The sequence below is a fragment of the Macrotis lagotis genome, chromosome 1, assembly GCF_037893015.1.
Source record: "Macrotis lagotis isolate mMagLag1 chromosome 1, bilby.v1.9.chrom.fasta, whole genome shotgun sequence".
In the NCBI taxonomy this organism is placed as follows: domain Eukaryota; kingdom Metazoa; phylum Chordata; class Mammalia; order Peramelemorphia; family Peramelidae; genus Macrotis; species Macrotis lagotis.
In genome coordinates this window covers 580,620,592-580,742,487 of record NC_133658.1, presented here as the reverse complement: position 1 = coordinate 580,742,487, position 121,896 = coordinate 580,620,592, and the positions used below count along the sequence as shown (strand labels likewise).

At 37.8% G+C, this 121,896-nt stretch overlaps 1 protein-coding gene and 1 long non-coding RNA gene across 4 annotated transcripts; one reads left to right on the top strand and one right to left on the bottom strand.

Moving 5' to 3' along the window:
• Positions 1-622: 622 nt before the first annotated feature.
• Positions 623-119,100, top strand: HEG1 (heart development protein with EGF like domains 1). Of its 3 annotated transcripts, none has more exons than XM_074214697.1 (18): positions 623-947; positions 45,148-45,423; positions 49,553-49,861; positions 54,211-54,561; positions 55,961-56,299; positions 62,712-62,972; positions 64,664-66,010; positions 74,223-74,339; positions 74,929-75,048; positions 79,043-79,146; positions 82,937-82,995; positions 83,428-83,588; positions 91,391-91,525; positions 103,252-103,294; positions 103,408-103,445; positions 109,693-109,780; positions 112,179-112,353; positions 118,735-119,100. In XM_074214697.1, exons 1-18 carry the CDS (start codon positions 623-625, stop codon positions 118,882-118,884), a joined length of 4,398 nt encoding a protein of 1,465 aa, XP_074070798.1. In that variant the 3' UTR covers positions 118,885-119,100. The 3 variants fall into 3 exon arrangements, 2 of the variants coding, with proteins under 2 accessions (XP_074070798.1, XP_074070799.1); XR_012474108.1 differs by lacking the exon at positions 623-947 and adding an exon at positions 118,166-118,300 and having other exon boundaries at positions 42,526-45,423; positions 118,735-118,821; XM_074214698.1 differs by lacking the exons at positions 623-947; positions 112,179-112,353; positions 118,735-119,100 and adding an exon at positions 109,939-110,050 and having other exon boundaries at positions 42,526-45,423.
• LOC141507239 (uncharacterized) lies at positions 30,694-64,457 on the bottom strand. The gene is made up of 4 exons (XR_012474109.1): positions 64,271-64,457; positions 62,648-62,798; positions 56,849-57,006; positions 30,694-30,801 (listed from the first exon to the last, which is right to left on the bottom strand). It is a non-coding gene; the product is annotated as an uncharacterized LOC141507239 (long non-coding RNA).
• Positions 119,101-121,896: the final 2,796 nt, after the last annotated feature.

Sequence of the window (121,896 nt, the reverse complement as noted above, 5' to 3'; positions counted from 1 at the left end):
GGCAGGACGTTTGCGTTGGGGGGTCTCCTTCCCCTTCTTCCCTGGCAGTCCCTAACATGAATCTAGTTCCCAAGTTTTCGGGGGGGGGGGGGTTGCTGGTGCGGCTGAGCTTCATTTGTTTACCTCCTCAGCATCGCCCCGGCCTGGGCGTGGGGCGGGGGTCGGCGGGGGGGCCGGCCAGCCCGCCCCGCCCCGCCCCCTCCCCGCCCCGCCGCGTCTGGCCGGCCGGGGGGGAGCTGGGGCCGAAGCTGCCCGCCCCGCGCCCCAGTGATGTCAAGCTCTAGGAGGAGCCGGCCCGGGGCTCCGCGGGGCTCGGGCTGATCCGCGCGGAGCGAGGCGGGGGCGCCTTTCCTGCGCTGCGCGGCCCTCGCTGGTCCCGCCGCGGCCGGAGAACTTTTGGAGGGGCCGGTCCCTTGTCCCCCTCTTCCCGGGGACGCCCCCCCGCATCTTTCTCCCTTTCTCTCTCTCTTCTGGCACACTCTCTCTCTCTCTCTCTCTCTCTCACACGCACACTCTCACACCCAGCCCCCGACACACGCTCGCCCGCACGCATCCCCACGCGCGCCCGGCCCCGGCCCCGGCCCCGGCCCGGCTGGGCATGTGAGGCTGGGACGGCCGGACCATGGCCACGCCGCGCGCTCTGCCCCGGCCGCGGCTGCCCCCGCCGCTGCTGCTGCCGCTGCTGCTGCTGGGGGTCTCGCAGGCTCGGGGCTCGCCGCCCTCGCCCGTGCCCAGCGGGGCTCCCCTCCCCGCCGCGGAGCCGCCGCCGCAGCCGGGCCCCCCTCGCGGGCCGCCGCCGCCTCCGCTGCTGCCTGGGTCCTGGGAGCGGGAGGCCAGCGCGGGGACCCCGGGACCCCCCGGCCCCGGCCACCCCCCTCCCCGCCGGGGGGCTCCGACGCGGCGGGGAGCGCTCAGCCGAGCCCTCGGGGGGCTGAGCCCGACCTCGGGTGAGTGAGGGAGCGCGGGGCGCATCGCGGCGGGGGCGGGCGGGGGGCGTCCTCTCGCGGCCCCGGCCCTCGGCTCAGGAGCTCTGGGCGCAGCAGGTCGCATGGATCCCGGGCCGGGGGGGGCCCAAGGTCACCCGGGCGGACTCGCCGCAACCGCGCCCGGCCCCCCCGGCCCCGGGAGTGGGGAGTGGACCCCGGGGAAGCTTGCCTCCTTTGTCCCCCTGCCCCCGCTCAGCTCCCGAGTACGCCGGGGCAGGGGACCCTGGTGGGGTCGGGGCGCCTCCACCCTCTTCGACTCTGCTCTGGGATGGAGGCGGCCGGGTCAGATTAACCTGTCCGGGGAGAAAGCCGGGAGGGGGTTCGTTCTCTTGCTCCTTACACGTCCTGTTTGGCACCCGTTGTTCTAATCTTTCACCTCCGGGGCCACTAGCTCAGCCCACACACCACCCGGCTGCTTCTGGCCAGATACAGTTCACAACTGATCCTTTGGAACTAGTCTCTCTAGTTTGTTTCGAATTCAGATGTTCTATGTTGCTGGCAACTTACTACTTCCAAATTTTAATAGAGAAGATTGTTGGAGTTTGAGCTCTGGGTTTATTTTCTTTTAAAAGGGTATAATTTTTAGAATCACCCATCCAACATCCTCCTATATATATTATATAAATCCATACAAATATGTATGCCTATACATATAAGTATAAATCTCTCTCTCTCTCTCTCTCTCTCTCTCTCTCTCTCTCTCTCTATATATATATATATATATATATATATATATATATATATATAAAATCTTGCTAATTTAAGAGATTAGAAGAATTAAGAAAAGGTTGAAAGGTTGAGGTTGAGCAAAATAACCCTGTCCTCCTAGGAGGATTATATCATACCTCCTTTGGGCCTCCCCCATTAGCCATTCATCTTTTTAAAACTGCTGATTAGAAATTGTTTATCATCAAATTGGAAGGGATCTCAGATATCTTCTAGTTCAGTCTTTACCTGGACAAGATTTCTGCTAAAGCGTTCATGAGCAAATTTCCCTTTTTCCTATTTTCTGCTGTTTATCTACTTCTCTCCCCTGTTCGACACAAATGTTTGACGGTCATGATTCTTGGATTCCAGTGATGATCTGTCTTTGAGATTGTCATTTCCCCTCCCTCCCCAATTTCAGTTTCTCCATCTGTGAAATAATATGTCTTGCCCTTCCTTACCCAGAAAGGAATGACATGTATGTAAAACAGATAAAAGTGGATGGGAGGTGCGTTCAAAAGGATGCAAGGAAGTAGCTACCTAAGTTTACTCAACTTTCCTGATATGCCCTTCTTGTGAATGATATGTCTCTTACTTTCTTGTAGCATTTGGTGAATGATTGGAATACTTGTTGTAACCCTTTTAGAACTGGGAAGAACTGGGTTTGTTTTTGAGAGCTCAATGTACACCCATAAACTCTTGGGGTTTACCCAATCGAGACTATATAGCTCCTGTCCTAAATTAAAGAAAAAATAGTAGTATTTCTTTGATTATGACTTGGCCCTCAGCAAGAACTCTTTTCTTTGAGACAGTTTCTACCCTAGCAATATCTCTCTCAACCTTATTTCTCACTGCAATGTATCCTGTTAAATGAGTCGAGTGATGGGAAGAGCACAGAACTTATTTGTAGCAGAACTAAGTTTGAGACTTGCCTCTAGGGTTCATCTTACCTGCTATAATGGCCACCTGCAAGTCACAGAATTTCAAAGATGCAAGAACTCTTAATCATGTAGTCCAACCTATCATTTTTGAGTTCCCTTTATAGCACATCAGACAAGTGGTTACCAAGCCTTTCCTTGAGGATCTCCAGTGAAAAAGAATCTATCACTTCAAGAAGTTGCCCCCTTTCCCCAACTGATTGTCAGGAATCTCTCTAGTTAGCTCTTTGTAATTTATACCCCTTACTCCTGGTTTCACCTTCTGGGGCCAGAACAGGACAAATTTAAATTTGTCTTCTAGAACCTCAAATTCTAAAAGACTTACTCAAATTCTAAAAGACTGGGCAGGGAGGAAAGGAAGATTCACTGAGTAAACTTACATGAGATATCAGTCCACTTTTCTGCATATTGCCTTCCTTGGTCATCTCAACAGCTCCTGTGGCTTCAATATTCAGCCAAAGTCTTATCTTTCCCAAATCTAGCTGTTCAGAGACTGAGCTCTAATTCTGTATTTCTATATGCCCACATGGTTAGCTTAATATCCTTGAAACATCTTGAACTTAATAGATATAAAATCAAACTCATTATCTTCTCCCTCAAATCTGCTTCATTTTTAATTTTTATTTTAATGATATCATCCACTTAGTCATTCAGACTCAAAACCTTGGAGCATCTTTGAATTTTCCCTTTCTAATCAGTTGCCAAATTTTGTCAATTATGTTTCTGAAATATTTCATACATATATAGTATATGTATATATATAGACACACATACACACACTATTATATATATATGTATATTTATATACACACACACATATTTCCCCTCCCCTCTATCAACAATCCTGCCAACTTAGGTTAGTTTGTATATGTACTACCTGTATGATCTCTGTGACTTACTACTCTGTGCCTCACTTTCTTTATCCATAAAATGAGAGTGTTGAATGGCTTTTATGAATGATTTTCTATCAGCTTGAAATCTGTGATTTTGTGTTATGAAAGTTTTAAGAGCCTTCTGATGGTCTCCATAGTTTTAGGCTCTCTCCAGTTTACCCTTTACACAGCTGTCAAGATAATTGCTCTATCATGATTTTTTTTGTCCCCTCACCCCCTTTCCCCAACCCAGTCAGTTCTGTCTTTCTCCCCTTGGCTCTCACATTTTATTTTTATTTCAAACCTCTCTGGTTCACTTATTATCATCACATATTTTGGTCCTCTGCATTTGTGCATTTTTTTACTTTTTCTCTTCATGTAATGTAAACTCCATGAAGGTGCTGGACCCGGAGTCAGGAAGACCTGAATTCTAAACTTTGTAACTCTCCAATGGTTAGGCCCAGTGCTTTGTATACAATTAGTGCTGAATAGATGTTTATTGAATGAGGATAAGATTTGGAGGTCTACCTCTAGGTTGGGACCCATGGCTTAAATGAATGAATGTGTTTTCTGCATGAGGGTGATGAGATATTTTACGTGGCAGACAGTTTACTTTGATTGAACACTGTTCCCCAGTTGGAAGCATATGAGATAATAGTTTGGTAGTTTCAAGCTGAAGAGTCTTTTGGGAAGAGAAATCAAGGATGAGACTGGGAAAGAAACCAAACCCTGTCACCTAATTTGGACAATTTGCTTTTGTTGAGTCCAAACCAAAAAACCCCGCTGTTCTCACAATCTGAGGCTAAACCTTAGAGACTCCTCCTTGTCAGAAAGGTGAGTCCAACAAATAGTGGAGTGGAAAAAGCATGGGCTCTGGTAGCAGAAAACCTGGGTTTAAGTCCTGGCTCCACTTACCAACTGGGTGATTATGGGCAAGTCACCACTTCTCTGATCTTAATTTTCCTTATCTATATAAAGGGGGTTCACAAAAGTCCTTTCTAGGGTCACCTAGGGGACACAGAGGATAGAGCCCTGGACCTGGAATCAGGAAGAACTGAGTTCAAATCCAGATTCTGACAATTATGTGCTGTGAGATCTTGGGCAAGTCATTGAACTGCTATTTGTCTAAGTTGCCTCATCTGTAAAAAGAAGACAGCAATCACACCCAGAGTTGTGAAGATCACATGAGATAATAATATTTGTAAAACACTTAGCATAATGCCAGGAACATGGAAGACACTATAGAAATGTTAGGTATTATATATCCATCTTATATATATCTATATATTGATCACTCTCAATAGAGACAGAACTGTATTTTAGCCTTTCTTTGTATTCTCCAGATCTGGCTTATAGCAGGTGTTCAATAAATGCCTGTTGAAAACTGTTATAACATAGTTATTGATGCCTCTGGCAAAGAATGTCTGACAAAGAATGCTTGCTTTCAGAATGTCTCAAGATAGGATTAATTAGTGCAGCTTTTTCAGCAATCTTGGATGATTTTAGCCCTCATGGATATCCTAGGAACTACTAGAGATTTTCTTTGCAGTCCAGGACTGGTTCTACCTGGAAACATTGGAATCACTGGAAGTGATAGTTTATGAAGGCACCCAATGAGATCTTCCAAATTCAACCTCCAAACCAACCCAGGAGCCCCTCTGACAGTGTCTCTGATGGATTATTATTTGGATATGTTTAACTTTGTTCATGCAATCCAGTGATTTTAAAGTGAATCTGTCCTGCCATGGATAAGAAATTTGGTGGAAAATGAATCTTATTTTAAATTCATTTATTTATTTTGGATTTTATAATTTCCCCCCCCTAATCTCGCTTCCCTCCCCCTATGCCCCTCAGAAGGCAGTTTGTTGATCTTTACATTGTTTCCATGGTATACAGTGATCTAAGTTGAATGTTATGAGAGAGAAAACATAGCCTTAAGGGAAAAAATTAAGTATAAGAGATAGCAAAATTACACGATAAGATAATGTTTTTTTTTTTTAAATTAAAGGTAATAGTCTTTAGTCTTTGTTTAAATTCCACAATTCTTTCTCTCAATACAGATGGTATTCATGGAGAATGAATCTTAAAACTGAATCTCCCAATAATGCCTTTTACTTTGCTGGTCTAGGAACTCTAAAGTGGTGCCTATCAAACAGTGTTTGTCACACAGTAGGTGCTTAATAAAGACTTGATTGACTGCCAATTTTGTCTAAAGTCCGTGAAGTATAGAGTATGCTAGTTTTTAGACCTGTCACAAATAGGTGCTTAATAAAAGTTTGTTCAGTTTTATCCATAATGTATGCAGTTTAGGATACTAGTTTTCCAGTCTTTTTAACTTTGTTTCTGAAGGTGATTTAAACATGGACTAGCTTGAAGGTAGAGAATGGATCAGCTGGTGCTTGCAGTCCCTTCTGCTCAGTTCCCTCTATTGTATAGTGAAGAAATTGGATCTCTGAGGTTTCTTTGAGGTGGAAAATTCTACATAGAATAATAGCTTTAGAATTAGAAGGAACCTTAGCTACCATACAGTTTCCTGCCTTTTACAGATGAAAAAACTGAGGTCAAGAAAGTTTAAATGACTTGCCTAGGGTCACACAGCTAGTTAAGTTAGTGCCTGAGACAGGATTCAAATTCATCTTCCTGACTCCTTTACCCACTGCACCATCTTATATAGTACCTATGTATGTCCTACATAACCAATATCACTAATTAGGATTTAGAGCAGAGTCTGAGCTGAAGGTAGAGGTAAAAAGGAGGATGTTATGGAAGTAGGAAGAGTAGAAACTACAAGCACATAGGGTTATCAAGATTTGATGGAGAATAAGTTGAAATTAAGTTCAAATGAAATATTTGTGTTTCTGGATTGTTTCACTAAGTCAGTCAATATTCACTGAGTGTCTTTCATATACAAGGTATCATCTACGCTCCTTGTAGAAGATAGCTCTATAAAGAGCTGAGAAAATGTTCTTTTTTCCCTTCTTTGCATATGTGGGGGACCATTGGCATACAGTATTATCACATGTACTGTCAAACATGGTCATTCTGTTTTTTTGCTTTAGGTGAAGTCCTCTTTGATTCAAGGAATGCTTCATTTATTTCCCAGGGTATGGGGAGAGGGAGAAGGGAGATACAATCATATATACATACATATATATATATATATATATATTTGTTTTTAAATAAATATATATATATAAAATAAATAAATAATTTTTTTGCAGCTATTTGCAAAGATAGTTTTCAACTATCATTTTTTGGTAAAGTTTTGAGTTCTACATTTTTCTCCCTCCCTCTTTCCCTCCCCCTTTCTTTTGATAGCGAGTAATCTAATATAGGTTCTACATGTATAACTATGTTAAGCATATTTCCATATTAATCATGTGAGAGAAGATTCAGAACAAAAAGGAAGAAAAACTATGAGAGGAAAATTTTTTTTAAAAGTTAAAAATAGTATACTTTGGTCTGCATTCAGACTCCATAATTCCTTCTATGGATATGGATAGTGTTCTCCAACACAAGTGAAAGGATATATTTTTTACAAAATGAATGAAATCAAAAATGAAAGGTATCAGGGCACTAGGTGACACAGTGGATAGAGCATCAGCCTTGGAATCGGGAGGACCTGAGTTCAAATGCAGCCTCAGACATATAATAATTACCTAGCTGTGTAACCTTGGGCAAGTCACTTTACCCTTTTGCATTGCAAAAAATAAATTAATTGATTGATTTTAAAAAATGAAAGGCATCAATAACATTTTTTACAAGAATATAAACTTTTTGAATGTGAGGACTGACTCATTTGGTATTGATGTAGAGATTTCTTTATAATGTCTACTCCCCTACCCCTCAAGCACAGTGTATGCCACATTGCAATTGCTCTTAAAAATACTTGTTGAAATAAACTGAACTGTACTGAACTGAATTGAATTGAATTGAATTGTGGTTGAAAATTCTTATCTTTTCATTCTTCAAGTTGAGATTCAGTACCAATCTGAGTGTGTGTGTGTGTGTGTGTGTGGTGTCTCTTTAAAATATCCATTTCATAGAAATAAGATTTGTATCAGAATTTACAACAAAGGCATGTGAAACCTGGGAAGCACTATTTTTTTTCTCTCCAGTTTGCATATTCTTATACTCTTTTCCTGCTGTTGATAAAATTCAAGATTTTCAAGGTTGATAAGTAAAAATGTTCTGTGTGTTATTGTTTCCCTTTCCTCTACCTCCATTAGGTTGTAAGTCCCTTTAGGGCAGGCACTCTGTTCAATTTAATTCAGTAGATCAAACATTTTTAAATGTTATATCCCACTGTTCTTTTCCCCAGTGCTGGGGGCTCTTAGTTGATGTTTCATTAATTTGGGCTAGAGCTGCTAATGCTTGGGAGTTGAAACTCAATGAAACAGGCCCCCTCCCCAGTTCATTGTTCTACCCTGCCTGCCACTCTGCAGTCAACATAAATGGGTACTTATTCCAGACTTCTCCAATCTTTGAACTTTGACCCTGGCTATCCCTAGCGTGGTTTGTTTGTGTTGGGAGATGCCCCCCCCCCACCCCAAAGGAGGCTGAAATCATAATAAGAGTCTAGTGCAAGAGGAAAAAACTTTCCCACCCAAAAGGGAAATGACGCTGCTGTGTGGCTGCCCAGCCAGCCCAAGGAATAATAATCTTAGAAAAATGCAGCTCCCCGGAGTAAAAGAAGCCAGGCCAGCCCCAGGCCCCTTACTGTGAAATTGCTGTCGCCTGAATTGCTGCCACTCTCCCGGCCAACTTGCCGTCATTTGGGGTGCCTGCCAGGGCAATTACATGAAGCAGGGAAGGCATGAACTGGGAGAGGGAGGTAGAACAGTTCTTCACCCTAACAGTGACCTAACCTTGCCCCCTCCTAGGCCACCCCTCAACCAGAGGAGAGGACAGAAAAAGCCTTCCTGGCTTGGATGGGGTGGCAGCCCCCAGATCAGAAGAGGGGCGTGGTGAAAAGATTTTATCCGTGATGAGTTCTTCCCTTTTGAAAGCCACATCCTTTTAACTTTAAGGCCTTTTATTGCTTCCTTCAGCATGTACTATACAAATGCTGAAATGATATTTTCAGTATTGAGTGCCCAAAGATAGGGGGTGGGGGGTGAGAGGGGATGTGGGAGTTGGGGGGGGGTTAGCTAGGAGGAGGAGGGAGGTGGGGAAAAGGAAAACTGAATGAGTTCAGTGCCCAGACTGGAATACTAACTATTTTTTCATATCCTGGAGAGTGGTATGGATGTTTGCCCTCCCAGTGATCCCTTGCCACAAGCTCTTTGTTCTCCTTTCTAACAGCTGGGCAGGGCTGGCTGGGAAAGGTTGCCCCTAGGGCCAAACTTGTGGTTACTTTGGAAGGGCTCAGAAGAAGAAAGGAGGGACAGATGGCAATCAGACTCTTGAGAGTTACCCACCAGGCCTTAGCACCCAGAAACAATTTTCCCTCTGTCACATCTTTATAGATCAGTCCTAAAGACCTGTCAGAGAATCTCACAGACTGTGTGCCATTCAATTTGTAGTATCAAAGGACCTAAATCTAAAACTGGGGTATTCCTCAAAGATCATTTGATTTAAAATCCTCATTTGTACAATACTAAGAATTATAGTGTCCTAAGGTTTGCATAGATTATCCCATTTCAGCCTTAAAATCACACTGTGAGATAGCTATTAGTAGCCTCATTTGGAAAGAGGAGTCAACTGAGACTGAGAGATAAGTGACTTGATCAGGGTCATACAGTTGGTACTCCTTGGTGATAAGTAGCAGAGATGAGATTGGAACTCCACAAGATCCAGTGATGCCAAGTTGAAGGCCATTTCTATCATGTGGCATGTTACCTCCATATTCAATTCAACAAGAGTTTATAATTGCAATGAGGGATGCACAGTGATAAGGGTACAAAGATAAAAGAGAAACATACCTGCATTCTATGGGAGGAAAACAACTTGTGTGCAAATAAGTTTTATATATCAAGTATGCTCAAAGTGATACAAAAACATTTCAAGGGGGAAAGACCACTGGGGGTCAGATAAATACAAATCCCACGTAGGAAGTAGCATTACTTGTGTGTTGGGCATGGAAGGAAGCAAGGGGTTCTGGAAGGCAGGAAAGGGTGAGCAAGGGCTGCTTCCTAGGCATGAGGGGATCACCTAGACAAAGCCTTAGAGACTGGATATGGAATGTCCTGGAACACAAGCCTTGCTCTTTGGGAGTATCCCATTCCAGACCAGTCAACATGCTAATGGTGATATGTATAAAAGTCACAGGCAACAGAAGGTGAGTAAGTAGCTTCCCTTAGCAATATGCTGTGGTGGAAAGAGTAGTTTCTAGTCCTGGCTACCAATTCTACCTTTGTAATTCACCTTGAATGAATCATCTCACTTTTCTGCAACTCATTTTCTTTGTAAAATAAGGGAAAGCCAGGGTATGGGAGGCAACCAGAGTATAATGAAATGCTGAGCTTTGAGTTAGAAGAACCTAAGTTTATTACTGTCTCACACTTGTATTAGTCATGTGAGCCCTGGCACCTATGTCAGCCCTAGTTTCCTCATCTGTAAAATGCAAATACATCTACCTACTGGTATTGTTATATGACACAAATGAGGTAATCGATATAAAACCCTGTGCAAACCTTAAAGTAACATATAAATGCTAGCAATGATGATGATGATGAAGAAATAATCTCTAGGTTTACTTTCAGCTTTAAAGTTCTAAATGTTAAGTTTAAGAAAGGAGAAAAGAATGAGAATACCTTTTAGAAGTACCTTCTTCCACCCCAACATATATATCTCTGCATTGACCTGTTCCCTATTGGGGTAAAATAAGGTCATTTGCAGTGGAAATTTAGCTTGCCCAGCTGCATACTGTATATTAGGCTCCACGGTGCTGACACAGGTCTTGAGAAATAGGCTTAAGTAAATCATTTTGTGGGGCATTCAAGGTGGAATGATGTGGTGAAGCAGATATGTCATACTTTAGCAAGGGAGTAAAGAACCGATTCTTTTGTCATTCTTTCTGGTCTCTGAGCCCCTTGCATCTATTGAAAGGAACAATAACCACCTCCAAAAGTCTCTGCAGAGTTTGGGGATGGATGAAAAGAAGGGAAAGAAGGGTGCAGATGACATCAACCACTTAAAGACAAATTCTCAGAAAACATGGCAAGAGTGATTAAAGACACTGGGTATTTTTCTAATTAGTGAGTAAGTGAGTTTTGGATGGAGTGCTTAATGGAATTGAAGGGAAGAAAGGCCATTATTCAGAGAAGCAGTGGGTGGGATGGGGGCAGATAGGAATAAGAAAGGAATATGGTCTAGAGTGGGGTTTCCCAATTCAGATTTTTCAGCAGATGGTTAAAATATCAAAATTCTCTCTATTTCACTGCCTTGCCCTCCCCTCAGCACAAAATCTGGAGATAGGAAGAAGAAAGGAGCCCAGTATGAAAGAAAAAAAGAAGAAATCACTCATATATAAAACATAATATAGTTCACTAAAATAATAATTATATATACTAATTATTATACTGATATTATTTTAATTAATTAAATTGTTTTATATATGTATATGTATACACATATATACACACATATATATATACTTATTTCATAAATAAATAAATCTAGATTTTAAATAGATTTTAAAAGAAGAAAATTTATTTTACAAAATAAACAGTAGTACAAAAGAAACCAATTCTCTTGGAATGCAGTTATTTATTCAGATGTTCAAAACAAAACAAATTCATGGACCCAGGTTAAAAACTCTGCCTCCTTATTGCTTACATCTTAGACTATACCATTGCTGGGCTGGCTCTAATAGTTTGGAAATTTCTCATGTTGAGTTGAACTCTGTCTCTCAGTAACTGCCCCCTCTTCTGCTCCCCATTGGTCCTAAAAATAAACAGAGATTCAGCTGTTTCTAACTGCTTGGAAAGATTTCAAAAGTCAAGGGGCTAGGTTAGTAAAATGCTGCTAGCTTTCCGTTAAGCTTTAAGTCTGGCAAAGCTTCTTCCTAGCCTGGGTAGTAGATTTAAAATCTCAACCTTGGGCTAAAAAATGAAATGTAGCAGATTCTAGATCACCAGTAGCAAAGACACACTGTTTTCTATGAAAATTGCTAACATAGAGGAAAAGATAGAGGCTGTACTTCCCATTTTTGTATCTTGTAAGCTTATGTAGATATAGCCGTTTCTATAGACCAGTGATAAGCACAGAAATGAAGTGCAGGGCAACTGTTCAGTTTCATTCAGAACTGAGAGAGTGATTGGTATGAAATACAAGCACAGAACCATAGAATTGCAGAGTTGGAAGTTATTTCAATAATTAAGGCAAACTTCCTAGAGTCTCTTTTACCAGACCATTCTCCAAATGGTCATCCAACTTTTGTTCAAAGATCGTGAGTGAGAGAGAACCAAATTCAATATCTCTTGAAGCATCTTAGACTAATTTTAGATTCTTCTAATTTTCAGGAATTTTTTTTCCTGACATTAATCATAAATGTGCCTCTCTTTAACTTTTATTCGTTTCTCCTAATTCGGCTCTTTAACATGAAACAAAACAAATTAATCCCACTTTTAAATGAGAATCTTTTAAATCCTTAAAGACAACTATAAAACTCCCTAACCTGAGTCTGTTCTAAGTTCTGGGGTTGCACATAAATTGGCAATTCCTGCCCTCAGGGAGCTTGAAATCTGTGATGTGGTATCACCCTTCATTTTTGAAAACCATGACAACGGGGAAGTGATGCCTTGATTTGCACAATTGGATCTGAGTGTCTGTGGGGTACTGTGCTAAGTCACCAGTCTCACTTTCTCCTCTGGAACCATCTGGGCCAGATATGAATCAGGATGATGGAGATGGAGATGGCCCTGGATATGAGGCAATCAGGGTCAAGTGACCTGCCTAAGGTCACACAGCTAGTGTCAGAGGCTGGATTCAAACTCAAGTCTGCCTGACTTCAAGGCAGGCGCTACCCATTGTGCCATCTTGCTGCCTACTCTAGTGGGGAGGGGTGAAGAAAACACACAAAAGAAAGCTCAAAAGGGAGGTGTGTGGAGGGGGAAAAGGAAGAGAAGGCATAATGAAATCTGAAAAAGGCCAAAGGCCTGCTATGAACTGAAGAGATGGAGGACCTGGATGCCTTCCTTAAAAGGAGCCTTTTCCTTCTGAGCATTGCTAGTTCCTTTAACTACACCTCATCGAGCACCTTGAAGTCTGTCTCCTTCCTGTATAATTTCAGACTTGCTATTGTCCTTCCAGGTGGTAGGAATTCATTATTGCATAGGGGAAGGGTTATTGGACTTGGAGTCAGTAAGATAAGGATTTAAATCTGATCTCAGATACTTGCTGGCTATATATATGTCCCTGGACATGTCACTTAACCTCTCAATATTTCATTGTACTTGTCTGTAAAAAGAAGAGCTTGGATTCAATTCATTCTAAGGTCTTCTCCAGCTCTAAATCTAGTATGCTAAGCCACATGACTCAAAAATTAGGACAAGACTACATGAGAAACAAGTGTGTAGGGGGAAAAAAGCTTTTGGGTCAGATTTATGAATTCATTATACAGGGAATTCTCAGTGAAGAAATTTGCTATAGTAATGTAGATTGGTATATATAGTAATATATATTATAGTAATATATATTATATAGTAAATATATATATATATATATATATAGTAATGTAGGTAAGACTCTTGACTCCTTTATTCTCTAGTTTCACTATCTGAAAAATAGAAATGATGTTGAGTGAAACTAGTGTTTCTAACATCATGGATTCTGTATAATTTTCAGAGAATCAGAACTTCCCTAGATTTTTTCCTCCTGCTATGAACTCAGAAGAGCTTAGAAATAACAGCAAAGAGACTATGTAATGACTCTGTGAAGCAGACAGAAATGGAGCCTGGATTCTTTGTTTTTAAACAAATGGGAATGCTAAGACAAGTTAAGTTGGAGATACCTAGGTAAGAAATAAATAAATATTAAAAAATGATTCATAATATATAGGCACAAGTTCTCTATATATTTGACCTCATACTTTTTACTCCTAAATCATATTTCCTAACATTTTTTCCATTCACTTTTGCAGGGAAGTCATTAAATATTTAAAGTATATTTATGTAATTTTTTCATAGCCATTATTTTTTCCCCCTTCCTTCCAATCCAATCCATGCTTCATCCTAGAGTCAGGCAAATCTATCCAAAATAATAATCTTCCCCTTCACTCATCTGCTCAAAATGCTTTTCCACTAACTACAAAATAAATCCCAAACTCTTTAGGTTTCCTTTAACAAGACAGTCTCCATCACACCTTTTCGGATCAATTTTCAACTAATCAAATTTTTTTGTTTACTTTTTTCCAATTTCAAATAGAGATAGCTTTCAACATTCATTTTTGTAAAAATTTTCTTCCTCCTCTCTTCCCTCCCCATTCCCCAAGATAGTAAATAATCTGATATTTAGCTAGTTATTTTTCAGAACTTTTTACCCAGTCAAATCAGCACTCACTTTTCCTGTCAAAGAAATCTTGAATTTTTGTTTTTATTTTGTTTTGTTTTTGTTTCTGCTTTTTCTTATGCCATTTCTTTAACTGGAATTGCCCTCCTTTCTTCTCTTTTACTTATTCCACACTTATCTATTCTCAAAGCTAGCATCCTTCCTCCTCAGTGAAATTCTCTGAGGCTATTTACATCAGGAAGACCTCTCTTATGAACAAACAGTAAATGATCTTCAATTTGGAATAGGCTTAAAATCCAGTTCTAATTTCCTTTGATGATATGAGATAGTGAAAAAAGTAATAGATATACAGCTGAGGAAACTGAGCTCAAAGCTGAACTTCCTTACTACTTGAATGACCTACAACAAATCATTTTAAACCAGTGGGCCACCACTATAAAATTATCTGTAAAATGATTGGGATAGCCTAAATGACAGTTAAGTCTCTATGAACTATCTATAATATATTGATTCAAATGTGAAGTAATTAGAACCTGAACTTGGGTGAGAAGGATGGAAAGGAAGGGAATTTGCATAAGAAATATATCATAGGACAGATAATTGGATTTGGATTAGGAGTTGAGACAGAGGCAAAGGAGGGGGAATGGAAGATGATTGGGAAACTGATGGCATTGCTGAAAAATTAGAAGCAGAGTTAGTTTTAGGGAGGAAAAGACAAGTTGAGCATTTTCATTTTGAGGTGACTTCCTCTCAAAGCACATGAAAAACTGCAATGTTAGAATTCATTAATGGAGGCAAATTTGGTATAAATATCTTGACAGGTTTTTTTCCTCATTTTTCATCTATTTGTTGTTCTTCCAGTTTCTTCCTTAAAAATGTCCCTGGATTGACTTGGCTTAATAGCATCTTTCATGGTTTTTTTGTGGATTTGTTTTTCTCCCTACTGATTTTTGTTTTATGAGGTGACACTGCTCACAACTTTCTCTTAGACACTGAACTTGTGATGGAAAATGCCATCCACATTCAGAGAAAGAACTATGGAATATGAATGCAGATCAAAGCAAACTATTTTCCCTTTTTAAAAATTTGAGTTTTTTCCTTTTGTTCTGATTCTTCTTTCACAACATGACTAAATGGAGAATAGGAGTTTGAATCAGGTTTCAGACACTTGCTACATATTAGTTGTGTGATTTTGGGCAAGTTACTTAAACCTGATTGCCTTGCATCCAGGGCACTTCTAGTCATCCTGATTCATTTCTGGCCATTGAACCCAGATGACTCTGGAGGAGAATGTGAGTGACTTAGCACTGCCCTCTCCCTCCACTCAAATCCAATGTCATGGCATCCCCCCCCCCCCATGTTGTGGCCTTCTTTGAAAATAAAGGATAACCATTATGATGATGTTAATGATTATGATGATAATAAAATTTTACAAATGAATTTTCCATCAAATGGATGAAGAATACCTGCCATCTAGACTATGCTTTGCAGATAGATAGCCCATAGATTTTATTCCCTATCCCTTGACCATATATCATAGACAGACTCAGCAAGTGACCATGAATGGGACATATGATTAAAGAACTGGATGACACTTGGGAAATTTTAATGACCCCCAAACTTCTCTTTGAAACAAAGACCTTTATTTTTAACATCAATATTCTTCCAAGAAGGTTTTGTAACTGAGAATGGTGGAACTGCACAGTCTCTGCAGAATTAGGGTTGCCAAGGAGGCAATGGATGGGTTTGATGGGCATGAAGAGGCTGTAGCATATTATCCAGGAAGAATGTTTAGAGGGATGGAAAATGCTTGGTGGATGATATTAAAAAAATGAGCTCAGAGTACAGTTTTCAGCTAATGATAATATTCAGGTGTCATCCACATAGAGAAATAAATGGAACCACAGGAATAGATAAAATAACTCAAAATGGGAATGCAAAAAGAGAAGAGCCAAAAGACTGACCACATTTAGGGCATAGGAGGAATCTAATCCAATAAACATTCACCATATTCCAGACCCTGTGCTAAGCACTGGGAATAAAATGAATAAGTCCTCAAGAAGCTTACAATCTAATGGGAGAGACAATTCATATAAGGAATCAGGAAAATAAATCTCCACCATGGGGACATTTTGTTCCATGAAGTTGAAACCAGGCAAGGCAGCCAATGCAGAGTAGAGAGGAAGAAGAGCAACAAAAGGGGACAGAAATTAAAGTACTAGAATAACAGTATTTGAAAGAATGATCATGGAGCCATGGATTTAGAACCAGAAGGAAATTTAGAGTCATCAGGTCCACCCTTTCACTTTATCAATGAATTAATCAAAGCACAGAGAGATGACATGACTTATCTGGCATCACACAACTAATAAATTTTTGAGGGAGGATTAGAAATCAGGTCTTGTGCCCTTTCCACCAGGCAGGTCATCTTGCTTCTTTTATAAGACCAGATAAAGAGAGCTTTCTAAACTAAGAGCCCTACAAACCAACTACTTTGTAAATTAAATGCATACAGATTGTTAGTTCTTAATTTGTTTATGCAATGTTTATCATTAGAGGGTTGCTAGTTGTATAATACAAGGAATTTTACAACATCAAAAGACTGTTGCCCTTGAACCCTGACTCTGCTACTGCTTATTTTTGTGTGTTTGGTTAGGTTCTTATTCCTATCTGGTTTTCTTTGTTTCTCCTTTTGTAAATGAAAGGAATCAGACTAGATGAGCTGTAGGCTCCTTTCACTTCAAAAACCTATGATTTACATAATTTTCCTTGTTGGAAGATTGGCAGGAAACAATTATGAATGTCATCATAAACATCCTAATCATTAATAGTGAAAGAGGCATTGTGAGATGGTTTTGTAGAACATAATATAAGTTTGAAACCCTGCTGATTCTATCTGCAGAGATAGTCCTCTCAACCACCAGAACTGAGCAAGATAATAATCAGTCATCATCCTATCTTGTTTAGATGGCAGCCTTACATTAGGCAGATAGTATATTAGCAAACTTGCAAAAAGGAAGAAAACACAAGTGCTAGAAGGAGTTAAGATGCAACATTTTGCTCAGATGTTATTTGCTATTAGTTTTTTTTAGTTGTTTTCTAACTCTTCCTGATCCCATTTAGAATTTCCTTGACAAAGATACTGGAGTGATTTGCCATTTCCTTCTCCAGCTCATTTTACAGATGAGAAAACCAAAGCAAACAGTGACTTGTCTGAGGTCACAAAGCTTGGAAGTGTCTGAGATCCTATTTGAATTCAAAGATGAATCTTCCTTTTCTTTCTGCTTTGCCACCTAGTAGCACATTTGGGGCTGTTACTTTTTCTTTATAAACTCTAGGGGCTTCATGGGAGGTTCTGAGCAGTATATTATCCCTCCTTTTTTTTTTTTTAATGGGCAACATTGTATTTTTATTTTAGATTTGTAAGACCAAGTAACAAGTAAACGCAGCTGATGAAGCCATTTTGGAGACTTTCTTGATGCTTATAAAGCAAAAAATAAACACACCTTGTTTCAAAAATAAAAGCAAAAATAATATCTTTGCATTATTTCTGGTCCCATTTTCCTCTGAGCCATGGAATACTGCAAAATGCTGCCCAGTGCCACTTCTTCCATTGTTGTTGTTGTTGTTGTTAGTATTAATTATAATAATAAATCTTACTCTGTGCTCAGACTATTTGCCTCTTAAGCTGGGTCAGGATGAGATGTAGCATTAGTTACTCAGCAAATGAAGGTACTGCCTAGAGACCAAGGTAGGACTATTGGAAGTCATTCATTTTCAGAATGGAACCAGAAACCATTGTGGGAGTATGAACACAATAAAATTCAGTTCAGCAAACTGTAGCACCAAAGGAAAGTGTGATGTGTACAATCCACACGTGAATGGAGTGAGAGCACCATGGTGATGGTGATGACAAAGTGACTCTGGGAGGACAGATTGTTATAGCTCAAAGAGGATTGTTTTGGTCTCAGATGATTTGGATTCCTGGTCTGGCTTAAAGCACGTGACCTTGTGCAAGTTGTTTAGCCACCTGAAAAATGAAGAGGTGGCTAGGTGGTGCATTGAATGGAGTACCAGGCCTGGAGTCAGAGAAACATCTTTCTTGAGTTAAAATCTGGCCTTAGACATTCCTGCAAGGTAACCCTGGGCAAGTCACTTAACCTCATTTGCCTCAGTTTCCTCATTTTTAAGTGAGCTGGAGAAGGAGGAAATCACTCCAGTATCTTTGCCAAGAAAACCCCAAATTGGGATCAGCAAGAATCAGTCACAATTGAAAGGACTGAGTTCATTGGAGACCTTCTAATATAACCCTTTCTTTTTACACATGAGGAAACTGAAGTCCAGGGAGATAAAATGATCTGCAAGTTCAGTAGTATCAGAGGGAGGATTTGAATGCAGTTCCTCTGATTCGAGTGACTTTTTCCACTTGCAGTAGCCTGAGAGAACAAGGGGAGTTGCAGGAAGAAAAAGAGGACAATGTTAGGTGATTTGATGTGCCCAAATAAGGTGGTGAAACTGTCTCTACAAAGATATGCTTGTCAACTCTTTCCCTCCTTGTGCATGGAAGCTACCAGACCATGTTTTGCTTAATCCCCTCCCCTTACACCCCACTTCCCCATCACTGGCCCCATTCCTCCACTTAGGGTCTGGAAAGTCCATTACAAAAAGAGGAAAAAAACTTCTCAATATATTTTGCTTGCTTTAAATTTAATTTTAGTAGTACTTAAAGATCCTGGTACTATTTTACTTAAAACAAAAACCCTCATCTTTCTAGGCTTAGATTACTAAGAATTGCATGGTCTCTGTAGAAACACAGTGATAACCTTGGTAAATAACAGTAATAATAACTAGCATTTATATAATCTTACACTGACAACCCTATAAGGGAGCTGCTCTTATTATGAGGAAACTGAAGTTAAGTGACTTAACAAGATAACAGTGTCTGGGGCCAGATCTCAATTTGGGTCTTCCCTAAGTCCAAGCCTTGTGCTGTAGCCACGATTGCCTAACTACCTCTGGTGAGCTAGAAACCCTGCCCAGGGGGGCTCATCTGATTGAATGAGTAATAAACTCTGAGGAGAAAGTAAGAAGATAAAAATATCAACTATTTCAAAAGCACCTGTAGCCGTCTCTGATTGTGAGAAGCAGAGAGCTGGACAGTCAGCAAAGGAGTTGGCACTAGAGAGACCGAGACTAAGGCTAAAGATCTAGTCAAGGGGGAGATGACATGCAAGCAGCTAGCTACGTGCAGGATAGATTGCAGAGAATCAACAGAGAGGAGAAACTAGAATAAAGGGGATCGCAACAGACTTCTAGAAGATGGAGTTTGAGCTGGGACTTGCAGCAAGCCAGGAGACAGAGCTGCGAGAGGAAGGGAGACTTGGCAAACCCAGGAGGGAAGCGAGCTGCTTGGTGGGGACGGCGGAGAGGTCGTTGTCTGTGTATGTATGCGTGTGGCTTGGCGATTAGCTCACGTCAGAGCGATCCTGAAGAAAGTCCCTCACTTGCTCAGGATATTATCAGTTGTTTTCCTTTCCCCTCTGGACGGGAGAGGATGGAGCCTGCAGTCCGTTAGCTGAGGGGAGGGGGTCGGCCCGCCTCTCTCTCCAGGGGTTCCAGCGGCGAGCGCTGCTGCCTAACGGATGGCCAGGTTTTGTGGAGGAAACTGCAACGTGCTCATCTTCATCCTCTGCCAGGATATGGGGGGAAGGGGCGCCTGGGCTGCCACCACGCCTCATCCCAGCCTGCACCCTGGTGCTTCCCCAGGGCTGTTATTAGAAAGGGCAACAAGTGTCAGGCTAGTGGAAGTCAAAGAGCTACTTACCTCATCCTAAACTCCCCGTATTCCGCCCCATATGGTGCCTTCATCCTTGCCATATTTAATTTGATTTTTTTTAAATCATGTTCTTGAGTTTTGAATTCTCTTCGGATGTAGATTATCCAAATTTTTTCCCCGTTTTCTCCCCCCATAAGTGTGTCTGTGTGTGTGTGTGTGTGTGTGTGTGTGTGTGTGTGTGTGTGTGTGTGTGCGTGCGGGCGCGCGCTATCAAAGGAACATAAATCTGGAGCAAAGAGAACTGTCAAAGAATACAAAACCCCCTTCACTTTGCAGATGAGGTAAGAGGCATCAGGAAGCACCAGAGGCAGTGTTGAAGCATGGGTATTGGAGTCAGAGGGCCTGGATTCGAATTCTGTCCCTGTACTTACTACTTTTGTGACCTTAAACATTGCACTTAAGCTCCATGGTTCTCTGTTTACTTATCTGTAAAATATTTGTATTACCTACCTTACATTTTAGGAAGATGATCATCCTAAATGGTTAAAATGAAAAGTTTTGGCACTTAGAATAGTACATTTTTGTTATTTGGAAAATTCTCCTAAACAGCTGACAGTGCCAGATAAATGAAGTGTCTGTAACAAGTAGCTGAAAGATTACTGAGGAAAAATAGGAAGGAAAAAAGGAAGAGATGTAGTAGTAGTCAGTAAGTCAGCTAATAAATATTTCTGAAGAACATATTGTATGCCAGGTAACAAATATGTTTAGACATAAGTATAAAAAAGAAAGATAGTCCCTGTCTTCAGGAAGCTTACAATCTAATGACAGCAGTCAGAATTCGGTCTAAGAAACAGTTCATAATTCTGAGGTAATTAAAGATATAGATTAACTAGATCTTTGCTTCTTAGTTTCTTTCAATCTGGCTTGAGATAACCAGCAGTGTGGTACTGCAGTATTGGGTATTGGGTATCATTGGGTATCAGTGGAAAGATCACTTAATTCTAAGTCACTCAATAAACATTTATGTGTGCCAGAGTAAACATTTTCAATATAAAAATAAGTAAATACAATCCTTACCCTCAGGGAACTCACATTCTAATAGGGGAGACAACATGAGGACAAGTAGCTATGTACATACAAGATGGAAGATAGATGGAGACAGGGGACACTAGGTAGTGCAGTGGATAGAGCACCAGCCCTGGAGTCAGGAGTACCTGAGTTCAAATCCAGCCTCAGATATTTAATAATTACCTAGCTGTGTGGCCTTGGGAAAGCCACTTAACCCCACTGCTTTTCAAAAACCTAAAAAAAAAAAAGATAGATGGAGACGGCCCTCTAAGTCCCTCTATATTTAGAATTCTTTGTTCCCAGAAATATATGCCAGATGCTGCAAGAGATTAAAAAAATTCTGTGGTGTCTCCCCTACCTTTAGAATGAGTAGATAAAGAATATTTCCTCACATGAAATGAAGAGTCATTGTGGTATAGGGGGAAATTGATGGATTTGGAATCCATGTTTATAGTTAAATGCTACATCCTTGGGTAAGTCGCTGAGCCCCCCATCCTGAGTTCCTCTTGTAGAAAATGAGGGTGTTGAATTAGATTGCCTTTGGAGTTTCTTCTAGCCCTAAATCTATGACCTAGTAATAAAACAATATAAAGACTTGCCAAGTGAAGCTCTAATTTAACTAATACTTGTTCAGTCATTTCAGAATCTTCATGATCCCATTTGATATTTTCTTGGCAAAGCTACTCCATTTCCTTCTCCAGCTCATTTTACAGAGAAGCTGAGGAAATTAGGGTTGTGACTTGCCCACAGTCATACTATTAAATGTCAGAGGCCACATTTGGACTCAAGAAGATGAGTTTCTTAACACCAGACTTGGCATTCTATCCCCTGTGCTACCTATCTGTCCAACATTAATACTAGTAATACATTACTTGAGAGATTTTGTTTGTGGTATTTTGGAGTCATTCTCTTCAGAGTTTGTATATTGGGAATCTCTATCACCATAATAATTTTTATTGTTCTTTTCTTATTTACTTAATTTCCCAAACTTATTCTTACTCTGAACTTTATGTTAGCATTGGGCTCAGTACATTTCTAGAGGTAATGAACTGAGGTTTTTGTCTCCTTTCTTGGGTGGGAGGGGTAATTGCCAGGATCTCAGGGACAACTTAGTCTGAGGACCTACAAGCATTCAGTGGTCTGAGGCAGAGTCTATTCACTGCTTAGTTGGTGCTCAGCAAGCCCCTGACCTGGGTTTGAGTCTGAGCAATACTCCTGTAGGCTTGTCCCTGGATGAAGTTTCAGTAGACTATTTCTGGGATCAGATACTATCAGCCAGCTGTGGGTTCAGAACGACAGAAACTTTGATCTGATATTCCTTGTTATTCTACTGCAGGTTTCAGGTTGAGGTACCTTCTTTAGTCTGTCCTGGAACTATGACTAAGAACTGGGTAGTGACAAAGTTGCCAGTTGGCACATTTCTCCACAGTCTCCACATCCCCAGTGTGATTCTGGGACCTTGCTTTGCCCTGGTGTCCACAGCCTTGGTCTTCTTTTAGTCCCTGTATGCTAGAGTGGACTAACAGCATGCTCTCCACCAGACTCTATTCTTGCTATTGGAAGACCTCACTGTCTGTCTCAATATGTTTTTGGGATTGGAAAAAAGAGTGATTCACTGTGATTTTTTTTGTCTTTGATTTCCTAATCACAATCTAATCTTTGTAGAGGGTTTTTTTTGGGGGGGGAAGGGAAGGAGGAACTTCTAAGCAGCAGGTTACTTTCTGCTAATTTGCCACCTTGCCTCTGCCCTCTAGTAATACCATATTAATAGGAATAATCATTAAGCATCCTACTTTTATACAATATTTAAGACTTATAAGCAACCCTGTAGCAAAGACAAATTGCCTCTGAGTGGTCAAGAAATGGAGATAGAATATATCCAGAATTGTTGGAGCAGGTTCCTTGGAGATAGTGTCAGCCATTCTAAATGCACAAATAGATCTGTGACTTCATGGATTTGGATCACAGGCCATACATTTCCGTTCATCCTTTGATGTTCTTATCCATATTCTCCCATCAATTCTTTTTGTCTCAATAACAAGGGAGCAGTGGGCTTCCCTACCTTCTGTCTTTCTCCCTCTTCCTCTTCTTCCCATTCTTCTATGTCTTTTTCTCTCTCCAGTATATATTTCCCTACTGGCATCCTTTATTCTGTTTCTTTTTCAAAATTCTTTATTTATCAAATGCCACAAAACTTTTCCTATTTATAGTTCTGTGCACTTCATTCTCAATCAGTTCCTATAAGTTTTCCTAGAATTCTCTGAATCTGACACAATAAAAAAAATTTAGATTAAAAATAATTTTAAAAGTAAAATGATATTTTAGGAAGCTTCCATAGCAATAAATAATACTTAATGAGTACTGCCATGTGTCTAGTCAGAAATACAAAAGAAATATTTCCAGCCCTATTGAGTATTTATACTAGAAGTCTCCACAATATTAAATAGGACTTTATGGCTTATAAGGGACTTTACATGTGGTATCTAATCTGATCAGTGTAGCAGTCTTGTGAGGTAGATACTACATGCCATTTTCCCTATTTTGTAAATGAGGAAACTTTTTTCGTAACAATCAATACTTTAAGGTAGATCCTAGAGACAATTATTTATACTTTAAAAATGAGGAAACTTTGACTTAGGTAAACTAAGTGATGATGGTCACAGAGGTAGTGACTGTGAGTTGTGAGAAATGAACCTATATCTTTTCAGATTCCAGGTCTAGTTCTGTTTCTGTTTTACCACCTTCCCTTTACACAATTGCTGTGATTTTTATTTTTTTTACATTATACATCCACTGTATTAGTTGATATCATTAATAAACATTTATCTATAAAGGATAAATGAAAAGAATAAGGAACCTTCTACTACCCCCCCAAAAAACCCAAAAATCAACTTCAGAAAACTGACTACAGTTTGATTTAAAGCATCAGTATTCTTGATTCTTCATCATACAAGAGACCATCTATTGAGTGTCAATATTTCCTTAACATCTTGTATTGTCTGGCTTTCTTCAACCAGGAAGGGCTGTACATTTCTCTTTTAACAAGAAGACTCAGTCCAGCATAGGTAGGTAGAAAGGAGGAGAGGTAAAAGATGTGAACTGCTATCAGCCTTTGCTGTCTCCTGGAGGGCAAGGACAATATCTTCAATCAGTCACTAAGCATTTATTAAGTGATTTATTAGTTACTAAGCCCTAAGTTAAGTGCTCAGGAAACAAGAAAAAAGTGACTACAGCACCTACCCTCAAGGAGTTTACATTCTAATGAAGGAGATAACATGTCTATACATATATGTATATGTCTTTACAAGATAAATATGAAGTGAATCCAAAGAATCCTTAATGGGGAGGGAACTAGCAGCTGGGGAAGAAAAGTCTCCTGAAGAAGGTACCTTGAACTGAGTCTTGAAAGAAGCCGTAGAGTATGAATATTGGCTTACACAGAATAGCTGTTCAGTCAACATTTGGATAAATGGATAGATGGATGAATGACCACAGACTAAGGTTTGCCAGAACATGTGGAGAATATTCAAAACCAAGAATTGGAATTTTCCTGTATTAGACAAGGCTCTTACTATCATAGTAAAGAAGAAATAATATATTGGATTTCTTTTGTTATCCTTTGTATTTCATTTTACCTATGCATTAAAATCAGTATCCTGAAAAGAGGTCCATAATTTTAAGCAGACAGCCAAAGGGTGAAGAGGGGGAAGGGAGGAAAGGGGGAGACCTGAGACAAACACAAAAAAATAAAAAAAAACTCTTGTCTTTCATTCATTTTCTCCATGAATGAGATACTGTTGCTAGTTTTTCCCTAGTAGAGAATTAGTTGGAATCTTTGCCCTCATTGGTTTTTTTTTCAGCCTGGAGCCTTAAAGTTAGACCTCTATTTCATTCTGTACATTTTTGTCAACCATAAATTTTCTAGACAAACTGTGTTTCTATTATTTCCTTAAAGTACTTGGGCTACTATGAAGAGGTCTGTGGAATAAATTAGCTATAGAACTTATAGAAGTCTGCTGCCAGAGCTGTTCAAATGTTTAAAGCCCAGGACCACATTTCATTAAATTCAACCTGCAGCTGCCGGATTTTTCTTTCTGTCTCCCTCGGCTGCTCCATCACCCCTCATTCCCCTTTCTCCCCTCTTTTCCCTCTTTCCTCCTCTTCCTTCTCAGAACCAGGATGTTTTTTTCTTGCCTTTTTATTGTTTCACTAACCTAGTAGGTCTCCTTTGGTGGATTGCTGCCAGCCAACTTCCTCTCTTTGGGATATGAGCTCAAGTTGAAATGACAACACAGGAGATAGTGGGAGGACTGCTCCCCTCCCTCTCGTCCCCTGACAGCTCCTGGGGCTGAAGGTTCCAATGAATGCTTTCTTCCAGGTTAAAGAAGAAACTGCCAGGATTTCTGCTTCTTTTAAAAAGCAGCAGGAGAGAATGCCTGGCCCTTTGCTAGTGAACTTTATCTTCTTCTTTGACAGCCTCCCAGGGTATTTGCATGTGTTGCTCCCCCCCCCCCCCAGGACCTCAGCAGGTGTTACCTTAGAGTGGGGGGTGAGAGGGCAGTGGAGTAGAACAAGACTGAGCCAGTAAAGATAAGAACCCAGTAAACTTTCTTTTTAATTTCTTTTTAAGTTTTGGAATAAAATAATCATTTCCATAACATAGTACAATAAAAAAATGATTGCATGTGAAACTACAAATCTACCATGTCCAACTTGCTATTCCTTTCAAATATACAACAAAATTATTATGTCAATTTCTTTTTTCCCCTTTTCTTTCCCTAGATGGTTACCATTGGAACATATATATATATTTATATATCTGTAAATATGTATTTATATATGTATATATATATATATATATATGGACACCCATACATATAGTGTAGGTCTAAGTATATATATATAGCATATGTCTGTGTATTTTTATGTATATATTCACATAATATAAATGTTTGTTTCTAGATGTATGTAAAATTATTCTACACATGCTTCTATTTATCAGTTCCTTTTCTGGATACAGATAGGATCTGGAATCATAAAGACCTGGGTCACACAGATTCTAACTGTGTGACCTGAGGCAAATTACTTAACAGTAAAATGAAATCCATGTTTTCTGACTCCTTTTTTTCCTTCTGTCTTCCTTTCTTCCTTCCTTCTTAGGTCACCCAGGCTGGAAGTTCACCAGCCATTCCTGGCTCAATTCTAATGCTGATCACTATTAGAAGCATTAACCTGTTCTCTTTTTCCAACTTGGGCTAAGTTTTCTTCTCCATAGGCAACTTGGTGACCCTCTTCTCCGGGGGGTTCACCATATAAAGTGTTCAATTTCACATAGAAATTTGATCATCTTTATCCCTACTACAGTTTAGAATTTTTAAACCCAAGTGATCCATGGGCTTCAACCTATCCCATTAGCAAAGATTTACAGGCATGTGGCACCATATCCATAACCTTGTATTTCTTTTGAAAAATAATCCTCTTTCTCTCCGAATTTATGTTTGTGTGTTTGTCTCTCTCCAAATATGTGTATATAAGTTCCAAGAAACTGACTTCACATTAAACATAAATACTTGTGCTCTCCCTTCAGTTGCTGATTTTTATACAATCATTTTCTTCCTTATCAATCAAGTAGTTTTAAAAGAGAAGAGCTAAGTGCTTCTGATTACTCTTGGCATCTTCCTTGTCAGAAATTTAGGATCAAAGGAGTTGTTAGCACAGGAAGGAACATTTGGGGTCACTTAGTTTTACCTTCTCATTTTATAGGTGAGGCATTTGTGGTTCATAGAGGCAAAATGATTCATTCAAGGACACCCAGCTAAGAGATGGAAAAGTTTGGATTCTAACCTGGGTCAAAGGATCAGGGCAGAAAGGGACCTTAGAGCTCACCTCCTCCGGCAAGGTCCTTCCCTTTACAGAGGAGGAAGGGCCAGAGAAATGGAATCATGTGCCGGTGTTCACATGTAATAAGTAAGACGGTGAGTGGAGCCCTATCTCTAAACTAGGTCCTCTGACTTCAAACCAAGGGCTCTTTCCTTTGTGAGCCGGTCCTGAGAGAATGTTATCCTAATTTATCTCTTTCCCCCATTCGCCCCTAATTTTTGGCAAGATGTTTTCTCCTCTCCAGGAACAAAACAGAAGTGAGTACTCTAAAATGGAGTGGACATTGGGTGAGAGCAAAGGGGACCCATGGTTGGCATTTTTTTTTTGTTTGATAAAGCTTCCTCATAAAGTTTATATTTCATATTATAAAAAGCTGCTCCAGGGGCATTTGAATTTTTCTTGCAATCAAAGAATAAAGTCACACATCTCAAATCTTTTCACATTCTTGACTTTTCACAGCATTGCTTCTTTGTGGGGGTTAAGAACAAGGAAGGAAACTCAAATCCCAGAGAGCTCTGGATAGTCTAGATCGAGGGCCGAGGCTTTTGTTCACACAAACTCACTTGGCTCCCAAATGTTCTCCACCCAGAATCATTACATCCGCAGCAGAGTTTCAAAACACACCAGAGCGGCGCAGCCGAGTAGGCGGCCGCCTGCACAGTGGGATCTGAGGGGCCCCCACAAAGCCCTGCTTGACCAGAAATATTCCACCGGTCCAACACCGTGCCTAAGATTCCCACCATGTAGGGAGATGCTAATTTAGCTGTGGCCAGACCAGAAGATTCCCAGTATAACATGCTTGTATCACCGGGGAGGGAAAGAAGGGAATTATTAGCACATTAAAAGGGATTTGTTTATCAGATTTGCCAGCTGTTCCTCTGGAAAGTAGAAAATAGGACCCTATGGGAATGGAAGAAAGGATTCAGAGGGTGGGGAGGCTCTCTTGCTAACTGACTGTGTGGCCTTCAGGAAGTTACCTCTCCCGTTTGTGCCTCACTGTCTTCATCTGGAAAATGAAGAAGCTGGATTAGAGAGGGATTCTGAACCTGGGGCCCTTGTAGGGGGGACTATGTTAGATGGAGGATCTCTGAAGTTGGCCGGGCAAAAAAAATACATCTTTATTTTCATTGACCTCGAGCTGAAATTCAGCATGTCCTTTCATTAAATTTCATTAACTGAAATGTAGCCAACTGCCATAAAATTAGTAATACCTGTGATATGGTCACCAATAGAAGTCATAGATATTTTTATTTTACATAATAGTTGTTGTAGATACTTTAAAATATCATGTATATTCACTACTACTTCAAAATTATTAAAATCATTAGTCTCACTGATAGGGTTTGTCACTGTTTTCAGTTTTTTTTTTTTGCAAGGCAATGGGGTTAAGTGGCTTGCCCAAGACCACACAGCTAGGTGATTATTAAGTATCTGAGGTAGGATTTGAACTCAGGGACTCCTGACTCCAGGGCCGGTGCTCTATCCACGCACCGCCTAGCCACCCCTGGGGTTTTTCACTTTAAAAACTTATTTTGACTATTTTATTTCAATAGAATTAGTTTTGCTTGTGTTTCTATGTATTTTATTTTATAAATTTAAAAATGTGATTCTGAGTAGCCGTCCCAAGAGACTTTCTCAGACTGCCAAGTAGTCTCTGACACACACACACAAAAAGGTTAATAGCCCCTGGATTCTATATGATCCCTAAAACTCTTTTCAGATTTATGATTCTCTCTTTGATTCAAGGAAAGATTTGATTTTGTGCTTTACTCATATTTCACATTCATTCAATGATTCATTCAATGGACTGATTTTGAGGGATATGAGCACCCCCATCAATGGAAGTATTTGAGCAAAGTTTGGATAACCAAATATCAGGGAAACTATAGGGAATGTGAAATGTGAGTAAAGCACATAATTCTCCCAGGCCTTTCCTACCTCTTGTTCTTCCTTTGGGAACATTTATTAAATCACTACCACCACCAGTATTATGACTCTATTCTAACCATTCTAACTACTACCATCACCACCACTACTGTGGCAGCTGTGATAGAGAAGATCTTTGTGACAGGAAGATCTGGGTTCAAATCTTTCCTAAGACATTAATTCCAACTAATCATAGTTTCCTTATATGTAAAATAGGAATAAAAATATTACCTGCCTTACAGGATTGTTCTGTGGATCCAATGAGGTAGCTTAAAGGACTTTGAAAATCATAAAGTATAGTATCAATGCTTAACTATTCTTAAAAATGCTCATAGGAAGTGAAAGCTCTTTTTTTTTCAACCATCCCCCTCTCCCCACACCAAACATTAGCTCATTAATTGGCAGCACTTGGTGTATTTTTCAGCCACAAAATTTGATTGACTCCTTGTTATACTGTAGGGGTGGGGGTGGGCCCTATGGGAGGAAATTGTCTCTTTGGATGACACTATGCACTCCCAGTTACACACCCACTCCACAAATCAAAAACAATGCAAGTTAAAAAAACCTGAATCATTGGGGGGTGTCAAGGAGGTTGCCTCTGAGCAGCTGCTAATTAGGACATCCTATTCCCAGTCTGTGCTAACATCCCTGATAATACTGGTGTACAAACAGATGTCTTGGCACATTAAATGCTGCAGACGTGGAAGTTGTCAACTTGAAAAAAAATCTGTACTCAAATTGTCTTGTTAATTTAATCTGCATTCATGCTTCGAGGGGAAGTGAGGGGCTGACACAAAAATCTGAGAGCTCCTAGGGAGGGACGATGTTTTCCAGCTCCAAAGATACCTGCAAAATTGGGACCTTTCAAAGAAGCAACAAGCCAATCAATTTGGAGTTTTAAATTGGAATTGGTGAGAGAGGGAGCTTTGAATCATAGTGAATGCTTCCCTTTAGTCTCTAATGGAGACCTTGGCAATAGAAAGAGTAATTTTTGCAGTGGGGAAAGAGTTAATTTTGGGGGTTCTATCTCAGATTCCTCAATGTGGATCCTCTGTCCAGAAGTTTCTTTTCTCTGTTTCTTTTCTTTCTTCTCCCCATGACTAAGACTATCCTTTCTCATTTCCATCCTTCAACATTCTAGACTGAAAATATTGGAAGAACAGGGAAGATGGTGCCTTTAAACTGTATAATCCTTAGCTCCTAGTCCAGTGCTCTGTATTCAGGAGGTATTTAATCGTGGCATGGATCTAGAGCTGGAAAGGACCTCAAAGACCATCTAGTCTAAATCCCTTATTTTATAGATGAGGAAAGTTTTAAGACATAGTCTGGAGGGACTTGTTACTGCTAAGACTTGCCTAGGTAAAATTGCTTAACCTTTTAGGGCCAAAATACTCTCATCTGTGAAATAAGGGCACTGAGCCAGGTGATCTATAATGTACCTTCCAAGCTTTAAATCTGTGCTCTATGATCCCTGATATATAGTCATCCAAACTCTGCTTAAATACTTTTATTGATGGGGGTGCTCACATCCCCCCAAATTAGTCTTTCATTTTGAGACAGCACCAGTTGTTAGGTCCTCCTTATATTGAACTCAAACCACAGCTTTATAATTTGTGTCTTTTAATTCTTAATCTGTTCCCTGGAGTGCCACAGAACAGATAAAGTCAACTTCCTCTCTCTAGGGACCTCTGTTTCCTCATCTATAAAATGATGTGGTCAGACTCAGTTCTATGACCCTGTAGTCCCCTAATCCCTCTTCTACTTGATAGTCCTTCAAATATTCGAAAGCATGTATTCTATTTCCCATACTTACATCACTTCCTTTACAGTTTAAAGAATTCTTTGTGTATCACATTTTGGGATCAGGGAGGGCTTCTTTCCCTTATTTGTATCCTGAACTCCCTTAGGCAGTCTAAGGAATTATTCTATGGACCTCTTCTGGGAATCACATTGTTTAATGTATAATATAAGATATACATGGTTCCAATGAAAACTATCCCGCTGAAATGTGATTATCAAAATATTAAATAAGTTCACAACCCCCAAGATTTAAGTCCCCCGGTTTAGAGTTTACTAGTTTACAGTCCTGTTGCTATTTTCCAGCTATGCCCCAGCATGTTAGGAACCTTTTTATAATATGTCCAGACTGAACAAAATACCTGAGATGGGGTCTGACCAGGTCAGTGTACACTGAGACTCTGAAAAATCAAAGGAGATAACAAATAGAGATTGAGATTAAAAAGTGGGAATTTTGGCTGCCAGTTCAACTTGAATAATTGCAGTAAATTTTTACTCTCCACCCCCGCCCCACTCCATCTCACCCCTCCAGGACTTTCGGCCTTGATTTTTTAAAAATCAAGACTCTGAGGATACAGCTACTCAATCAATGCTTTATTCACTGAGTTATCTTGTCATCCAAAACACCTTCTTCTATCTTTGCCATCAGGGGAATTAGGATCAGATGGTTGAAGTTTCTTTAGGTTTTTTTTTTAATTGAACTCATGGACCAATGATCTCCTAGTCTCCTTTTCCTCCAAAGTCTTCACAGACTATTTTGACACCAGAACTCAGTCTTATATAATGACCAATCTTGACCCTGGAGAACTTCTCTCTGAAGAGAGATGGTGATTTATCGAAGCAGAATAGGGAATGTGCTGTCAGACATGGTCAATGGTTTGGCTTGTTTTGCCCAACTTCTATATTACATGGGAGGCTCTTATGGAGGCTGGTATTGGGAATGGCAGCAATGAGGAAGCATATTTTGGGCTTTTGGTGGGGTGGGGGTAATTGTGTTTAAGGAAAACATTAGATCATTGATTTGGAATTAGAATGGATCTTGGAGTTAAGGAACCCCAAATCCAGTCACTTCATTGAATAATGAATAACCTTAAGGACAGAAAGTTTAAATGACTTGCAGTCACACAGATGACAAAGGATAGGTTTGAACTCAGGTCTTTTGGATTCCACACTAGCAGCTTATCCACTGCACCAAACTGACTTTCTAATATAAATCTTTGGTAGTTGGGATGTTGCCAGTTTTTTTCCTTTTCCATAATCCCTTCACAGATTGAGATCAAGCCTTTCTTGTTTTGTTTGTTTTTGCAAGGCAACGGGGTTAAGTGACTTGCCCAAGTTTACACAGCTAGGTAATTATTAAGTGTCTGAGGTCATATTTGTACACTGGTCCTCCTGACTCCAGGGTGGATGCTCTATCCACTGTGCCACTTAGCTGCTCCATGCCTTTCTTAGAGAATAAAAAAAAACTTATATGCTCAAAAAATGAGAAGTAATTCATTCTGAAATATTTCTTGGAATTTCCTGAAGTTCATCATTTCAGGAATCTGCCTTTCTCCCTTTTTTGAAAATTGGGACAATAATTGCCCACTCTGGTCTCTGCAACTCTCCAGTTCTTTGCAATTGCACCAAGATTTTTCCACTAACAGTAGATTCATGGTTAATCTGAAAGTTCTTTCAGTACCCTAAATCCTTGAGATTTGGAACATATTACAGGTCTCTCTAGGAACCATTTATCTTTTGTAAGCCACTAAAGTGAAAAGGAGCATTCCTTAAGCCAAAAGATCAGCTTAAATTTATGTCACATTTAAGATTTGCCTTGGGCAGTAGTATAAACATTGCTGACACCCAATAAGTTCTCCTGGCACCATTCCCTTGTTGCCCTCTTTTTTCTCAATATTATGTGACTGCTTCTCATATCTTGCCTGTTTGTTGCTGGCTTCCTAAGAAAGCTAACTTCTGTCAGTTCTTTCCTTCCCTAGAAGGCTTTGTTTCTTTTTTATTTTGATTTTTTACATATTTTATTTTTTCCAATTTATTTTTCCAATTTTAATTCATTTTCAGTTCTGAATTCTCTCCCTTTCCTCTACTCTTCCTTCATCATTGAGGCCAAAACACAAATACAAAAGAAAACAAAAAGCCTTACAAATATGTATAATCATGCAAAACAAATTTCCATATTAACCATATCCAAAAATAGAAAGAAAGAGAAAGAAAAGAAAATATGTTTCAGTCTGTACTCTTGAGTCCATCAGCTTACTATCTGGAATTGTGTAGCATGTTTCATTGTGAATCCTTTGAATTTGTGTTTGGTCATTGTGTCAATCACAATGTTTTGATCACAACTTAGAGTTCCTAAGTCTTTCAAAGTTGATTGTCTTTACAATATTGCTGTTCCTATATAAATTATTATTCTCCTGGTTCTGCTCAATTCATTCTTCATCAGTTTATAAAAGTTTCCAAAATTATTCCCTTTCATTGTTGTTGTTGCTCTTATCTGTACTTTGTTCTCAAAGAAAACCATAAGATCAGGGAGGTGATGCCATGACTTGCACATGAATTGGATTTGAATGAGGCAGTGCTGTGCAAAGTCAACAGCCTCATTTTCTCTTTTGGTTCAGTGACCAGATATGAATTAGGATGACAGAAGATGGCCCTGGATGTGAAGCAGTCAGGATTAAGTGACTTGCCTAGGGTCACACAGTTAGTGTCAAGTATCTGAGGCCAGATTTGAACTCATGTCTCCTCACTCCAGGGCTGGTGCTCTATCCACTTCACTAGCTAGTTGCCTTTCATAATATTGATGATATAGTATAAATCATTTTGACTCTGTTCATTTCATATATCAGTTCTCATAAGTCTTTCCATGTTTCTTTCAAATCCTCTTTTTCCTCATTTCTTGTAGTACAATAGTATTGTATTATACTCATATACTGTAACTTACTATAACTATTTTTGTACATATAAAACATTTACTTCTTTCTTTGATTTCTTGGCTATAAACTTAGCAGTGATACAATGGGGTCAAAGATTATGTATTATTTAGTAACTTTTTAGTATATAATTCCAAATTCCTTTCCAGAATTGTTTGTACCTATTCCCATCTTCACCCATAATACACCATTGTGCCTGTTTTCCCACAGCCCCTCCAACATTTGTCATCTTTTTTTTTTGCTCATCTCTGCCAACATGAAAGGCATGAAGTAAAAATCTCAGAATCTCTTTGTAGAATTCCCAGTAGGGAGGGAGACTACAGATAACACTATCTCTTCTCTGATGTTGATCAAGGACTTTGATGTCAGCTCTCTTCTTTTCTCCCCCCCCCCCAATAATGGAGACCGTTGGGGTCAGAGAACCCTGGCTGAACACCAAAGCACTTGCCCTACTTTGATGAGCTCAGCAAGGTTACCTTCATATAGAAAGGGAACAGTTTACATATTTACAATTGATTCTTATGAGCTTGAATACAGAAAAACTTCACCCTGCTCCCAGGGTTGCCTGAAAGTAGCAGATCATGTAGATGCAAAAATCCCCTGGATTTTATGTTTATTGTGGACCCAGATCCCTATGACTTTGCCACAGATAAATAGTAGATATTTCTTTCTTAGAAAAAAAAAGCAAACATTCCCCTAATATTCAAGTCTCCATCATTAACAAAGTGGAGCACAGACAATATCATTCCTATTGCTCTTCTATATAGCTTGTGTTCTGTATATTTTCTTACATGGTGTCTTCACCATTAGATTGTAAACTCCTTGAATACAGAGAATATTTTTGCTTCTTTTTGGTTCCCCTGCAGGATCTGGCACATAGTAGGCACTTAATAAATGTTCATTGAGTTCTCTTCTAAAGAGCATTAAAAGGGGGGGGGGCGGAGCCAAGATGGCAACAAGAAGGGATCGAGTCTTAGTAGCTCTCTGATAAAATTCATCAGCTAAGGACTCTAAACTAAACAGAATCCACAAAGGGACCCAGCGAGGCAGTTCTCCTATTCAAGGTAACCGGGAAAAGAGCAGAAAGGCTCTGCTCCCCGGGGTCGGAGGGGAAGAGGGGTGGCCCGCCAGAGCGAAAGAACCTCAGCCTCCCGGAGGCAGCCCCAGGGCACTGGGAGTCTCAGCTCACAGCAGCAGGGGAGTCTCCTGAGCTGCACCCCGGGGAGCACCAAACACAAAGTGGGGGAACAGCGGGGGGACCTCTGCCAGAGCAAGCACGTGGAGCCCAGCCCTCAGGGCACACAGCAAGCAGCATCCTCTTTCCCCAGCCCAGAGCCAGAAACAGAAGCAGGCTGAGCTGGTAAGCAGGAGCCCCCAGGGCATGAGCCCATTGAGCTGAGGGAGGGGAGTGAAGAGACACTTCAGAGCTCTGTCCTCTGCCCCTGGAACAGGACTCTGGGGCTCTTGACCACATTCAGATCCTGATCCCAGTCTAGGCCCCCCCATAGAACAGCAGGGCTCCCCCACCTCAGCCCCGTGGCAGAGGGAGGCACTTATGGTCATTCACAGACCAGGAGGGAAGACAGAGCCTCACACAATAAGACCCTTGTGGGAGTGTCCCAAAAACTCAGGAAACACCCCACACCAGGCCCAGGCTGGGAAAATAAGGAAGAAGAGAAACAAAAAGAAGACTATTGAAAAATATTTTGCAAATGAGCCCAAGAAGGATCAAAATACTCAGTCTGAAGATGAGGAAGCACAAGCTCCTGCATCTAAAGACTCCAAGAAAAAACAGAAATTGGGCTCAGGCTATGATAGAGCTCAAAAAAGACTTTGAAAATCAAATGAGGGAGTTGGAAGAAAAACTGGGAAAAGAAAGGAGAGAGATGCAGGAAAAACATGAAAAATGAAGTCAGCAGCTTAGTCAAGGAAATCCAAAAAAATGCTGAAGAAAATAGCATGCTAAAAACCAGCTTAAGTCAAATGGATAAAACAGTTCAAAAAGTGATTGGGGAGAAGAATGCTTTAAAAAGCAAAACTGGCCAGATGGAAAAAGAGATAAGAAAACTCTCTGAGGAGAACGAATCCTTCAGACAAAGAATAGAATTCAGGGAGATTGATGAATTTAACAGAAATCAGGAATCAATACTTCAAAACCAAAAAAATGAAAAATTAGAAGAAAATCTGAAATATCTCATTGAAAAAACAACTGATATGGAAAACAGACTTAGGAAAAATAATTTAAAAATTATTGGAATACCTGAAAGTCATGATCAGGAAAAGAGCCTTGACATCATTTTCAAAGAATTACTACAGGAAAATTGCCCTGATATTCTAGAAGCAGAGGGCAAAATAGAAATGGAGAGAATCCACCAATCCCCCCGAGGAAGAGATCCCAAAAAACCAACCCCTAGGAATATTATAGCCAAGTTCCAGAACTCCCAAGTCAAAGAGAAAATATTACAAGCATCCAGAAGGACACAGTTCAAATATTGTGGAGCTGCAGTCAGGATCACACAGGACTTAGCAGCAACTACATTGTAAGCTCATAGGGCTTGGAATACAATATACTGGAAGGCAAGAGAGCTTAGAATGCATCCAAGAACGAACTACCCAGCAAGGCTGAATGTCCTCTTCCAGGGATAAAGATGGACTTTCAATGAACCAGGGGAATTTCAAATGTTCCTTTTGGAATGGCCAGAGCTGAACAGAAGGTTTGATCTTCAGATACAGGACTCAGGTGAAGCATGGAGATTGGAGGAGAGGGGGGAAATATGAGGGACTTAATGAGGATGAACTGCATGTATTCCTGCATAGAAAAATGACACTGATAATACTCATATGAACCTTCTCAGTTAATAGAGCAGGTAGAGAGAGCTTTTATAGTTGAAGCACAGGAGAAAGCTGAATTTGAAGATAAAATATGGTGTAAAAATAGAGCCAATAGAAAAAAAGGGAAATGTAATGGGAGAAAGAAAAAGGAGAGGGGGAATAGTCCAAGATATTTCACATAAGATTTTTTTTATTACAATGAGCTATTGCAATGATATGGAAGCGGGGAGACAAGGGGGAATGAGGGAACCTTTGCTCTCATCAGAGATGGCTAGGAGAGGAAACAGCAAATATGCTCAATGGGGTATAGACATCTGGAGTAAGAAGGAGGGGGGAGCAGGGGGAAGGGGTGGGGATGTGAATAAAGGAGGAGAGGATGGACCATGGGGGGAGAGTGGCCAGATATAACACATTTTCTTTCTTCTTGCAAGGGGCTGGGAATGGAAGGCCTGCCCAGGACCACAGGGCCAAGTGGATGCTGGGCCTAAGGGGTGGTGGGGGGGCTCAGGGCTTTTTGGCCTCAGGACCAGGGATCTGTCTGCTGTGCCACTCAGCGACCCTACAGCAGAGTCATAGTGAAAAGAGAGAGAAAATAGAGTACATGGTAGTGGAGAAATAAGAAAGGAGGGAGTTGCAATCAGCAATGGCAAAGGTGGAAAAATATGGAAATAACTTTTGTGATGGACTTATCATAAAGAATGAGATCCACCCATGACAGAGTTGTTGGTGTTGGAACAAAGACTCAAGCACATTTTTTGTTATGATTATTTGGGGGAGGGTGCAGGGCAAGTGGGGCTGGATGCCCTGCCTGGGGCCACATAGCAGGGTGATCTTTGGGTGTCTGAGGCTGGATTTGAACCCAGGTGCTCCTGGCTCAAGGGCCAGTGCTCTGTCTGCCACCCAGCCACCCCTACTATTATTACTATTTTCTTTTATTTTGGGTCTTTTTTTTTTTTTTTTTTGCAGGGCAGTCGGGATCAGGTGGCTTGCATGTCACACGGCTGGGTGATTGTTGGGTTTACGAGGCTGGATATGGACTCGGGTGCTAGTGGCTCCAGGGCTGGTGCTTCGTCCATTGCGCCACCTGGCCATACCTACAATTATTACTATTATTATTTTTTCATTTTAATTTTTTTCTCTCCCCTTTACTTTTTTCGCCCAAACAAGTCTATTTATATTCATGGGGGAGGAGGGTATTTTGTTTACTTGTAAACAAGAATATTTTATTAATGTAAAAAAAAATTTGTACAAAATGAGAATAAAAAATAAATTTAAAATAAAAAAATAAAAAAATAAAGAGCATAAAACTGGAAAGGACTACTTAAACTAGAGTAAAATTCAGAGTAGAGACATGAAATCACTAGCCAAGATCACACAATTAATATATGTTACAGCTGGGTTTGGAGCCTGTGACACTTTTTCCACTGTACACCTTTTGCGTCGCTGTGGATGGATGCATGGCTTTATAATGATGTCGGATGCCTTGGAAGAGGAGTCCCTGAAAGGAAAATAGTTGGGACCAGCTTTTGCATACTTACCATTTTGCCCAAGGTTGGATGAATGATCAGGCTTGGAGATCTCAAAGCTGAGGATTTCAAACTGTGCCTTAGGGTTCTGAGAGGGACCATCTCTCCCAAGGGCTGACATATTAGAATCCAGGCTGCCATATTACAATGACTTTGTTGGCGTAGAGCTAGATTTATAGACACAGTCCTTGATTTTGCCCATCTATTTTTGGTTGTGTCTTTGGGATAGATGGGTATTTTCAGTTCACCAAATAAAGTCATTTCCCTCTATAATCAGGTAGCACTGCATCTTTTCAGATCTATCTCATGCTAGTGATAGGACTTGTCACTTTTCACTCATAATTTACTATCATATGCTTGAACTAGATCCTATGACATCAGTATAGATTACTGTGGTGCAAGTTTTTCCCAGACTCTTTGTTAGCTTTATTTCCAATCACTCAATTTATTAAGCCATACTCTACATCTCAGATAGTGTGCTAAGCCATGGGATACATTTTTTTTTGTTGTTGTTGTCTCAGTCGTATCCAACTCTTTGTGATTTCATGTGGGGTTTTCTTGGCAAAGATAGTGGAGTGGTTTTCCAGTTCATTTTACAGATGAGGAAACTGAGGCAAACAAGGTTAAGTGACTTTCCCATGGTCATACAGCTAGTGAGTATCTGAGGCTAGATTTGGACTCTTTTTGACTCCAGTACACAGTCCACTGCTTACTCTAGTTGCTATGCCACATTATCAAAAAAAAATGAAACAAAACCAATTCTGTTTTAGGTGACATTAATATGAAGCCTCTTTTTATATCTCTAAGGATTTAGCACACTGTCTGGAATATAGTAGCTACTTTGATAAATGTTAATTATTGAATTGAAGGGCATAGTGTCCAGAGTAAAATAAAGTAAGAGTTCTTTCAATACTCTGCTCTGGTTCAGACTTTTCAGGAATGCTGGAGAACATTTAATTCAATTCACCAAATATTTATTAAACAGCTACTATGAATTAAGCAATAGGCATTTTGAGAAGATCTGGGGGATATCTAAAGAGGCAAAAAGAACAGATCCTGCCCTCAAGGAGTTTACAAACTAAGGGAGGTGAGAGATGGGGAACAACATGCAAACAAATATATAGAAAGCAAACTGCATATTGTACAGAATAAGTAGGAAATAATCAACAGAAGAAGGTATTGGAATGAAGAAGAGTTGGGGAAGTCACCTTGCCCGGTCCAGCTGATCAGACATGTTTCATAAGGAGGGGGAGGGAGACATAACCTTCTCAGGCTGAAGCAGAATGCTACTATATCTGGGCTAATATCTTGCTTGTTAAAGATTTTAGCTTAAAAAGGCCCAGGTCTTCCACTGCATCCAGGGCCATCTCTAGTTGTCCTGATTCATATCTGACCACTGTACTCAGATGGCTCTGGAGGAGAAAGTGAGGCTGGTGACTTAGCACTGCATCTCCCCACTCCAATCCAATTCATGTGCTCGTCATGTCAGCACCTCCTCCGATGTCATGATCTTCTTCAAGAACAAAAGACAGGGGGCGGCTAGGTGGCATAGTAGATAAAGCACCAGCCCTGGAGTCAGGAGTACCTGAGTTCAAACCTGACCTTAGACACTTAATAATTGCCTAGCTGTGTGGCCTTGGGCAAGCCACTTAACTCCATTTGCCTTGCAAAAACCTAAAAAAAAAAAAAAAAAGAACAAAAGAGAGACACCACCATCACTACCAACCTGTGCTATAACTGAGTAAATCCCTTCTGTTAATCGGACCTAGGAGCCTGAGCTCCATTGGATTGGAAGCTCCTTGAGAACAGGGATTTTCTTTCTGATTTTGACTTTTCTTTGTATCTCTGTACTTGGCTCAGTTTCTACCATATCATAGGCTTTTAATAAATATTAATTGACTGACAGATGTTTTCTGAGATTCTTCCAGACTCTATGGTGTACACACTAATTCCACAGGCCTTCCTTTCCTGACTAAACTGTTTTTACTTCAGATGCAGCTAACAATGCGCATACCATTTTTAAGTGGAAAAAACCCCACTGGAGCTCACCACATTTACAAGCTGACCTATAGCAGTGTACATGCCTCATACTTTACAGAGCGGAGATGTGATGAAGTTTTATGTAAACCACATTTTTGTCAGTTGAATCATATTTTAAATTTACTAGAGGATATTGTTGAAGGAATCTTATAAACCACTTTGAAATTGAAAACACTTTTTGCAAGGTAAACAACAGCTCTTGATGTTTGTGTGTATGTGTGTGTGTGTGTGTGTGTGTGTGTGTGTGTGTGTGTGTGTAATCTGGATTTTCCTATACTGAGTTTGCTTTCAACCCACAAAACAGTATATGTATTGTATAGTTATATCTTCAAGGTCTGTTGGCTTCATCTTTGCCTCATCTCCTCTGACACTGCCATCTCTCATCACCTCATACCTGGACTATTATTGCAATAACTTGTTGGTGAGCTTGTCTACATCAAATCTCTCCCCACTCCAATATATCCTTCTAAAATAATTTTCCTAAAGCTCAGGCCTGACCTTGTTATAATTCAGTGACTTCCTTTTGCCTCCAGGATCAAATATAAAGTTCTCTGGTATTCAGAGTCCTTTATAACCACCCCTCCCCCTCCTTTCAATCTTCCCTAACACGTATTTTTCAATCCAGTAACATTTGCTTCCTGGCTATTCCCAGAAATAAGTCTTCTCTTATTGACCCCTATTCCCAGAATGCTCTCTTGTTATTGACTTCTTTTTAGTCTCAACTAAAGTCCCATCTTCTGTAAGAAGCCTTTCCTAACCCCTCTTCATTCTACTGCCTTCCCTTTTTAATTATTTCTTATTCAATCTATATTCCCAAAAGAAATATGAGATGCTCAATTTTAGAGAATCCACAACTGTTCACATGGCTTATTTGTGCCCAACCCATGGTAGAGCTTCCAAGTTCTAATTGATCTGATCAGTCACAACCAGATACACTGTGACTTCACTCTTAACAGTGACATCATGGTCCTCTTCAAGAATAAAGGACTATTTAAACTATATATAATTTGATTGCACATATTTGTTGCTTGTTGTTTCCTCATTAGATTTTGAGCTCCTTGAGAGTAGGGACTGTCTTTTGCTCTTTTTGTATTCTGAGGGCTTAACACAATAGTATTGTAATACTTTATAAATATTCCTGAGCTTTCAAAATGGTGATATAGACCTTATACTTTTACACTACTGTCTCTGTGATGTTGGTTAGTATAGGGATGAATGATACAAGATCATAGAATCTGGAGATTATATACTTTTCTTCCTGTTCTCTCTAATACTTGCTTATCTGAAAGTATGATAGATTGGTACACGCAATTGGTACAGAATTATAGAGCTGGAAGGAGACTCAGAGAATATTTAAATGTTGCTCCCTGTATCTCCCTGCTATCTTGTAATGTCTCCAGCAAAGCAGCATCCAGTCTCTACTGGAAGATCTCCAACATAGCTGACTAGGTAAGCATTATTTCATTTTTTTTAAGAGAAGCTTTAACTCTCAGGACATTTTTCTGTAGGTTAAGCTAAAATCTGTCTCCTTAGTTTGTTCCTGATTAATTTCTTTGGGTATGATGACGCTAAAAGATAGTAACAAGATCATATTGGGCTCATCCATAAGAAATATGCTATTTAGCTAAGTCACTCTATGTAGCAAGACCTGTGTTATAGATTGTTACAATTTCCTAGTCTAAGCTATTTCTTCCTCCTATGTCTGCATAACATTCAGGAGAACAGAGTTTTGGTAATTCTTTGATTAACTGACTAAATGTGCAAATCAGCTAGATATCCATCAAAGACAACTTTGGCTTGCTTTCCTAATAGCGTGGGTAGATCTCATTGAACCATCTATATTAGCTCACCCAGTTCCCCTTTGGATAAAAAGGGAAAATGTGCAAGGTCCCCAGATGGAAGGGGAGGTATAGTCTATTGTGGAACTGAGCTTTTAATTTTAGAGTTGATAGAGGGGTGATATGAAAATTGAGCCACATTAGAACTATACTAGCCAACTGAGACTGGCATTAGACAGTAAATAGTATGACTTTCTACATTGACTAGATTAATTGTATAGTTGCCAGATCTTTGTTTCCCTTCTTACTGCTTAGATACAACCTTATGTTCAGAGACAGCTGGAAATAGGATTGGCAGACCCAGTGCAGAATAAATCTTGTGATGGTCCTTGGGCTGTATCAATGGCATTCTTCACTATTGTTCTGAATAGACAATGGGTCCTTTTGGTCATGAGGCCTGAGCTCCTGGCTGCCTCCTTTCTCCTCCATTTCCTTAAAAGCTTTGTAAACTCATGTTTTTCCAAGGAGTGCTCTTATTTTGTTCTTACCTTTGCTTATCTTTTATAGACATTTGTTTTCTTTTGCTCTCAAATGTCCAATTAAAAAAAAGAAAAAAGTATTTATAAGAAATATACATAGTCAAGCAAAACAAATTCCTACATTAGACATGTGCAAAAAAATGTGCATCTTATTGTGCATTTTATATTCATCCTCTCCAGGAGGAGGATATCATGTTTCATGTTTGTTTGGTTTGTTTGGTTTGTTTGGTCAATCAATTAGTCACCAAGCATTTATTAAGAGTTTATGATATACAAATAGCTATGTTAAGCAATGTGGACAAAAATTCAAATACAAGAAAAATGAAAGACAACTTCTGTCCTCAAAGAGCTTACAGTGTAATAGAAAAAGACATATTCTCTATATCTGTCTATATGTATGTATTTTATGTATATCTATCTATCTGTATATATATATATAGATATAGATATAGATAGATTTACAGAGATACAGATTTTTAAAATTTTTTATGTGTATCTATGTAGATATATAGAGATATATATAGATAGATACACATAAAATACATATACATACATATGTGCATATACATATATAAGTGGAGGAGGTGGTAAAATTCAGAAATTTAGAGAGTAAGATAGGAATAAAGGATGCCTAGAAACCTTTTCTCAAAATGGAAGTCCTAGGAAGAACTTACCAATGGGAGAAGAGATGGAAGATGATTCTGGGGTTCACATTTTCATGTGCTTTAAACCTTTCCATCCTTTTCTTCCATTTTCTCCAGTTTAAACTTGATGGTAAAGGAAAGATGGCATTGTCCCTTGTTGCTGAAAGTTGATTGCGGGTATGGGCTGGTAGGCACCTTTGATAATGAAGTGACTGTGTGTTTGTGTGTGTGTGTGTGTGTGTGTAAGGAATTGAGATGGGGACCCAGGTGGTACCCACTGCTATAATTGTCTTGATAAAAGCTCCTGTCTTTCAAACATCTTTGAAAGACAGGAACTTTGAAATTTTGTAATCATTACATAAATTGTTCTCTTGGTTTTGATCTCTTCCTCTCCATCAAGTCACAGATGCTTTCTCAGTTTCCTCTGAAACTGCCCATCTCATTATTTCTTATTGATACAATGATGTTCTGCTACATTCCTATACCATAATTTGTTTAGTCACTTCCCCCAAAATAAACACAACTTTATTTTCTAGTATTTTGCCCATAGAAAATAGCAATTGTTGAAATTTTTGTATATATGGTCCCTTTTCCTCTTTGATTTCTTTGAAGTCTAAACCCCCAAATAGAGGTATTACTAGTTCAAAAGGAATGCACCTTTTAGCAACTTTGGGGACATAATTCCAGACTTTAAGCATTACTAATAGTGCCTTAGAGTTCTTATTTTGTGTGAGAGAATTTTTGATGTTTATTAGTCTCCAGTAAGGCTCAGGGCTTCCTAATATCTTATGGGTTTGTTGTGCCAAATAGTATCCATTTTCCATCACAAATAGATAGGATCTTTGTTTTCTTAAACCCAAATTGATGATGCCAGTGTGTCCCTTTGGCAGTACAACAAACAAGATGAAACTTAAGTCATCTTTGACCCTTCCCCCCTTCTTTACCCATTATTTTTAATCAGTCAATAAATCCTATTGATTCTCCCTTCAAAGCATTTCTTCTCCATCACCTTTCAACGGAGCAAAGTATCCTTAAATCCTAGATTTAGAAGGGTCCTTCAAAGTCATCTAGTCCAGTGCTCTCATTTTACAGATGAAGAGACTGAGACCTAAGAGAGGTAGGTTACATGGCCAAGGTGACACAGGCAGTAAAAGAAAACAGTAAGATTTAATCTCAGATTCTCTGATTGTTAAAACTATTGCCATGCCCACTATTGTATAGTCATGTTTCATACCTGTATCAGGGCAGCAACCTCCTGTTTCCATGCATATATTTTCCTATTATCCCTATCAGTCCTGCACCCTTCTGCCAAATATAAGTCTTCCTACAATATTGATTTCATTGTAAGCTCTCAGAATGCTAGATCTGGAAGAGACTTTATTGGACAAGAGAATCTTGTTCAACCCCCTCATTTGACAGATTGAGAAAATTAATTCTGAGCTGATCTTCAGTGAGCTTTCTGCTGTCAAATATCAAATATCTCCACCTCCATTCTCTCCCCCCTTCCCATTTTCTACACACACACACACACACACACACACACACACACACACACACACACACACACACACAAACACCAGGAGGAACTTTGGTGCATCATTTTTGAGTCTAACCTTCAAGTGTCCTGTTGCCCTCCCCAACTCAACCCCAGAATAATCAGGATAGTATCTAACTGACCACAATTATGATCTATTTTCCTCCTAACATGAAGTTCCTTTTCCCTACTCTTTCTGAATGTGAACACTTTACAAATCCTACATTCTCTATGAATCTCATGTTGATTTCCCCTTCTTTGAACTCCTCTTGCATGTGATCAATCACTTAGGTAGTTAATCATATCCCACCTACATTGTTACTTCAACATGTATATGTTCTGATAAAACTTTTTGTCTTTGTAAAATGTTTATAGTAGGAAGAGGGTTGGATATGTTGGTGAAAGATCTGGGTTCAAATTGTCACTGTCTTCAGTTTCTTCACATAAAATGGGGGAAATGATTGCTCTACTTGTTTCACAGGTATATTATGAAGGAATTATTTTATAAACCTTTAGAAAGCCAAGGACAGAAGTTTATGATTTATCTGTTATTTTTGTTTCTCATCCAGTTACTAGCACAATGCTAGGCACTCAGTAAATTTTTTTGGACCCTTGATTTGATTGCTATAGACAATGGCTGAAAAAATTCTACCAATATAGATAGGAGCTTCCTCTGCAACTTAGACTCTAGAGATCCTGAGGACAGGACACGTAGCCAGAATGTGTCAGAGGCAGATTTTAAATCTAGGTCTTCCCAGTTCTGAAGTCCATTCTGAGTTCACTATGCCACTTATAGTATTGAATGTATGATGGAATTTTTTCACATGTGGCCAGTGCTCATGAGCAGTTTCCTTTCAGTGATCTTCTTTCTGAAGATTCACATTATTGACCAGAAAGTTCTCACTTAACTATTTTCTTTTTCAGCTACTATGAAAAGTCCCAATTCAGATAAAAGTTCTGAGCTCCAAAGAGAAAATTTCACGACCTCTTCTCTCAATTACAAAAATATTCCAACTGTGATTCTCAAAGGTCTTGAGAAATTTCAGAATTCTAGCAACAACAGTACCATGCTGGATGCCTCAGAAAGGACTACATTAGCACAGGAAGTATCAAAATCCAGAGGGAGGATGAATTCTGCTCTATCTCTTGGACATTCTTCGGAGATACCTTCTGTCCCGTTCTCTCAGAAAAACTCCTCAGGTGTGTGTTCATGATGCCTATGCTTGAGTGATGTGAAAAATGGTACTTGGAAGGAGAGGGTTTGGGGAAGGGCAAGGGAAGATGTTCCAGGTTTAGGACTATGAAACACTGAGGTAAACTGCCCAAGCTTAAGTGAATCTGTGATCTATTGGTTCTCCCTCTACCAGAGCTGATTGTGAGCCCTTCATTCCTTCCCTTGTGAAAATGTCATTCATATTCTCAAGTTGTCAATAGAATGGAAATCTTCCCCTCCCCTTTGCCAACATGTTGGGTGGATCCCCTTTGGAACTTAGAGAAGGGCATGAACAGGAGAGATAGGCATGGCTGGGTTGTGATCTACATTGCTGAAGGGAAGATCCACAATGGTGTGATCATAGGATCATTTACCTATTTGAATCCTTCTTTTGTTACACCCAGTGTTTTGTTCTTTAAATAATTTGAGTATACCATTGCTGTATGCATGAAATCCACTGTCCCTCATTCTTTTGTTTGTTTTTGTGGGGCAGTGGGGTTAAGTGACTTGACCAAAGTCACACAACTAGTAAGTATCAAGTATTTGAGGTGGAATTTGAACTCGCGTCCTCCTGACTCCAGAGCTGATGCTTTATCTACTGTACCCACTGGCTGCCCCCACTGTCCATCATTCTTGATACATTTTCTTCTCTGGTCATACTTGTCCTTCATGACACCATTCATATGAAAATCATCAGAAAAAATGCCTTGTAACCTGCTTACAGACACTGTACATTGCCCCCAATTCCCATCCTTTGGGTTACTTGCAATTTTGATTTTTTTTTGGAGTTCATGGTGTTTCATGGTTTTTGACCATATGCCTATAGAAACAACATTAACAATATTAATAATAAAACAATAATGTCTCATTTCTGTAAGGTTTGAAGAGTATTTTATATACTTTTTCTCATTTGATCCTTAAAATGACCTTGTGAGGTAGCTGCTATTACCACCCCTATTTTAGATAAGAAACTGAGGTGGTTATTTAAGTGACTTGCCTAGGATCATAGAACTCTTAAGGGACAGAAGGAAGATTCTTTTGTTAAAGATAATGGTTTTTGTAGTAGCAAGTAGCTGGGATCATGGAAAACCCTGTACTATTTCTGAAATGTGAGCTCAACTGATTTTCTTCTATTCAACGTTGTATCCAACTCATTGTCTACCTGAAATATCTAAGATGTATACATGGATAGACGAACTCATGTACTGTATGTCCAATTTCATGCCACGATCACAACAATGTGCATTTTTCATCCACTTTGTCTTTTAGATATTAATATTAAACATTTCTTTTGAATAAATTGGTTCTCAAATAAGGGAAAAATCTATGACTCTGGTTTCCCTTTATCCATGTGCTACCTAACTGAATCAGGTATTTCAGAGTGATGAAGCCCTCACATGTAGAGGGCATCACTATGGTATATAACTGTAACCACGTCAAGACATCGGGCTACATACTCTTTTGGCCTCAGAAGGACGAGATGGGAGAGTGGACAATCTGGGAAAGCTTCCAAGAATATTCATTTGATTTTTATAGGATTGTATTTTATGATTTTTTTCCTTCTTTAAAGACAGTTTAAATGTTACCTGCTGGGAACATTGCCACAAAGAGCTGTGACCTACACAGATTGATGAATGGTGGTCTTTTAATAAATAGTTTTATCAAGGAAGCTCAGAATAATGGGTAGGAGTTGGATAGGCAGAGAGGAGTGGAGAAGGTGTCTAATGGCCAATAGAAGTTGGAAGAGGTATTGATGTTGTTGGACCTTCCTTCTCAAAGAAGAGCAATGATGAGGGAGGAATGTGACATATTGGAGGAAAGTGAGGAGCCCTGATGACAAGGTCCAAATTTAGAAAGGAGAGTATCCAGAGAAGGTAACCAGGATAGTGGAGGTCCCTGATTGTGAAGATCACTTGAAAGAATTAGGGGTGTTTATTCTTTAGAAAAGAAAATTTGGGAAAAGGAGTAAGGGATGGGGGATGACACCCTTGTTTGAAAGTCTAGACTCTTTGTCTTGTTCTTGTTCTCTTTTTCTTTCCACATATGTGAATACACACACACACACACACACACATATATATATATATATATCCACATCTATATATATGTATATCTGTACATATTTATATATACATATATATATATATGGAAAGAGAGGCAAAAAAGAGGGAGAGACAGTCACAGAGAAAGAAAAAAGAGACAGAGAAGAAAGAGACAAAGAGAGAAAAAGATAGAGAAAACATTGGAAAGAGAGGGAGATACAGAGACAGTGAAAGAGGGAGGGGGAAGAAAAGACAGAAAGAAAGAGACACATAGATGGAGAGATATAGCGAGACAGAGGCCAGAAACAGAGACAGAGAATGAGAGAGGGAAGGAGGGAGGGAGGGTGAGGTAATTCATTTCACTTGACCCCAGACAGAATTAGAAGCAATGGGTAGTCAGTGAAAAAGAGGCACATTTGTGCTTGATGTAAAAAATAAAACAAACTTTTTGAAACAATGAATGTTCTCCGACTTTGGAATCCAGTGCATTCCTCCTCCCTTGTGGCCTTCAGATGGATCCTGGGTGCTCACTTACTTGGTTGCAGTGTGGCAGAAGTTGGCTGGGTGTTGATCAGCTCAACTAACACTGGACAAGCACTAAAGGTTTACAGAGCAATTTTCTCACAGTGTCATGGAACCAAGGGTATTTGTATCATAAGTCTGGTGAAGCCTATAACCCCCTCTGCAGAATAAGTTTTAAATGAATAAAGTTAAATATATAGGATTTTCAAATGAAAATCTATTATAGTGAAATACAGTTCTCAAGATATTATCAGTTCACAAATGCCCTGCCATACGGGATATGAGTCAAGAATTAGGAAACTAAAATCCTGATTATGTTTTTCTAATACTAAGAAAATGACCAGACTACTCTACTGAGCTTCCAGGTGCAGGGAATATTCCCTGTGCCCAGCCCTTACAATTTGTGGACACATTCAGGAGCATTAAGTTCCCTATTTTCATTAACAAATCCCCCACCCTGGTATCTCAGGGATAATGAGTGGTATTATTATTATTATTATTATTATTATTATTATACAATTATATTAAAAGTTGTAGCTCAAAAGTCTAAGGGGTGCCCTAAAGTGTGAAGTAATAGGAATATCCTAAATAGAATATGGAATGTAAAATTGAGAATGAGACAGGTAGTTTATTCCTACATAGAAAGAAATGCTAAACTTGGAAGAATCACAGTACACATTAGTAGACTTAAGAAGATGAACAGAATTCAGTTAAAACTTTTCACTATGCTTGCAGTCATGTGGTTTATTTATTTAAACCTCCCCAGGATAAAGGGCAATATTTATATCTTAGTTGGGTTTATATCTTGGTGAGCTTCCCATTTTTAATGTGGGGAACAGTGGCAGGGTCTCCAGGAACCTGGGGTAAAAAAGAACCATCCTCACCTCTCACATGATATCACCTGGAGACCTGCAACTGAAACAGCCCAGAAGGAACTCCTCTTTTTAAAAGACCCACTGAATCATAAAAAACCCCTCTATTATTTTTAAAAGGTCACTGAGTCATCAACTTTTCAGAATCAGAAATCACTTTGGGGGCTTCTTGTTATTTCAAATTTTAAATCTTGTAGCCTTGAAACATACATGACTGGAAGCCAGTTATTGGAAAAAAAAGAGAAGAAATAAAAATATATAGAAGTGAAAGGAAGTTTAGAAGGGATAAAAAAGGCAATTTTAGGTGCGGCTAGGTGGCACAGTGGATAGAGGACTGGCCCTGGAGTTCAGAGGACCTGAGTTCAAATGTGACCTCAGACACTTAATAATTACCTAGTCGTTGTGGCCTTGGGCAAGCTACTTAAACCCATTGCCTTGAAAAATCTTTTTTAAAAAAGGCAATCTTATTACTACTTTGTTAATAAATATACTTTAAAAACCCAAATATGCAAAAGAAATTTATTGTTTCATATGCAATCTTCCTTTTTTGTTCTTTGTTTGTACTAGTTAGTGATTATTAAGTTCATAATTTTAAAAATTTCCAAAATATCTAATTATGCCATTTATAGAGTGCTGGTGACTGCTGCGATTTTAATTTTTTTTTTGTTATCTTATTTCAGCTCTGGAAAGTTTCCTCCAGGCATCTAAGAATTCAGAATCAAAAGGGAGGACCACCACTCTTGCAAGCATCTCAGATTTCCTGACAAGGGAAAAAGAGAGGACATTCAGATCTCTAACTAACATCACCCTCTCCAGAGAAGAAACTATTTCATCTACAGAGATATCCACTCCTTCCAATTTGATGCATTCCTCAACTTCTGAATTGGAGATTGAAAGACCAAATATCTTCTCCCAGGGGAGAAATCACACAAAACTGCCATTTTTCTCCAGGACATCCACTTACTCATCTCACTCAAACAAATCTTCATGTGAGTTTTTACTGTAGTCACAGAGTACTCTCATCATTTCTCCAAATCTATTCCTAGACTCCATTTAAGACCCTATGAAGCCTTCTTGAAATACTCAAACCTCCAATGAGTTTAATGTATATTATTAGTAATTTTCTTTATTACTTTCAAAAGTCAATCAACAAAATCTTAACCAATATTAATAATATTTGTTGATTTTCCAAGTATAGATGCTCACATTAAAATTTAGCAATTGTCTCTTGCAAACCTATTTGAATTGGTTTCAATAGAATCCTTGTTGCAAAAGCAGAATTAACTACAAAACAATAGTGGGTGTCATTTTAAGAAGAATGGCAGGGTTGGATTTATAGATTTATATCTTCTATCTACCACAATAGCTTGCACATGGTCAGTCTTTCATAAATAAGATAAGATCATGGAACCTTTGAGCTAGAGACTGATAGAATCTTAGTTGGAAGGGACTTTGGAGCTCATTCAACCCAACTTCCTCATTTTACACATGAGCATACTTAGACCTAGAGACGTGAGTGATTTGCCCAAGGTCATCACAGTGGCAAGTACAAGAACAGGACTCATGAACTCAAGCCATGAGGTTCCAAAATTTGTATTCTTTCCCAATGTACCACTTTTATTTTATTCTCGAAAGTACAAGTGGAATGGAGTCTAGACTAAAACCTATAGAAATTTTATCTCTTTGACTCCCGTGTTTACTGAATAAATAAGTTTCTGTTTTGAAGAAAAGATTTAGTGACTTGTCCAAAATCTTATAGTTAGTCTCTGGGACTTGAACTCAGGACTCCTGAATCCAAATCCATTTCCTCTCTCCTTCCCCTTTTACACAAGTTTTGCATACATTATTGTTAGATAACAAAGTGAATAGCAAACCAGGACTCTAGTCAGAAACATCTGAGTTCAAATTCAAATCCAGTTGTTTAATAGCTGTGTGATCCTGAGCAAGTCACTTTAACTTCTATTTGCCTCAGTTTCTTTATCTGTAAAATAGGAAAAATAAGAACATTTACCTCCTAGAGTTGTTGGAAGGATTAAATGATATGATATTTGTAAAGCCCTTAGCAAATCTTAAAGTGTTATATAAATGGTGCTGCTATTATTATTAATAAGCTACTAATTTGGTTATTTTATAACTATTTAATATGATGATGATGATGATGATGATTATTAATAAACATGTCCATAGACTCTCAAAGGATTGTTCAGGCAATGGCATAAAAGAAATCTTATACACTTTCTCCATTTTTTCCTGCTATGATATCTTAGTGGGAGGGGTGATCATGTATTTAGGTTGGAAGCATGTATTAGGCAGCTGGACCTAGAAGAGAAGACCCAAGTTCAAATATAACCTCAGATGCTTACTAGTCCTATTACCCCAGCAAGCCAATTAACAACATTTTGTCTTGGTTTCTTTATCTATAGAAACACAAATACAATAATTAATAACCATAAGCATTTCCTAGTGACCCTGGGGATGAAAGGGAACATAGCTTAGCTAGGCTAGGTTTTTTTTTCAGTAATTTTATTTATTTATTCTTATTTTGTACAAATAATTTTTTTATGCATTACTAAAATACTCTTGTTTAAGAGTAAACATAATGCCCCCTCCTCCGAAAAAAATTATAGACCCGCATGAGCGATAAAGGAAAGAGAAAAAAATTAAAATTAAAATAAAAAATAATAATATAGGCTAGGTTTTGAGAAGCACTTAAGGTCAGAACATCTTGAACTGTGTGGGATCTCATCAACCTTACTCAACTCTCTTGTTCTAATATGGGAAAGTATTGCACTGGGAGTAGGTTCAAGAGCTAGTATTCAAACCCTGGTCTGTTTTCCTCCAGTGCCCTGGCTGTATGGTTGTTTAGCTTAGCTTATGTCATGGCAGCAAAAGGCAGTTCTTGATACTAAACATAATGATTTTAAGCAGGTAGCTTGGCTTCCACATAACTCGAACCTGGTTTCTGCCATTTTGGTTAAAGAGATCATTCTCTGATACCTTCTAATCACTCAACAAGCATTTTTAAGTGCTTTTTCATTGTTCAGTTGTCTTAGTTGGGGCCAATGCTTATTGGCCCCATTTGGGGGGTTTCTTGGCAAAGATACTGAATTGTTTTCCACTTTCTTCTTCAGCTCATTTTGTCAAATGAGGAAATTGAGGCAAACAAGGTGACATACACCTAATAAGTGTCTGAGATTTGAACTCAGGAAAATGAATCTTCCTGACCTCAGGCCCCACACTTGATACACTGAGGTATCTGGCTTAATAAGTGCTTAATAATTAGTGCTTGCTATGGATAAGCACTATGGGTCAAACACTGTTTTAGGAGAATGTTTCTGGAAATTATTAATAAGTATCTTTTGGAATAGATGATGTCCAAGGTACTTTCCTATGCTCTCATTGTTTTGATTTTATAATTTAAAAATCAGCCTTATGATTATTAAATTCTAGAAGGGAAACATTTGTTTATTAATCTCTACTTGGATTCTGCTTTGGTTCACAAATCCCAGGATCATCATTTCTACTTTCCATTTTTTTCCTACTTGCCTTTAATTCATTCATTTGGTACGTTTTAAAATAATTTTTAATGATATTCAGAAAATGTTCACAACATCACTGAATAGTACTCTAGATTTCATCTGAATCTTTTGGGACAAACATAACCCCCCCCAGTTTTGTGCAATAGGAGGGGCCCCTTATTTAGAGTTAGAACCTACTCTGGAATCCAGGCTCTTTTATAACTAGCATTTCTATAGCATTATAATGTTCATAAAGTACTGTACAAATATTATCTCATTTTATTTTCATACCAATTTTGGAAGGGAAGTTCTCTTATTTATTCCTATTTGACAGATGAGAAAACTGAGACAGATAAAGTAAAATGACTTGCTCAGGGGCACACAGCTAGTCTGAGTCTGAGGTTGATTTGAATTCAAGTCCTCCTGACTACAAGTTCAGCCCCTAGCTGTATGTAGTATTTTCTACTATATTTGACAAGTCACCTTACTCCTCTTTGTGGGAGTTTCTTCATTTTTTTTGTATTATATACCATAAAGGGGTTTGATTAGATAGATACTTCTGAGCATACCTTCCAATTCTAAATCTATAAACTAAAAACAAACTTTAAAAAGTGTCATGATGCACAGACATTTTGAGGGTTTCAAATAGCCTCTCACATTTTCAAAATGTTTTTGTGAAATGATGGGATGCTTTCTATTTCTAATACCCTTTCTGAAGGTGCTCAAAATGGGATTAGAAGTTTTGACCACAGTTGTTGATCATATTGATATTGTCTAGAAATAGTTTAGAAATCTTTCCTGGACCATAACTGTTAGACCCTAAGTGATCATAAGTGGGCTCAGTAAATAAGTTCTGAGTCTAGAGCCAAGAAGACTTGTCTTCTTGAGTTCAGATTCAGCCTAAGACATGTACAGACTGTGTGATCCAGGGAAAGTATTTAACCTTGTTTGCCTCGGTTTCCTCGGCTATAAAATTAACTGGAACAGGAAGTAGCAAATCACTCTTATATCTTTGCCAAGAAAATCCCAGATGGGGTCATAAAGAGTAAGACATGACTGAACAGCAACAATAAAAGGTTTATATCTTATTGTCTTTTATATTATGATTGTTGTTGGATAGGTCTTGCTTTTTCCTGTTAGACTGTATACTCTTTGAAGGCAGGCATCATATCTTCTTTGTCCAGACATAGTATCTTGGATTTGCTTACATCTTCAAGAGATTTTTAAAAATTTTTTGGTGTCATTAGGGCCTCAAATGACACAGATATCAATCCCTCTAGCTGCGTTAATAAATTATTTTCATTGATCACTTTGGCAAAAAGAAGCTAGTGCCCTTTGGTGATGGGCCCCTCTATGTTTGACAAGACTGGACTATGGATGAGAATCCATTGTCAAATCCTACCCATAGCCCTTCCATCTTGGGAAAAATCTACCAGTGTTTGTGTTCAACAGCTTGTCCTGTGAGAACCCAAGTTCATTCCTACACTACAATAAATTCTCAGAATATGGTTCCACATAGTAGTTGCTTAATAAATATTTGCTGAATGAATGAGGTAGTTAGATGGCATAGTGAGAAGAGTTTTGCTCTTGGTATCAGAGAAATGAGAGTCAAATCCAGCCTCATACTTACTAGCTGTATGACCCTGGTAAAGTCACTTAACTTCTGTTTGCCTTTGTTTCTTATCTGTAAAATAGAAATACTACCTCCCAGGGTTGCTGTGTAGTTCAAATAAGATATGTGGAAAATGCTTTGCAAAGTGTAAAGAGTCAAATAAATGGTAGCTATTATTATTCAATGAATGTTCCTTCTTCTATTTCAGACCCTGAAATTAGGACAAAACCTAGGAACTCAATTGCTTTAAATACTTTGGCCAGTCATACAGAAAGGACAAATATTTCTACCACATTTATCCAAGATGTCTCAAGAACTCTTCAAACTTCAAGTAATAGAAGTTGGCTGATAAATAAAACAGAAACCTCAACTAAGAATTCCGTAATGACCAACTCTTCAGTGTTAGCCCTTGCCTCATCTTTTTTAGGGGAAACCAGAAGAAAAAGTATAGTGACAAAGAATCCAAGTGATGCAAAATTTATTGAGCCTTCAACAGATGACACATTTGGCCATCCTTCTTCTAGGACCTCTGCCCTGTCTTTACAAAATGATTACCCAAGTGAGTGCTCAATTCAGCATGTATTGTAGATGAAAATCAAATCCACCTGAATTGTTATTTCAGAATTAGATGGCACAAGGTAACTTCATGGTCATGTAGCTGATATTTGTCAGAGACAGCACTTGAACTCAGGAGTGAGCCTTCTATTCAATACTGTGGGTCTTTTTGTGTGAATATGTATATGTGTTATATGTGTATATATGTTTGCATACATACACATGTATGTATAATGTGTATACATAAACTATGGATTATTTTTTAAAATTTATTTCATTTTCAATTCACAGAACAAAACAAGATTTTTTTTATAATAGCACAATAAAAAAGGGATGATTGCACATGAAACCGCAAATCTTTCATGTGCATCTTACCATTACTTCCAAATAAACAAGTTATGATGAAAATTTTTTTTTCCCATTTTATTTCTTTCTTCTCTTCCTCCCCACTCCCGAGAGACAGTGTGACATAGTAGATAGAAGGCAAGTCCTGGAGTCAACAGCCCAGGTGGAAATCCTTGTCTCTGATACATACTAGCTGTGTGATCATGGACAAATCTAACCTTGCAATGCCAAACAACTAGGATTATCAATAATAATAAATATCATTTGTAGAACTCTTTAAGGATTACTATCTTTACAAGTATTATTTCATTCTTTTGGAGCTAGTATTAGCTCCAATTAATAATTTTCCAGAGGAAGAAACTTAGAAAGTAAGTGACATATCCAGGATCACAGAGCCAATAAATATCTAAAAAGCTAGATTTAAATTTAGGTCTCCTGGTTCTGAGTCCCGTGCTTAATCCACAGAGTTATCTACTTTTCAGCCTGAATCAGCCAAAGGAGAGGCATTATGGAGTAGTGAGTGGCTAGACAGTGGTCCTGGAATGTAGAAAAGCTGGATTGGGGGGTGGCTAGGTGGTGTGGTAGATAAAGAACCGTCCTTGGAGTCAGGAGTACCTGGGTTCAGATCCGGTCTCAGACACTTAATAATTAATTACCTAGTTGTGTGGCCTTGGGCAAGCCACTTAACCCCATTGCCTTGCTAAAAACCTAAAAAAAAAGCTGGATTGGGGTCTTATTTCTGACAGATCCAGTCAGTACTTTAGGGAGTTTTTGTCTAAGTTTCATTGAGGATGGCAACTTGCATTAGGAGGAGTTTCATCACCTGGGAGTTCCCTATCGTAATGAAATCATAGATACATATATATGTCCTACATATATATATATATATATATATATGTCTATATATATGTATGTATATATACATATATATATATTTGCAAGAGACATATTATTTCTAAGGAAACCTTAGCAATTTTCCACACCCAGGTAATGCTTCTGAACAACTGAGTGATGGTTTTTGCAGGGAGAATTTATCTTTTTCCTGTATTTTCTTGCAGCGTTTGAAGGAGACCATGAGTTGCCCTTTAGCAGTGTAGATATGAGAGATGACAATTCGAGGACTCAGACTGAGGATGGGCTCAATTTTGAGACTTTCACTAGAGATGGGAAGAACACGTCTCATTGGTCCATGACCAACAAAAGAGCTTTTGTGGATGTGAATGAAAACTCCACTCCGTATCCTGAAATTGTAAACCCTTTAGTCTTGACTCAGCTCTCAGAGCAGTGGACAAGACATCAAACAGATCCAGATACACATCTCCTTGAGCCTTCCACAGAATCTTTGTCAGCATCTTCTTCAGAAATGTCGGATTTTTCATCCAGGAGTCGTCCCTTATGTGAGTTTTCATTTCCTGAAACTTGTTTTCCTAATCTGTATACTTAAAGAAACTGAGCTTGTTTTATTCAAGATAACTCTGATCTCTATAAACCCTAGTTCTTTCTACAAAATCAACCTACCAAACCAACCAGCATTTATTAACCATCCATTGTTTTCTAGGCACTGTCCAAGAAGGTGGGAATAAAAATACCAATTCAACACTGAAATTTCAAAGACCTTTCTAGGTCTTCCCAGAAGCTAATGCCTTCTCTCTGATATTACTTTCTATCTATTTTGTATTCATCTTATATACACCTAATTATATGTTGTCTCTCCCAACTAGAATGTATGCTACTTGAGGGCAGGAACTATTTTTGCCTTTTTCTGTATCCTCAGTACTTAGCACTGGTACTTTGTAGGCACTTAATAAATGCTTGTTGATTGACTAATTTAATGAAATGATTCCCTACTCACAAGTAGCTTTTTTTTTACCACCTGGTTGACCAGTCATATGGGTCTCTCTCACTCAGTGATTCCTACCAGTACATGATGATTCTCTAGTAAATACCTTGTCTGGGAGAGTGATAAGAAGGTTCATCTTGTTAGGTCCTCTTTCTACCACCTTCTCTCTGTCACAGTGCCCCAATCCTACTTGGTCAGGGTCTTCATAGGTATTGCTTCTCCTCACCTGAGAACCCTCTTCTTTATGACCTCAAGCAACCCCACCTAAAAAAATTTGAAGATTAATAATCATTTTTTAAGGAACACCATTGGCAACTGGGTGGCACAGTATATAGAGTCCTAGCCCAGGAGTCAGGAAGACCTGAGTTCAAATGTGGCCTCAGATACTTAAAACTCATTTAACTTTGTAACCTTGGGCAAGTTACTTAACCCCATAACTGCAAAAACCAAAGGGAAAAAAAAGAGAAACACTTTTGCTACCAACCCTGAAATTTCTTTCTCTTCATTTTCATTTGTTTAGCAACCAGACTGTATTTTCTAGCATACTCATCAGTACAAGTCAGAGTATAGGATCTCCCTCATGTAGGGCACTCCCAGGTGAAGACAGCCTATCTACCAATGCAGGTTGGCCCCTTCTCTGCAAACTTACACAAACTGCATAGAACACTGGAAAGTTAGGTAACTTTAAGAAACAAGATTTGAACCCAGTACTTCTGACTTTAAAACTTAGTTCCCTTTACCATGTTCCCTTGAGGGATTACTTCATATTTTCTATTTATATCCCCAGCATCTGGCACAATAAATAAATACTAGCTTGTTGATTGATGATTGATTGAAAGCAACTTTACCAGGTGTTAGCTCAAAGCTCCCCCATTGTGCTCCTCACACTTGACTGGTTCACTCCTTGTGCCCATTCTTGCCCTTTGAGGGCAAAAGTTTTAGACCCATGACCTCTGTTTCAGGTCAAAGCTGCTGCCTCTCCAGACTCTAAACCCATATTGGTAGTTCTCTGGGATTCTGCCCAGCACCACATGGTCAAATCGCAGCTCCTTGGGCCCTCATTCTCCACCTGCAGAAATCTGCTGAATCGTGTTTTCTGTTCCTAAAGACTTTTTTTCACTGTCCTTCCACTGGTCAGCTACTTGACATTTCAGCTACCTTTCAACCTGATTATTCAATTTCTTTTATGACCTTTGAATCTCTCCAAAATACCTTTTCCTGGGGGCAGCCAGGTGATGTAGTGAATAGAACACTGGCTCTGGAGTCAGGAGGTCCTGAGTTCAAATTTGACATCAGACAATAATTACCTAGCTTTGTGATCTTGGACAAGTCACTTAACCCCTTTGCCTTGCAAAAAACCAAATCAAAATAATCAGTCTCTCTCTCTCTCTCTCTCTCTCTCTCTCTCTCTCTCTCTCTCTCTCTCTCTCTTTCTTTCACTTCCTTCTCTTCCCATCTCTCCCCTACTCCATTCTGAGTCCTCTTTCTATCTTTCAGCTCCCAGAATCTTTCACATAAAATTGCCCATTATATTTTTTTCAGTGTAATCTGGGGCTCCCTGAGATGTTCTTAGAGCATCCATGAGGTCAAAATTATTTTCATAATAATGTTGAGACATTTCAATCTCTAATATAGTTGATATCAATAGATATAACTCACCTGAACAAAAGCTCTTTGGGGGAGAAGTACTCTCACTAATTTTTAAGTATATATAAAAGGGTCGGGGCAGCTAGGTGGTGCAGTGGATAGAGCATAGGCCCTGGAGTCAGCAGTACCTGAGATCAAATCCAGCCTCAGACACGTAATGATGATCTAGCTGTGTGACCTTGGGCAAGTCACTTAACCCCTTTGCCTTGCAAAAAACAAAAACCAACAACAACAAAAAGAATATAAAAGGGTCCTCAGACCAAAAAATTTGAGAACTGTTGAGTTAGTATATATCCAGAGCTTGCCTTTAGAGGCAGCTCAGTAGAGTAAATAAAGAGTCAGAATCTTGACATCAAGAAGACTTGGGATAGTCTCAGTCTAGGTAGCTTGGTATTGACCCTCAAATCAAGAAGACCTGAGTTCAAATTTGCTTCAGACACTCGTATCTCTGAGGGTCCAATAGACCCTGGGCAGGCCTGCCTTAGTTTTTTTAACCCATTAAATGAAGGCAAATAATCACATTTACTGGACAGAATTATCAAAAGGATCAAATGAGAGAAAGTGCTTTGTAAATCTTTAAATACTGTATAAATGTTGGCTGTTATTATTAGCTCCTAGTTTATGTCCCTGGGTGAGCATTTTGTTTTACCATTGACCAATACAATCAATCCATCAACAATTATTCATTGAGTGCCTACTATATTCCTGACTCTGTATCAAGGTATCAAGAATAACAAGATAGAAATGAAACTTTCCTTGCCCTCAAGAAACATAGATTTTATATAATTTAACTAGGCAATCCTGACCCACATCAGCTGGAATATGGTTTAACAATGAATTTCAATATAATATTAAGTAGAATGAGAACATTTACTTACACATAAATGTTGGAAACAAAAATCTTCATTTTTATAATAAGAGCAGTATTTATAAAAATAGTATATGATAAAAATAGTATTCAAACTGTACATTTATCAGGATGTCCTCATTTTCAAAAATTCAGAAATTACAGAAAGCTGTAAGATGTACAGCTTTCTGTGCCTGCTTTTGGCATCTCCATTCCCATACAAATCCAATCCTCTTAGTATCCCAGGCAAGACTTGGAAACTGAATTGTGGAGCAGGAGCTGATCTGTATTGGAAGAGGGAGTTTCCTCTCTGGGAGTACTCCAGACCAGTGACATCATAGCTCCAGAACTGTGACTGTAGGCCACGCCCATCATACCTTTATAACTGATAAATTTTCATCACTTTGGACACAGTAGGTACTATTTTGTTATTGCTGTTCAATTTTATCTGATTTTTCATGATCCCATCTGGGAATTCTTGGCAAAGATACTAGAGTGGTTTGCCTTTTCCTTCTCCAGCTCATTTTACAGATGAGAAAACTAAGGCAAACAGGGTTAAGTGATATGCTCAGGGTCACACTGCTAGTAAGTGTCTCAGGTCAGCTTTGAAATCAGGAATATGAGTCTTCCCAACTCCAGGTCTGGTGTTCTATTCACTGTGCCGCTTAGCTACCAGCTGCTATATAATGTCTCAAATAAACTGGAGGGGGAGATATTTGTTTACATCATTTCTCTGCCCTCATTCCTAAACATACCCTTCAACCTTTAGCACTTTTAGCTTATAATTCCTGGAGAGATAAGCAGCCCTGAGGAGATGATTTCATAATTTACCAACCCAATCAAGAGGTGATTTCCTTGCCTCTTATGAGTAAATCGAGTCTTCACACTTAACGATGTTAGTATTTCTTTAAAAAAACACATTTTTTTCTAATTACATGTAAAAATTTATAACCTTTGTTTCTTCAAAATTTTGAATTCCAAATTATTTTCCTTTTGCCCCCTCTTTCCTGAGATAGCAAGTAATTTGATATGTTATACATGTGCAAAATATATTTTGATAGTAATCATATTGTAAAGAAAAAATGGACCACTGTAAAAAACTCCAGGAAAAAAAAGAAAGTAAAAAATAGTATGCTTCAATCTGCATTCAAACTCTATCATTTCTTTCTTTGGGGTCCTTTGGAATTGTCTGGGATCATGGGATTGCTAAGAAGAGCTAAGTCTATCATAGTTGATCACCACACAATTTTGCCATTACTGTGTACAATGTCCTGGTTCTACAGGTTCTCCACTGCAGACATTATTAGTATTTCTAAAGATGCTGCATATTTATTAGATTTGTTAGTTTTTATTTATTAGAATTGTTGGTCCCCTTGACTTTCTCTTCTATTGAAAGAGTTTTGAAAGAGGATTGAGCCTGGATTCAAAACCTCTTTGTGAACTGCTTGTGTGACTTTGGTCAAATCACTTAACTTCCCTCTGTCTCAGTTTCCTCATCTGTAAAACAAAGGATGGGATGATTCCAGAGAACCAATAAAGGACAAGGCACACTCTGCCTGCCCTAGAATTGAAGGCTTCAAGATGCAGAATAAGGTTCACATATTAGACATGATCAATGTGGGAATTTTTGTTAGACTTTGCAAATTTATTACGAAGTTTTACCTTTTTTTTCTCTTTCAAAGATAGGTAAGGTGACTAGAAGGGAAAACAAATTCTCTCTCATTAAAAAAAAAGTAATTAAATATAGGACAGCTAGGTAGCACAGTTTATAGAGCTCCAGACCAGGAGTCAGGAAGACCTGATTTCAAATCTTGCCTCAGACACTTTACTAGCTGTGTGACCCTGGGGAAGTCACTTAACCTCTGTTTGCCTCAGTTTCCAAATCTGTAAAATGAACTGGAGAAGGAAATGGCAAATCACTCCAGTATCTCTGCCAAAGAAAACCCAAATGGGTTCACAAAGAGTTGTACACAACTGAAATGACTAAACAACAATAGCAACAAATTAAGTAAAAGTTTAGAATTCATGTCCTTTGAGATCCCTTCTGGTTCTAGATATTGTCTCTAACATCCACAATTGATAGTCATACTAACTCACAGAGCTGCCTCATTGCTCTTGACCCCTAAAATAATATTTGGTGATAGATGGACATTAGTCATTTAGTACAATCCATGATTTTAGAAATGAGGGAATGGAAATTCAGAGGTTAAAGAGATAGCAAGTTTCAGAGCCAGGTAAGAAGTCACATCTTTTGACTCCTGAACTAGTTTTTCCTCCTGTACTGAGGCAGATTTATGGAGCTTCCAGGTAGCCTAGAGGTCATCTAATCCAGAGGATTTAGACATTTTTGGTGCCATGACCCCCTTTGTTCATTTAGTAAAGCCTAATACTTGCGCATTGTTACCTACATTGATAATGGAAGGAAGCACCAAGTTTTTTCTCAATTACATGCAAAAACCACTTTTAACATTCATTTTTAAAAATTTTAAGTTCCAGATTTTCTTCCTCCTTGAGAAGGCAAGCAATTTACTATATATTTTACATATTCCATTATGCAAAACATATTTCCATATTAGCCACATTGTAAAAGAAAATAAATTTAAAAAACCTCAAGAAAAATAAAGTAAAACATATACTTCAATTTTCATTCAGAGTTCATCAGTTCTTTCTCTGGAGGTGGATAGCATTTTTTTATCATGAGTCCTTTTAGGATTGTATTGGATCTTTTTTTTTTTTGGTGGAGAATAGCAAGTTATGTGCTATATGGCAGTTGATTATTATCCAATATTCTGTTACTGTACGATTTGTATGATGGTCTCCTGGTTCTACTCACTCCATTTTTCATCAATTCATTTAAGTCTTTCTAGCTTTTTCTGGAACCATCTTGCTTGTCATTTCTTATTGCACAATAGTATTTCATAATTATATACCACCGCTCATTCAGTCAATCCCCAATTGATACTCATTCCCTCAATTTCCAATTCTTTGTCACCACAAAAAAAGCTGCTTTAAATATTTTTTGTACATATAGGTATGCACAATTTTGTAGTTTTTTGGATATCATTCCAAATTCCTCTCCTGAATAGTTGGGTAAGTTTACAGCTCCACCAATAATACATTAGCATCCCAATTGGAAACATTAAATTTTGACTAGAGGTTAGTGAAAATAAGATGTAATTTTTTTTCTTAGCCAATTTCATAAATCCTCTGCAGTCTATCCACAGATCCTCTGTGAATTCTGGTTAAGAACCCCTGATCTAATTCAACCCAAAGATTTCAAGCCCATTAATTAAGTTTAAAGGGTTCTGCTTTGTAGCTATAATATTCATTTTGATTTTCCACTTAGCTAACCTCCACTGAAAATCCTATGCAAATACTTAAAATCCCTACACAAAAGTATTATTTGCTTACTTTTGGAGTTAGATACTATTGTCTTGTAATTTTATCTCTCTCTCCTTTTTGATTTCTATTCCAGACACTGAAGGTAGCCATGAGCTGGGGAGAAGGTTGGGTTCAGAAGAGAGTACTTCCAGTTTTCTTCATCTCAGTCCAGATACTTCATCTAGGAATGGAGAAAGGACATTGCGATCTCTTACCAATAGCAGCCTGCCTTCTGGTGAAGGGGAGCATTCCACAATGCTTCTCCGTAGCACAGAGGGAACCATTTCTCACATGGGAGTCACAGACACCACAGGCTCAGTCTCAGCTTCTTCAGACACATTACAGACCCAAGAACGTGAGTTCTCTTCTCCAGGATCATTTCCTCAACTTTGCTCTGCCCTACATGGTTTGTCCATGGTTGTGGAATAACAGGGTTTATTTAAATTTTTACAGTTATTATTTCATTTTTGATCTTTACATCAAACCTCTGAGGTAGGTGCTATCATTTTTTTCCCATTTTACAGATGAGGAAATTAAGGCACAGAGAAGTTAAAAGTCTTCCCTATCATCACACGACCCAAGTTTTTCTGCCTCGAGTTAATTTTTGATTCAGAAGAGAATCTTCCAAGTTTTCTGTGAAATATATTCTCAGGATATACCTTACCTAAGAAATACATGATAGGGATAGCAAGAGTTTATGCCAAGACAACAATAACTTTATATATTAGCTTTCATATATGTCCTTTATGACCATGAATGATCAGTTTATATTTATCTTTTCACTTGTCTGGTCATCAGGTTAGAGATTTAAACAACCGAAACCTCTCATTTTATAGATGAGGCACAGAATAGTCACAAGTAAGTATTTGAATTGGGACTCGAAACCAGTGCCATCTAGGTCAACTGCAAACTCCTGAGTATAGTCTAAGCCAGATTAAAATGTAATTAGGAAATATTTAACAAATAAAAATATAACAATATAGAAAATGTTAACTTGTGGTTTTTCTAAGTCAATATATATCCTGTAGGGGTCTTTGGGGAAGGTTTAGTAGCCCCTGTATCTATTTGAGTCTGACACCACTGCTTTAGATGAAGTCATCTTTGGATGATGTCTACCAAGAATCTTACAATCCTAAGAAAGACTAGTTGTGTTAGACAAGAATTATGTTCTAGGACCAGTTTATTGGTTGAGAAACAAGTCACAGCATGTCCAGGGGAAGTAGGGACAGTGTTCCCTTTTCTTTTTAAACATGGTAGCTATGGTATTTTGCATGCGTACTTTGAATCCGAAGTTTCTAGCCATTTATGTACCCTTGATCAAAAAGGAGAGGCTCCTTAGGAAAAGAATTTTGCCCTGGGCATTTCTTTGTATGTATCTGGCTCTGATTCATTATCATCACCATTTCTTCTACTTCCATCATGGTTTAGGAAAGAAATTGGAGTTGAAAACCTGAAAAAGGAATTAAGATGACTAGAGTAGGTTCTGGCCTTGCTCTTCCCAAATGACTCTGGTTCAGCAGTTTTTGCCATTTAGTAGCAATCAAATCAAAAAAAAAAGTCGAATCCCAATACTCTCTCTCTCTCTCTCTCTCTCTCTCTCTCTCTGGTTTGCCTATATTTTATTTAATAGAATCATAGATTTGAAAAAGTGACCTTAAACTCCATCAACTGCTACCCCCCATCATTCTTCCTCCTCAGGCCCAATTTCACTGCTGAATGACCTGGGAACTTTGACAAAAATGACTTCATTTGGGGGGAAAATCCCTTTTTTTAACTCTCACCTTCATTTCCAAATTTTGCTTTCCTCTACCCAGTGAGCAATCCATTATGACAAAAAAATGGTTAAACACACACAGACACACACACACACCCAAGTATGTCAATTTATGCTGTATTCAATACCTATATCCTTTCTTCCAACTCTATAAAGAAGAGAGAGAGGTATATTTTTTAAACTAGGGTAGTGGTATTTTAAAATCAGTCTCATAGGAGGTGTTGACCTGTTTTGTTGTCTAATTTTGATTCTTCTTCTTCTTCCTATTTTAGCCACTGGAAATAGCCATGGACCAATGGGCAACACACATATAGGAAAAAGGACACCCAACCACCATACAGACAGCACATATATTTCATCAACCTTCACGAAAGTAAAAGACAGGACATTATTATCTGTTACAAATAACAACACATCCCCAGACACCACTAAAACCTCAACACCCTACAGCAGAACCTCCAGCTCTTCGACTTTGGCACAGTCTTCTTCGCCTCTCACCAAAGGAAACAACATCTCATTAAGTGGAGGGGAATTTGTCTTTCCTTCCACTGAACCATTGGTTGTGAGTTCTGATTTACCAGCATACACATCTACAGTCACTGTTCCTCCCAACACATTGCTACTTCAGGCTTCTGAATCTGTGGCCACTGATGACTCCTCTTCATCTTCATCATTGTCACCATCGCCATCCCCCTCAGTTTCACAGCTAAGTCAGTCATTTTCCTCATCCCCATGGCCAACACTGGCATCTTCTCCACTATTGTTTTCTATGGCTGAATCCTCCAAGTCCATGTCTTCCTCATTGTCACCTTTATCAACCTTGGTACAATCCACATCATCACCCAAAATATTCCAACAGTCATCTTTATCACATTTGTCTTCTACCTCAGTCCTCCCTAGTCATGATCCTGAGACAAAAGAGTCCTCTGTTACTTCAACTGATATATTAACAGATTTATTCACTACTGTGGTTCACAGTAGCCCATCAGCAGATCAAAAGAATCAGAGTGTTCCTGACCAAGAGAAAATCAGTATAGGATCAAAGTTACAACCTTCAAGTCTTCCACCAACAGAATCAACAGAAGTGCTAAATAATAATTCTACAGCCAAGGCCCCTTTACCTCCAGTCCTAACAGAATCCTTCAGAGAGCCAACCCTCCTGGACACCAGCACCAATTCAGCCCAGTCATCACCAGTTATGACAATCACAACTTATGCAACCACTCAGCCTTCAACAACTCCAACTGATATCCCACCTACAATAAGTGTTCTTACAACTATGAAAGAAACAGCTGAAAAAACCATTCTGCCCTTTGGATCCAGGACTACAATGTCTCAGAGAACCACCGAAGGTCTGGCCACCACTGAAGTCATCAGAGTTGAGACAAAAGCCACCACCAAATCGATCCTCACCACTGGTGTATTTACATCTCCGCAAGAACCGAGCTCAAGAGGAGGAGATCAAGAAGAGGGCATCCCCATTACCCATTTTCCTGTGGCATCATCTCTTTCCCCCCAAACTACAAAGGTTTCTACTCCTACACTCATGACTCTTAAGCCAACTGCTATAGTCTCACCGAGCAGCATGAGACCAATGAGGACATCACCTTCAACTACAGGTAAAATTAATTTTTAAGTATCAGTTACTAGTAAGTACACAACTGTTGCACAATTTATGCTAGGTCCAAGGTTCATGAGAAGTGAAAAGACAATGATTTCTGGTTCATGGAAAATGAAAAATCTTTATAGTTTCTAAAACTCTAAATTTATGAGCCAATCTTTGTGCATGTTTTATCTCTGACCTACATAATTCCAGAACTGTAAAAATTATTGTGTTTTTTTTTTTGTAAATAGTCATTGACTTTGTTAATTCATTTAACATTGGAGGATTATTTGGTGGTGATTTCTTTAATAGGACTTTTGGGGAGTCCTTTCAAATGTTGTTTTGTTAAGGATGGTGGGAATCATCTGTTTTAGCAAAATAAAATTCAGTAAAAAGTTATGAAAATAATTTTTTTCACACTTTTATAGAAGAATTGAGCATGAGAATTAGAGATCAAGAAAAGTTCACCCCAGTTATCTATTTTTTCAGAGCATCATCTCCTTCCTTCAAACTACAAAGGCTTCTATTACTAATCGTTGACTCTTATCAAGTTACTAATTCAGTTATTCTTTCTTCCCAAAATAATTGAATTATATAGCCCAGAATTTACAGGTCAGAAGTAAATGATGAGGGCTAAAAGGTTGATAGATTTTGAGCTGTCAAGGACCTTAACCAATAATGAGTCCAACTTCCTTATTTTAAAGCATTCTTCCATTTTCCATGCATCTAGGACCCAGAATAGTCTCTGACCTACCTGTAATCTCAGCAACATTTAAAATCATGTACTAAGGCAAAGAAAGGTTTAAATTTGCATTGGTGGAGGATATATTAATGGTTTCTAGAAGTATGTTGTAGTGATTAAAATTACCTCCTATTCATAGGGTCATAGGACTCATAGATTTAGAACTGAAAGGACTTGAGAAGTTATATGTTTAATCTCTTTATTTTGCATTTTAAGAAACTGAGACCCAGAGAGGTTGCATAATCAAAGTCACACAGCCAGTGAGTGACAAAGTCAGGTTCTGAATGTAGGTCTTCTGACTCCACAATCTGGTACTCTTTTCATTGAAGCATTTAAAAATTTTATATGGTAGTATTTTTTTAACCTATCTGAGTATTTTCCTCTTTAGGATATATAATTTTTTGCTCTAAAATTATTTTCATAATTTGCATTGACATATTTTATTTTGCTGCAACAGATAATTCCCAATATTTTACCACACACAACCCTAGCTCTTTTTTGATTTTTTTGGTTTTTTTGTTTTTCTTTTATTTATTTTGAGTTTTACAATTTTTCCCCAATCTTACTTCCCTCCCCCCTACTCCCCACAGAAGGCAATTTTCCAGTCTTTACATTGTTCCTGTGGTATACATTGATTCAAATTGAATGTTATGAGAGAGAAATCATATCCTTAAGGAAGAAACAAAGTATAAGAGATAGCAAGATCAGACAATAAGATATTAGTTTTTTTCCTAAATTAAAGGTAATAGTCCTTGGTCTTTGTTCAAACTCCACAGTTCTTTCTCTGGATACAGATAGTATTCTCCATCACAGACAGCCCCAAAGTGTCCCTGGTTGTTGCACTGATGGAATGAGCAAGTCCATCAAGGTTGATCATCACCCCCATGTTGCTGTTAGGATGTACACACCCCTAGCTCTTAAAAAAATGACCTCTGTAAATATATGTCAAGAAGCAGATCTCTGGATCAAAATGGACATTTTAGTCACTTTATTTTCACAATTCAAATTATTTTCCATAATGTTTATAATAATCCACAACTCCACCAACAATGCATTAGTACATGTTCTGCTAAAGCAAAACAAAGTAAGACAAAATATGCAAACAAAAACCAGTCTCAAGAGGTCACCACCAAATTGATCCCATCATTAAAGAATTAATTATTAGCAAAAAGGAGCAATGAGTTCTTTCATTTTTATGATATGCATCCTTTAGTAGCTTATATTGACAACATACTTTAATCATTTAACTCTTTTTATAAAGTTATATTCTATATCCTTGTCTCCATTCTGTCCTCCCGCCTGTCAGCTTTCTTGATCTAATTCATGTGGCTATTATGACATATTAAACAAGTCCTTTAACCAATTCTGACCCATTATAAAATCGGCTTATCTGAATTGTAACCCATTTCCTAGAGGGAACAGCAATATTAGTAAGTAATATTTGTTGTTATTTAGTTATTTTCAGTCTTTGTTACCCTTTTGGGATTTTCTTGACAAAGATTTGCAGTTGTTTGCCATTTGCTTCTCCAGTTCATTTTACATTTGAGGAAGCTGAGGCAGACAGGGTTAAGTGACTTGCCCAAGGGTCACACAGCTAGTAAGTGTCTGAGGTTGGATTTGAACTCAAGGAAGATGAATCTCCCTGTCTTCAAGCCCAGTGCTCCATCTGCTGCTCTACCTAAGAGGAGAAAATTTGAGCATCCATGTCTTTTGTTTGTTTGTTTGTTTTTAGTAAGGCAATGGGGGTTAAGAGACTTGCCCAAGGCCACACAGCTAGGTAATTATTAAATATCTGAGGTCAGATTTGAACTCAGATACTCCTGACTCCAGGGCTGGTGTTCTATCCACTGTGCCACCTAGCCACCCCTGAGCATCCATGACTTTAATCTTGTCATTGCTCCCTGACTCCTACAATGAACCTCCCAAATGGCTGTGTTTGCTCTAGGCAATGGATTGATCCCTGTGATGGCTAGCCTTCTGAGGGTGAACCTCTCTGAACTTCCCAGGCTGTTCCTCAGATAACCAATACCCTGACTAGCCCTTGGCCTGTACCAGAAACTGCTGCCTTGGTGGGACCTATCAGAGATAAAGGAGACAGGACTTACAAACAAATGAACAAAATAAATAAGAAAAAGAGAGATCTCTCTTCTTCTGACGACTGTCAACCTATACTTTTCTAAAGTCAAAGGAATGCTGGCCATTTTTATCTATGTGACCTTGAGCAAATCACGAAACATTCCCAGGTCTCAGTTTCCTCATCTGTAAAATGAAGACATTGGACCAAATGGCCTCTTTGCAGGACCCTTCCATAGGGCCTTGATCTAAGGTTCTGTGCATATTAGAAGGTGTAGGTATTCACTTTTTGGACAATAACCAAATTACCCAAGTGTCTATTTCTAGACCACATAAAGTTTCTACTTCTGAATCTGGCATTTACACCCAAAGCTTGCATTGTTTAAGGCCAGAATATGGGAGGGAGGGATCCCAGGCTTCTTGTTATGTCTCTGAGAACACAGAGTTGCAGCAAGTTGAAGTGAATAGAAGCCAGCCTCAGAGAGGGGAAGACCTGGTTTCAAATCTCACCTCTGACTTTTACTAGCTCCTAGATAAGTTTCTTAACCTTTCAGCAGGACTGGAAACTCTGTGACAGTATAAGCTGCCCATCAGGGTTGAGGAACTTTATTTACCTGGGAGTAGTTGTGCTGGTAAATGTTTAACAACTGACCCTATATTCCCCAAAACCTATATATAATACACAATTTTTAAGTTTAATTAGAATTATTAATATTCTCTCTATTCACCTCTTTTTTTCCCTTGAGACAATTGAGGTTAAATGACTTGCCCAGGGTCACACAACTAGTAAATGTCAAATATATGAGTTTGGATTTGAACTCAGGTCCTCCTGACTCCAGGATCAAAGCTATCTACTTCACTACCTAGATACCCCCACAATTGCTTTATTAAGCCTAGTCAATCAGAAAAACAACAACAACAACAATAAAGATAACAAAACTCTATTTTGTAACATTTGCTAATTTGTAAAAGCCCACATTAAAAATGGAAAGTATTTTCTCTAGCCTGTAGAACAGGGAACCTTTTTTTTTCCTGCCAAGGGCCATGTGGGTATTTATAACATCATTCTTGGGCCATACAAAATTATCAACTTAAAAAAATTAGACTGCAACATTTAGGCAAACATTTAATTAATTCATCCCTTAAAAGCTCCTATATTTATTGTTTCAAGTCCCTCCTGCAGTTTCCTTGGCAGTACCAAACCAAATGATTTCATGGGTCTTATATGGTCAGACAGTCCAGCTCTGGGTACAGGAGCTGGCTCCAACACACTGTATCTGGGAACACCTATGGATCTGGACCAAAACAACAAAAAAGGCATACAATGTATTGATTCATTGACTGATCGGAAAAGTCACATGATCAATAAATAAGGGATGAACTAACCTTGTTTTGTATAATGATCATTTAACTAGGGTATTTTGCAGGAGGTTTGAAACCAGGATTGTTTTTAGATCAATTCATTAGACATTCATTTAACATTGCTAGGTTCAAGGCACAGTGTTTGGTCCTGAGAATTTATTTTTTGTCAGGAGTGTGATTTCAGGAGAGGGTCCTCTAAGTGTAGAATCCTCCTCTGTAAAGTGATGGAGTTGATCTTCATGATTTCTGAGGTCCCTTCTAGTCTTAAATCTTAAAATTCAGGTCTTCCAATTTCCAAAATTAGCCCTTCTACTCACCCTCCTCTATCCCATCTCTATCCTGTCTTTCAGGAAATTTACCTTCTCCTGGGCTGACTCTGACCTTAGAAGTGGATAAAGCCAGTTATTTTATTATTATTGATAAAAGAGGTGGGGTAAAAGAAATATTTTGCCACTGTGTCCAAGATATACTTTGACTCAATTTACCATGCTGTCCTTGGTAGAGGACATGTGTTCAAAGTGACTAAGATGGCATTTAAGATGCTTTTGGATCAGGAGGGAGGAGGGATGTTGAAAGAGGAACCCTTTGCAATAACAAAATTAAGGAGCTTAAATGCCCTAAAAAGGAAATAAAAAAGCTGGAACCTTCCCTGGTAACTGATGGTGCTTGATGGGTCAGTTAACTTGAAGCCTGACTTACTTTATGGGGGGTTGGCAGCTGTTGCCACACCCCACTAATAATGGGAATTTCCAGCAAAGAACAGGATGTGCCACTCTATGGCCTTCACCCTAGATGGTGATTTTCAACTCTTTGGAGAAATGAATAGCAAATCTAAAAGATTTAGAGACCTATGCTTTAGGACCAATACAGTTCAACTTTCCCAAAGTCATTAGTAGCTAAGTTAGCATTTATATACTGCTTTAAGGTTTGCAACTATTATCTCATTTTATCCTGGAAGATAGGTGCCATTACTGTCCCATTTTTACAGATGAAGAAACTGAGGCATGAAGAAGTTAATTGACTTGCCCAAGGTCACACACAGCTGGTCAGTGGGTTTGAATTCAAGTCATACTGATTCTAGGTCTAGAATTCTAAACACTGTGCCACCTAGCTGCACCCAAGGCAACCCTAATGCAAGACCAATTTATCATAAATTTAGAGCCAAAAACATCCTAAGAGATCTCTTATTCATCTCCTTTAGATTAGAAAACTCAGTTTTGTTGCAGTTCTTTGGTTTATTCAAAGATCATACATGAAGCAAAGTTGGCAAAGTCAGAAATCCAATCCCTATCTTTCCTTATCAACCTTTGAATGGCTGATTAACTAGAGAAAGTGTTCAAGCTAGCCATTTCCATTTTCCTGATCATTTGCCAAACAACTTTATTAAGCAACCTTCTGAATTCAGACCTATGTCCCATGCCTCACAGAGAACAATGGAAGAGATCCTTGAAAGTTGGGGATGGGCTCCATTCACATGCACATATATGTTAAAGACCTATATGATGCATGAGTATCTGGAAATTTTTTTAAATATGATAATCTTGATGTTTACATGATATTAATCATGAGTGCAAGGAGGTATAGGGTATTCCAACTCATTATCATAACTGGTCACAGAGCTGTAGAGAACTCACTAATTTCTGAAAAGTTATTTGTTGGGTAGAGAGCACCCCCAATGAGAGGAAAGCATGAAGTGACAGAAAGAAATGGACTATTGCATATTGTAATTCTTTCCTCTTCTCCAATTCCCCTGTTTTGGACAAGGATGGCAACATCATTCTGTATTCTTCTATTGACTCAGGTTCAAAACTCCAGAGCCATCCTCAACATTTCTTTCTCCTTCTCTCCTCTTATCTTATTATTTACAAGGTCTTTTTGATTCCACTTCCTAATCTTTTGCATCATTCTTTCCTCTTCACTCATGTGACTGCCCCCCCCCCCAGATTTAGGTATTCAGCAGCTAAGATTATTGGAATTACCTCTTGATTGGTCTCTCTCTCTCTCTCTCTCTCTCTCTCTCTCTCTCTCTCTCTCTCTCTCTGCCAGAATCTCTCTTTTCTTCAGTCTGTGATCCACAAAGTTATGAAAATAATTAACTTAAGACATGTCACTCCTCTTCTCAAAAGCCTTATGTGGCTTGCTATTACCATTAGGATAATATATATATACATATATATATATATATATATATATATATATATTTAGTTTTTTCCTCAGTCTCCTATTTAAATCTCCCCAGAATCAAATTTCAACATTTCTTTCTAGTTTTGTTTCACATGATTCTCTTCAATGTGTTCTAGACCACAACCAAACTGGACTAGTAGCTCTTCTGTGAATTCAACATATCATTTCCTATCTGGGAAATCCTGCCCCTCCATTCTTGGAGTGCACTTCCTTTTTTACCTCTTTCTCTCATAATCCTTAATCTACTCCCAAGGTGCAGTTAAGTTCTTACCTCAGTCATGGAATGTCCATCAAGAACTATCTCCTTTGTGTTCCTAATGACTAGGATATTGAAAGTATTGAATAAATACACCTTGAATCAAATTTGGTATATTTAATTACATACATTTTGTGTTCTACCAGTTGAACACAAACTACCTGAAACTCAGCATAGTACCATATATAAAATAATTTCTTAATAAATGTTTGTTAAACCAAATAAAATTATAATTCTGAGGGGTAGGTCCTCTCTGTGATATATTTTGATTAATTAATTTATTTTTAAGGGGCAGCTAGGTGGTGCAGTGGATAGAGCATGGGCCCTGGAGTCAGGAGTACATGAGTTCAAATCTGGCCTCAGATACTTAATAATTACCTAGCTGTGTGATCTTGGGCAAGTCACTTAACCCCATTGCCTTAAATAAAAAAAATATTTATTTTTAAAAGAATGTTTTTATTTTATTTTTCTCAATTGCATGTAAAAACAACACACATTTTTAAATAATTTTGAGTTCCATACTGTGATGACTGCAGTTTGGATAAGAGCCAGAGTGGGGTTGATTCTTCTTTCCTTCCTCCCTCCCCTCCCAATTCCTTGAGAAGGTGAACACTTTGTTATAAATTATACATGTGCAATTAAAGAAAACATTTTTATATTAGGCATGTTACAAAAGAGGACACAGACCAAAAAAAAGTAAAGAAGAAAAGAAAAAAACCAAGAACAATAAAGTAAAAAATAGTGTGCTTTGATCTGCATTCAGACTCCATCAGTTCTTTCTCTGGAGGTGGACAGCATTTTTCTTAAGTCCTCGTATTTCTGAGAATACTAAGTCATTCACAGTTGTTAATCACACAATATTGCTAATATTATGGACAATATTATTCTGGTTCTCCTTAATTTCACTTTGCATCAGTTCCTAGGTTTTCTGAAGTCCTATAGCCACAATAGTATTCCATCACTATCATTTACCATAACTTGTTCAGCCATTCCTCAATTGATGGGTATTCTTTCAATATTCACTTCTTTTTCATTACAGGAAAAGCTACTAAAATATTTTTGTACAAATAGGACTTTTTCCTTTTGCTTTGATATATTTGAGATACAGACCTGGTAATGGTATTGCTGTGTTAAAGGATGTTCATATTTGATTGTCCTTTGACTGTAATTCCAAATTGTCTTCCACAATGTCTAGAGCAGTTTAAAATTCCAACAGTGCATTAGTATCTCAATTTTTTTCTGTGGTATATTGAAAAAGTTTCTTTTCATCACTTGTTGTAAGTTATCAATCCACACTAATCCTAACAGGATTCTCTATGTATTACAAAGGTAGCTCATTACCCTCAGCCTGAATAACCACATCTTAGCTGAGAGATCTTGAAGTAGATAGTAGGAGATATAAAAATGCTTCTTTTCCCATCCCCACTATCTACAGAAACCCCACCTCTGGCTTCACTTTTGTAGCTCCAGGGAGCCATTCCATCCTAGTACACCCTTCAGTGAATAAGAGAACAGAGATAGGTAGGATGCATTACTTCTTGAGAGTACTAAATATATTAACATCCCACCCTAAATTATTTATCTTAATTGATTCTCAAAACTTGATTTTAGTAAACAGATGTGCCTCAAACCCTTGTCTTCATGATGGGAAATGTGTTGAGGACTCCAGTGGTCATGGATATCGGTGTGTCTGCACTCCTTCATGGCAAGGCGATGACTGCAGTTTGGGTAAGAGCCAGAGTGGGGTTGATTCTTTTTTCCTTGCTTCCTTCTTCCTTCTTTTCTCTCTTTACATATTAATCGTTCTCTCTTTTCCTCCCTCTCTCTCCTATATCTGTTTCTGTCTCTCTGACTCCATTTCTTCACATCTTTCTACTTCTGTCTGCCTGTTTGACACTTTCCCACCAACAACCCCTGGCAGAATGGTCAGTAGACCAAAATGACATGAGTTAAAGTCCTGTATGAGTAGAGAGAATTTTCTTACTGGGAAACTCTCTATGAGAAGACCAATGAAATCTCAAGTGGGGTGTGTGTGTGTGTGTGTGTGTGTGTGTGTGTGTGTGTGTGTGTGTGGTGTGTGTGTGTGTCTGTGTGTGTGTGTGTGTTTTGGGGGTTTGTTTTTGTTTTGTTGGTATAGTCTCAGGATTGAAGCTGTTGTTTAGATTTGCTTTTAAACATTGTCCTCAGGTTCTTAAATGAAAACAAGGACTGACCTTGATAAGGCAGCTTATTCCAACACGGTGGGTGGTCATCTGTGTTATTATCTTTTCACTTCTCACCCTTGAGTTAACATGCTATTCCTGCCTTTTCTCTTCAGATGTGAATGAATGCCTATCAAACCCTTGCCCATCTCTGGCCATGTGCAACAACACCCAGGGATCCTTTGTCTGCAGATGTCCTATTGGGTACCAGTTAGAAAAAGGAATCTGTAACTTGGGTAAGAGAATTATCAGTACTTGCCACTTTACCCTGATTTGTGTTCTGGGGTGACTGGGTAGTAGAGTAGATATAGTTCTGGATCTTGAGCCAAGAAAATCTAAATTCAAATCCTGTTTCAGATATGTTCTAGCTGTGTGACTGACTGAGCAAGTCACCTCCTTATTTCTCTTTTAAGCTATTCTCTAAGACTATAAATTTCAAAGAATAACCTGCATTAGTATAAGGAGTTTCCACATCCTCCAGTTTCCTATAATAGTGAAGTCATAGGATCATGTTCTGTTGGTATTCCCTACAGAAAACAGAAATTAACTTTTGAAAAATAAAAAAAATTCAATTATCAGAAAACCAAATTGAGCTTTTGTAATTATAAGTATAGGGGCAACTAGGTGACAATCAGTGGCCAGGTCTGGAATTAGGAAAACTCTTCTTCTTAAGTTCAAATCTTACCTCAGACACTTACTAGCTTTTGTGATCCTGGGCAAACCACTTAACCTTGTTTGCCTCAGTTTCTTCATATGAAAAATGAACTGGAGAAGGAAGTAACAAACCATTCTAGGATCTTTGCCAAGGGAACCCCAAATGAGATCACAAAGAAAAATGACTGAAATAATTATAAACAGGTAAGCAGATCTGTGGATAAGAGATCAAATATCACATGATCACAGAATATCAGAAGGGACCTTATCAACTCTACAGTCCAACCCACACTTGAAAAAAAAAGATTTTCACTAAAATATATCCAACAAATGGCATTCAGCCTTTGTATAATTAGAGATCTCCAAGGAAGGGAATTTGGTTCCTTCCTCAGTCCACCTGTTCCACTCACAGATAACTATGTTAGAAAGTTTTTCTTGACTTCAAGCCAAAATTTGTCTTTGTAATTTCCATTCATTACACCTGGTTTGGCCCTCTGGGCTCAAACATAGCACATCTAATCCTCTGTTCACATGATGTGTGAGCATAGTTTTCATTTTCACTCCCAGGTCTTTTCTTCTTGATGCTATACAATCCCAATTCCTTCCACCACTGCTTTTATGTCATGAAATAAAGGCCTTTCACCATTCTGATTGCCTTCTCTAAGGTTTCCAGAAAAGGAGAGGCAAAAGGACCATATTGACATTATCTCTGGAGCCATCTTCTAAACAGATTTTGAAATCTGAGGCCCTAGTAATTTTGGAGTACTTCTCTAATTCAGAGAGAGATTTGAGCATCCAGTGTTTGATAATACATGTTTTTCTACAATTGGTCTCTTGGCCAGAAACTTGCATATCCTTTTGATCCAAAGGATGGGCATGGGGGTAGGGAGGAATAAATACAGCTGATGTTTGTTCTTGAGTTATGTATAATGGATGTGCCACTAGTACAATGGAATCTTCAGAGAGCCGTCCCATTACATTAGCAATCATCTTTCCATTTTCGAGTCATTTAACTCCATTGTTCTTAAACACAGCAGAGGAACATGTAAATTAGCATGTGCCAAAGAGGGCTCGTTTGGCTCAGATTGTTTTCAAAGAGCTTCCTGCTGCTTGGAAAGCTGGCTCCACTGAGCTGTAGAATAACCAAAAAGATGAGGGATGTGTTAAATAAGGATTAAGGGCTTCAGTCATTAAGTATAAGATATAAAATATTTTTCTGTCTAATTCCAGGACCTTTCCTTTCAGCTCAGCCCACGTGTTTTCAGTGAAAGAGCAGCAGGATAGGTTTCTGCCTCCTACGCCCCCCCCCTTTTTTCCTCATTTAGACAGAAATTTATAGTGTGGCCTAATATCAAATTTATTACACTGATTTTCTATTATTTATGTCAGGGGATGAAAACCAGAACTGTAGTTCATGAGCAAAAAAATAACCTGAGAACCAAATAATATATGGGCATTTCCCACCTGTTCTATAGGTTCATCTTCCCTCCCTCCAAAGAATTATGGAATCATAGATTTTTAAGCTGGAAGGGCCCTCAAGGGTCATCTAGACCAGGCTCCTTCACTTTATAGAGAAGATAACTGAGAATCAGACATTGATTAGCCTAGAGTCAATAAGTATCAGAGGCAGAATTTGAATCCAGTGCTTCCTGACTAGTTCTCTAGTCACTAAATGATATTCCCTTGCCCCCTCCCAAATAAATAGATCTGTGATATAGATTGTTTGCCCCATAAAACTGTTTTAACTGTAGACAGTAGCAACACAGTGGGATTTACCAGAATTATCTGACATCTCTACAGCACTTGCTTTCCTCAATCATGCTAGCAGGGATGATGACCTAATAATCCCTTTTTGCATGGCTGAAATTCCAGTACAGGTTTAATGCTTGTTGGAAGATGCATGGGATTAGGAGAAGAATTGGAAAAAATCCAGAAGGACTTGTCTTGTCAGAGAGATAAGGAATTTATCATTTTAAAGACCCAAGTTGGATTTTTAAAAGGGCCTTCAGGGATATATTGTTCTCCCTTCTGAAAAAGAAAAAAAATAACATGAAAAATTAAAAAAACAAACTTCGGTGTACCCTGTTGCCTAGTTAGCATCTTTTTCTCTCAGATGATTTTACTCTGATTTATCTTCTTGATTTGATTTCAAGTGGGGGGGAATGAATGCCTATTCTATAATAGGGTATCATTCTAGGCTCTATAGGAGAGATAAAGAAGTTTTTCTTTGACTGTTTTTTCCAGACGCTCCAGTTGTATGTTGCATTTTCTTGTAGCTCTTCCATGTAGCTAGGTAGTACAGTGCATAAAACAGGAATCAGGAGAAACTGAGTTCAAATCCAGCTTCAGATCTTTACTTACTAGGTGTATGACCCTAGCAAGTCATCTAAACCCAATTGTTTTTCCTTCCCCCCCCAAAATAAAAGGAATGGGGCAAAATTGTTATAAGTTGGATTATGCCATGGCTAAAATGATACCAAAAGAGATCAAAGAAAAAGGAAAAGGTCCTTTAAGTACAAAAACAAAACAGTTCTTTGGGGCAAAAAAATTGGAAACTAAAGAGACATCCATCAATTGAGGGATGGTTGAATAAGTTATAGTATATAAATATGATGGAATATTATTGTCCTGTAGGAATTAAGGAAATGGATAACCCCAAAAAATACATGGAAGGACTAATATGAACTAATGCAAATTGAAGTAAAAACCAGAGAAACAATTTTTACTATAATATCACTATTATAAAAGTGAATAGTTTTGAGAATTTTTTATAAACTGATGAAATATGAAATGAGCAGAACCAGGAGAACATTTTATGCTCTAACAACAATAATGTAAAGACAACAATAATCAATGCAAAGATCATTCATGATTGCCCTTGATAGAGAGGAAGGGATTTAAAGTTGCAGAATGAGAATTCTCTCTTTGTATTCAGCCATTGAGAAAATTTGTTTTGTTTGACAATGTATATTTGTGTCAAGAATTTATCTGTTTTTTTTTTTTCTTTCCAATGGGGTAGGAAATAAGGAGGAAAGAAAAAATAGATTTCTGTTAATTTTTTTAAAAACAGAGAGGTTACGGGCATGCAGCAGATTCTAGGTAGCTCAGAGGATAGAGCACAGGGCCTGAAATTAGGAGGACCCATATTCCTGAGTTCAAATCTGGCATCAGACACTTACTTGATGTGTGACCCTGCTCAAGTTACTTAACCCTGTTTGCTTCAGTTTCCTCATCTGTAAAATGAACTGGAGAAGAAAATGGCAAGCCACTCCAGTATCTTTCCCATAAAAACCCTAAATGGGTTCATGACTAGTTAGATACAACAAAAAAATAATGGCCAACAATACATATGTGAAATGTTCCACATGCTTTCAGATGTGGTCAAAGTGTTATTATTAATTTTTCTTAATCTTTAAAATTTTTTACAAGAACCCTCTAACAAAGTGAAAGTAATTGGTAAAATATATATACTCTACTATATAATATATATAAAAATAAAACATCAATAAAACATAAATAGGATAGGGCTGCTTGTAAGTTGAGATAATGGATAACTTTCATTTTTTTTATTTTCAGTTAGAACATTTGTGACAGAAATTAGGTTAAGAAAAACTTTTGCTAATGCTACTGTGGAAAAGCATTCAGAACTGCGTCAAGTTGAAGATGAAATCATCAGAATGGTGAGTTTTCTAAGAGAGATCCCAGTGGTTCTCTCTGGGTTAGTCTTGAAACTGGAAGGGACCAAATTGGCCCTGTAGTGTATCTACAAATCCCCTCATTTTACAGTTGTGAAAACTGAGATACAGAGAAATAGAGTTTTTTGGCCCAAGGTCACATGCTTAGTTAGTATTTCAGATCTTCCAGACTCCAAGTCCATGACCCCTATTCACTATATCATGCTGCTTCTCTGCCAAAAGAACACATTTTTCTTTGTTTAGTATCATTCTGGGATCATGGGTATGACTAGCCATGGCCCTTGCAAGTACCTTTGCCTATAGCATGTTGAAAACAAACTTATTGGTAAAATATGGACTCCATCTAAAATATGAGGCTGGCATTCAGGATGAGAGTTGGAATCACATTTCCCTTCTTGATGAACTGTGTCTCTGTCTTTTCCATCTGGTCCTCTCCTGTCTCTCTGGGGTATGCTTCTGACACAGGGCAGAAATACATTCATTGGAGCAGCTAGGTGGCACAGTGGATAGAGAACCAGCCCTGGAGTCAGGAGGACCTGAGTTCAAATCTAATCTCAGACACAATAATCACCTAGCTCTGTGAACTTGGGCAAATCACTTAACCCCATTGCCCTGCAAAAAATTAAAAAAAAGAAATACATTCATGGGGATACATCCCTTACAGATACATTCAGAGGGATGGAATGTGTCAGTAAAACTATTATTAAAGCAAGAATGGAAACCAGGAAATTCTAATTTTGATTCTTTCATTGATTTGCTTCCTTGCCTTTGCCAAACTGCCAAGCTTTTCCTTGTTGTAGCAGCTTCATTAGGAAGAGATACTATGCTACTTCACAGGGATGCTACGAAGAATTATAGATCACCCTTGATTGAAAGGGCAAAAGAGGGGCCAATGACTCATTGTCTAGATTACCCAGAATAGTTTGCTTCTTTCTTTGCTTAACTCTTTGGCTATTTTTTCCTCATCAAAATATAATTTATATATTTTTTTTCCCAAAGTACTTTTCCTATGTGAAATAATGAATAGAGGTCTAGGTTTTGAGTCAGAATTAAATCTAGGTTCAAATTTTATCTTTGAGGTAAACTATGTGACCATGGACAAACTTCTCAACCCCTGTTTTCTCTTCTGGAAAATGAAGATTTTAAAATCTATAGTACCTTCATCCACTTTAAGGATATCAAATGCTATATAAATGTCACCTATCATCTCCATTGTTATCATCTCCTTTTTTGTAGATAGGTAAAATTGACCATTGGAGTATCTGAGGCCATCAAATCTAGGTCTTTTGACTCCATATCTAGCCGTCTCCTCCTCTGTACTATGGAACCTTTTTGAGTTTCCAAGAGAAGACAGAGAGAGATAAGAAAAAGCTACTCAATTTGATGGAAAAATGTGATTGAAGTTGTATCAATTAAAGTGGTTTATAAGAACTATCCCTAGCTTCTGGTTATCTGTGTCCTCATGTCATCATAAATGAGCAAGAGTTGGTTGGAAGCCTGTTGGGTTTAATATGACTTGATGGCTATTCAAAGCCATGAAAAAATGTTTACATCAAAGACAGCAAAATTTGATTGTTGAATTCTGAGTTCTAAACAAGTTTCATATTTTTTTAAATAATGAAAGAGTTTTACCTATCATGAATATTAGAATGTTGGGTCTAGAATGAATTTTAGAATTCATTGAATATAACCCATGTTATTTTCTAGATTAAAGAAACTGACTTTATACCTAATTTTGATGTGTTGTTGAATGACACTAGGCTCTGCCTTCTGTAGTAACCCCTAGTTTCTGCCTCCATTTCTCAGTGGCCTAACATGGTTGCTATCATCCCCATCTTGGTCTCCTTCTCCTGTCTCTGATTAGGAACTGGTTCTGTCACCTTGTGACAGGCTATATTTGCATATTGGAGATTATGCTGGTCTAGGGTTTTTTGGAAGGACTCCCACCGCTCAGGCTACCTGGGTACCACATTGGCTCTATCTTCTTCAGGGATTTAGGTCTCCTCAAATTCCCTGAGCCCTATATTCCTGCCCAGCGACCTCTCAGGGGCTATTTACTTTACCACTGCAAGCCAGGGCTGAGATTCCTCTCATGGGAGGACGTATTTACCAGAGCTTACATAGGGCTTCTGTCTCTCTGGTTTCATCTTTTGCCAAGTACTCATAGACTACTGACCCTATTCTTATAGAACTGTGGGATAGATGGTGGAACTCAGTAGTATTTGTCTTTGACCTCCTTGATCATCATTCCATCTAGGACTCATACTATTAATAATGGCTAGCTTTAGTACACAGCATGCTATGTTCACTTTGTAAAACTTATGTTTTCTCTTTCTCATGTTTTCCCCTTTAGTTCTGATTCTTCTTTCACAACATAACATATAGAAATATGCCAAACATGATTGTGTATGTACATCAGATTGCTCACTGTCATGAGGAGGGAAGAAGGAATGGAGGGAGTTAGAAAAATATGAAACTCAAAAGCTTATAAAAAGATGAATGTTGAAAACTATCTTTGTATGTAATTGGAAAAAAGAAAATAACATTAAAAATAATAGCCAGCATTTATTTAGCACTTTAAGATTTGCAAAGTACAAATTTGATCTCATTTTCTGCATGCAATAATTCTAGGAGTTTGGGGCTATTTTATGCCCATTTTATAACTGAGGCAGAGAACTTAAGTGACCTGTTCAAAATCTCATAGTTTGCATGGAAATGTCTGAGGTAGGAATTGTACTGAAGTCTTCCTGTTTCTGGGTCAAGCCAGCCCTTCAACCACTGTCCTATCTCATTTTCTGGAGTGTTTGTGGGAGATCTGGGTTTCCTTGTAACCTTTCACATTGGCATATTGACAGAAGGTCTTTAATTAGATCATGAGCTTGTTGTAAAAAGAGCTAGACTGCCAAAAAAAAAGAGTTCCCTTTATATAACAAAACAAAAAGCAAGGTCTAAAAAGATGTCCTCCTGTTAGACTTAGGTGACATTGTCCTGAGAAAGTGGCTTAAATGTTGAGAGATTCTGTACTGGCAAAAATGAGAGAAGATTCCTTTTAGAATGAAAGTAGTTTCTCTGAGAAATGTGAACTCAGTTTTGGGGTGTGTGTGTGTGTGTGTGTGTGTGTGTATTGTCTCTTTCATGTGTTATTTTAAAGCTTCAAAGAACATGAATCTTGCTCTCTCTCAGAGCTCCAGGTTAACCTGAGGATATTCACTCTTTCCTTGGATATAAAAAAGTACTATTAATTAAAATTTAATGTAAGTTTTAAAGAAAGATGGGAAAAGCACTTAAGACCCACCCACCCATGCATTTTTTTCTTAGAAACAGTGCTAATTTGGCATCATTTACAATGACTTTCATTTCCCCAGTAGGACAGGAGAAGCAGTCATAAAGACTATAATCTCCATGAAGATACTTTACTATGTATAACCCAAATAAACAGCTGAGTTCAAGTCTTTTGAAACTTGGAGGTTTAGGAGCCTGCCACTCCTTTGAAGATGTCCGGCATCTCAGGGCACACCACTGAGAATCATTTCCTGCAGAGATATTCCTCATTGATGTATTCTCTACTTTTCTCCTTTGTACTCTGGGAAGAATAGGACAAGAGTAGAAGAAACTCATTTGAAAGGAAGAAAAACAAACCAAAAATAAAGATTTTTCTTCTGTACAAAGCTGCCTTGACCTATTACAGCACTGAATAGGAAGTTGATGATGGGTCAAAAAACTTTTGCTATTTGCAAATGATTAAGAACTTACTTACATCCATTCTTTTTTCCAGCTAAATATATCACTTTCTACATTACCTGGTTATGCCAGATCCACTGTCCAAGCTGTCAGGTAAGTAAAAGACTTAAAACTAGCTAAAGAATAGCCTTTGGAAGTAGAAGACACCTTTAGCCCTACCACTTATGGAGGTGGGAGGTCCACAAGGATTACACATTGCATATATTCTTAAACTTTTTCAGTTTATCAACTCATAATTTTTTCCTTCCTCCCCCCAAAATACTATTTGTTATAATGGATGACTCTATGGGTGGGGGAGGAGGAAGGATCCTGGGGATAACAATCATGTTATAAGAAATAGAAGACAACATAAATTTATTTTTAACCATAAGTGACTAAGTCACTTATGATTATGTTTCTTATTTCCCTCTCTGTGAAGCAAAAACAATGAACCTTTTTGACAGTATCAATCATTCTTAAAGGACTGTGGCAAAGGATTGCTTTTGGGGCTCCTGTTAAGTCTATAAAGTGACCGTTTGTCTCCAGGGATTCCGGCACTGTGGTTGTCTCACTGCAGACCACCTTTTCCTTGGCATCAAATGTGACGGTATATGATTTGGCAGAGAGAGTACAGAAATACATTAGCACCTGCACATCCTCTGTGGAGACCTGCCAATTTTTGAGTTCTATGGGAAGGCTCTTTAGAGGTAAGTGTGAGACTGTTGTTCCACCCCAGGGAACATTTCAATTCCACAGCTATTTATTAAACATCTACTATGTGCAAAACTCTATCCTGGGTATTAGGGATACCAGCATGAAATAATACCTAGCTCCTGCCCTCAAGCTGGGTAGCACAGTGGGATAGTCCTTTGGACCTAAAATTAGAGAGATATGAGTTCAAATGTTACCTCATACACATACTAGCTATGTGACCATAGCAAAGTCATTGAACTTGTTTGTCTTGATTTCTTTTGTAAAACAATGATAATAATAGCACCTAACTCCCAGGATTGTTTTGAAGATCAAATGAGACAATATTTGTAAAGCTACAGAGCCTGGTACATAGTATAAACGTTAGCTCATATTTTTATCATTATGTGAAAGCTTATAATATATTAATAGGGGATAAAAGAAAACAAAAATAACTGTAAACAAATTACAATAGGAGTAAGATTAAGAGAATCACAAGGCTTCTATGAACTGATGCCAATTGAAGTGTGCAGACCCAAGAAAACAATATATGTGTTGACTTCAACTGCGTAAATCAAAAGAACAACACCAGCAAAAGAAATAGCAAAGTGAATTGTAGGTAGTTCTACTGTCTAAGCTTGTACCTGAAGAAGGGAAGAGAAAATTCATCTCCTTCCCTTCATTGCAAATGGATGTGGTATATACCTTGTCAGATTCAGTAGACACGATGGTGAGTTTTTCTGAATTTCTTTTTTTCTTTCTTTTTCATTCTTTGTGACAAGGGTAGGGAAAGATGTAGGTATGTATTTGTAAATAAAGCATAAAAATAAAATGAACTTTAAAAATTATAGGGACAGATTTTTATCTCTGTATTATGGAATGAAGTAAATTCCAGAATATTGTTCCCCATCCCCCACTCCCACTCAGATAAAGGGACTTATTTCCATGACTTGCTTCTAAATGTTCAAAGTGGTTCTTGTTCAGTTCATTTTACCACAGAATTGGAGTGAGCTAAGGGGATGAAAACCACCCCTTTATCTTCCCATCTGGTTCCCAGATGCAGGAGATAAATTATGGGTATCAGCCTTCAGTGGTCCATATGTTAGTTGTTCTGGGAAATCCCAAGTGGATTGGTTGATATCTGACTCCTGAGTCTGCAAAGGTTCCTTATTTGTGGACTTTAAGTTCTGGGACAAACAAGGATGGTTTGGCTCATTTGGACACTAGGAAGACACAAACATTTTACCAAATTGAGCATTGATAACATTGAGCCCAAATGGAAATGAGTAAGACTCAGACCTAATCTTGTGTTCTAACCTTAGAGGAAAAGAATGACAAGCTTATTTTTATCCTGATTGCCAGGCATTAAAAGGTTAACGTTAAAAAAAAAAAAAAGCATAAACATAGCTTTTCTCTCCCGAATTTGCTAAGTCCCAAAAGGTCACAATAAAAGGGAAAAGACCCACGTGTACAAAAATATTCATTTCCTTTCTATTTGTGGTGGCAAAGAATTGAAAATTGAAGGGATGCCCATCAATTAGGAAATGACTGAACAAGTTGTGGTAAATGAATATTATGGAATAACTGGATTTGCTCATGGTGGATACATATTCAGTATTGTTGACTATCTTTTATTTTTGCATTAGCACAATGCCTGTTACAGAGTAGGTGCTTAAGTAGGTGCTTGTTGATTGGTTAACTGATTATATAATATGTCCAGTTCCTTCAAACTTTGCAATGAAAATTCCCAGATATTTGGATCTGTGAGAACTCATCCCATTGGGGTAATTTGGTACAGAAGAGAGAACATGGACTCTGACCCCAGTTCAGATTCTACTTCTGGTGTTTGTGACCTGTGTGACTTTAGGTCAATTACTTGACCTTTCTAGGTCACATTTTCCTCATTTGTAAAATGAGGGCCTTGGGCTAAAGACCTCTAAATTGTCTTCTAAACCTGTATTCCTTCCTCTTCTTCCCTAACAATCTCTACTTTTCTCAAATACTCTTAGGAATGGGGCATTTCTTTCTCTCAATTAACATGATACCCAGAAGCTCACCTTCCAGGGAACTGAAGCTTTTGCTTTGACCAAAATTTCGAGCCTGTGGAAATGCCTTGGGGCATTTTCCAGTCTTTACATTTGATTTTGTCTTCTAGACATACTCTACATGTGCTCCTTTGTAAATATATATTTATCTGTATGTTGTTTCCCCTAAGCTCCTAAAGGCAGGGACTAACTTTTGTGTTGAATTCAAAATCCTTTGCAAGCTATCTCCAGCCTATTTTTTTAGGTTTGTTGAATATTATACTCTTTTATATCCATTTTCTTTGTAAATATGAATAATATAGGTAGATCCTGATTAGTATAGTGAGTCCCTTAAAGTCCACCTGTATTTAAATTCACAGGTTTAATTAAGTAAAAATATGAACCTGGCACAATGGAAATTTTCAGTGGAAAGTCAAATAAGATCATTTCAGTACATTCACTTGTGCTTTTGTGCACACTATTATTATTATTATTATTAGAAAGCTATTTGGTTGTTGTCTTGTCCCAAGATCCTAGTTGGTCTATCTTGATCTCAAGATAAGGCTCCATCTTCAGAAGTCTCCTACCTTCTCGTTCTCATCCCCCCTCCCACACATATATCCTGTGTGGCCTATCTCCATCATGAAGGCCATGCAGATTCTCCTACTTGGCACAATCTGGACCTGGGTGAGATCTGATTCTTTGCCCCACTGACAAAATCAGCTTTCTCTTTTTCCCACATGTGACTGTACCTACCAGCATATGGCAATGCTAAGGAAATTAATGCAGGAAATGAAACACTTCCTCATGTACTGCATTAAGAGTGAAATTAGAAAGAGTCCATTTCTGCTTACAGAAAGTATCTGGTCACCCTTCTTACTCTGAATGACTGTTAAATTGACCCTACTAGAGTGGAGAGCAACTGACCGTTGCTTATCCTATCAGACTAAAAGAGATGATTCAAACTTCTTCCAAAGGATATTTATGCATGGCTATTTAGATTAGCAACCATATAGACATGTTTACCTCCCTGGTGCCAGCTCCATGGTGTTTTTGTGCAAAGATCCCCCCCACACACACACACATACTTACTAAAGCCTTTTCCAAATAAACAAAGGAAATTCCATCACACCACACACACACACACACACACACACACACACACACACACACACACACACACACAAACATTCTGCCTTAGAAATTCAGCTTCCATTGAAAAAGACAGGAAATTCAGAGTTAAGACCCAAAATTGTGTCCTGAATTCACCTTTCTTTTGACCTGGCCCAACATCCTGATTTTGAATTCTCGTCTCTAAACTCAGAAAGCAATTGTTTTATAGAAGATAACACATAAAGTGTGAGGCTATGATCTTTCATTTGACAATTCATATTGGTTCAATTCAACAAATACTAATTTCTTTCAATGGGAGGCAGCATGGTATAATAGAGATCTGGTTTTGACCAGGTTGTAGGAAGAGGTCTTCCATATCCATTTCCCTGAGACCCTGTCATATCTAGATGTATTTGGCCCTGTGCTAAGAACTGTAAATGCAAAGATGAAAGATGCAAAGTCCTTCATTTCATGTAATTTATGACCTATGAGGGCGAATTCGCATGCAAAAATATTGCAAGGTAGAATCTGATCATGGTAAAGGAGAGACCAAGAAAAAGAGAATTTAGGAAATTTTAAGGAGTGGAAACTGATACTGTTCAATTGTTCTGGTCATTTCCAACTCTTCATGAGCCCATTTGGGGCCTCAGCAAAGGTACTGGAGTGGTTTGCCACTTGTCTCCAGTACATTTTCCAGATGAGGACACTGAGGCAAACAGGATTAAATGATTTTCCCGGGTTCACAGAACTAAGAAGTCTGAGGTTGGATTTGAACATACTACACACACTACAACCCTGAAAAGTGGGGGCTATTATTATGCCCATTTTACAGATGAGGAAACTGAGATAGACAGGTTAAGGGACTTGCCTAGAGTCATACAATTAATTAAACATCTGAGGCTGGATTTGAGCTCAGGGCTTCCTAACTCCAGGCCATGTTCTAGCCATTGGATCAGGTAGCTACCCCAGATCTTCCTGATTTTACACCCAATAGTTTATGGGGAAGAGTCTGAACCAAGGTACAGAGTTGGAACTGGGACAGGACAGGACATGAAAAGCTAGTAGTCAAATTTGACTGAATCAAAGGCTACATAAAGGGAATAATGTGAAATACAACTGGAGAGGAATAAAAATTTGGAAGGGAACTTTGAGATCATTTAGTCCAGCCCCTTATTTTATAGTTGAGATAATACTGAGGCTCAGAAAGATTAAATGATTGCCCAGTGTGATACAGGTAGTGGATAGTAAAGGAAGGATTTGAGCACCAGTCCTCAGCTTCCAAAGTTAGCACTCTTCCTACTATATGATGGTTGGAGCCAGATTTCAGAAAGCCTGCATAAAGAGTTTATGCTTTATCCTGTTAGGTAATAGGAGCTTTGAAAGGTTTCTGAGCAGCAGAGGAGTGATCTGGTCCAACCTATGTGTTAGAGAGAGATTTAGGGTTTTTTGGTTAAATGTGAGAAAAAATGTAGTCCAAGAGGAAAGCATTAGAGACTAGAAACCAATTAGGAAGTTGATGGAAGAATTCAGATGGGAGAGGTTGAGGGTTTGCTCTAGGGTGGTAGTCATATGAATGAAGAGAATAATAAACTCACATTTCTTTTTCTTGAACACAACACTCCATCTCCCACTTTGCACAGGCTCTCCCCCATGCCTAGAATGCTTTCCTTCTTCACCTCTACCTCATGACCCTCTTTAAGACACAACTCAAATCCTCCTTCTATAAGAGGACTTTCTTGGTCCAACCCCCTTTAGCATATGTTGTTGCCATTCAATTGTATCTAACTCTTCATGACCTCTTTTGGAGTTTTCTTGGCAAAGACACTGGAATGGCTTGTCATTTTCGTCTTCATCTTATTTTTCAAATTCTTTTCAGGGGAAACTGGAGCAAACAAGGTTAAATGACTTGCCTAAGATCACATAGCTAGTAAGTGTCTGAGGTTAGATCTGAACCCATAAGCATAAGTCTTCCTGACTCTAGACATGGTCCTTTCTCCACTGCACCACTTAGCTGCATTTATTATATCATGCTTCTATTAAGCAAGAAGGAGAAGCAAGAAAGTCAGATGGAGATATTCAAGAGGTATTTTGAATTGTGGGACCCCAGCTCAGGGGAAATATTGGACATGGAGTTATAAATTTAAGATCACTAAAACAATAAGAATCAATGAAGTCATCAATGGAGAGAGCATAGAAAAATGAATCAAGGAGAGAGTCTTGGAAGGCTCTAGTGATTCAGTAGTAGAAAAGGGAAGAAGAGTCCATAAAGGGAACAGAAAAGAAAAAAAAAGTAGAGTACAATAATTCTCTTATAGAAGACCCCATTGCCTGCCACTCACCCTCAATAATTCAAAATGGCTGTTGAATAAGCCTTCCAAAGACTTTGTGGAGAGCAATTAATGCTGGTTTATCTCAGAAGGCAACAAGAGATTATTGAAGATTTATTCCAAAGAATATTTGTCCATCATTGTTTAGACTAGTAACAATAAAGGCACATTCACTTCTTTGGTGCCAGCTCCAGAGTTGAGATTTTCTTTCATCCTTCAACACAAAGTTTTCTAAATAAACAAAGGAAGTTCTCTTAAATACACACATATGGTCTTCTGATGTAGCTTATCACCTTCCACCAATAAAGACAGGAAATTGTCTCTATAATGCATTTTCATAATAACATAATGAATAAATTTAATAATTTAATAAAAATATTTAATAATAAAAGGTAATTCAATTAAATCTCAACATTGAGTACTGTCGAGGGCCTCAAAGATATCTGTTGGATTAAAGAGAAATCAGATAGTGGCTTAAGAGAGGCCAAACTCTTAAAATGAGGCTGCAGGTCTGAAACTAAATACAATTTTCATTCTGGGGATAGACAACCCCATATTGATCACAGTCACCACCTGTGATTTGTGGCTACAGTCTTGAAAAATTATATCATTATCCCTAATTCCAGTCTAGTACCCCTTCTCATACTAAGTATTCACAACAGCCACACATTCAAAGGCTAGTCTTCTTGAGTGCCCTATGTCAACATTTGTTTAAAGGCAGTAAAGATAAACAAGAAAAGAAAAAGGTAGATGGTACAGTAGATAGAGCACCAGCCCTGAAGTCAGGAGGACTTGAGTTCAAATTTGGCCTCAGACACTTAACAATTACCTAGCCCTGTGACCTTGGGCAAGTTGCTTAACCCTATTACCTTACCAAAAAAGCAAAAAACCAAAATCAAATGTAGATGGTTATAGAATATTTAGACTCTAGCTTAGGAACTAAGATTTATAGAGATCCCTTGTTCTAGGTCCCTCTGTCCAGTCTGCCAAATCTGCTCTCTTGCTGTTGTCAACAGCCTTGATCCCTAAGAATTCAGTATTCTTGCTTTTTTGACCTAAATTGAACTTCCCTTGCCCTTGATGCCTGAGAGAAATCTGTATCTTATCTGAATCCCAAACATCTGGCCTTCTTTCTTTCTTAATTCCTATGAATATCTGGGTTTTCTTTGATTTTATTCTTTTCTTTTCTTTTTTTTTTGCAAGGCAATGGAGCTGAGTGACTTGCCCAAGGTCACAGGGCTAGGTAATTGTTAAGTGTCTGAGGCCGGATTTGAACTCAGGTCCTCCTGACTCCAGGGCGGCTGGCCTTCTATCCACTGCATCACCTAACTGCCCCAATCTTATTCTTTTCTAAACCAAGAAGAAATTGTCTTAGTCACTTCAGAGAAAGGCAGAAGCATTCCCTTACCCAAAACCAAATGAACCAGCACATAGGCATAGAAGACATTGTATAATTTCAATAGACATAGTGTTCAGGTCCCTGCATGCATTGGAATGGGGAAAGATGGAGAGAGTTGAACATACTATTCTCTTCTTACTCATACCCTTTTGATTTTGATTATGTTTTCTGTAAACCAATGTTTGTTTCTAATTTAGTAAAAGAAGGGGCCAGCAGACATAAATGTTAGCAGAAAAACAGGGTGTCAGATAGGCAGTTTGAAAAGAATGTTGAGGGGTGGCTAGGTGGTGCAGTGGATAGAGAACCGGCCCTGGAGTCAGGAGTAGCCGAGTTCAAATCTGACCTCAGACACTTAATAATTACCTAGCTGTGTGGCCTTGGGCAAGCCACTTAAACCCATTGCCTACCAAAAACCTTTAAAAAAAAAGAATGTTGAGTTTCCCTAATGATTCTTTTATTTAAAAAAATTAAGTTTTATTAATGTGCTTTCTTTTTATATCACTGGCACTTCCCATTAATTCTCTCTTTCCATCACAATAGATCCTTCCCTTGTAAGAAATGAGTACAATCAAGGAAAACAGGTTTATTGACCATGCCTGAAAATGTATTCTTCATTCAACACCTGCAGTGTACCACCTCTCTGTGAGGAGTTACAAGGCATGGGTCACCATCCTGAAGTAATGACTGGACGGTGCAGTGATCAGAGTTCCAATATCTTTCAACATTTTCTTTTACGATATTGTGGTCATTTTGTAAATCATTAATTCCCTGATTTCAAACATTTTACTCTGCAAAAGTCCCTTCAAGTCTTCAATGACTTGAAAACTGCTCACAAATAAATATAAGGTCTTCATATGATACCCCAGACTACTTTAAATCTAAGTTAATTTCCTTTTAAATGATGATGTCTTAACGGTTTCTTTGCCTCAATGACAATTTTGTTTTTCTTTTATCAGCTGGTACTTTATGTAAAAAGAAAAGTCCGGAATGTGACAAAGAGACCTCCATCTGCACCGATTTAAAAGGTGTTGCTCTATGTCAGTGCAAGGTTGGATACTTCCAGTTTAACAAGATGGATCATTCCTGCCGAGGTACAGTTGTTGACCCAAGCAGATTGACTGGGAGGGAGTTCTGGAAAATGTTTCAGTAATGGTTAAGGCATTTTCTTTTGGATGCTCATTGTGTGTCCCTGCCTTAGGGGTAACTATTAAGAACTTGGGGTTTATCAGTCTTAGGGTTGGTGCTGATGTCAGTGCCATGCATGTTGTCTTATTGCAATAATAATATTACCTATCACCTGTGTCACCATGTCTGCTGACCAAGGGAAAGGAAAAAGCAGGAGATTGTAAGAAATATCTGTGATTAAAAATACAAAAGGTCATTTTAAAAATTTGCATTATTTATTCACCAGAAAGTTATGGAAAGTCTGAATTTTAAAAAAACTTTAATTAATTATTTATTAAGTACCCATGTGGAAGGTTCTGTATTTTATTCTTCAGATCAATGATTGTTTTCTTTTTTGAGGAACTTATTTTTGCTTTTGTTTTCATTTTATTTCATTTTATTTTTTTCCAGTTACAAGTAAAAATAATTTTCAGTATTCATTTTTGCAGAATTTTGAGTTCCACATTTTTCTCCCTCCTCCCTTCCCTCCTGGTCACTTGTTTTGAAGGTTGTGGAGAAGTCAGGACTAGCAGAAGTGAAAAAAAGTAATTATTTTAATTCACAAAGGTATAAGGTTATTTTTTTATTCATGCCCTTTTCCCATGTTGAGTTTTAGCCTATTCTGTTAAGTGAGTAAATAAATGAATGAATTTTTAAAAATTGTGTGCTTAGCTCTGAATAGATTTTACATAAGGATTTCTTAAGGGGGTAGATAAGCAGAAGGTTAATTCAACCAAATTTGAGAAAAGTATTGATTTGAAGTGAACATTGGTCTCTGGGAACGGGATAATGGTACTGGGAGTCATTGAAGGTAATGAAGAGAGATGAAGAACTGTGTCCTAATACCTTTGATAAGGGCTCACTATGTAACCCCAAGCTCAGTATTAACACCTCTATTCCCAGGCAACACTCATTGCAGCACAGTTGCTGATCTGCATTGGTACAAGAAATTCTCTTCATCAATGAAAGCACAGATTAGGACAAGGTTGACTTTTAAAAAAAATATACAGAGCAATTTTATACAATGCTTTAAAATTTCCAAATGTTTCCTATATCTTATTTTATTGTTCTTTACACTAATCCTGCAGAGTATTATCACCCTCATGTTATATAGATCAGAAAATTTAGGCTGAGAGAGATTAAGGGATTTGCCAAGGGTCATATACTTAGTATCAGAAGGGAGATTTGGACTGACATTCTCCTAACTCCAAGCTTAGCATTTTTTCCACTCTGCCATGTTTCTTCACTATTTTCATTTGATTCACAAACTACCTAATTCTAGTTTCAAACTCTTCATTGTCTTGTGGACATTTCCACTGTGATCAATCATAACTTCAGAGGTTGTCTAGTTCAAGCCCTCTTATTAAAATATAAAGTAAAATAAAAGCTACCTAGTAAATAGCAAAGTTGGGATTTGAACCCTATTACTCAGACTTGAAAACCAGTGGTCCTTTTACCATACCACATCACCTTTCCTGTAGGAAAATAAACATAGACCCAGAAGACCTGAAGAACTATAAGACAAAGATAGAAGATTTGATCAGAACAAGAAAAAACAGTTACCTTTGTAAGAGTTATCATGTCATGGGTTTTCTTCCCCCCTTTGGTACTGAGTCTGCTTTCACAACCTGACTAATATGGAACTATGTTTAACAGTTATACATGCATATCCTCTGTCAGCTTACTCTCTGTCAAGGGAATCTGGGGAGGAAAAGGAGAGAGGGAGAAAAATGGAACTCAAAGATTTACAAAAAAATGAATGTTGAAAATTACCTTTTCATATAGTTGAAAAAATAAATTTGCTAAAAGAATTATAAAAGAAAAAGATTATCATGTCAATTATATTCTTAACATGAATTGAGGAGAAAAGAGGAGAAATTAGTTATGTGATCTAAGAAAAACTTCCTGACAACTGGAGTTAAGATGGCTTGAAGAGATGGAAAAAGGCATTTCCCCTCTCTGTTTTGCAAAGAGGAAGCTAGGTGGTATGGATAAAGTGCTGGACCTGAAGTAAGAAAGACTCACCTTTCTGAGTTCAAATGTGAACTCAGACACTTAGTGTCACTTAGCCCTATTTGCTTCAGTTTTTTCATCTTGTAAAATGAACTGGAGAAGGAAGGGCAAACCACTCAAAAACTCCAAAATAGGGTTGCGAAGAGTCAGACACAACTCAACAATAACTATTTTTGCAGAAGTGTGATGGATACTATGGATGAGGAACATGAAAATGTAGCCATACCTTGTTCCTTAGTTTTACTGACCTTCTTTTCTTTTTTTTTAAATTCTTTTTATGAGGGATGACTCCCTGGGGAGAATAGGAAGAGAAGTTTATATTTGGACATGAAGGTAGAACTTAGAGAATCCAAGAGAATCAACAGAAAAATTAGTGAAATGATTAACAACTTTATCCTTGATTTAATTGGATCATTTCTTCAGTGAAATCTTGAGTTCAGCTCCCTAACAGTCTTTCCTTGCAATCAGCAAGGACTTGTAAAAATCTTAAAAGTAGCATAAATATCATTTGCTCAAGTAAATACTCTCATGCTGACATATAAAATCCAAATTTTAAAAAGCTAGTGTTTGAAAGGAGTTTTCAGACACTTATCTATAAAACTGTGGTGTTTCCTTTGTGAGGGATTATTGGATTTAAAGTATTTAAATATATTTCAGTGCCAACCTGAGATCACTTCAGTTCTTCAGGAAAGGCAACTGTGTATGTGGTCCTTGTTATGTTTGTATGTGGAGTCATTTTTAAAGGTTAGAAATTATCTTTTCCTTCCAAAGCAGAAATACATTTTGACTGTGGCACAATTGAAAGGTATATGGGCAGACCAACAGATCCTCATAATCTATTGGCTCAAGGTTAGGTAGCAATAGGGTAACCGGAGTCCAGTGATGGACTAGGAGACAGGAAGACCTGAATTTGAATTCTGCCAAAAATGATTTGTTGTATGACTCAGGGCAGAGTCACTTGACCTTTCTCAGTCTTACTTTCCTCATCTGTAAAATGGGGGTAGTAATACCCTATATCTTAGCAGACCCCAAAGCACTCTACTATACACACACACACACACACACACATATATATATATATATATATATATATATATATATATATATATATATTATATATATGTTAGTAATTATTACTTGGTGAGATGCTTAGCTGGTTTAGGATGACTTCCGATATCAGCCCAGTGACCGTTTTGAGCATCTATGGTGGTGTATAGACATTGTGGCATTATATTACTCACCAGACCACGAAACCTAATAAAAGGACCCATACAAATTAAGAGAGAGAAAAGAAGGGGTGAGAGGAGAAGAGGTTCTGTCGAATGACAGACAGGCAATCCTTCCTTTTCCTAGTTCATCTGACTTAATAAAAAGACATTTCCTGTGCCATCTAAAAAGGCCACTTTGTTCAGCAGGGTCTGTTTCAGAGGGTAAATTGACCTCCACTGAAACCTCTCTGCCTGCTGAGAGATTCCCAGCGGGCCAGAGGAAATGAGGAGGAAGGGCTGACCCCCTACCCCCACCCCTGGGGCAAGTCAGGAACAGAGCAGGATCTGAACATATTTGGTCCTGTTAATAGTGTGCATTGTTTAGTGTTTTTGACAGCAACATTAACCACTCCTATTTTAGTTTTGATCCCGGGTCAGCTATAACTATTTCCTTCCATCTTACAATCGATTCTTCTCAAATCTCACCACTCAAGATGTTGGCCCTGGAAACAACAGAGCAACCAAATAATTACTATAATTATATAAAAAAAAGCAGAAACGGGAAACTTTGCAGAAATATGAAGGATGGGAGGGATCCTAGGAACAGAGGTCTTATATAAAACCTCCACCAACTTCTTGGCTTACTGTCAAGGCAATTGATGTGTCCCTTAAGCAACATTTTTTGTCGATAGTTATTAAATCTGTAGTCATCCTCTGATAATATTGTTCACTAATGGAATGCCAAGCTGCAACAGCCCAACCCGGGTGAGAACCTTTCAGTTGTACTTTGGGTGAGTTTCTAGTGACATCTTCTGGCCATCTGTGTTCAAAAACATTTGGGCATTTCCAAAGTCTCTTCTTAAGGGTGCTTCAAATCAGGGCTCAGAGATTGTTCCAAGGTGACAGTCAAAAGTATTCCTGAGTCATGATAATTTAAAATAAGGTATTTAAGTGTCTTAGAAGTTTCATTTAAAATTAAAATATAGGTCTCCCTAATTATGCATCATCCTTGTTTTTTTCTTTGAAGAATTTTCTAGTAGACTCTGAGTTTAGATTTTTTTTAAAGCAACATTCATCCTTTTTTTCTCACTATGTGATCATCCCATCCATTCCCACCTTCTTTTGGATCCCTACACCTGGTAGGCCATAGTTTAAGAAATAGACTCACTTTTATCACTTGCCCATTCAACATTAGTATCCAGAGTATATCAAAGGGATGACTTTGAAGTAAAAAGAACTGGGTTTAGACTCCAATTCTCTCACATTAGAGTTTGTATAAGCCTCTTATTCTCCCTGAGCCTCATTTCTCTCATCTGTAAAATGAGGGCATTGGACTTCTCAGGTTTAAATTTTGCAGCTCTAAATTTATGCTGTTACAGTTCCATGATACAAAAAAGATGTCTATCTGGGAAATGAAACCTAAAAGGAAAGACTGCAGAATTTGACCTGAAGACCTATGTTGTCAAGTCATTTCAGTCCTGTCTGAGTCTCCTTCACCCCATTTGGGGTTTTCTTAGCAAGAATGCTAGAGTGCTTTGCCATTTCCTTAACACATTTTACAGATGAGGAAACTGGAGCAAATAGGGTTTAGTGACTTGCCCTAATAAGTATCTGAGATCAGATTTGAACTCATGAAGATGAATCTTCTTGACTCCAGGCCCAATGTTCTATCCACTACTCCACCTAGTTGGCCTCTGAAGACTATAAGAGGATTTGGAGGTGGAGAAAGCCTTTGTAAGAGTTATGTCAATAACATTTTTAACCTGTATTGAAGAGTAAAGAGGAGAAATTACTTAGGCAGGTCTAAGAAAAACTTCCTGACAGCTGGAGTGAAAGGTTTATGAGTTGAACTTCATTTTCTTTTTTGCAGAGGTGGAATGGATACTCTGGATGAGGAATATGCAAATATAATCAGACCTGATCAGTTAATTCATTCATTGCTAAGTTTTGCTGATATCTCTTTTTTTTGGTAAATTGTAAAAATTATTTTAATCTTAAATACAAAACAAGAAAGGAAAAAAATGTCATATCATCAGAGAGAATTTCACATAAAGCAATAAATTTCCCTTTTCAAGAAAGTCTATATAATAAATACCACACACTATTTCAAAGTTGCTCAATTTTTTAATTTCGTTTTTGTTTTCTTTTATTCTCTGCTGAGCATTTTTTGCTTTATTTTCCCCTTCTTTCCCCTGCCCTAAAGAAGACTACGATTATATATACACATACTCATATTTATAAACACACTTGCACATGTATATATAAGATTGTACTATTCCAATTTCTACTTGTCTGATCTCTATTCATAGGACCAAGTCTTTCCATATTTTTCTAAAACCACTAGCTCATTATTTCCTACATCACAGCAAGATTCCAATTCAATGACATCCTGACTAAGAGATTGTCCATGAAAGGTTTTTCCTAATTTTCTGCATCCTTTCTATTCTTGGCTATACATTATTTATACCACAAAATTTTAATTTAAAATAATACATTTTACATTTCAACAATGCTCTCACCTTATAATGTAGTTTAAGGTTTGATACTGCTGAATCTACTTCTTTTCCCGCTAATTTCTTTGACATTCCTGACATTTTGTTCTTCCAAATAAACTTTGTCACTATTTTCCTAACCCAGTACAACAATTTTTAAGTAATTTGATTGGGATGGATTGGTAAAATTATCATTTAAAAATTATAGTGACTTTATCTACCCATGAATCATAAATATTACTTCAATTATTTACATATGACTTCATATAAAAAGTGCTTTTTGTTTATCTTTATATAGCTCCTGGGTTTGTTTTGTTAGGTATACTCTTGGATATTTTATACTCTCTAGATATTTTAAATGGTCTAAAACAATATTGAATAATTTTCCTGACCCATAGTGTAGTTTCCTTATTTTTCTCTTTAGATTAAAACAATTTTAGATTTACCTTTGTTTGAGAACTTGATTACTACCACAGCTTTTTTTGCCCATAATAATTTCTACTCCTGCCCTTTATTTTATTTTTGTGTCTATCTCTCATTTTTATTTAGAGTTTCCTGAAAGCAATATATTGTTGAATTCAAAATTTTAATCATTTATCCATTTCTACTTTATGGGCAAATTCATCCTATTCACATTCTAAACTATAATTGTTTGCTATTTATTTTCCTCCTACTTAATTTTCCTCCCTGTCCCCACCCTCCAAATCTCTCCTCACTCCTCTACTTTACTTACACCCACTACCTTGTCTTCCTATTCCTTAACCTACTCACTCATTCAAGAATCCCTCTCTTATCCTCTTCCCCAACCCTATTCTCTTGCTCTCTTATCTCTCTTTAATTTAGAAGACTTTAATACCTTTGTTAGATATATTTGTTGTTCCTTCTTTAATCTGTTCCCCTGGAGAGTAAGATTGCAGCACTATCCATCTCTCCCTTACTAACTTCTTCTGTATTAATTTTTCCTTTTATTCCTCATTTGTATGAAATAATTACTCCTTTTTAACTCTCTCTTCAACTATATTTCTTAAAACCACCCCATCACACTCAGCTCAGCCCAAGTCTTTCTTTCAAACTTATAATAATGGTAACAATCATGAGGACTGATAATATTTTCCAAATGAGAAGTAAACAATTTGACTTTATTAAATCCCTTCTAATGATCTTTAATATTTACCTTCTATTTCTACTGGATGTTTTTGTCAGATTTTCCCATGTTTTGTCACAAATATCCGAAAGTCTTTCAGATCATTAAATATTCATTTTGTTTCATTCACAATAATAACTTTATTGTATTAGTTACCCTTGGTTGTATACCCAACTCTTGCTCCATGAAATATAATATTCTAAGACCCATGGTCCTTCAAGGTAATAGCTTTTAGGTCTTGTGAGATTCTTATTGTAGTTCTGTTGTAGCTCTTATTGTAGCTCTATTGTAGCTCTATTTGAATTGTTTTTGTCTTGTGGCTTCCAATATTTTCTCCTCAACCTGGGAGCTTTGAAACATGGCAGTGATCTTTCTGTGAGTTTTCCTCTTGGGATCTCTTTCAGGTGATGATCAGTGGATTTTTTTTTTCTATTTCTGCTTTGCCTTCTTGTTCTAGAACTTAAGGGCAATTTTCCTTGATAATTTCTTATCATATTTTATTAAGATTCCCTTTTATTCGAATTTTCTAGTAGTCCAACTAATATTCTTCCTTGATCTGTTTTCCAGATCAGTTGTTGTTCGAATAAGATATTTCACATTCTCTTCTATTTTTTCATTGCTTTGGTTTTGTTTTACTGTTTGTTAGTGTCTTAGAATGTCATTAGTTTCTCTTTACCCAATTTAAGTTTTCAAGTAATTATTTTCTTCCTTAAGTTTTTAATTCTCTATTTCAAATAGGTTTGCCTTTCTTTTCAGAATTTTATTGATTTTTTGAATTGCTTTTATTTTTTCTAATTTTTCCTTGTTCTCTCTTATTTTATTTTAAAATTTTTTTTAAGTTCTTCTAAGAACTCTTTTTAGTGCTTGGGATCATTTGATGCTTCTCACTGAAGAAGTAGTAGCTTCTTTAGCTCCAAAATCTTCCTCTGAATATGAACCCAGATCTTCTCTATCCCCCATTAACTAGTGTGGTTGGATTCTTTCTGCTTTGTTTACTCATTTTTATTTTTTGTTTCATTTTATTTTGTTTTTAGCATTTATTAGTGTGGTAAATTTCTAGTCCCCAGGTATAAGGAGTGATGCCCCAAACCTCAGGTCCTTCTTACAGTAATTTTCTGAGGTCTGTTCCAGGGCCCAACTTTGGGCTGTCCTCTCTACTCAGTCACACTGTCCAGCAAATGAACTTTCTCCCTGCAGTCTCTCCAGTAAGTGCAAAGTATATCTGTCCTGGGACTGAAACCAGAGATTGCATGTGTCCACAGTCAGCATGGTCTCTGCCCCTCTGCTGCTGTACTCACCAAGTGTGTGCTAGCCCCTCTTCTGTAGCCACAACCTGGAAAGGGTCTGGTCAACTCAACTGTGCTTGGCATCCTCCACAGTGGAAGGTCCTTTTCCTACTCAGTATTAGATCTCCACATTGTCTGCAAAATGAAAATATCTAAGGCTGACCCCAGTGCTTGTTCTTTGTTGATGCTATAGAGTCAGCCTGAAGGTTTTTGCCTCAGGCTGAGCTTCTATTTTGGAGGTCAAGGCTTTCCTGGGGTCTTCTCAAGTTGTTTTAGGACAATTGCTCTGCCTCAACTTTTATTTATTTCCTCTGCTCTATACTCAGGTGTTCTGTCTTTTTTTTTTTTGTGGTGGAAATTTGGAGAGCCAAAAGTTCTCTGACCTACTCTGCTTTCCCAGAATTCTCTCTGATCTTCTTTTTCTCTCCTCTCTCCCTCTCTCCCTCTCCCTGCCCTCCTTCCTTTCTTTCTCTTTCTTTCTTTGTTTCTTTGTTTCTTTGTTTCTTTGTTTCTTTGTTTCTTTCCTTCTTTCTTTCTTTCTTTCTTTCTTTCTTTCTTTCTTTCTTTCTTTCTTTCTGTCACAAGGATTGACTCTCTAGGGAAGGTAAGAATGGAAGGTTGTATTTAAATATTAAAGTGGTACTGAGAGAACCTGAGAAAATAAACTAAAAAATTAGTGAAACATTTAGCAATTAGTAAAACTGACAGAATATAAAATAAACTCACATAAATCATGAGCATTTCCAAAAATTACTGATAAAATTCATCAGGAAGGGATAAAAAAATCCTTTTAAAATAACTACAAATGAAATTTAATGTTTTTGCTATAAAAATAAAATTTTAAATTAATATTTTATTATTTAGAATAAAAGTGTCACAACACACTTTTTACACAAATACAGATCTAGGGGCGGCTAGGTGGCTTAGTGGATAAAGCACCTGCCTTGGAATCAGGAGTACCTGGGTTCAAATCTGGTCTCAGACACTTAATAATTACCTAGCTGTATGGCCTTGGGCAAACTACTTAACCCAATTTGCCTTGCAAAAACCTAAGAAACAAACAAACAAACAAAAAGTCAAATACAGATCTAAACAATTAGAGGAATATTAATTAGTCACAGAAAAGTTGAACCCATATAATAAAAATGACAATATTCCCTAAATCAATTCACTTTTTAAATGCCATACCAATCAAACTACCAAAGAATTATTTTATAGAACTAGAAAAACATACTATAATTAATCTGGAGGAACAAAAGGCCAAGATATCAAAAAATCAATGGAGGAAAAAAGCAAAGAAAGTTATCCTAGCATTACTAGATCTCAAACTGTACTACTAAGTGGTAATCACCAAAAAGACTCTAGTACTAGATAAGAGTGCAAGAGATTAGATACACATCCTCCCAAAGTAAATGAACACAGTAATTTAGTGTTTGATAAGCTCAAAGATCTGTGTTATTGAGGTTAAAACTCCTTATTCAAATTCTGGGAAAATGAGAAAATAATCTGGCTGGATAAATAAGGTCAAAATTGGTATATGAGTTAGAAATAATGTTATTGTAAACAAATTAGGGGAACTTAGGAAAAAATACTTGTCAGAGCTATGGATAAGTTCATGAAAAGATAAGAGAGGATCATAGGAGATAAAATAGATAAATTTTGTTTACATGAAATTAAGAAATTTTTGCACAAACAAATCCAATGCAGCCAATATTAGAAAGTAGGGAACAATTTTATAGTAAGTTCCTAACAAGGGTATCATTTCTTAAATATATAGAGAGTTGAGCCAAATTTATAAAAATAAAAGCCATTCTCCAATTACTAAAAGGTCAAATGATGTGACCAGGCAGTTTTCTGAAGGCAAAGCTATCAATAGCCATATGAAAACATGCCCTAAATCCATTAATAAGAAGAGAAATGAAAATTAAAACACTTCTGAGATGCTAACTCAGAAATGACCAATTCTGGAGAAGATGTGAAAAAATAGGTATACTAATGCATTTTTGGTGGAGTTGTGAACTGCTCCAACTATTCTGGAGAACAATTTGAACTTATGTCCAAAGGGCTATAAAACCAGCAATACCAATAATAGGTTTGTATCCCATAAAGATCAAAAGGAAAAGGACCTATTCATACAAAAAGTTTTTATAGTAGTTTCTTGTGGTGGAAATGAATTGAAAATTGAGGAAATGCTTATCAATTGGGAAATGGTTGAACAGGTGGTATCTGATTTTGATGGAATCCTATTGTGCTGTAAGAAATGATGATAGTATAACTATAATTCACTGTAAAATACTTAACTACTCTGATCAATGCAATGATTCATGAAAATTCTAAAGGAATTATGATGAAAAATACTATACACTTCCAGAGAGAGAGAGCTGATGAATTCTGAGAACAGATTCAAGCATATATTTTCCACTTTATTTTTCTTATTTAAAAAAAACATAACTAATGTGAAAATGTTTCACATGATTTCATATGTTTAATGGGTATTATATTTCTTGCCATTTCAGTGGATGAGGGAAGGGGTAGAGGGGGAGTGAGAGATTTTGGAAATGAAAAAGAAAAAAGCCATAAAAAAATAGAAGCTGCCATCTGTTCTTCAACAACATAGTGCTTTTAAAAATCAGTCTACCAATGATCCTCCCCCACCCCTAAATTGCAACTGTGAATACCTGTGATTTATTTTTTCTTTAGATCAGAGCATTTCCTTCTTTAAAATTTTATTACTGTTTCCTTGATGATATACTGTGACCCAAGTGCTCTGGCAACAAAGTGCTTTATAAATATATTTTTAAAATATGCAGGGTTTTTTTTTTTTTTGCAAGGCAATGGAATTAAGTGACTAGCCTAAGGCCATACAGTTAGATAATTAAGTGTCTGAGGCTGGATTTGAACTCAGGTCCTCCTGACTCCAGGGCCACTAGCTGCCACCCAATCTGCAAGTTTTTAAAAAATAAAAGTGGTATAAAAACAAAATAAAGCAATAAAAATTTTTCAGAAGAAAATTCTTAAAAAGTTAAAGGGAGGGGCAGTTAGGTGGTGCAGTGGATAGAGCACCGGGCCCTGGGGTCAGGAGGACCTGAGTTCAAATCCAGCCTCAGACACTTAATAATTTTCTAGCTGCATGGCCTTGGGCAAGCTACTTAACCCCATTTGTCTTGCAAAAAAAACCCCTAAAAATAAAAAAAAAGAATGAATGAATAAATAAACATTTTTAAAGCTCTTACTATGTGTCAAATAGTATGCTTAGTTCTGGGAATGCACATTTGTATAAGGGAGAAAAATCTCTGCTCTTAAGGAGCTTATACTCTAAAGAGAAAAGAAAATAGAAAAAAAGTAGCTAAAAAGGAGGTTTAGTTATGAATAAGAATCTTGAGATTCTGGGGAAGATGATAATGCCCATGTGTCCCTATCAATGCTAAAGAATTCAGGTAGTTCTAATGGGAGAGGGCCTTGGATTATGGTGGTGGCAAGCTGCTCATGGATTACTTTCTACTTTTTCAGCATGTGATGATGGATACAGACTTGAAAATGAAACCTGCATGAGGTAGGCTCAAAAATCTCCTTGGATTTTGTTAGATTTATTTCTTCAGAACATTTCTTGAATTATAGCTGCCAGTCCTCCAAAGTCTAAACTAATTTCTCTTTATTGATTTGTAGTTGCCCATTTGGTCTAGGTGGTCTCAACTGTGGAAACCGTAAGTTTATGAAACTCTTTATTTTCCTCTGGTGAGTTAGACATTTTTGGAGGTTATAAGGGATGCTTGACCATAGCTAGGTCAGTAGAAGATGATTACCACTGATTTAAGTGCTTTATTTTTTCAGTAAAGACATTTTTTACAATAGCTTTTTTTTCACTGATGTCTTCTATAGAGCTTCTATGCTGTTTTCTCAAAGAAGGCATTTATTAATCAATTTTAGTGACGTTCTTTTTGTCACTGTGCAAACCCCCAGGTGTTTTATGTCAAAGAAGCCAAGTTACTTGCTAGACCCATAGTTCACAATGTATTCGTAGAACCCCAGGCTTGGGAGTTTTCAGTATCCTTTAAAAATAATTAAATATTCATCCTCCATTTAAACACTTTCAGTGAAAGGAAAATCAATGCTTCCCATTACAGTTAATTCCATTGTTGGATAGCTAATGTTTAGGATGTTCTTTCTTCATTTAGGATTGTTCTTGTCAAAATCTACTTTCTCACTACTCCCCTAAATATTAGTTCTATTCTTTGGAACCAAACAAATCAAATCATTCAGATCTTTTGTTTCACAAGACTTAATTATCATGATGTGTGTGTGTGTGTGTGTGTGTGTGTGTGTGTGTGTGTGTGTGAGAGAGAGAGAGAGAGAGAGAGAGAGAGAGAGAGAGAGACAGAGAGAGAGATCTGGAATGAGATCCCTTAGTTGTGGCTACACAATTACCTAGGGTTGGGAGGTTTGTCAACTCACTTTAACTAAATCTGGACTCTCATTTCTGTACCTATAAAATGAGGGGTGATGTTATTGTATTATCTGTTATCAAAGATCTGTTTAAGTTTGAATATTTTGATTCTGATTCAATCTAGATTTTTTTGTGCATATAAGAGATCTCTCTGCCCATTATGGGTTTTTGTCCTAATAATTTTATAAATTTATAAATCAAATCAGAAATTAAACCCAGGACTCCAATGAATGTCATACTAAATTAAGAATATTTTTATGTGATCATTTTTTGTTCAGAGGCTTTAAGACAGTCTCAAAATTGTAATCAAATTAATTAGCATTCATTTTTCTAAGAACATTTCTGTGATGTGACATCAGCTATTTCAGTAGAATTAAAATGTGCTTTACCTGCCTATGTGATACTTGTAAAGAGCTCCTCAAGTACTGACATGATTTGATCTATCCTTATTTATTTCTTAACATTCTGTATTACATTAAACAAGAATTTCTCTCCTTTAAAAAGCCTTTCAGTTTTATTAATAATAATAATACTTATTTGGAGAATTATTTTTAACTTTTTTCTCTTAAACTATTATCTTTGCATCAGTTCATGAAAGTCTTTCCATGTTTTTCAATATTCTTCATACTCATAATTTTTAATAGCACAGCAGTACTCTATTACATTTATGTACCAGTTTGTTTAACAATTTCCCAGTCTTTGAGCATCTATTATGTTTCCAGTTTCTGTCATATTCACTAAATTTTCAAAATTAATTTCTAATCTCCTTGACTTATGTATCATCAAGGTTGCATATTTATACATGTCCATTTTTTTAAAAGGATTTCAGTTGTATTAAGATGCCTTTCATTTCCTTCTAGTTCAATATAATATGCAAACCATTTAGAAGATAGCTACAATACCAGAGGTAGAAGGAAAGGGCCTTAGAGCATAATTACAACAGCCATCAACATGAGTTTTGGAACCTTTCTTCATTAAAGCCTATGAATAGGGGGTGGCTAGGTGGCACAGTGGATAGTCAAGAGTACCTGGGTTCAAATCCGGTCTCAGACACTTAATAATTACCTAGGTATGTGGCCTTGGGCAAGTCACTTAACCCCATTGCCTTGGAAAAAAACCTTAAAAAAAGCCTATGAATGTAGAATTTTTTATAAAATGAGAATTAGTGCATTAACAAATTTGTTTTTTTTTTAATTTCCCCAGATAAAGTGAGGTAAAGGAGTGCTACTAGAAACATATATGTACCAGGAAGTAACATGTTATTCGAGGTAGAAACAGCAGGATAAATCACCAACTACAAAAGCACTGAAGTAGGGGACCATTTAGTGATGGGGCATATGTAAATGTACATACCTAACTAGGGCTCCAGTGATGCCTTAAAGTCATCACTATATTTCTGCCAGGTATGATGGGTGAATTTCATAATTATGGCTGAATGATGAAAATAATTTGAAATGCTATTATATATGTAAACATGCATAGAATTAATATTGTTGTTTTTAAATTTTTATTGATATCTTGGTATTATACTACCTACAATTTTCTAGTGTTTCCTTCTGTATCAACATTCCTCTCCATAAGGGAACTACTCCTTGTAATGAAGAATAAAAAAGAGGTAGAAAAACAGTTGAGCAAAACTGATTAACATTGAAAAGACTTTTTATATATAGATTTCCCTGTCATAATTCCCCCACCTTTGGGAAAAAAGGGGGGAGTGACATTTTCATATCTCTTCTTCATGAGACAAGTTTAGTCATTATAAGTATATAACACGCATTTTTGTTTTCTCCATTTACTTGTGGCTTTTATATATCTTGGACCATTTAATGATATTATAGTACATAGAACACTGGGCCTGGAGTCAGGAAGACTCATCTTCCTTAGTTCAAATCCAAGCTAGGTGTGTAATCTTGACCAAATCACTTCACCCTGTTTGCCTCAGTTTCCTCATCTGTAAAATGAACTGGAGAAGGAAATGGCAAAATATTCTAGTATCTTTGCCTAGAAAACTCCAAAAAGGGTCATGAAGAGTCAGACATGACTAAACAGCAAACAAAATTGTATATGTTGTTTTCCTGGTTCTGCTTATATCACTTTGTCTAAGTTCCTCATCTCCCCATGCTTCTCTGCATTCTTATGGAGCAGTAATATTCCATTACATTTATGTACAACTTTTAACTCCTGTCCCAATCTGTGGGCATCCATTTTACTTCCAATATTCTATTTCTACAAAAGCATATACTTCAGAAACATGAGGCTATCTTCATTTGAAGAAGAAAAGCAAACCCTTTTGAGTAGTCTATAGTTTCTTTCCCCCCTTTGGATTATGTCATTACTGTCTTTAGCTCTCCTATAGAAGGTGGAGGTTTAACTTGAATGTGTAAGTAGTGTTGGGTGACCCTGGATCATCAACTGCTATTACAAAATATATTTTTAAAGTACTTAGCTGAACCTCGTGCTCTGTGAGGATTTAGGTTATGATTTTGATAATTAGTGAAATAATTTTCAGTTTATCTAAAGCACTCAATAGTGACTGTATATTGTCCAACCCCTGAAAAATATTTCTACCTCTAGGAAAACTTTTGCTGGTTCCCTTTTTAAAGTTTCTTAAGTAGATAACTTTTTATGAATTCTTATTCCAGTAAATAAGGCTTAACCTAGAATACTGGATTGGAATCCAAGAATTCCAGTGTTCTTTCCTCTCCCTAACAAGGACTCCCTGGGAAACCTGGATCTCCTCACTTAAAATTTTTTTTTGGCAAGGCATTGAGGTTAAGTGGCTTGCCCAAGGTCACACATCTAGGTAATTAGTAAGTGTCTGAGGTCATATTTGAACTCAGGTCCTCCTGACTCCAGAGTTGGTGCCCCTATCTAGTACACCACATAGCTGCCCCTCCTCACTTGATCTTAAGCCAGGAACAACAATGTTCTTTCAGGTCAATTTTTCCACTAAGGCAAAAGTATCAAGGACCAAGAAAAGAGAGATTTCTGAAGAGGAGCAGTTGATCAATAATCAACCAATTTGTAAAATGTCAGGAAAAAGTGAGTACCAAGAGAAGACCACCAGATTTGATAAGAAGTCACAGGTAGATTTAGAGAAAGCAATTTCAGTAGAGTGGTAGGGTAGAAACCAAATCATAAGAAAGTGGATGTAGGGCATGGAATTGGGAACATTAACAATATATCCCAAATTCAAAAATTTGGACAGTGAAAGAGTTTAGTGAGGTGGGAAGGATGAGATAATAGAGAGGGAGAGAGGAAAAGAGCAAAGAAGAAAACTATAGCCAGGGGTTCATAACTTGGCAACCATGAACTTTAAAAAAAATACCTTTATAATTATTTCAATATAATTAACAATATAATGTATTTGATTTTGTTCATTTAAAAGCATTATTCTGAGATTCATAGATTTCATCAGACTTCTTGAAGATCCATGACACACCAAAAGGGGTAGGAATCCCTGTGATAACTGGAAGAGGTAGCAGGGTTGTGACTTAGGACAAGGGAGACTGTGCCTTTTTGAACTCAGAAGGGAAGGACAGTATGGAGTAAAGATTAATGTGTTCAAAGAGGGAAAACGTGGTGGTAATAGTAGCAAACATTTATATAATAGTTTTAGGTTTAGAAAACACTTTACATACATTAAGTCATTTGATTTCCACCACACCACCATTATGAGGTATATTCTATGCTTATTCCTGTTTTACAGATGAGGAATGACATGTTAAAGTGACTTGCCTATGGCCACAGAGCTAGTAGGTCCCTGAGGCAGGATTTGAACTCAGGTCTTCACAACTCCCATGTCTGGTTATTGCTGTACCCATTACAGCTCTCTAATTGAGGGAACAAGATCAGACTGGGGACATAATGCATGTGTGAAGAAGGGAGGAACCCTGGAGAAGAGAAATAGCTTTCCTGAAGCTAAAAAGCATTTAGGGAATTGTAGATAGAAATATATTGAGGTGGAATAACTAGAACATTACCCAGTTCTGTGTGAACTCAAAAATAGGTTATCTACTGAAAGGGTGGATGATGGAAGTTTTTTTTTTGTATCATATATTTTTGTTTAATGTAAAACAGCAGCTCTCAAGTTATGGTCCAGGGTCCAGTGGATAAACTCCCTTTTAGGGGAGTTGTGAGGTCAAGATTATTTTTATAATATTATTAAGATGTATTTCTAGCATATATTTATAACTTTTAAAAACTATATTATGATATTAACATATATTTAGATTATTATATTTTACTATATCACATGTAATATATTACATTAAATCATATATTATTCAATTAGTATATGTTATATAATTATATGGAAAATAATATTCATAACTATATTTTATCATTATAATAAATTGCATAAGCATAGCATATATTATTACATTAGATTCTATAATATATTACATATAATCTAAAAGTTTAAAGATACCAAGACCAAAAAGATTGAGAACTGATGATATAAAAATGGGTACTGGACTTATTAAAAATCAATAAATCAAATCCTTGCTAATTATCAAAATCTTGTGTGTGATGACCAGCAAGTCACCTCATCTCTCTGGATCTAAACCTTCTTGTCCATAAAATTAGTATAATAATGTTTCTGTTACCAGTGTCAGGGGCTCTTATGTAGCTCCCTTGAGATCAAATTTTTTAATTGATCTGAACCTGAAAAGGACCTCCTGAATCGTCTTTTAAAAATGAAGAAGTAAAGGGACAGGGACCATACATTGATTTCATTGATATGGCAAATTCTTGGATGAGAAAAATCCCTTTACCAGAGCAGATAGGGACTTTGCCACTTACAGTCTCAGTTTCTGAAAGGGTTGAGAGGATAAATACTTTTGTTCAGGGTCACACAGTCAGAACCATGATGTAAATCTGGTCTTATTGAACAAATAAAACTAATGTAGCTGAGATTAAAAAACAAAACAAAAAAGGGGAGGATACAGAAATTCTTTGCAACAAATTTCTCTGATATAACTCTCATTTCTAATTTGTATAAGGAACTGGCTCAGATTTATAATAAGAAGCATTGCACAATGGATCAATATTCAAAGTAACTGGACAAAGTTCTCAAGAGAAGAAAAAAAGACTATAAATGCATATATACACATAGACACATACATATTCACATGTGCATATGCGTTTTATGTGTGTGTATAGATATAGAAATTGTATCTATGTCTATATGCATATATAGCTTCATATACATATATACATGCATATATATATGTGTATGTGTGTGTGTGTGTGTGTGTGTGTGTGTGTGTGTGTGTGTATGTAAATCTATTTATATTGCCTTGAACCTGTACTTCCCTGATTCAGGAGCCTTCTATTACACTACTACACCATGCTGCTTCTCATACATACATACATGCATGCATACATACACTTTGTACTTTTATACTTTTTTGGTAACTTTTCTGTTTTATAAATGTATTGTGTACTTGTAAAGTCTTGTCCTTAGTATAGTTATTGACAACATTGAATATTTCCTATATATTTAGCTTATCAGCTTATCACCGTGGTGATTGCAGCTGCTGGAGGTGGGCTCCTTCTCATCCTGGGAATCGCACTGATTGTTACCTGCTGCCGGTGAGTACCTGGAGTGCAGGTTTTTAAGTCCTTTGCTTTTGGGCTCACTACAACAATGGTGATGATAGCTTGGATAGATTATGGCATAGGGTTGTAAGCCATGATCATCTATGATGATCTATTCAATTAATCAGTAAACTTTATTAAATGCCTCCTAGGTATCTGACATTGCAATAAGAGCTGAGGATACATAAAGAGATAAAAGACAGTCCCTGTCCTCAAGGAACTTTTCACCTAAAGGGAAGATACATGTAAACATAAATATACACAGTAAGTTGTATACAGGATAAATAGAAAATAACTAAGAGGGGTTGGGGAATGCTTCTTGTAAAAAAGAAGTCAGTAGTTGTAGTGGAGAAGGGAGAGTATTCCTGGCATCGGGGACCATGTCACTGCCATTCCAGGGGATCAGTGTCACTGGATTGAAGAGTAGATATAGGGGAGTAAGAGACTAGAGGGGAAAATTCTAGCTTGAGATGTAAGAGGAAATTATGGCAGGGAATATTAAGAATTTAAGAGAGTATGAACCAACCAAGTACTTAGAAGTCTCCTTCCCACCTACTAGAATTTCTTGAAGGAAATGGTGAGCTCTCCCTCAGCACTGCCTACTGGAGATTAGTCCCACCATTTCTTGGAAGCCTGTCTGGTACTTTCAGTCATTTGTCAGTTTTTACTAAATTCCCTTTCTTATGTCAAAGGTCACTTAGATGAGTGAAAATGAAAGAGAGGATTCTAGGGCTGTGACCTAGAAGGCTAAATATAGGCTAATCAAAAAGAAAATAGGGGCAGCTAGGTGATGCAGTGGATAGAGCACCGGCCCTGGAGTCAGGAGTACCCGAGTTCAAATTCGGCATCAGACATTTAATAATTACCTAGCTGTGTGGCCTTGGGCAAGCCACTTAACCCCATTGCCTAGCAAAAAACTATAAATAAATAAAAAAATAAAAACATGTTTTAGAGAAATATCATTATCCTTGGAAAAAACTGGCAAATTTCCCTTATTGAAAGGATGGATGATTAATCATTTTGAGACTCAGGCTGCCCTACCCAATAGGGAATTGTGACAGAGCTCAGTGGTATGTTGGATGCTGGGTTTTATGACCCAGGCTTCAGTACAGATAACTTTCCAGGTCTTTCCCAGGAAAAAAAATGGACTGGAATGAACTTCTGCTCAAAGATCATTTAAATCTCCTAACCTTAGCTCTTAGATAGGCTGAATGAACTTGTTAACAACTACTAAGGGAGGAAGATTCTAGGAATGCCTTAGCAGAGAGCTGAGTTTTCCAGTTAATAATAGTGAAACTATTTTACAGGTGTGCTAAATAAACATACAACTTTTATAGTTTTATGTGATATCAATTTTATTACTTGAAAGGCAAAGTGAGGGGTGTGGTCTAGATAATCCTCCCTGAAATGCTTTCAGTTTTGTTTTTTTTTACTTCCCACCTCTACTCAACAAACAGTCATCATCACTCCCCAACCTACACCTGCACCATATGTAGAATGGGGATGATATCTATCTTGTACACCTCAAAAGGTTGTTCTGAGATAGAGGTTGTTCATTAATATAGTGAACTCATGTATTATAAAAAAATCTACAGGTTCTCATGTATTTTATAGCTTTAGAGAGAATGTAGGGGACAAAGGGAATGAGCCTTTATTAAGTACTTATTAAATACTGAACTCTATGCTAAGGACTTTACAAATATTATCTCATTTGATCCTCATAATAATCCTGGGAAATAGTATCTATTATTAACCTCATTTTATAGTTGAGGAAACTGGGCCACCCAGAAGTTAAGAGACTTGCCCAAGATCACCCAACTAGGGAGTGTATGAAGTTGGATTTGAATTCAATTTTTTCCTGACTGTAGGCTCTTTTCTAGCTGCATAGAACCATGAGAAGTTAAATGACTTGTCCAGGACCACACAGACAGAATCTGTCAGAGGCAGAATTTGAACTCAAGTATCCCTGGTTTCAAGACTGGTTCTCTATCCACTAGGTCAGGCTGCTAATCTGTTTTGATATTCATTAGATATTCTATGTGAAAGCACTTTGTAAACCACAGAGCACAGCCTACATGTATAACAGTATTATTGATGAAGCTATATGTCATAGAAAATGGTACACATCGTGTGGTGTTGGGAAACACTATATATTTAAAATCTCAAATTAGTACAAAGATGTACCTTCATTTCTGAAATTGGATTAACTAAGCATATGTGATTCTTCACTTGTAGTTATCGGACTATTGTTTGAAAAAATGGGCTCACTTCTCCAAAAACAATACGGTAGATTTCTCAATGTATTTCACAAGTGATATGTGGTACTTTTATCTCAAAACTCCTTTAACTGAAGTTATTTGACTTACTTGGTGTTATCTTTTTCCTTCCACAGAAAGAATAAAAATGACATAAGCAAACTCATCTTCAAAAGTGGTGATTTCCAAATGTCCCCCTACGCTGAGTACCCCAAGAACCCTCGATCGCAGGAATGGGGCCGGGAGGCCATTGAAATGCACGAAAATGGAAGTACTAAGAATCTCCTCCAGATGACTGATGTTTATTATTCTGTATGTATTCATAAGCTGGGAACAAACTCCTGTTAGCTTGGTTCAAGTTTAGAGTGGTTGGGTCTGTCCCATGTCACTACCTCATGTTTCAGTTCTTTTGGGATTTTTTTAGGCAGAATATAAACATCACTGTTATAAGAAGGAGGAGGAGAAAATGGCACCATTGGACTCACATTTTCATGCTTTTAGAATTAATTTGAATATGGTTTATTTGTATAATAGGGACTGTAGTTGGAGATTGCAATGTATATATCTATGCAGCATACGCATTTGTAAGATATTGTGTTCCCTCTCTCTTCCTTTCCCTTCCTCCTCTCTCTCTCTTTCCTTTCTTCCTCCCTTCCTTTCCCTCTCTCCTCCCTTCCCTTTTCTCTTCTCTCCCCTTCCCCAAACTCCCTAAATCCCTTTGATGAGGACTGAACAGGTTAGTTGAACAATTTTTGTTTCCATTTTAGGATCATAAAATTATAGATTTAGAACTAGGAGGAATGTTAGAGGCTATTGAGTCCAGTTTCCTCATTTGAAATATAATGAAACTGAGACCTAGAAAGGTTAAAGTGCCTTGGCCAGGGTCACACAGATAGTAAGTGATTGAGGTACAATTTGAACCCAGGTCTATCTGACTTTGAATCCAGTACCCTATCCACAGTTAATGGCTGTTTCCAGTGCTTAAATCACCTTTATTTGAAAAGTCTTTTATGAGAAGTTAGCCTGTGTTTTATGACCATTCTGTGTTTGCTTCTCCAGCAAAGTCCAACTCTGGGCTTAAGTAAGGAGGTTTCAGAAGACAATATGGTTGAATTGGAAGTAAGGAGAAACTGCATTCTAGACCCAGCTCTGTCTGTGTTAGCTGTGTGGTCATGTGAAATATCTGGATTTTAGTCTCCTCTTTTTTGAAATTAGGTGGGGGAATCACAAATGTCTATGAGCCCTTCCAACTCTATGACTCTGTGATATGAATAATGACAAGGAGCTATTTAACAAGCAGCCGCTTTGTCATCCTACTTTACGGTAGGATGGGCCCTTCCTACTTTACAAATTCGTTCTTACGCCCGGGTGTTGAGTGCTTTGGTTTCCCTTTTGAACATGAATTTGAAATTTCCTAGAGGACAGAAAGATTGTACTATCAGCACTGATATCATTAGCAAAAATAAACATTGCTCAAAGCAGTTTAGAAGTTCATGTTCTCAGAGGAGCATAGACTTAGAGATGAGGTGCTAGAAATTAAGTAGCCAATCAAGCCACAAGCACTTATTAATTACCTACTCTGTACAAAGTTCTGAGGAAACAAGAAAAACAGTGAAATACTCTCAGCCCTCAAGGAGTTTATAGTTTGTAGGAGGGAAATGTATGTATTTGCCTACAAATATGCCAATGTATCCCTACCTGGAAAAACCCTCACTTAATCCTTCCATCCCCATTTGTATCCTATTTCTCTTCTGCCCTTTTAACTAAACTCCTCAAAATGACTATCTAAAATAGGTGCCTCTGCTTTCTCTCCTCTATCTTTTTTTTTAACCCCATACAGTCTGGCTTCTGACCTTATCATTCTACTGAAACAATTCCCAAGCTACCAACAGTCATTTAGTTGTCAGATGCAAAGGGTTTTTTCCCCTCTATCCTCATTCTTCTTGCCCTCTACAGTCTATGGCACTGTTGATCACTCTTTCCTTCTTGATACTCCTTTCTCTTTAGGATTTTGTATGCAACTCTCCTCTGGTTCTCTTCCTACCTATCTGACTGCTACTTCTCTGTCTCCTTTGCTGGATGCTCCTCCACATCATGTCCTCCACCTGCAGGTGGCCCTCAGCCTTCTCCCTGGATCCTATTCTCTTCTCCCTCTCTGCACTATGCTTCACTTAATGATCTTATCAGCTCCCATGGATTTAATTATCCTCTTTATGCTGATGATTCTCAAATCTATTTTTCCTGCTTTAATCTCCTTGTTGACATCCATTTTCCTTTCAGATCTCCCAAACTGGATGTCTAGTAGAAATCTTAAACCCAATATGTCAAAAAATAGAACTCATTATCTTTCCCCCTAAATCCTACTCTACCCCACTCCTGCCTCCTATCTTCCCTCTTATGATGGAAGACACCTTCCTAGTCCCTCAGGCTCACAATCTAAGAATCAAACAGGATTCCTCACTCTCGGTCAGCTCCCAATATATGGATAATGCCTGTCGATTTCACCTTTGCAATGTCTCTCCAATACAGCCCCTTCTCTCTCTGGCACTGCCACCACTCTGGGGCAGTCCCTCATTACCTCACATATGGATAACTGCAATAGCCAGCTGGTGAATCTGTCTGCCTCAAGTCTCTTCCCATTCCAATCCATCCTCCATTCAGTCACTAATTTCCCTAAAATGAAGATCTTATCATGTCATCCCCACTCACTAAACTCCAGTAGCTTCCTGTTATCTCCAGAATCAAATACAAATCATTCTGTTTGGCATTCAAAGCCCTTCATCTAGACCCCTTTTACCTTTCCAGTCTTCTTACATCTTAATTTCTGATATGTACTCTGATTCAGTAACACTGGCCTCCTGGTTGTTTCACTCTATCTCTTGACTTCATATATAAAACTTGCTTTGTGTATATTTGTTTACATGCTGACCCCTGTTAGATTGTAAGCTTCTTGAGGGTAGGAACTGTTTTTTGTTTCTTTTTTGTAGCCCCAGTCCTTAGCAAAGCCACTGGCACATAGTAGGCACTTACTCATGTTTACTGAATTGAATAATGAAATGAATAAAAAAGGACATAAGCCTTTATCTATCTTTCTTTCTATCTATCTATCATCTGTCTGTCTCTTGATCTATCTCCCTACCTTCCTATATATTTATTTTTTCTTTTGGAGGCAAATGGGGTTAAGTGACTTGCCCAGGGTCACATAGGTAGTATGTGTCTGAGGCAGATTTGAACTCAGGTACTGACATAAATATTTATAAAGTCCTTATTATGTGATTAGACACTGTGCTAAGTTCTTTGCAAACAATATGTCATTTGATACTCAAAATAACCCTAGGAGGTAAGTGCTATTATTCCCACTTTACAGTTGAGGAAACTGAGGCAAACAGGCGAAGTGACTTCTCCAAGGTTACACAACTAATAAGTATCAGAAACTGGATTTGAACTCAAGTCTTCCTGATTGCAAATCCAGTGCTCTATCCATTGTGTGATAGCATCTACAGATACATGATGATTGATAATGATGAGAGAGAGAGAGAGAGAGAGAGACAGACAGACAGACAGACAGACAGACAGACAGACAGAGACAACTTAATTTTAGAGGAGAGATTACTTACTCCTGGGGGAATGGAGTGGAGAGAAGATTCATAGAAGGTGGCACTTGAACCTTGTCATGAAGGGAATCTAAGAGATGGAGCAGATAATCTGTTTCAGTCATGGGGAGAACCACTATAAAAGTATTAAGACTGAACAACATCATGCATGAGGAATAAATGGCAAGAAGGTCAGTTTAACTGGGTGGCAAGTATAGGAAGGAATATATTGTTTCAGAAAACTAGATGGTAGATTAGGGCCAGGTTGAAGTTGTTAAGTAGCAGAAGAGTTTGTATTTGGTCCTAGAGGCAATAGCTAGCCATTGGAGTTTAATTGAATGTGGGGGAGGGGAGTGATATGATAAGCCTACATTTTAGAAACATTTATCATCTGTGTGAAGGGTCATTTGGAGCAAGGAGAGACTTGAGGCAGGGAAACTTGGACTCTTCAGGTTGAAGTCTAAAGGGCCTGAGAAAAGGAGGGGACCAAAATAGATTCTGTTGTGCAGCTACTTTCTTTTTACAGTTGAGGAAACTGAAGCTGAGGAGATTGTCAAAAGCTGCACTGAGATTTAGAGAAAGAGCCAGAATTCACACCCAGGTCCTCTGATCTCCAAATCGGATTCTCTTTTCACTGTACCATTCGATATGAAGGGAAAATGCTTCAGTAGAGTGGCATGCCCATCCCCCATCTTTGGTTGGTATTAAAAACTGTACTAAAAAGATTCCAAGACTCCGTTCCACTCTGGCTGCTCTTCATTCTAGAGCGTGCTACTTAATAGTCATTTTGCAATGTGCTGTATGAAATAGGAAATAAATACCATTCACAGAACATCAGAGTTGAAAATTAAATTCTATGCATGGTATAGCTAGAGGCAAAAGATAACAGTAATGAAACCTTGCCCCTCTAGGCTCTTAATACTACCCAGTAATTCATTCCAAAGGTCAAATTCCTGCAGTTGCTATGGAAATAATTATGAGGGTTCAGACTTTGGTCGGGAGGGAATAATTTCCTGTATCTAGAGAACTATTTGTTTTGATGAATTATTTTTAAAAGTTAGAATGCCCTCTTGGAGGGAAAAAACTAAATAGGGTAAAGTAGAATATAGTGGTAGAATTATTTCTAGATTTCAAATTTCCTTTAAAATTTTTCAAATAATTGCTTCTCAGCCTTTTGGCTAGGATCAAGTGTAAAAATTTTCAAATTAATATTTTAGTGATACTTTCAAAAAATTAGTATCACTTCCCCACAGCAAAATATATAGAAATATATCTTCTCAAGATAGATTTATGTATATGTAGTAATAATTTTATACATTCTTATGTATATATACATAAAAATAAATATCTGTAAATCTGGGATAGATTTATGTATATCTATAGATTAGATAGATAGATACCTAATTTTGGAGGGGACTTTACTCTTCAGGGGCATCTCTTTCTGTCTCTCTGTCCATCTCTCTCTCTCTCTCTCTCTCTCTCTCTCTCTCTCTCTCTCTCTCTATATATATATATATATATATATATATATATATATGTATATATATATGTATATATAGCTAGTGAGCTAGCTAGCTATCTGTCTGTCTCTCTCTCCTGCTGCTCTTTTGCTCTAACTTACCTCAGTGGTGTTCAAACAGCTTGATCATCATTGTAAAGTTAGAACTAATTCATCTGCATGCTACCATGACAATGAATTTAGAGTTACTATAAACAGATTATAAACATTAACAGTCAAAAATGTAAAAGATTTACGGCCCTCTACAGTAATCTTAGCAATGATAAGAATTTAAACCATCAGTATTGTACTAATAGTACTCATATCAATCATAGGATGATGTCTACACTTTGTGGTTTCTAGCACAAATGAATCATTTACATTGAATGTTCTTTATTGTCCTCTCCTCAGATACAGAACCAGCTTCCTGACTCATTCTGAAGAGATAATTTACAGTGGCAAAAAAAAAAAAAAAGGGAATGGGGATAGAGGGAGCAGATGTAAAGAGCAGATGTAGTCTGTGTGATTTTTGTCCTTAAAAAGGATGATAAAAGACAGCCAGAAAATCACTAGTTCATTAAAAAAGAAACACAGATCTCTCTCTTGGTTTTTCGTCTTATCTTTCCCAATTAGTTTATCTCTACACTTCATTTATTTGAGTCTCAGTTTCCCCTTCTGGAGAATGATTTAAGGTATTCCTTTAAGTAGGAAGGCAGCATGATAGAATGGATAGAGAATCAGCCAGGAAAATGTGAGTTCAAATGTCACACATTTGGCTGTGTGATCCTGGGCATGATACCTTACCTCTCAGTGTCCTAGGCAACCAACTCTCTAAGACTTCAAATTGTAGAGAGAGAGCTGTCTTTTTTGTGGGTAGATAGTTTCCTCACCTGGGAAATCATGGGTCCAGCCCTTACACTAAACATGGTGTCATGTCGCACATCTGCCTACACCAATGCTTTTCCTAAAGGTACTTTGCCAGCGATAGTTGTGTTTAAAGATGCTAATGTTATTGTCACCTCAATATTATCAGGAGAACTGCATGGTGTACCAGGAGAACAGTGCGGTATAGTGGGAAAGCCCTGGATTTGGAGTCAGAAGACCTGGATTTGAGTCCCATCTCTACCACTAACTAACCATGGGACCTTGGGCAAGTCTCTTAAATCCTGTGAGCCTCAGTTTCCTCATCACTAAACTGACTAGAACGCTATTTGCATTAAGTAAATCATAGGATTATTGTGAGGATCTTTTGAGCTAAATACTTAATCATGTATACATGGAAGCATTTTTTAACTTGTAAAGTGCTGTGTCAATTTATGGTATAATTCCATTTTAAAAATGGAAGAACTGAGACATGGAGGGAGTAGATATCTTGTTGGAGATGTTGGCTTTGGGGACATGGTAGAGAAGAATCCCCATTTCTAGCTCCCTGCCCTGCACGTTGTTACTACCTTGTCTTCCCAATGAATTTCATAATGTGCAAAATTAAATGTTTGGAATAATTTGAATACTGAATTTAAATTCAAGAATAAAAAAAATAATTCCTCTCTTTCTCTTTTTTTCTCTTTCAATCTTTTTTTTTTTTTTTTTTGGTTGACCTAGCCCACAAACGTCAGGAATCCAGAACTTGAACGAAATGGTCTTTACCCTACCTACACTGGCTTGCCAGGATCTCGACATTCATGCATTTTCCCTGGACAATATAATCCTTCTTTCATCAGTGATGAGAGCAGGAGAAGAGACTACTTTTAACCCCATGAGACGGTGCATAGCCACTGTCATTCTGTGTTATTTACACATGAATTCTACCTACTCAAGGAACAGAACCAGGAAGACACCCCGAATACTTGCTGCTTCGCAGACCATTCAAAAAGCTGAAGGTTACATGGCAGACAAGGGTTGGGACAGAAGACTTAAAGATGGCAAAGACTGAAAGGAATTGCTCTATTACAGGCTGCTCTTTCTTTATTCTTCAGTGTTCATATTTGTTACTGTGAAATGTGATAATGGGACAGTAAGAACAGATTAGCTTTAAGTGACATGTCATGGATGCTACCACTAGGGATGAGTGTAAATGGTTCAGTGTCATTTCAGAGACCCAGTTGTAGCTCAGTTTAGACTTTAGTGATTTGGGTGATTGTTGTTTTTTAAAATTCATTTTACCAAACTCAACTTGAGATTATTCCAAAATGGAATTTTAACCATTTTGGACAGCTTCATTGTATGTTATTATTGAATGGTCACCTTGCGGCAAAGTATTGACTGATTTGAATTTATTTATAACCATAATTAGTCTTCCTCAGTGCCTATGTGCTGAACAATGAGTGTGTTCTGATCACACACAGTGAGTGCCCTGAGGCACTAGAGAAATCTTGGAGTAATGTATAATCTTCTAATATGCTTCTAGATCTTATTCTGTAGTTTTGAGCCAAACAGAAAATGAGCTGTGAGCCCAGAATTTATTGCATAATAAAAGGTGATACAGGAAATGAGGGGTGTAGAATGCTACAAATTGTGAGGTGAAACAAAAGAGTTCTTCTCCTAGTAGGTGTTTTTTTTTTAAATCAAGGCTATGTCCCTTTTCAAAAGATGATTCCCTATTTATTGCATGTAAGAATTTCTTCCGACAAACTGGGATCAAAGCAATATTTTGAGAGATAGTATTGGCCATAATGGCTATGGAATTAGCTTTGAAATTGAAGTATCAATTCATCTACTCCTTTATCTATAGTTGGGGTTAATAAGTATAATTTGGGACTAACAGTAACTTGGCTCCATAGAGCTGTAGTAGCCAGACCATAGAAGCCTATGGTAACCGTATCTTTGCCCACTCCCAAGCTGTGAGAATGGTGCAACCAGTTTCTGCCTCTGCTGAGACATACTCATGCTTATGGGGTATAAGGAATTTTTAAAGGTGAGGACAAAATATGCATGTTTGTACATATGAGTGTATGTGTATGTGATACGTTTGGATTTGAATTGAGTATTTCACTGCTTCAGAGAAAGCAATGTCTCCTGTAATTGGATACTGACAGGGGAAATTACTGGTGAAATCAGTTAAATAAGCAAACTTGATGTCACTGAAATGTCTGTGCCATCAGAAGCCCCACCAGCTCTTCCTAAGAGAATAGGTAAACTTGATGGCACCGTATGTAAGTTCTCCTTACATGCCTGTGCCAACTAAGTCAGTAACCTTTTATATTTACTATACCCTTGATTTAGGGCATGCATCATCTGAGCAGCATTCAGTGTCTGGAACTAATACCTGTGAAACTATGTTGGTTCTGCTTTCCAAATAACATCCTGGTGTCTAGACACAATGAAGAAAGAACAGAATGGAAAATGGTCGCCAGCACGGAAGGTTGTCTGGCTGGCAACATATTCTTCTGGAAATGGCTTAAATACTTTGGGAGTAGTTACTTCTGCTTCAAGGAGGATTATTTCAGCTCTCCAAAATGCAATACCATAGGACAAGCCATTTAAACATTTTCATTAGAGCATGGCATCATTCTAATAGCACGGTTTGGATGAATGTGTGTGTTTTTCCATTGGTCCCCAGATGTTTTCTCTCTCATAATTACAGTTCTGCTATTGCAGAGAATATGAGTTGGGTGCAGTGCACCTTAGTAATCAAAACAAATTGGCCTTCACCTCATGGGATGAAAGCAGAATTCAGGTATCACTGATGAATACTATGATTTTTTTTTAAAAGGCATTAAAAACTTTCTGTTGAATCATGGGTGAAATTTTCCAAGACTTCATCATAATCTAAGTAATGCTTTCTGCTTTGCTATCTCCCATCCCCTTGACCAACTCAGAGTTATTACCACATTCTCCAGACCCAGCACTTTTGTTGCTCTATTCCTATGATCTATGGACTGTTATTTCTATGGTGGGAATGAACAAGGGAAGGCAGTTAGAGGGTGCAGAAGTTGTGGGGCATAGGGGGTGATTCCACATACACGAGCTGTTGTTTTTGGTCAATCTGGTGATCTTAATGGCATGGAAAATGGAACAAAGATACGATTACTGTAGGCTTCTATGGTCTGGCTACTCCTCCTCTATGGAGCCAAGTTCCTATCGGCCCCAAATTATATTTATTAACCCCAACTATAGATAAAGGGGTAGATGGAGGAAACAAATGAAGGAAACCATCACTTCTGGGGCAGGGTAATGAGGTAGATGTCCTACCAAATGGTCTTGTCCCATTTCAAAACCATGAGCTTAAGTCTAAAAAAGAGAACCATGTAACTTCAAGGACTTTTTCCTCCACTGACAGGACTTTCTAGAAGATAGTTTCATGGGAAAATGAGAGATTTCAGAAGTTAAGGAAGTTTACTCCAATTGTTAGTTGTATGGAGAGAAGTGTGTTAACAGTGGAGCTCCATTCTTCAATTTGAGCATAGGAATGCAGCTTTAGAACCAGGAGAGAGCTTAGAGGAGACTATCAAATCCATCTCCCTCATTTTACAGAGATGGAAACTGAGGCACAAAAGAATTTAAGTGACTTAATCAACAGCACACTAGTTTTAAATGAGAAAGGAGGAAAAAACATCTGCTAGGCTCTCTAGTCATGGAGATACCAATTCAAACATTGATTATGTTCCTACTATTATGTATAAAACATTGGGGGTAGAAAATGATAGCATCCTGGTGCTCCTATCATTTAATGGCCCAGATCCAGCAAGGTTGGGCAATAATCATTTACATTCTTGCAATATGATTTCCCAAACTAGGGTGAAGCTGTATCGGAAAGAAGACTCA

Coding starts and splice junctions, on each gene's coding strand:
- HEG1 (XM_074214697.1), top strand. CDS start 623: ATGGCCACGCCGCGCGCTCTGCCCCGGCCGCGGCTGCCCCCGCCGCTG. Junction 54,562..55,960: donor TTTACAAAATGATTACCCAA/GTGAGTGCTCAA, acceptor ATTTTCTTGCAG/CGTTTGAAGGAGACCATGAG. Junction 109,781..112,178: donor CTGATTGTTACCTGCTGCCG/GTGAGTACCTGG, acceptor TTCCTTCCACAG/AAAGAATAAAAATGACATAA.